The 121,775-nt window shown below is 43.0% G+C and overlaps 1 pseudogene; it reads right to left on the reverse strand.

Annotated features, from left to right (window-relative positions):
- Positions 1–2,287: 2,287 nt before the first annotated feature.
- Positions 2,288–102,856, reverse strand: LOC132881680 (zinc finger protein 850-like; annotated as a pseudogene).
- Between the last annotated feature and the right edge of the window lie 18,919 nt (positions 102,857–121,775).

Raw genomic sequence — 121,775 nt, forward strand, 5'->3', positions numbered from 1 at the left:
GCACCCGGACTCTTTTACTACAGAACTATGCAGTTTTAATTTGTGCAGAAAGCAGTTTGGCCTTCCCTGAAACAGATTTTGTCTGGATGGCACCACATTGATCTGAAGCGTGTATATATAATTCAGCATTAATGATGCCTTCCCAGATGTAAAAGCTACCCCGGTCATGTGCACTCACGCACTCTCATACCATTACAGATGCTGGCTTTTGAACTGTGCACTGATAAGCTGGATGGTCCCTTTCCTCTTTAGCCTGGAGGACCTGGTGTCCATGTTTTCTCAAAACAATTTCAACTTGCAATTCATCAGACCTTGGGACAGTTTTCTACTTCATCTCAGTCCATCGTAAAAGAGCTCGGGCCCAGAGGTCGTCAGGCCTTTCAATTACATAATTTGGGCTCTTTCTGTCATGATACAAGGTTATTTGGGCTTTTCTGCACACACAAAGTGCTGTTTTCCCAGGGCTCTGTGTTTAAACCTGCTGCTGCTTTTTTAGCTGCAAAGTTATGAATAAATGAAATCCATGAATGTTATTTTTACCTTTACTGAAAAATGTCTACAGCATTACATCAAGAGGGATGACACGTACATGACAAAAATAATTAGGATACAGTTAGTTAGTATTTAAAAGATGTGTTGGGGCCTGAGGAGAGCCTGGAGGAAAGGAGCCTGTGAATGAAAAAGCAAAAAGACAAACCTGTAGCAGACCTGTGACACAAAAGGTTTTTCAGTCACATCACAAGAATTGGCAGTGCAATTCACAGTATGTAATCAGGTAAAAGATCTTAGTTTAAATGAAAGGCCAGTGTCTAAGACTATCAATAACAAGAGGACCAAGCTCCAAGTCACTGATTCCACCCACATTTACACAACTGTGTGTATTTAAGATGCAAGCTGTATCTTAAATACACACAGTTGTGTCCTGAATAGCTCTTTTTTATTCAGTCTTTGACCTGATTGAAATCATATGACACTAGGTATCAGAGAAATATTGCAGCTGAGGTCAGATAATGTGGGATATAGGGCTATTTTTAGGTTTTTAAACGATACAGGAATTATTAGGAGAATTTAGCACAATAGGGTAGTAAACATTCTGGTTCACACTCCAGTCCAGAAGGTGGCGTAATGCACCTAAAAACTGCTTGCCAACCACCATAAAAGAAAAAGAAAGATGATTTACCATGTGGAAATCCCGCTCTGGTAACTGGTACGCGAGTCTCGCTCCTCCACGAAATCGTGGCATGCCGATCGCCATTGATGGAGAATTTGTGCTCTGCGCGAGGCTTAGGGCTAGTTTGACGAACCCAGAACAACATGGGAATGGTGTGGATTTCGTGTCAATTACGAGAAATACATGCTAATTCTCGTTAATTTTGGTGTTTTTAAAGAAGAAAGTCAAGACATTGGGTTTTATGCAGCCAAGTTTATTTAATCAACTTTTTTTTTTTTTTGTAGCACATTTTGGGCACTTGACCTATGACGTTATCTGTCACAGGTTTCATGTTATTGAAAGGCCTGAAAGTGGCAGCGTTTCTGAATATTGTTTATATCTGGTTTTAACTTGCATTTGTGGATGCAGTAATGAACTGCTTTCATAGACTATGGTTTTCTGAAGTGTTCCTGAGCCCATACAGTGACAGACATCCCAAGTTTCCCGGAAGTTCCGGAAGTCTCCCACATATTGATAGCGGCACCCTGATGCCCGCAAATTACATACAATCTCACGGAATCTAGTGCAAGCGAGCAATCTTCATCCCGAACCTATCGACCAGTCAGTGAGTGCATAGAGCATCAGTGTTGGGCAAGTTACTTCAAAACTGTTTTGCATTATTTAAGTAATTAGTTACAATATTACTGTATTTAAAATGTAAGGCATTACACTACTATTGCATTACTTTTAAGTTACTCTCACCAAAATAACTGGAAGTATGGATTTGGCAATCTAAATGTAGCTCAAGACGCTCAATTAGCTCATCACACATCCAGTGGAAGGTGATGTGGTATCTGACTGAGCTAGGCTTATGGTTAAAAACAGTAGAATATAATAGCCACAGTGACGGCTCATGGCACAATACAAGGAACAATCATCGCAAGAACAGACAAAAGGTGAAAGTCTGGCAAATTGTGATAGAAATACTGTAACTTTAGGCCTATTCATATTAACATTAATTGAACTGTATTGTATTGTAATGTCTAAAGATATGACAGGATACAAAATTAGCATTTCTATGCCTTTATTGTTTTCAAGTTTACAGCATTAAGCATAGTTTATGCTTCATTAAAAAAAAAAAAAAAGATTAGCCCTAAGGGATATGACTCCATTTCAGAAATGTAACAAAAATGAACATATTATGGCAAATCGTAGCCTACAATAAAACTGGCCTGAAAAAAAAACCCACAAGCCTTTTAAGGCCCAATCCCAATTCTAATTTCTACCCCTTCCCCTCCGCCTTCCCCTTGGCCCTTCCCCTTGAAACTGAGCTACAAGGGATAGGGCTTGAAATTCAACCCTTACGTATTGGGATAGCCCTTCAACGATCGCATACGTCATCGCGTACCTCCGTCAGCGTTTACGTTAGCAAAACGCGACGCGTCATTGGCTGCGACCAGCCGCTACAGTCAGAGCCAGAAATCTCTGCTGGCAGGGTGTGATTTGTTAACTAACACCACTGAATTGGATATCTTTGGCGCTTCGTGCACCACATCCGACAGAATGAGGTGTCAGAACACTCATGTAAACAATAAAAGCGAGAATAACAGAACAAAACGTACGCAGTAAAGCAACCGAAAACAATACTCACTCCCAAAGCTTTTTAGCAGCAGCTTGGATTTCAGAAATCGCCGCTCATTCTCAGCTCGAAAGCGAATCAAGCGGCGTGTTTCCTCTGGATAACAACTTAAAACACGTAAATAATGGAGAAAATACATTTATGACAATCTTTCGCCGCGGGAACCGCCATCTTTCTGAAATCCGCATGAAATCTCGCTGAAATCCGCATGGCATTGTGGGAAATCACTCAAACCCCTTCGTTCGGAGTCAGCTCCAGGAAAATCTCCGTTTGGAGGGGTACAGAAGCCCTACCCCTTCCCCTACCCCTCCGCGTTAACTGGGATTGGGATACCCCTACCCCTTCACGTGAACGCGCAAAATGGAGGGGAAGGGCCAAGGGGTTGGTCCAAGGGGTGAAATGGGATTCGGCATAAATCACGGCTAGACAATGACTATTAGCTATATGAGGCTACCCAGTCACATTTTGAAAAACAGAACTAGAAATAACAAAATCAAAGTGCTTTTAATGATATTGAAGTGCTTAGGCATATTAGCCCTCGAAGGAAAGGCAGCTCAATCACTTTAGTCTGACTTCCGACCAGAAAAAAAAAAAAGTTATACAGGACAAAAATGTAAACAAACTGTCAGCATATCTTCAACAACATACTCCGCCACAAGTCTCCTAACCTCTTGAGGCTGAAGGAGCATCTCAGAGCGGGAGAACGTTAATTCTGGCTGCTTTGTGATTTTATCGCCACTCTCATCCTCCGCTTGCTTCCTTGCTAACTTCATGTTACTATGGCACCTCTGTAAATGTTTAGTTAAATTACTGGTGCTATTTCGGGAAGTGGACAGTTCTTTAGTTTTAGCACACAAAGTGCATTTGACTACGATGTTCTTCACATCCTTATTTTTCACAAACAAAGTAATGGGCGTGTGCCCATCTGGAGAATGTGCTATCCGCCGTTAGATCAGCTGCAGGTTCACTCATCTCTCTCTCCTGTCTGACTAGCCTAAAGGAAAAGGAAGTGAAACATTTTGTGCGGACGTTTCACCTCTGCTGATCTCGCGTGATTTTGGCGAATTTGTATGAAGGAAAAAAAAGCCCACCACTTCATTCCAGGTTAAAAATGCATTGTGACGCGCGTTAACTGATTAACTGATTTGGTGTTCAACTTTCACGGTTATGATAAAGCAGTGTCTCTTTGTAATTGTCATCTTTGTAAGCTCACTTGCTTGAAGGAAGGCTCAATAATGGCAATAAATTACTTTTACTTTCAGTGCTGGAGCTGCAGGAGCAGGTGGCACGCAACCGCAAGGAATTTGTTCGGATTCACCTCCAAAACTAAGTCGCTCATAAAACTACAACCATTTCTGGTTCAAACAGAACCAATTACGACCATGTACACCCTTTCTATTTTGGGCTACAACGTTAAGTAGAGGTGTGTGTGTGGGGGGGGGTGGGGTGGGGGTGGGGGGTCGGAAATGAGTCTGACGAGTAAAACTCTTTCCACACTATCCACAGTGATGCGGCTTCTCTCCTGTGTGGATGCGCTCATGCCGTTGGAGATTACTCTTAGAAGTAAAACTCTTCCCACACTGTCCACAGTGATGCGGCTTCTCTCCTGTGTGGATGCGCTCATGCCATTGGAGATTACTCTTAGAAGTAAAACTCTTCCCACACTGTCCACAGTGATACGGCTTCTCTCCTGTGTGGATATGCTTATGCCACTGGAGATTACTCTTCGAAGTAAAACTCTTCCCACACTGTCCACAGTGATACGGCTTCTCTCCTGTGTGGATGCGCTCATGCCGTTGGAGATTACTCCGACAAATAAAACTATTTCCACACTGTCCACAGTGATATGGCTTCTCTCCTGTGTGGATGCGCTCATGCTTTTGGAGATTACCCTCATCAGTAAAACTCCTCCCACACTGTCCACAGTGATACGGCTTCTCTCCTGTGTGGATACGCTCATGCCGTTGGAGATAACTCCGACAAATAAAACTCTTCCCACACTGTCCACAGTGATACAGATTCTCTCCTGTGTGGATACGCTCATGCCATTGGAGATTATTCTTATCAGTAAAATTCTTCCCACACTGTCCACAGTGATATGGCTTCTCTCCTGTGTGGATGCGCTCATGCCGTTGAAGAAGACTCCGACAAATAAAACTCTTTCCACACTGTCCACAGTGATGTGGCTTCTCTCCTGTGTGGATGCGCTCATGCCGTTGGAGATTACTCTTAGAAGTAAAACTCTTCCCACACTGTCCACAGTGATACGGCTTCTCTCCTGTGTGGATACGCTTATGCCATTGGAGATTACCCTTAGAAGTAAAACTCTTCCCACACTGTCCACAGTGATACGGCTTCTCTCCTGTGTGGATGCGCTCATGCCGTTGAAGATGACTCCGACAAATAAAACTCTTTCCACACTGTCCACAGTGATATGGCTTCTCTCCTGTGTGGATACGCTCATGCAGTTGGAGATGACTCTGAAAAATAAAACTATTTCCACACTGTCCACAGTGATATGGCTTCTCTCCTGTGTGGATGCGCTCATGCTTTTGGAGATTACTCTCATCAGTAAAACTCCTCCCACACTGTCCACAGTGATATGGCTTCTCTCCTGTGTGGATGCGCTCATGCCGTTGGAGATAACTCCGACAAATAAAACTCTTCCCACACTGTCCACAGTGATACAGATTCTCTCCTGTGTGGATACGCTCATGCTGTTGGAGATGACTCCGACAAATAAAACTCTTCCCACATTGTCCACAGTGATGCGGCTTCTCTCCTGTGTGGATGCGCTCATGCCGTTGGAGATAACGCCGACAAATAAAACTCTTCCCACACTGTCCACACTGATACGGCTTCTCTCCTGTGTGGATGCGCTCATGCCGTTGGAGATAACTCCGACAAACAAAACTCTTCCCACACTGTCCACAGTGATATGGCTTCTCTCCTGTGTGGATGTGCTCATGCTTTTGGAGAGTACTCTTCGAAGTAAAACTCCTCCCACACTGGCCACAGTGATACGGCTTCTCTCCTGTGTGAATACGCTCATGCAGTTGGAGAGTACTCCGAGAAGTAAAACTCCTTCCACACTGTCCACAGTGATACGGCTTCTCTCTGATATGGATGCACTGATGATATTTTAATTGCTGACTCTTCATAAAACTTTTCCCACAGTCTGAGCAGTGGTACATCTGGAAAATATAACAAAATGATTCAAAATGCTTCACTCACATACACATACAGTGAATATAAAAAGAGTACACACCCCATTAAAATCGTTTTTTCTGATTAAAAAAAAAAAAGAAACCACGAGAAATACATTTTAAAACTTTTCCCACCTTTAATATGACCTATAACCTGTACAATTCAATTAAAAAACAAACAAATCTGTTCGGGAGGAAAACAGGGTCAATCCATGTGAAAACACCAGAGGCCTCGCCACTGATCATCTCAGATTTATTCATACTTTCTGAAAATATTGTCAGTGTGCCCAATAAATAGTGTACAAAATTTTAGGTATCATTAGTTTCTGAGATACAGGGGCTTTAAAAAAGGGGCATGGCCCCAATTTCACTGTTGAAATGCGTGCTACAGAAAACTGACCTAACTTCCATAAGTCATTACTTTTAAACTATTCATGCAAGATACATGAAATTTTCAAGGATTGCTCTTCAATGCCAGACGCCTTTAAATACTATAATAGAAAGTTCACAGTTCAATATTTGCCAAGTTATGGCTTGCTGAAAATCATAAAAAGAAATGTCTTCTTTCGTGCTTTGGAGCAACTTTGACCCCCCCATATCTCCACATTAAAAGCACACCAGATCTTTCAGATTTTCTTATTTATTACTCCTGTTATAGTACTCTTTAGGCAACTAGGTATGTGTTCAAAAGAAATCAAACTTTCTGATTTATTAGGCTTTAAAAAAAAAACATTTTGCACCTATAATTCAAATGTAGATTGCAAATGTATAAAAATTATACCACTGGAAAGAGCTTGTTTTGATTAGCAAATGCACAAAAAATGAAGTTGGTATCCTAAACGAAACTATAAATATTAAGGTATCAAGTATGGCATGTTTTACGATAGACGGAAAAGCTGTTTTGAGGCATATAATCTGCTTGGGTGCATCCAGAGATGCCTAAAAACTGAAAAAACACAAAATTCAGGAGGATTTTTATCACTATCCCTTAGAAGCACATATTTGAGCTTCCATTTGCCAGCCAGATACAGTGACTGATGTCAGCAGAGCTCTGCCTATCTCTGCAGAGCTCCGCTAAACATGACCAGACTTACCAGCCAGATTTGGAGGCCGATGTCAGCAGTCTCTCAATGTTTATAAAAGGGATCACCACAATCTGGTTCAGTAGTCCTTTCACTTTCCAACAATGCCATACAAACCTGGATAAAACATGGCTTCATCTATGGCATCATGCTCAATTGGACAATTGACAATCATCAACAAAAGGACCAAGCTCCAAGTCACTGATTCCACCCACACTTACACAAATGTGTGTGTATTTTTAAGATGCAAGCTGTATCTTAAATACGCACAGTTGTGTCCTGAATAGCTCTCTTTTTAAATCAGGTCAAAGACTGAATAAAATCATACGACACTAGGTATCAGAGAGATATTGCAGTTGAGGTCAGATAATGTGGGATATAGGGTTATTTTTAGGTTTTGAAATGATAAAGGGAATTATGAGGAGAATGTAGCACAATAGGGTAGTAAACATTCTGGTTCACACTCCAGTCCAGAAAGTGGCAGTAATGCACCTAAAAGCTGCCTGCCAACCGCCATAAAAGAAGAAGAAAGATGATTTACCTAATGTGGAAATCCTGCTCTGGTCATTGGTACGCAAGTGACAAATTCTTGCTCCTCCATGAAATAATGGCGTGCCAATTGCCGTTGATGGAGAATTCGTCCTCTGCACGAGGCTGACAGCTGGTTCAACAAACCCAGAACAATATGGGAATGGTGCGGATTTTGCGTCAATTACGAGAAATGCATGCTAATTCTCGCTAATTTTTGCGTTTTTAAAGAAGAAAGTCAAGACATTGGGTTTTATGCAGCCAAGTTTATTTAATCGACATTTGGGTTTTTTTTCCCTTCTGGCAGCACATATTGGGCGCTTGACCTTAATTTGGGCGCCTACGACGTTGTCCGTCGCAGGTTTCATGTAATTGAAATAGGGATCGACCGATATGTTTTTTTCAGGGCCGATACCGATTATTATGGAATTGGGATGCCGATAACCGATATGTGCAACCGATAAATGTAAACATTATAATTCACATGAAATTAAACATAGCACACACTGACACAGACCTTCATATCCATGAAATGTATGTTTAATTGTAAAATTGAACATGAAATTTTGTGCAGGGAGATGTCAGCAGCATTTGTACAATAAAGTCAAACATTAGTTAGAATAAAATGAGAAATAAAATAATAATAAAATAAATATTCACCAATAAAAAAATAAATCACTCCCTACTATATTACAGCTCACCATTTTCAGTGGAAAATAAATGAAAATACACTCTGGATTCTTTTACACTAAGAACTAAGTAAGACTTACCAACTTCAAGTAGTTTTTAAATAACAAATCAAGTGTAGGGAGCTGCCTGTAGCATTTTTTAAAAAGTAAAATCAAACAAAGTAGGCTATCACTCCCTATTATGTAGTAACAACTTAACAAGTAACCGTCTACATTCTAATGCTTTTAATGCCCAAGCCTAATATTCCCAATTTAGAAGGATTATATTGTAGTGAAGGAAGCACAGTTGCTCTGCATGTTGTCCACTGAGGCAGTTTCTGTTTTTTGTATAAATTGCCGCGGCTCTGCTCCTTTAAGAGTATATCGTTTTCCGAATCAGAAGCGCTAGTGAGGAGAATCACTTGCGCAAGAATTATAAATACTAGTGGAGTACATTACAGCGCAATGTGAAGTAGCATAAGAACATTTAAGTCAAGAGTTTAATTGATGTATTTCGTTCATTACCGTTTATCCAAGCAAGTGTGCATCCACGACACAATTAATTACTGAGCCCACAACAAGCGTCCTGACAAACTTCCTACAGTATTACATAGCCTACTAGCACCATATCACACCTGGCTTGTTTAAATGTTCAAATAGCGCTTTATAAAGTTACCTAACATATACAAGTGCAATGCGCTTTTTGAGCACGAGTCACGTCATGAAGTTTACTCATCACCATAACAAATAGCCAGTAGGCTTGCGCTAGCCTACAGAACACAAACACTACGTTTTATTTCGTCTTCCCTTGACCACCTCTCTGTATGGCTGTCATTCTACTGTTCGAGTAGAACTACTGACACATTCACAACGTTTCCAGACGGGGATTTAAAAATGACTGCAGCCTACGTTATGCTGGGGACTGCTTACTATGGACAACATTACATGTAGTTTCAGCGAGACTGGTTGGTTGTAGGCTAATTCAAGTGCTTCCTTCCGTAAGCTAAGTTTGCCTGGCTACACAGATGCAAATGGACAATTTTAACAAGTAGTAGATGAAGAATGTAAACATATAATGATGTTGTGCTTTTGCAACTTGTGTGTTTGTGACTTATTGCGGCAAAAGCAGCGTGTCCTTACCTTGAAGTGGGATCTGCTTCTGCCCGAGTGCCCGTACGGCCGCCTTGAAACAGTTCACAGCGTTTAGCTACACGTGTTGATTGGCTGTATCCCTTGTGCCACTTTTGCCCAAGTGCCCGTACGGCTTCCTTGAAACAGTTCAAAGCGTTTAGCTACGCGTGTTGATTGGCTATATCTCTTGTGCCAAACAAATCAGATGTTGTGGTAGGCGGGACCGTGTTCTTGAACTCAGAGAGGCGAGTGCAGGAAAGGACGTGCAGTGACAGTCACGTTAGGAACGAAATGGCTGCAAAAAGGCATGTTATCGGCATATCGGTGGAAATTATGGCCGATACCGATAACCCTAAAAATGCAGAATATCGGCCCGATATATCGGCCAGGCCGATTATCGGTCGACCCCTAAATTGAAAGGCCTGCCTATTGTTTAAAGGTAAATGGTAGTATTTTATAAAGCACTGAATGGTCTTGTGCCACAGTACCTGAGTGAACTTCTGGTCCTTTATGACCCGCTATGCCTACTTAAATCAAAACGCGCAGGCTATCTGCTGGTACCTCGTATAGTGAAGGCTACATCAGGGGGCAGAGCCTTTTCTTACAAAGCCCCACAGTTACGGAACAGCCTTCTAAGTAGTGTTTGGGAATCGGATACATTCTCAGCATTTAAGTCTAGGCTGAAAACATATCTGTTTAGTCCAGCCTCTTGTTAATAGTGTTTATGCGGTAAAGGAGTGGATCTGGAGGGTCCTCAGGCAAAGAGTGTTTTAATAAACTGGGATGTATGGATGCTGTCAGTCCCCCACTCATTTGCTCACTCGAGTTTGTTGATGATGTAGTGGCTGGCTGCTTTATGTCCCGGGGCTCCCTCATGCCTGTGTTGCCTTCTGGCTCTCCCCTTTTGGTTATGCTGTCATAGTTAGTTTTGCCAGAGTCCCTGCTTGCACTCAGCACAAAATATATACTGTTTCTACTCATCAGGTGACATTGGGCATACCTAACAACCCCTCTCTCTCTCTCTCTCTTTTTCTCCCCTCCCCACTCTGTCTGTCCCTCTGAGTTACACGTCAATCCTGAGATCGAGATGCTGACCTCTTCTGCTCCTCGGACCTGCCTGATCCATCCTGATGCCCTATGTCTGGTTGGAGTCTCATCACATTGCGCCTGTGGAGGACAACCCCATATGGACGGTTGAAAGTCACACTTGGAAGACGCTCTGGACATTTACAATAATGCTTTTATGGCTGAGGACTACAGGTGACTTGCTAACTTTAGGACTGCAGTTGTCATGAACAGTTTTGCACTCAAGTTTCCATCAACAAGCAGTTTATAACATCAACAAAACAGACTTCATGTTAAAACTGTTAAAAATGTTATAATCATGTTATCTGTTATCACCCAAATGAGGATGGGTTCCCTTTTGAGTCTGGTTCCGCTTGAGGTTTCTTCCTCATTTCGTCTGAGGGTTTTTTTCCTCGCCATAGGCTTGCTCATTGGGAATAGATTCCGGATAAAACTAGCTCATGTTTAAAGTCATTAAAATTCTGTAAATCTGCTTTGTGACAATGTCTATTGTTAAAAGCGCTATAAAAATAAACTTGACTTGGGGACTGTTTTGTGAGGTTTACCATGTTGGAAACTGCGATATAGAAATGATGGAAGAGGAGTGATAGTGAGGACAGATGAAGTGCTAGTAACCTCTCTCTGTGCCTGCAACAGTCCCTCTACGTGGTGCAAAGTCACATGGGACAGAAGAGGACACTGGAAACATCTGGACTTAATTGGACTGAGATGGATGTACATATTTACAAATCATTAGTTCTGAGCCAGTGTGTTAATCTCTGTGATTTTTGTTTTAATCACTGCAGTCTGGCTTTAAAGTCAGAAACGGGGAATGTGGTGACTTTATATGCATATATGTAACCACACACATACCTTGATGTAATCACACAAGCAATAATTTGTTTAATGATGATTGTAGATTAGATTAGCTTAGATTAGATAAGCCTTTATTATCTCTACTTGAGAGAAATTTGTTTTGGGCAAACAAGAGAGAGTGTGATTTTACAGAACCATATAACATAAATGTAGCATACTAAACAAGTAACATGCAAACATAGATACCTCCTAGTTCATCTGCCTCCACACACACCCAAACAGACAGCCACTTGTATTACAGTCCATAGGTATTGCACACAGCCATTTCCCTGAGCTACTTAGCACAAACATTGCTCAGAGATATCATTATAATAATAAATATTACACATAAAACAAAATGATTGCATAAAATTACACCACAACCTAAAAATACTACCCCCCAATCCCCCCCCCCCACACACACACACTATCACTCACACCACACTAAGACCTACTATTACGTAGTTTAATTGACCAAGGAGCCATTGAGAGTTTGAACCTATTTGTTTTACAGTTTGGGAGCCTATATCTCCTTCCTGAGGGTAGCACTTCATATTCATCATGCAAAATATATTCTTTATCCACTGAGATTTTCAGTCCCTGTCTCCTTACTGCTTCATCAAATGGCCCTTTTCCACTACCCTTTTTCAGCTCACTTCAGCCCGACACGGCTCGCGTTTCGACTACCAAAAAACAGCATGACTCAGCTCGCTTCAGCCCTGCTTAGCCCCTAAAACTCGCACGGTTTTGGAGTGGGGCTGAAGCGAGCCAAACCAAGCCGAGTGAGGCTGGGGGCGTGAGCAGACACTCCCCTGTGCACTGATTGGTGAGGAGGAGTGTCCTCACATGCCCACACACGCCCCGCGAGCACACTGGGATCTGTAAACACCGCAAACCCAGAAGAAGAAGAATTACGAGAATTTCTGAAGCCTTATGCGCCTCGCCTCATCTATACGCTCTTGCCAGTATCTGTTGGCGTTGTCGGTGACAACAAGCCACAGAACCAAGACCAGCAACACTAACGACTCCATGTCCTCCATGTTTATTGTTTACTATCCGGGTCGTGAGACTACCGCTTAAAAGATCACTGATGTCACTGTTTGCGCTGCTTAACGACATCACGTGACGTCCACCCACTTTCGCTAACTCCACCCAATGTGTCCACCCACTTCCAGCCAGCACGGTTCAGCGCGGTTGTAGTCGAAATGCAACTCCAACAGCCCCGCTCAGCTCGACTCAGCCCGACACGGCTCAGCCGCGTTTGTAGTGGAAAAGCGGCAAAATAAAGCTTGCAATGATGTGGGAGGGGGCATGCCCATAATTTTCCCAGCTCTCTTAATAAGGGTATGCAATTGAGCTTTCAGTTTAACAGACAGTTTCCCAAACCATATTATGATGCCGTATCTGATGATGGATTCAATGAAAGCCCTATAGAAGGCCATCATAATATCTTTCTCAACGCCAAACACACTCAACCTCCTCAGAAAATGAAGACGCTGACTGATCCTTTGTATTTTGATTCAAATCCAGTCAAGTTGATTTTCAGTAAAAAGAATTAATGAAGTTGATTTTACTTACAAAGAAATGACAACTAGATTGGTCAAGGCATTATATTGTTGTAGAACCTTGAAAACATGTGTTAAACCAGAATAATCTTAAACCAGAATAATCTTGGGAATATTGCGAGAGCGAGACTGGGATGAATCCTTGGATAGTGCAGTATGGCCTTTGAAATTTATATTAAAAAACAAAACAAAAACAAACAACAGGGATGTGATTTGGGGCTGGTGAAATTATCTGAAAATTTTAGCCAGGGGTCTGGGGGCCGCAGGCCCCCAGCTGGTCCAGGGCAGCACCCTGGTGGGGGGACAAGCCCCCCGAAGCTCCTGGGTTTTGGGGTTTTCTGACTTAAAAACTGTACTAAAATGGCAAGCAAACACACAAGAAAAAACTTGTCTTGATTAACAAATTCAAGCCAATTTAATGGTCAACATGCAACTCTGACACACACACACTCTCGTTCACTCTCTCGCGCGCTCTCTCTCTCGCGCGCGCGCTCTCTCTCTCGCGCGCGCTCGCTCTCTCTCTCGCGCGCGCTCGCTCTCTCTCTCGCGCGCGCTCGCTCTCTCTCTCGCGCGCGCTCGCTCTCTCTCTCGCGCGCGCTCGCTCTCTCTCTCTCGCGCGCTCGCTCTCTCTCTCGCGCGCGCGCTCTCTCTCTCGCGCGCGCGCTCTCTCTCTCGCGCGCGCTCTCTCTCTCTCTCGCGCGCGCTCTCTCTCTCTCGCGCGCGCTCTCTCTCTCTCGCGCGCGCTCGCTCTCTCTCGCGCGCGCGCGCTCTCTCTCTCGCGCGCGCGCTCTCTCTCTCTCTCGCGCGCGCTCTCTCTCTCGCGCGCTCTCTCTCTCGCGCGCGCTCTCTCTCGCGCGCTCTCTCTCTCTCGCGCGCGCTCTCTCGCGCGCTCTCTCTCTCGCGCGCGCGCTCTCTCTCTCTCTCGCGCGCGCTCTCTCTCTCTCTCTTGCGCGCTCTCTCTCTCTCTCGCGCGCGCTCTCTCTCTCTCTCGCGCGCGCTCTCTCTCTCTCGCGCGCGCGCGCTCTCTCTCTCTCGCTCGCGCGCCCTCTTTCTCTCTCACTCACTCACACTCACTCACTCTCTCTCACTCACCCCCCCCCCAAAGAACCAGCGCGGCAGGGCCCGCTAGCCCCGCGCCTTGGGACGTAATTCGCCCCGAGGCGAGCCGCGGCGCTCCGCTTAGGTTTCGTTTCTATCCCGGGCTCCAGCCCGACTTTGGACGCTCGTAGCTCGGGCAGGGGAGGTCCCAGTATCCCCAAACTTGACAGCCAGAGACCTCTGCCCTCTCCCCAAAGAACGAAATCGCTGAACAAATGTCTCACGGTCTCATGTCCAACGTCTGTAGCAACCTCTTTCTCCAACCATTCCCAGCGGGACTTGTTTTTCACTATTCTGTCGATTTCTTTAACTCGATTTGCATCTTTACGCTCGATCACGGAGGCTGCCATCTTTCAACTCTGAAGCGAGCTTACGTACAGCTATCTAACAAGCGCGTTCATTGGTTGTTACAGAGCGATGGGCCAATCACGTACCTCGTTTCATCTCAATGACGTAATTGCGTCAATGAGATGAAACGAGGTACATGATTGGCCCATCGCTCTGTAACAACCAATGAACGCGCTCGCTTCAAACAAAGAGTTGAAAGATGGCAGCCTCCGTGATCGAGGCGTAAAGATGCAAATCCGAGGCTGCCATCTTTCAAACAAAGTCGGAACGAATAAGATATGAATGTGGATTTGAGGGAAAAATCGGAAACATTTTTTTTTTCAAGTTTTGAGGTGAAAAAAGCGGAATTCCGCGAATTCGTGGAAAAATCACATCCCTGAAACAAACAAACAAAAAAAAACATGACATCAATGCCACGCTGAAAATATTGATGGAGACATGGTCTTGAATATTAAAGGGCATATCCTGGACCAATTTACTGGGTTTTTTTTATATGAAAGTATGTCCCTTTCAGGGGCGCAGATAGGAATTTTGAACTGGGGGGGACTGAGCTGTCAGCAAATGATTCCATTTTGTGTGTGTGTGTGTGTGTATATATATATATATATATATATATATATATATATATATACATACACACACACACACACAACCGTTCAAAAGTTTGGGGTCACTTTGAAATGTCCTTATTTTTGAAAGAAAAGCACTGTTCTTTTCAATGAAGATCACTTTAAACTAATCAGAAATCCACTCTATACATTGCTAATGTGGTAAATGACTATTCTAGCTGCAAATGTCTGGTTTTTGGTGCAATATCTCCATAGGTGTATAGAGGCCCATTTCCAGCAACTCTCACTCCAGTGTTCTAATGGTACAATGTGTTTGCTCATTGCCTCAGAAGGCTAATGGATGATTAGAAAACCCTTGTGCAATCATGTTAGCACAGCTGAAAACAGTTGAGCTCTTTAGAGAAGCTATAAAACTGACCTTCCTTTGAGCAGATTGAGTTTCTGGAGCATCACATTTGTGGGGTCGATTAAATGCTCAAAATGGCCAGAAAAATGTCTTGACTATATTTTCTATTCATTTTACAACTTATGGTGGTAAATAAAAGTGTGACATAACATTTTAACATAGCCTATGGAAATCCAAAGTTTGCACATTATCATCACGCACAGAAATTGCAAAACTGCAAAACTAGTTTTAAAACCTCCAAGTTCCAACTGTTAAACATAGCGAGAGGCTGGGCTACGTGTGTGTGTGTAAAGTGTAAACCAGTGCATCCTGGCTTTCTAACTATGCCTGTGTGTTGCGTGAGCGGCAGTCAGTCAACAACTCTTCGCAAAGTTTCCTTATGAAACAATATGCTCGCTGAAATTATGGCAGGGAACGCCAGATTAAACATTAAAACTGCCTTCTGAGCACTATATCTACAGGCTACCACCGAAAGAAGGAGGCTACCAGAAAGGCATCTCTACTCCGTACGATTTTACTTTCACTACGACATTACTTTGAACAGACTATCAAAAAATTGCAAGGTGATATGATAAAGTAAGGCACAGTTTACTTACAGCCGTTTTTTTTTTTTTTTTTAAAAACGATGCAATCGTTTTCTGCCTTTTGGCACCCTTCATCATGCCGTGTTGGGGTCCTGAACTAGGAGGCACTGTCCCCGATATGCCTGTCAAACTTGTTATGGGTAACCATAGCAACCAAGCTCGAGCTCGCAACCCGTGCAGTCTGCACAGTTGCAGCTATGTATGTACTGCTGTGCACCTCAATAAACCGAATGGTAATTAGTCTTTTGATTTTTCCGTGAGGTTTGCCTTATGCAAAGAAAGACAGCATAGATGTTTTTTCCTCACTATAAGTGGGGGGGACCGAACGAGGTGAATTTAAATCTGGGTGGGACGAATCCCCCCCGTCCCCCCCTCTATCTGCGCCCGTGGTCCCTTTCCACACTCATCCCGAAGGGTCATTTTGCACAAGGCCATCTGTCTACAGCAAAAAAAAAAAATAATAAAACGCGTCTGGAAAAATCCCAAGGGAGTCTGGAGCCATATTGATCCAGATTCGTTACGTCACGTGCAGATCCGCCAGCAGGCCGAGAGACAAACACAGGAACACCTAACTTAGAGTATAGTCTCTCTTATTTCTTTCTTACCCTGGCAAGAGTCAACTTGTGAATTGCCGATTTTCTTGTTCTTTTTCTCGGCTCTGCTTGGTCCTCAGCTTCGAGGGCCTCAGTGGATGCGGCACTTCGTATTCTGTCAGGGCAGACGAACACGGCTGGCTCCTTTGGTGACGCTGACACAAAAGGAGAGGGTGTTGCTTTGGGCATTCTAACAGATGGAACTGCGTCTTTTTTCAGATCAAGTTGCTTCTTGAAGCCCATTTCCCACTGCAAATAGTTCTCAAAGTCGTCGGGCTTTATGAAGTGAGCCCTGCATATGATGTTGTGGTCTGTTGTATGTTGCCAGTTTTTCCAGGTGCCTCGCACAAAGCACTCCCATTTCTCGCTCATTGCCCGATCTTTTGGAAAACAATGAATACTAATCCCATCAAGATTGGTGTTGCTACACCCTCCTACGATACATCTGTTAATAATTACGTGATAACGTTGAAGAAATTTGCAGAAAACCAACAGGTTGTATTCTCATAAACAAACCAGCGCTGACGTAGGATTCAGAGGGAGGCGTCCCGCACATGACATCACGAAAATCAATGTTTGCCAGGAAATCCAAATGCCAAGTTTTTTCAGAGGCAGACCAATTCGCCCCAAATGGCTTGATTTCAACTGAATTTTTCTGCTATTGCGCAAGGTAAAAAAAAAAAATTGCGCAAAATGTGGCAGATATTTGACCACAGTTTAATATAAAATAAGAGAATTACATTGATCTTGCTCCTAAATATACCCAAGATGTGCCCTTTAAGATGTGTGAACCAATCAGAATTCATTACACTTGTCAAGATTGATGCAAAAACACTATAAAAAAAATGGACAATTTCACTACGTTCAGACTGCAACCTGAAACGACCCATATCCGATTTGTTGTGAAATCCGATTTTTTTGTTAGGCCGTTCACATTACCAATTATGAGACTTGTATGCGATCTCCAATATGAACGGAACACGACCCAAAAGTGTCCCGCATGCGCAAATTGACACGTAATAAGCACATCTATGTAATACGCAAAAAAAAAAAAGCGCACTCTTCAAGTTTAATGATTTTCTTTTTTTGTTTAATTATCTGGTTAGTGTTAAAGTGTGAGGTCTCGTGTGTGTTTTTGTTTCTGAACTGAAATGAAAACGTGTAGCCTGGTAACGAGGGTTGACTCCTAAATGTCTCTCTAATTTCTATATAAGTGCACTACATGTTACTAGGAAGTAATGGATTTTTAAACTCTATATAGTGCACTCGAGCTTCAGTAGGCAGTCATTTGGGATACGGCCGCTGTATTACCAAACTCTTAATTCAGGCTTAATAATTTGCACATATTTATTTCGTCATATTAATAAACTTTTTCTACATTTTTATAAATATTTATTTAGACTGTTTATAGCCAGCTGAATTCTGCAACTTCTCTCAGCGCTGGCTCAAGGTGCAGAAACACCAGTGCAGTTTGCGATGGAGATGAGGCGAGACCTGGCGATGTGGTACAGACAGGATGGTTTAAGTTATAAATCAGTTATAGAAACTGTTTTATTTAATCAGGCTAACAGATAAACATCCAGGTCCCTACCAAATCCACCATTAGCTTGATCAATTCTATAAAAGTCTATTTAAATTCTGAAAACTGTACAAATGTTGTTGTTTTCCACCAAAGAGGCGGGATTAGCCAATGCAGAATAGTGACGTTTGTCTCTTGTTGATGACGTGTAGGTCGCATGAATGCGACCTGTCCGGTCAGACTGCAGCCGCATGTGAAAATATCGGATATGCATCGGATTTAGGACCACATATCCAAGCGGCCTGGGTCGCATGTGAAAAAATCGGATCTGTGTCGTTCGGATTGTCAATAACAAATCGGATACAGGTCGCATATGGGCAAAAAAATCGGATATGGGTCGTTTCAGGGTGCAGTCTGAACGTAGTCTTTCGCTACGTTCACACTGCAAGGCTTAATGCTCAATTCCGATTTTTTTGTGAAATCCGATTTTTTTGTGAGGTCGTTCACATTAACAAATATATGCGACTTGTATGTGATCCTCAGTATGAACGAAAAGCGACCTAAAAGTGTTCCGCATGCGCACTGCAGGATACGACGACGTCACACGCAGTGAGCATGGCCAGTGTTTACGGAAGTAAAACCGCCCGGTTGCGGTATGACTCATCCAATCTAGCTTGAATAGCTGCATCCCCCCAAATGGAAATCAGCTCCCTAACCTCTGCGTCCTTCCATTGAGAAGATTCAGAACCTTCACAGCCCGAAGCATCCCTCGCATTGATGTCATGCGCAGGGGCGCAGATACGTTTTTTGAACTGGGGGGGGGGGGGGGGGGGGGGGGACAAAGCTGCCAGCAAACCAACCCCAACCCCGATATGCCTGTCAAACTTGTTGTTAGTAACCATAGCAACCAAGCTCGAGCTCGCAACCTGTGCAGTCTGCGCAGCTCAACCAACCGAACATCAGTCTTTGTTTTGTTTTATGTGAGTTGTTGCAACTATGTATACACTGCTGTGCACCTCAATAAACCGAATGGTAATTAGTCTTTTGATTTTTCCGTGAGGTTTGCCTTATGCAAAGAAAGGCAGCATAGACGTTTTTTCCTCCCTATAAGTGGGGGGGACCGAACGAGGTGAATTTAAATATGACTCGTCCCACCCTCTATCTGCGCCCGTGATTATGCGCCATGTTGTTGTAACTTTTTTGAGAGACCCGCCGCCTACTTCAGCGCAGAATAGTGACGTTTGTGGCTTGTTGATGACGTGAAAGTCGGATGAATGCGACCTGGCGGTTCAGACTGAAGTCGCATATGAAAAGAGCGGATAGGAATCGGAATTAGCACCACATATCCAAACGGCCTGGGTCGGATTTGAAAAAATCGGATCTGTGTCGTTCATATTGTCAATAAAAGATCGGATACAGGTCACATATGGGCGAAAAGATCGGATTTGAGTCACTTCAGCCTGCAGTGTGAACGTAGCCTTTGTGACTTGGAGTCGGATCACTCGGAGGCTGTAAAAGCCTGGAGACCCAAATAAGTTCATCCTGAAGCATCACCCATTTTGGGGCTATTGCCATTGGTCCATGACACTGAAAGGTATTTACAGCGCAGCATGTATTTCCACAAAACCAAAAGAAGGTTTGTGGGGACTTCGTGTCATTTTCAAAGCCTCAAACTTGCTCCAGATTGAGAAGCAAAACTGATAAACCAAAATGAAATCAATGTCTTTATTAATAATCTGAAGGCCACATAAAGTGTGAGCCCTGACCTGAAGGGTTCTGCTTGCTGCATCTGCTGCTGTAATGATCACTTATTTAGAAATAAATTCACAGAGTTTTAAAAATAAAACAAAAGAGAAATCAGACCCATGAATAAACTTTACCTTTGAGGCAGCAGCAGCAGGAGTCTGTGGAGATTTTCCTAAAGAGGGCCGTGTGGACTCTGAGTTCATTATAACGGGTGAAAAGAATCAGGACACTGGAAGAAGAAAAACACAGAGACTCAGGAGTCCAGAATCTCCACTACCTGTTAACCCAACAGCTCAGGTGGGAAGCTTCACATTAACTCACCTTTAATGATGTTACAGAAAGGATGAACTTAAAAAATCGGTGGAAAAAACAAAGCGTGCACTCTTTCACAAAGCTCTGTATCCCGGTCAGTCTTTTTTTTTTTTTTTTGGCGGTTGGGAAACAACGAATAGGTCCATCACCGCCATCTAGTGTTCTGGAGTGTAGATTAGAAATTCTCGAATTGTCGTCGTTTAAACACACACACACAACTTATGATGTTCCACATGTTAATCAGAGATATTGAAATTGCATATTTCACTCATAAAATAGTAATGCACATCATATATAGACAGGATAATGTGCAAGAAAAGCCCAACTACATTCAGTTATTTTCTAAACGGCCATTTGATCTCTAGAATTAATTCAACAAAATATCTTGGAATTACTGGGTGGCACGGTGGTGTAGTGGTTAGCGCTGTCGCCTCACAGCAAGAAGGTCCTGGGTTCGAGCCCCGTGGCCGGCGAGGGCCTTTCTGTGCGGAGTTTGCATGTTCTCCCCGTGTCCGCGTGGGTTTCCTCCGGGTGCTCCGGTTTCCCCCACAGTCCAAAGACATGCAGGTTAGGTTAACTGGTGACTCTAAATTGACCGTAGGTGTGAATGAGAGTGTGAATGGTTGTCTGTGTCTATGTGTCAGCCCTGTGATGACCTGGCGACTTGTCCAGGGTGTACCCCGCCTTTCGCCCGTAGTCAGCTGGGATAGGCTCCAGCTCGCCTGCGACCCTGTAGAACAGGATAAAGCGGCTAGAGATAATGAGATGAGATGAGATCTTGGAATTACTACACCAGATACGTTGTGTTGTGATGAACACGTCAATAACATCTGTAAGAAGGCAAATTCTACCCTTGGGCTCCTGCGTCGTATCCTGGGAGGTTGTAATCCAAAAGTCAAGGACATCACCTACTGTACCCTGGTGCGTCCAAAACTGGAATATGCTTGCAGTGCCTGGAATCCTTACACCAAACAGAACATCAGCCGAATTGAAATGGTCCAACATCGAGCTGCAAGATTTGTTTTCAATGATTATTCGCATTTCAGTCAGGTTTCACCATTGATTGAACATCTTGGCTGGTATTCCCTCGAAGATCGTAGACTCCTCTTCCAAGCAAGCATGTTCTACAATAGTTTGATGGGTCATGTTGTCATCAGTTTTGCTCCTGAGGTGCATCAAATAACAAGAGCTACCAGATTACCAAACAGTTGTCCTTTCCACCAGCGTAGCGTATCTAATAATGTTTATAAGTATTCCTTTTACCCAAGGACAGTAGTAACGTGGAATAATTCACCAATATTTAATTAAGTAAACAAAAACAATTTTAAGGCTGTTGCCCTCTCTGCCATCAAGCCTTATAATGAATGAAGTCCAATTTTTAGAATCAAATTATAATTACATTATTGAACTGCAAATGGGGAATATGTATATTTCGTTATGATTTGATATCAGTATTTGTATTGAGATATATTTTATTTATTTATGAATGTATATGGGTATAGATGTACATATGCATGCATATATGTGTGTACACACTGAATGTTTTGTATATAATATTTGGGAATAATTTTAATAAAGGTCATAAAGGATTATCCTGGAATGTACCACGAGGTGGTGTAGTGGTGAGTGTGTCTGCTTCTCGACTGGGAAATCACGAGTTCTACTTATGGTTGGGTCATACCAAAGGCAATCATAACAATATTACTTGCTGCGATCTGGTGACGCATGCCGCAATACAGTACAGCAACTACTTTGGCAATGGGTTGAACTGATGTACAGCAAATTTTTATTTCTGTTCAGGTGGACTGACCATGAAATTGTGCATGCAACAATCCAACAGGTGTTCAAAGCATATTCCCCGCATTTGACAGGTATTATGCATTGTTTCAAATTTTCCTGAAACGTTCCAAGAACCTTAAAGAACATGCAAAATATATTCTAAAAAGAAACGCAGCACTGTGAAAGTGTTCACTGTCTGCATCCCAATTGGTGCAGTTACCTGGTTTTACAGTTAGGTCCATAAATATTTGGACAGAGTCAACATTTTTCTAATTTTGGTTCTGTACATTACCACAATGAATTTTGAACAAAACAATTCAGATGCAGTTGAAGTTCAGACTTTCAGCTTTAATTCAGTGGGTTGAACAAAATGATTGCATAAAAATGTGAGGAACTAAAGCATTTTTAAACACAATCCCTTCATTTCAGGGGCTCAAAAGTAACTGGACAAATTAAATAATTGTAAATAAAATGTTCATTTTTAATACTTGGTTGAAAACCCTTTGTTGGCAATGACTCCCTGAAGTCTTGAACTCATGGACATCACCAGACGCTGTGTTTCCTCCTTTTTAATGCTCTGCCAGGCCTTTACTGCAGCGGTTTTCAGTTGCTGTTTGTTTGTGGGCCTTTCTGTCTGAAGTTTAGTCTTTAAAGGATATGGGACATGGATTTTTACCTGGGCATAATTATGTATAAAGGACATAAGAAATGCCATCTAAATCACTGCAGGGCATCAAAAATGTGAAAATCATCACATTATTCAAGTTTTTTTATACATCAGCGTAAAACAAGGATTCGTTAATGAGCTAGGTGGTCACGTGACCCATGACGCAACAAAAACTTTCCAAGGAGCCAGTGCTTGGGAATCTAATGTAAACAGGTTACCGAAATGGACACCATCGACAGTGATATTCCCGATATTTCACAGAGATGTGAAGTTAGACCCTATCAATTCGAACCGATAGCTGGAAATTCACATGAACATAGATCTTGTCTTTACTCTGACGGGTCAGATGATTCTGAGAGTGAGAGTTCATTCAGCCCTCATGAAACTGAAAGCGGTCGGCTCAATAACACTTCCTGGTAAGTTAAAAACCATTCTGCTCAAAGGCTAATGATCTGTTGAAAGAAGTATTATTTTTGTATCATACATTGAAAGTTCATCATAGATCTAGCTAAAGTCCGTTGCAAGCTAGTTTTTTTTTTTTGCTGATATTTTTCGAGATTGATTGAGATACAATGCTTCCAGAGTCCGAGATGAAAACATTCAAAATGGCGAAACGAGTCAGAATTATGATAATCAATAATTGATACACCCAAAATTATAATACTAATCCTTACCTCGGCTTTCAGTCGCTTAGCGCAGAGGCCTTCAACAGGGGGGTCGCGAAATCGCACCGGATCACTCATATCAACAAAAATATTCCTGCCCTGTCCCCCGGCCTCCGTGCAGGGATGCAAACAGCGCGCCTTTCGCTGGATGCCGCCTTTTTCACGGCTGAATCGCGCAGATCCGATTTTTAAAAAAAAAATAGCGATATTAATTCATGAAACATGAAGTATAAGGATGAGAAAAAAAAACAGTTTAAATCGGGAAGCTGCGCACATTTGTGCAGCCTGGCGCAAATGTGCGCAGCTTCCCGATTTAAACTGTTTTTTTTCTCATCCTTATACTTCCTGTTTCATGTTTCATGAATTAATATCTCTCAGTACCTGAGTATTAATGTTGAAAGAATCCTCAGTGAAATGGTCCGAACACAGTTTGTGGGAAACAGTACCTGTAGGTGCAAAGTTTTTTCAACAGGTGTTCTGTAAAGTTATCCTACCTCTTGGATTTGTCCTGCAAAGCCTACTGCGCATGCGCAGGTGAGCCCACACTTTCCTCAGCTTCGGGTCCTTGGGGAATGCAAAAAAACTTACTCCAGGGCATTTCCCATTGGAATTATTGCAACCATAAGCAGCACAATACACCATGATGTCCAATGTATGATGTACAATGTACTTTAAAGACTATAAAAACAAATTTTCTTGTCATCCACTTCTCCATTCATCTACCCGCTTGTGCTGTGCCCGAAAGTTTTTGTTACGTATGATCACGTGACAGCGGCTCTTCCGGTTGCAAAAAATGCATATCGGAAGTCGAGCAGAAATGCCATATAATCATCACGAATATAACGATTTTGCTGAATTTAATAGATGATTTTGTATTTGTTGATGCAATTAATTCATATTTTTAATGGAAAGAAACTGATATAGCGTGCTTTTATGTTTCATGTCACAAGTGAAATGCATGCTCAATTGGGTTGAGATCAGGTGACTGACTTGGCCATTCAAGAATATTCCACTTCTTTGCTTTAATAAAGTCCTGGGTTGCTTTGGCTTTATGTTTTGGGTCACTGTCCATCTGTATTATGAAATGCCGACCAATCAGTTTGGCTGCATTTGAACACACAGTATGTCTCTGAATACTTCAGAATTCATCCGGCTGCTTCTGTCCTGCGTCACATCATCAATAAACACTAGTGACCCAGTGCCACTGGCAGCCATGCATGCCCAAGCCATCACACTGCCTCCACCGTGTTTTACAGATGATGTGGTATGCTTTGGATCATGAGCTGTACCATGCCTTCACCATACTTTTTTCTTTCCATCATTCTGGTAGAGGTTGATCTTGGTTTCATCTGTCCAAAGAATGTTCTTCCAGAACTGTGCTGGCTTTTTTAGATGTTTTTTAGCAAACTCCAATCTAGCCTTTTTATTCTTGAGGCTTGCACCGTGCAGTGAACCCTCTGTATTTACTTTCATACAGTCTTCTCTTTATGGTAGATTTGGATATTGATATGCCTACCTCCTGGAGAGTGTTGTTCACTTGGTTGGCTGTTGTGAAGGGGTTTCTCTTCACCATGGAAATTATTCTGCAATCATCCACCACTGTTGTCTTCTGTGGGCGTCCAGGTCTTTTTGCATTGATGAGTTCACCAGTGCTTTCTTTCTTTCTCAGGATGTACAAACTGTAGATTTTGCCACTCCTAATATTGTAGCAATTTCTCAGATGGGTTTTTTCTGTTTTCGCAGCTTAAGGATGGCTTGTTTCACCTGCATGGAGAGCTCCTTTGACTGCATGTTTTCTTCACAGCAAAATCTTCCAAATGCAAGCACCACACCTCAAATCAACTCCAGGCCTTTTGTCTGCTTAATTGAGAATGACATAATGAAGGAATTGCCCACACCTGCCCATGAAATAGCCTTTGAGTCAATTGTCCAATTACTTTTGGTCCCTTTAAAAACAGGGTGGCACATGTTAAGGAGCTGAAACTCCTAAACCCTTCATCCAATTTTAATGTGGATACCCTCAAATGAAAGCTGAAAGTCTGGACTTTATGTCCATTACATAACTATAACTTGAATATGTTTCAGTAAGCGGGTAAAAAACAAAATTTGTGTCAGTGTCCAAATATATATGGACCTAACTGTACTTTCCAAGAAAAATTTGCTGCTACATGTGAGATTGAACTTATAATTCCAAGTTTCACGCAGTGGAAAAGCCAGTTATCTGCAAAGGAGTATTCATCTGCACAATCTTTTACTTATATTTACAAATTCCATAATGGTTCTGACTGACTCAAGAGATATATATCCATCACAAAATTGCAAGATAAACACTGACCACCAATGAAAATGACTGGATTGTTTTCACTTCCCATTTTGGTTGCCAAGCAGTAGCTTGGGCTGGTCTTGCAGAAGTGACGTCAGCCTGAATCGGTCAATTGAGATCTTTATTGTCATTCATGAAGTACAATGTTAATAGACAAGTAAAACATGCAATGTGTGTTTTGTGCACCATTTTACATCAATGGGGTGGCACGGTGGTGTAATGGTTAGCGCTGTCGCCTCACAGCAAGAAGGTCCTGGTTCGAGCCCTGTGGCTGACGAAGACCTTTCTGTGTGGAGTTTGCATGTTCTCCCCGTGTTTGCGTGGGTTTCCTCTGGGTGCTCCGGTTTCCCCCACAGTCCAAAGACATGCAGGTTAGGTTAACTGATGACTTTAAATTGATCGTAGGTGTGAGTGTGAATGGTTGTCTGTGTCTATGTGTCAGCCCTCTGATGACCTGGCAACTTGTCCAGGGTGTACCCCACCTTTTGCCTGTAGTCAGCTGGGATAGGCTCCAGCTTCCATGCGACCCTGTAGAACAGGATAAAGTGGCTAGAGATAATGAGATGAGATTTTATTTCAATATTTTAATTAGCGAGTCATACATTCAACCAGGGCCAATGTGCCACTAGATAATGAGATGGCAGGGGAGCTTAACAAGGATAAGACTAAATGCTGGGTGGGTGAGACTATGTAATTGGTTCTTTTTATAGGACAACTACTTCGTAATATGTCCAAAGGTATACATCAGACAGCAGATGGCTTAATCTCCAGTTGTTCCAGACCTCCTGAACCAGTACAGCACATGATTTCGCATCTAGTTTCAAGTGCCCAAGGAGACACAGGTGTATGTTCTGAAAATTTAACACCCCTTGAGATGTCTCAATGTAAAGCAAACATGCAGGGCTCTCAGAATGATACTATATGTCACATCAGCTCTGTTAATTCTAGCATTAGTATAAACAAGGCAAAATTAAGCATGGCTTTGTACCCCAAATCCTAAATTTAATTCTGGAACCATATTGGTCATCAGTTTATTCTGAATGTAATCACTCGGAGGCTGTAAATGCCTGCAGACCAAAATTTCATTCATCCCATTTTGGGGCTATTGCCATTGGCACATGTGACACTGAAAGGTATTTACAGTCCCTAATTCTTGAAGTACCATGTCTTTTCACAAATCCATAATGAGGGATGTGGGTACTTTGTGTCATTTTCAAAGCCTCAAACTTCTCCAGACTGAGAAGCAAAATAAGCAAATTTGGAATTCTGTGCATGCAGCAAGTTGTGGGTAATGTCAAAAAGTCAAGGCATATAAGCAATGACAAATTGCCGAGTAAAGAATTGGCATGGATCTCAACTAAATGTAATGGGCACAACTGCGCTTTTGGCGTGGCTGCTGGGTTTACCAGCTGGCATTTGCGACAAGCTGCACACCACCTGTAGACATCGGTGCGGATCTTTGGCCAATAGAAATGAGCCATGAGACGATTTAGTACTTTGTCCAGAGCCAAGTGCCCAGGCAAAGGATTACGATGAGCCACATGGAATAAAAAGTTCCCTTTGACTCTTTGGGTCCAAAAAATATCTTCTTTAGTCAAGAGTGTCCTGCATCACTCGATATAGTCCATCATTAACCTTTTGAGGTCTGAGGGTATTTTCTGGCACTAATAATTTTGGCTTGCTCTGATTTTGTCAATTTCAACAAATAATACAAGTAATACAATATCATAATTGTTTTCCATAAATAAATTCATGACTCAGTAATGTGATCACATTACCATGTAACACAAACATTTGGGTTTGAGGGAAAGCAAATTTGCCTTGTGCAATATATAGCTGTTAGGAAGCAAGAGTTCAATCACAGAAGACATTTATGACAGACACCAACTCTGAGAAACTAAAACTGTGATTATGACTTAAATGATATTTTTATAAAGCACATCGTCAACTGGTGTACCAATGTCTAGATGTAGACTCACTAAAATATTTCAGTGGATTGAACTTGGAAAAAATACTGTAGAAGAGCTGATAAGCATATTGGGGGGTGGGGCGTAGTTCAGTGACACGAAGCATAAACCATTGCAATTTCTCCAGCAGCTTCTGTGTTGTGGTTTGTCCACTCACATGCACTGAAATAACTTAACTGAAGACAGCTCATTAGACCAGAGACAAGCTATGGGGTGAGAGATATTGCTTCGAAAAAGAAAGAGTTCTTGCAGAATTAAATACATTTTTCATTTTATTTACCTCTCTGCTCTGATTAGCAAACTAACCAGAAAAACGGAATTGTAGTGAATCCCTGATGTGGGTGGAGTACAGAAGCACGGCAGGCGAGAACTGAAGTTTGTGCCAACTTTATTTCTATAGATATAGCTTTTTGGCCTCCCTCCCACCCACACACATGCATTCTGGTCAGGAGTCAGCTCTTCTCTGCTTTCCCCCTCCTTTCATGCTCCATCCCTGCAACACACACACACACACACACACACACACACACACACACACACACACACATACACTAATTGACACCAGGTGTAATGACTTTGCCACTTACCTTCCCTGACCCCGCCCTCCATTCACAAACTGCTGCTTGGCCATGCCCCTGTTGCCACAGGAATGTTTAAAGATGAATAGAGAAAGCGAAAGACAGAAAAACCCAGCAGCCACACCAAAAGTGCTACTGTGCCCATTACTGTTAATTGAAATCCCCTTCAAAAGAATTGGCATGGATCTGGTCAAGCCATGAGATCGATCTGCATGTGTGTTTCGCTTTGTATTAGTCATAGTGGATTACGCAATTCAATATCTGGAAGCAGTGCCTCTTCACAATATCTCGGCATGTAGTGTTGCAGAGGCACTCTTCTGCATTATCTCCTGAGTTGGGATTGGAAATCATGACCGATCAAGGCATTATTATTGTCACACACACACTACGTGAACTGTACAAATTATTGGGGATTAAATTGATTCATACCAGTGTTTACCATCTGAAGACGGATGGGCTGGTTGAATGATTTAATCAAACACTTAAAAACATGATTCGTAAATTTGTTCACGGGGACACAAGAAACTAGGTTAAGTGGCTAGACCCTCTGTTTGCAGTGTGCAAGGACTCACAAGCCTCCACCAGGTTTTCCCCAGTTTGAATTGCTGTATCAGCGCAAGCCCCACGGTGTCTTTGACGTCATGAAAGAAAATTGGGAGGAGGAATCTTCACAAAGTAAATATTAAATTCAGTACATTCTTAACCTGAGAGCGAAATTCCACTCACTGAGTCACATAACCCAGGAGAATTTGCTGCAGGCACAAGAACATCAATCCTGCCTGTACAACAGAGGGACATGGCAAAGAGAATTTGCACCAGGAGATAAACTGCTCATTTTACTGCCCACATCAAGCTCACAATTACGCACCAAGTGGCAAGGGCTCTTTGAGGTTACATGGCAAATTGGAGAAGTCAACTATGAGGTCAGGTGCACAGATAGAGGTGATGCACATCAAATTTACCACTTCAATTTCCTGAAACCATGGAGAGAGGAGGATCCTGTGGCTCTAGTAATGGTAGTTCTGGAGAGGACAGAGCTGGGACTGGAGGCAAGTCCAGAAGGTGTGGTCAAATTCACCCTAGTCCCCTGTGGAGACCACCTCTCATCATCCCAGAGAGCACAATTTATCAGGTTGCAGGATGAATTCTGCGATGTGGTTTTGCCCCTCCCTGGTCGCACTGACCTCATAGAGCACCACATGTAGCCGCCCCAACTGGCCCCCTGAGCACACGAAAAATGAGGTTCAGGATGAACTCAAGGCAATGCTTGACATGGGAGCAATTGAGGAGTCTGTGACAAATCATCCATTTTTAGTGTTACACCAACATTTCCAATACCAGACTGCATTATCCAAAGACACATCCCAGTCTCACTCTCCCAATATTTCCAAGACCAGAGTGCACTGTCTTAATACAAGGATAGACCACCCTGAGCTACAGTGGATAATAAAAAGTGTACACAAACCATTAAAATGATAGGTTTTTCTGATGTAAAAAAATGAGGCCACGATAAATAATTTCAAAACTTTTGCCATCTTTCATGTGACCTATAATGTGTACAATTCAACTGAAAAACAAATCTATTAGGGGAAAAAACATTTTATATATATATATATATATATATATATATATATATATATATATATATATATATATATATATATATATACACACACAACCCTGATTCCAAAAAAGTTGGGACAAAGTACAAATTGTAAATAAAAACAGAATGCAATAATTTACAAATCTCAAAAACTGATATTGTATTCACAATAGAACATAGACAACATATCAAATGTCGAAAGTGAGACATTTTGAAATTTCATGCCAAATATTGGCTCATTTGAAATTTCATGACAGCAACACATCTCAAAAAAGTCGGGACAGGGGCAATAAGAGGCTGGAAAAGTTAAAGGTACAAAAAAGGAACAGCTGGAGTACCAAATTGCAACTCATTAGGTCAATTGGCAATAGGTCATTAACATGACTGGGTATAAAAAGAGCATCTTGGAGTGGCAGTGGCTCTCAGAAGTAAAGATGGGAAGAGGATCACCAATCCCCCTAATTCTGCGCCGACAAATATCAGAAAGGAGTTTGACAGTATAAAATTGCAAAGAGTTTGAACATATCATCATCTACAGTGCATAATATCATCAAAAGATTCAGAGAATCTGGAAGAATGTCTGTGCGTAAGGGTCAAGGCCGGAAAACCATACTGGGTGCCCGTGATCTTCGGGCCCTTAGACGGCACTGCATCACATACAGGCATGCGTCTGTATTGGAAATCACAAAATGGGCTCAGGAATATTTCCAGAGAACATTATATGTGAACACAATTCATCGTGCCATCCGCCGTTGCCAGCTAAAACTCTATAGTTCAAAGAAGAAGCCGCATCTAAACATGATCCAGAAGCGCAGACGTCTTCTCTGGGCCAAGGCTCATTTAAAATGGACTGTGGCAAAGTGGAAAACTGTTCTGTGGTCAGACGAATCAAAATTTGAAGTTCTTTATGGAAATCAGGGAAGCCATGTCAATTGGACTAAAGAGGAGAAGGACGACCCAAGTTGTTATCGGCGCTCAGTTCAGAAGCCTGCATCTCTGATGGTATGGGGTTGCATTAGTGCATGTGGCATGGGCAGCTTACACATCTGGAAAGACACCATCAATGCTGAAAGGTATATCCAGGTTCTAGAGCAACATATGCTCCCATCCAGACGACGTCTCTTTCAGGGAAGACCTTGCATTTTCCAACATGACAATGCCAAACCACATACTGCATCAATTACAGCATCATGGCTGCATAGAAGAAGGGTCTGGGTACTGAACTGGCCAGCCTGCAGTCCAGATCTTTCACCCATAGAAAACATTTGGCGCATCATAAAATGGAAGATACGACAAAAAAGACCTAAGACAGTTGAGCAACTAGAATCCTACATTAGACAAGAATGGGTTAACATTCTTATCCCTAAACTTGAGCAACTTGTCTCCTCAGTCCCCAGATGTTTACAGACTGTTGTAAAGAGAAAGGGGGATGTCTCACAGTGGTAAACATGGCCTTGTCCCAACTTTTTTGAGATGTCTTATGAAATTTAAAATCACCTAATTTTTCTCTTTAAATGTTACATTTTCTCAGTTTACACATTTGATATGTCATCTATGTTCTATTCTGAATAAAATATGGAATTTTGAAACTTCCACATCATTGCATTCCATTTTTATTTACAATTTGTACTTTGTCCCAACTTTTTTGGAATTGGGGTTGTATTATATATATACACACACACACACACACACATTATATATACAGTATATACACACATACGTACATTATTTATATATCACACACAAAAAATTTACAATAAGCTGGTTGCATCAGGGGGCAGCACGGTAGTGTAGTGGTTAGCGCTGTCGCCTCACAGCAAGAAGGTCCTTGTTCGAGTCCCGTGGCCGGCGAGGGCCTTTCTGTGCGGAGTTTGCATGTTCTCCCCGTGTCCGCGTGGGTTTCCTCCGGGTGCTCCGGTTTCCCCCACAGTCCAAAGACATGCAGGTTAGGTTAACTGGTGACTCTAAATTGACCGTAGGTGTGAATGTGAGTGTGAATGGTTGCAGGCCCGGCGCTAGGAACAGTTTACTAAGGGGGCAATTAGAAATCACAAGGGGGCAAATATTTTTCATATAGTGTGTGTAGTAGTGATGGAGGTCTGACAATGTGTTTCAAACAATTAACTGCGCCAACCACAAAACCAATGGCTGAGCAGGACACTCTTTACCCAGGTCACCTGGTGGATGGGTCACATTTGCGGCACTCTCACATCCTTTCACCAGCCTGCATGTGTCATCTTGGTCAGTTGAGGTGGCCGATATGCTGGGCTCTGCATACTCCACAGTGTGTTTTGACACAATTCATTTTCTTATATCCATTTTGATGCCATCTAACACACGGTCAGCAGCAAACTACGAGCTAACCGCCAACACTCTCAAAACCCTTTGCCTGCGTGTACAGCGTCAGCAATGAAAGAGTAACAATGTGCAACGTAAGAATCATAACAACCAATCAGATTTGTTCTACCGTGCCAGTTTTATTAGTGATTTATGTGAAATGTATTTTTGTGCAATGCGCAACCACTTAATATTTCGTATTTGAAAATGCAAATTATTAATACGTCTATAATACATTATATTTTCATAAGAAAACAATTGAGTGATCTGAGTCTCCATTGAGGGGGCGGGGCTGTAGCCACGAGGGGGCGACGCCCCCTTTTGCCCCCCCACGGCGCCGGGCCTGAATGGTTGTCTGTGTCTATGTGTCAGCCCTGTGATGACCTGGCGACTTGTCCAGGGTGTACCCCGCCTTTCGCCCGTAGTCAGCTGGGATAGGCTCCAGCTTGCCTGTGACCCTGTAGAACAGGATAAAGCGGCTAGAGATAATGAGATGAGATGGTTGCATCAGTGTGCACACCTTGAAACTAATACTTTGTTGAAGCATCTTTTGATTTGATTACAGCATTCCGTATTTTTGGGTACACACCTGCTATCAATTAAAATGACTCTGATTAACCCTAAATAAAGTTCAGACATTTACTCAGCTGCATCCTCCAGCAAAAGCCATGGTTCACAGAGAGCTTACAAAGCATCAAAGGGATCTCATTGTTGAAAGGTTATCAGTCAGGAGAAGGGTACAAAAAAATTTCCACAGCATTAGATACAGCATGGAACACAGTGAAGACAGTCATCAAGAAGTGGAGAAAATATGGGACAACAGAGACATGTCCAGTTCTCAGTAGTCCCTCCAAAATTGATGAAGACAAAAACTGGTCAGGGAGGCTGCCAAGAGGCCTACAGTAACACTGAAGGAGCTGCAGGAATTTCTGGCAAGTACTGGTTGTGTACTACAGTGGTGCTTGAAAGTTTGTGAACCCTTTAGAATTTTCTATATTTCTGCATTCATATGACCTAAAACAACATCAGATTTTCACACAAGTCCTAAAAGTAGATAAAGAAAACCCAGTTAAACAAATGAGACAAAAATATTATACTTGGTCATTTATTTATTGAGGAATATGATCCAATATTACATATCTGTGAGTGGCAAAAGTATGTGAACCTCTAGGATTAGCAGTTAATTTGAAGGTGAAATTAGAGTCAGGTGTTTTCAATCAATGGGATGACAATCAGATGTGAGTGGGCACCCTGTTTTATTTAAAGAACAGGGTGATCTTCAGTGTATCATGGCACGAACAAAGGAGATTTCTGAGGACCTCAGAAAAAGTGTTGTTGATGCTCATCAGGCTGGAAAAGGTTATAAAACCATCTCTAAAGAATTTGGATTCCACCAATCCACAGTCAGACAGATTGTGCACCTACAGAGGAAATTCAAGACCATTGTTACCCTCCCCAGGAATGTGGTCGACCAACAAAGATCACTCCAAGAGCAAGGCGTGTAATAGTCAGCAAGGTCACAAAGGACCCCAGGGTAACTTCTAAGCAACTGAAGGCCTCTCTCACATTGGCTAATGTTAATGTTCATGAGTCCACCATCAGGAGAACACTGAACAACAATGGTGTGCATGGCAGGGTTGCAGGGAGAAAGCCACTGCTCTCCGAAAAGAACATTGCTACTCATCTGCAGTTTGCTAAAGATCACGTGGACAAGCCAGAAGGCTATTGGAAAAATGTTTTGTGGATGGATGAGACCAAAATAGAAATTTTTGGTTTAAATGAGAAGCATCATGTTTGGAGAAAGGAAAACACTGCATTCCAGCAAAAGAACCTTATCCCATCTGTGAAACATGGTGGTGGTAATATCACAGTTTGGGCCTGTTTTGCTGTATCTGGGCCAGGACAGCTTGCCATCATTGATGGAACAATGAATTCTGAATTATACCAGCAAATTCTAAAGGAAAATGTCAGGACATCTGTCCATGAACTGAATCTCAAGAGAAGGTGGGTCATGCAGCAAGACAACGACCCTAAGCACACAAGTCATTCTACCAAAGAATGGTTAAAGAAGAATAAAGCTAATGTTTTGGAATGGCCAAGTCAAAGTCCTGACCTTAATCCAATGGAAATGTTGTGGCAGGACCTGAAGCGAGCAGTTCATGTGAGGAAACCCACTAACATCCCAGAGTTGAAGCTGTTCTATACGGAGGAATGGGCTAAAATTCCTCCAAGCCGGTGTGCAGGATTGATCAACAGTTACCGGAAACATTTAGTTGCAGTTATTGCTGCACAAGGGGGTTACACCAGATTCTGAAAGCAAAGGTTCACATACTTTTGCCACTTACAGATATGTAATATTGGATCATTTTCCTCAATAAATAAATGACCAAGTATAATATTTTTTGTCTCATTTGTTTAACTGGGTTCTCTTTATCTACTTTTAGGACTTGTGTGAAAATCTGATGTTGTTTTAGGTCATATGAATGCAGAAATATAGAAAATTCTAAAGAGTTCACAAACTTTCAAGCACCACTTGATGCACCACAATCTCCCATATTCTCCCTATGTCTGGACTACGATGTAGGGTCAAAGAAAAACATCCAGGCTCAGCTAAATTTTGCAAAAAAAATACAATCAATTCTCCCAAAAGCATGTGGGAAAATGTGTTATGGTCTGATGAAACCAAGATTGAACTTTTTGGCCATAATTTCAAAAGGTAGGTTTGGCGCAAAAGAACACCATACCCACGGTGAAGCATGGTGATGGCAGCATCATGTTTTGGGGTTGTTTTTCTTCAGCTGGAACAGGGGCTTTAGTCAAGGTGGAGGGAATTATGAACAGTTCTAAATACCAGTCAATTTTGTTCCAAAATATTCAAATGTCTGCTAGAAAGGAATGAATGATGAAGAGGAATTTCATCTTTCAGCATGACAATGACCACAAAAAAGTTATGAAATGGCCCAACCAGAGCCCAGACCTAAATCCAATTGAAAATCTGTGGGGTGACCTGAAGAGGGCTGTGCACAAGAGATGTCCTCAGAATTTGACAGATTTGGAGTGCGTTTGCATGGAAGTGTGGGTGTGGCAGAGGGGGTGTGGCCTAGCATTGGTTTGTGAATGGAGGGTGGGGCCAGGGAAGGTGAGTGGCAAAGTCAATGCACCTGTGTCTAATTAATGTGTGTTTGTGTTGCAGTGACCGAGGATAGAAAAGGAGGGACAGACCAGAGAGGAGGGAGCTCTCCCGACCAGAACGTGTGTGTGTGTGTGTGTGTGTGTGTGTGTGTGTGTGTGTGAGAGAGAGAGAGTGAGAGACTGGGAGAGTATGAGTGTGTGACACTGAAACATTGAAAATAAAGAGTAAATGTGAACATCAATTCCCACCTGCCGTGCTTCTGTACTCCACCCTCATCAAGGAAAGGTTACAGTGGTGCCGAAACCCAGGACGTACAGAAGGGAACCACCACATGGAGTCCTCCCCATTCCATGAGCTCATCCATGCCCTCATTCCACCCAGTAGAACCAGCATCAAGCGCTGATTGCCCTCTGGAAGGAGCAGGAGCAATGCTTCAAAGCCTTGATGCTGGCCCAGCAGGAAGATCACCAGGTGTTCCAGCATCTGCTTGCGTCAGCACCAGACAAGCACCATGGCGGACCCTCACGCCACCCTCATGAAGATGGGCCTGCAGGATGATCCGGAAGCTTTCCTTGCTTTTTTCAACCAAGCGGCCGAAATGTGGGGGTGGCCATTCGAGCAGCGAGTAATGCATGGCGCGCCTCCTCCCACTTCTCACTGGCGAGGCACAGCTCGCAGTGCTGCAGCTCCCTGCTGACAGCCAGCTTAGGTACACTGACCTGAAGAGACCCATCCTGCAGCGTGTTGGTCACTCCCCGGAACAACACCACCAGCGCTTCTGGACGCTGATGCTGGAGGAGGTCGGCCGGCCATTTGCACTCGGCCAGCAACTCTGGGATGCCTGCCGGTGGTGGCTGAGGGCGGAAGACCGCGATGCCGACGGGATCATTGATCTGGTGGCACTGAAACAGTTCATCTCTCAACTTCCAGAAGGAACAGCAGAATGGGTACAGTGTCATCGTCCGGCATCGCTAGAACGAGCCATCGAGTTGGCGAAGGACCATCTGGAGGCAGTTCTGATGGCAGGTGGACAAGGAGCCTCTCCTCATGTTCTTTCTCTTTCTCCCCTTCTTCCCCCCCTTTCCCCCTCTCTCCCTGTTCCCCTACTGCGGAGGCGGCGGCTGGCTCCTCCCCAGCCGGCCTATCACACCTGTGGAGTCCTCCCATCTCCCTCTTCCGTGTCTGTGTCTTCTCCCCCTCAGGTGAGTGACACCCATAATGCCAGTGCAGAGGGAAATCCTGGGCTAGTGTGCTGGCACGGCAGGGAGCTGGAGCATCTCTCGAGCCCGGGCTCCGCAATGGAGGTGGGAGCTGTGATCTGCATCCCCGATGCACCAGAGACCACCCCCTATTGGTCCGGAATGTATCACATACCGGTAAGCGTTCAAGGGGATACATATCACGCGTTGGTGGATTCTGGTTGTAATCAGACCTCAATCCACCAAAGCCTGGTGCAAGGCAAGGCATTGGGGAGAGCACAAGCGGTGAAGGTGTTGTGTGTGAACGGGGATGTTCACAACTACCCTCTAGTGTCTGTCCATATTCTATTTCGGGGTCAAAAGCATAGAGTTACAGTAAGGTGGTGGTTAATCCCCGTCTCACCCACTCACTGATTTTGGGAACAGGGTTTGGGCCAGGGTTTCAAACATTATTGGAGCATGTAGTAGGAAGTGGGCCCTGCCATAAAATGCCACGGGGGGATCACAGTGTGGCATTGACTGGAGAAACTGTCACAGAGCCATCCACGTCATCACTGCATCAGGATGATACGAGGAGTGAGGAGCAGCCCTCCCCTCCTCCCACCCTTGGGGATTCCCTTGAGGATTTCCCTTTAAAGCAGTCACGTGATGACACTCTGTGGGATGCATTTGACCAAGTGAGAGTGATCGATGGTCAAACTCTCCAGCCAAATGCAGCACCCGTCTTCCTGTACTTCGCTATTAAAGATAGACTGTATCGAGTGATGCAGGACACTCAAACCAGGGAACAAATAACCCAGTTGTTAATCCAGAAGAGCCGCAGGGAACTCATCTTCCATGCAGCTCACTTTAATCCCATGGCCGGACACTTAGGACAGGATAAAACACTAGCCCAAATAATGGCCCGGTTCTATTGGCCAGGGATTCGCAGAGACGTTTGTCGGTGGTGTGCGGCATGCTGTGAATGCCAATTAGTAAATCCAGTGGCCACTCCAAAAGTGCCTTTGCACCCTCTCCCTCTAATCAAGGCCCCCTTTGAAAGAGTTGGTATGGATCTCCTTGGGCCATTAGATCGGTCAGCATGAGGATATCGCTTTATTTTAGTTCTGGTGGACTATGCAATGAGATATCCAGAAGCGGTGCCTCTCCGCAATATCTCAGCACGCAGTATTGTGGAAGTGCTCTTCCGTGCTATTGCCTGGGTCAGGATTCCGAAAGAAATCCTGACAGACTGAGGCACTTCTTTTATGTCACGCACACTGCGTGAGCTGTATGGGTTATTGGGGATTAAATCCATCCACTCCAGCGTTTATCAACCACAAATGGATGATTTACTAGAGAGGTTTAATCAAACTCTTAAAAACCTCATTCGGAAATTTGTAAGTGAAGACGCACATAACTGGGATAAATGGCTCGAGCCCCTGTTATTTGCAGTACGAGAGGTCCCGCAAGCCTCCATGGGATTTTCCCCATTTGAATTATTATATGGGCGAAAGTCATGTGGCATCTTGGATGTGTGACAGGAAAATTGGGAAGAGGGACTACCTTCACCTAGTAAAAACGAAATTCAATGCGTTCTCAACCTGCGCACCAAATTCCACACACTCACACACTTAACCCAGGAGAATTTGTGGCAGGCACAAGAACGTCAAGCTCGGCTGTACGACAGGGGCATGTGCCTTAGAGAGTTCACTCCGAGAGACAAAGTACTCGTATTATTGCCCACATTGAGTTCCAAATTAGTCGCCAAGTGGCAAGGGCTCTTCAAGGTCATGCAGCGAGTTGGGAATGTTGACTATGAGGTGAGGCGAATGGACAGGGGCGGGACTTTAAAAATATACCACCTCAACCTATTAAAGCGTTAGAATGAGGGGGTCCCTGTGGCGTTGGTAGTTCCGGAGAAGGCGGAGCTGGGGCCGGAGGTAAAAATAACCAAAACCACAATCCGAACAGCTCCAGTCCCTTGTGGATCCACCACCTCTCACCAGCCCAACTCACAGAGGTAGCCAAGTTGCAGGAGGAATTTTCTGACTTGTTCTCGCCCCTTCCCAGCCACACCCACCTCATAGAACATCACACTGAAATGCCCCCAGGGGTGGTGGTGCGTAGCCGCCCACACTGCTTATCGAAGCACAAAAAAAAAGTGGTTCGGGACGAACTCAAGGCCATGCTCGATATAGGCATAATCAAGGAGTCACACAGTGACTGGAGCAGCCCGGTGGTCCTGGCACCCAAGGCCAACGGGTCGGTCTGGTTCTGTGTGAACTATCAAAGTCAATGCAGTGTCTAAATTCGAAGCGTACTCAATGCCTCACATTGATGAGTTGCTTGATCAGTTAGGCGCGGCTCGCTTTTATTCAACACTGGATTTGACAAAGGGATATTGGCAGATCCCCTGGACTCCTATCCAGAAAGAAAACTGCTTTTTCCACACCGTTTGGATTACACCAGTTTGTCACACTTCCTTTTGGGTTGTTTGGGGCTCCCACTACGTTCTAGCAGCTCATGGACAAGATCCTCCGCCCCCACGCCACCTATGCGGCAGCCTATTTAGATGACAATTATATACAGCAGTGACTGACCGCGGCACATAGAACACTTTAGGGCCGTCCTAGAGTCGCTGAGGCAGGCGGGTCTCACAGCCAACCCAAAAAAGTGTGCAACTGGGTGGGTGGAAGCACGGTATCTGGGTTTCCACTTGGGTCACAGGCAGGTGCGTCCCCAAATTGATAAGACAGCAGCGATTGCAGCCTACCTGAGGCCTAAGACCAAAAAGGGGGTGAGACAGTTCCTGGGGCTGGCTGGCTACTATCGTAGGTTCATACACTTAATTATTTAGATGTCACCAGCCCGCTGACTGATCTCACTAAAAAGGGAACACCAGATCCAGTCCAGTGGACAGAGCAGTGCCAACAGACTTTAACCATGGTAAAGGCTGCACTGTGTGGGGGACCACTCTTACATTCCCCTGACTTCTCTCTCCCCTTTATTTTGCAGATGGACGCATCAGACAGAGGGCTGGGGGCCATTTTGTCCCAGGAGGTGGAAGGCGAGGAACGCCCCGTGCTGTACATCAGCTGCAAACTCTCAATGTGCGAGAGTAAGTACAGCACCATCGAGAAAGAGTGCTTGGCCATGAAGTGGGCAGTCCTCACCCTCCGATACTACCTGCCGGGGCACACTTTCACCCTCTGTTCGGACCACGCGCCCCTCCAGTGGCTCCACCGCATGAAAGATGCCAATGCGCAGATCACCTGTTGGTATCTAGCCCTCCAGCCATTTAAATTGTCCATGAGGTGGTCCACAGGCCAGGGGCCAGAGATGTATAAAGTACTGGAGTAGAGGAGTGGAGTAGAAGCACAAGTACGATATCAAAAAAGTGACTTGAGTAGAAGTTGAAGTGTTCTTTAAACACCATACTTAAGTGGAAGTACTAAAGTATTCAAAATGTTTTGTACTTAAGTATTGCAAGTAGAAGTATTTTAAAAATTACTACTCAAGTACTGAAAGTAAAAGTACAAGTATTGTGTATATTAAAGAAAGCAGTCAAAAGTTTGAATATCATATTGTTTATATTATTTCAAACATTTAAAGTTAAGGGCACAATTTCTTTGGCTGAAGCAGCAGTACAAGGACATAAAAGGCCATACAAGTGTTTATGAAAAAAAAAACACTATTAAAACATCTCAAAGGCTAGAGGGGTATTCCAAGAATACAGCTAAGTGACAAACCTGGGTAAGTTAAGCCTAATGGTTAACCTTATAATAGAACAGCCTGGAAGCATCCTTCTCACAAAGCCAAAGGGCTCTTCCATCATCAGGTTAACCACTGCCTCCAGGTTGACTTACTCAGGTTTGTCTCTTAATCAACTACTTGCAATAGCCCCCAGTAGGCCACATACAAGTATTTATGTAAAAATACGTGAGTAGAGCACCTTACAACACTGAGCTCTTTGTAAACACACAAATCAACTATCTGCTGCCCCCCACTTATTCCCTTCTTAAACTAGTGCATACAGTAAAGCAGTCTTTTTTTGGAAGATAGATATTTTTTCAACCTTAACTTGTCAGGGCAACTAAAACATCTCAAAAAGCCAGAGGGGTATTCCAAGAATACCCCTCTAAGTGACAAACCTGGGCAAGTTAAGCCTAATGGTAAACCTTATAATAGAACAGCCCGGAAGCATCATTCTCACAAAGCCAAAGGGCTCTTCCATCAACAGGTTAACCACTGCCTCCAGGTTAACTTACTCAGGTTTGTCTCTTAATCAACTACTTGGAATACCCCCCAGTAGGCCACATACAAGTATTTCTCATGTAAAAACACACGAGTAAAGCACCTTACAACACCTGAGCTCTTTGTAAACAAAAACAGATCCCCCCCCCCACAGCATCCCTCCCTTCTCTTCCTTGCTTGTGCTTTTTTCCCCTCCACAGTGTATTCCCTTCTTAAACTGGTATGCATAAAGCAGTCAGTTAGGGAGTTAGAAATCTTTTGTTTAATCTCAAAAGTATTTGGCTTTCAAAATTGGAGTCATTCAGTCTCGCTCTTCTTTGGCTAAAGACTAATCCTGCGATACTAAAAAGCCTCTCACAGGCTGCTAATGCTGGAAGGGGTGTGTTTAACCTAACAGACATCTTACACACAGCTGGAAAAGACTTGAGCAAGTCCATGTTGTCTGCTGAACAGGACAAGTACACATCTAGCTGTTTGGCACTGTCTTGTGCCTTTGAACCCCTCATGCCAGAAAAAAAGTCCTAAAATATAAGAGTACATTATAAACAATAATAGTTTCAACCAGTCATGACAGTAATGACAGATTTAACATTACAACATTGTCAGTAAGAAATAATGATTTTAATGGAAATAACAGCTTTATACAGGCTAAGAAAGGGCTAATGCACTACTAATATCCATGTTAGTAAGCACTTGGTGTATGATTAATATGCGAATCTTAATTGAAAGTGTTCCCTTTCTTAACTATTTTGATTGTCTCATCTTCCTGTGTCCAATTTGTCCGGAACTTTGGAAGCAGAATAGCAGCGGCCACCCGCTCTGGGTCTTCCATCATAGGGCCAAAGTGGTCCTCAATGCCCACCTGCAGAGCATCGACAAGGGGCTTGCAGTATTTTAGCAGTAGCTTGATCCTGTCCAGCTTAATTTTCAGGAGCTTGACGGTTGGGAGCAGCCACCCCATCTGGACATTGGTTTCAGCTTGCAAGATGTTAGTTGCTTGGGTGACTGGAGTCATCACAACAGCAAACTCTGACAGGAATGCAAGTTCGGCTGGATTAAACCTGTGATGAAGACAAGAACATATTTCATTAACACATAGGATTAGGTGTTAGGTGATTAGGTGTAACAATAAGAGACAAAAAAACAGCATTGCTACATGATCGGCTGATTATCATGCAATGGAATGGCTCATCATTCAATGTTAATCATTCAATTCAATTGTTGTACATGTAGACAATATGGACCAGAATTGAGCTTGAGAGAAAGAGTACAATATTATTTTTTTAAACTTACATTGGAACGTTCAAATCTGTGTAGACAACTCTCATGGCTGCCTCTCCCTTCTCTTTGATGATCCTGAGCAGTCTCTCCACAGCCATGAACACAGAGTTCCATCTTGTTGCAACCGGTCGCACAAGCTGGAGGGAGCAAGCATCTTCCACAGTTTCAGCTGCTATTGAGGATCTTGACCACTTATTCCAAAGTGCATTGCACTTGCCAAATGTTGAATAGTATAATTTCTTGTACGTGTCATTGGACATTGCCTTGCTGGCATCGGCAGTGGCTATTAGGTTAAGAATGTGGCATGCACAATGCTGGTGCTTTGGAAGCTGGAACTCAAAACCATCATCCTCATCCAAAAGTGAAGATACATCAACAAACTCTACCTCCTCCTCATCTTGGTCTGCTTCTTCCTCCTCCTCCTCCACCTGAACTTGAGCACCAGCATTGTTATTTTCATCTTCAGCGAAGACTTTGAAGGCTTTGATGAAGTTGGAGCCATTGTCCGTGGTTGTTGTGACTATCTTCCCCCGAATTTCAAACTCAGCATGGATATCATTAAGTGCATTTGCCAGAAGGTCAAAAGTGTGAGAGCCTCTTAGGGCCTCTGCATGCTCTTGCGACAAGGCTGTCGCAGATAGCTTTTCACAGACAGTTGTAATTTATCGTTGAGCGGGGAGTAATAGGCGTGCACGATGTTATTCACTGCTATAACGCAAGGGGGCGCGAAGTCGCAAAATCGCTAGGAGTAGTTGGTGGGTGTGGTTAGTGGAGTGTTTATCCTCCGGTTACTTATAAATGACTAGAACTGGAGTTGTATAGATGTACGTACTTCCTCGATCAACCGCTCTTTGTGCTGCTCCATCTTCGCTCGTGTTTTTAAAAATGGCGGTCGTGAAAACAAAACAAACCGGGAAAGTAGGGAAGCGGAAGTGCGTGTACAGCGGATGTAGAGTGGACCAATCAGAGCCCTCTTGTCTGCGCCGCTGTCTGCGAGGCTTCTGCGGTGGTCACAATTTTTGGGAGGTGCGCGCAGAGCGTCTGTGAAGGTGGGGGGGCTATGCAGATGCCACCTGCGACGCCATCTGCGAGGACTGTGTTGTCAGCATAAATTGGCCTTTAATCTTTTACAGGCCAGGGCCACAGAGACCCTTTTTAAACTTTCGGGGTCTAGCCAATGAGCTGTGAACCCAATGAAACTACGCCGCCTGGATAACCAGCAGTCAGTGGTTGTTGCGATGTGGTCCACAGTTTTCATGGCCTCAATCATTTTGATCTTCATTTGTTTGGCAGCATCATCAATCCTAGATGTAAGTGCGATTCTTGACATTATTTTGGTATTTGGCACCAGGTCGAACACAAAGTCCTGGAAAGGTTCTTGCTCTATGATGCTGAAAGGCTGAAATCCTCGGACAACATAATTCACAATGGCCTTGTCAATGGATCTATGGGGCGCTGTCCAGTTCTCTAATAACGTGGGCTGCTTGATGGAGGGGGAGGGAATTGCAGTCTTCCTCATTCATTTAACTGATGTGAGGTCCTCATATCTTTTCAAGTGGCAGTCATGCTTGCTCTGAAACAAGACAAACATATATAGTTTTACTTTCTCAGAATTATATCATGAGCAACATAGGTGACTGTAGTGACTGCTGTGATACTATTGATAAAAGCAAAATTTATTAAATTTAAAGGGATTTATCCACTATAATTCTATATTAAAAGACTTAAGCAAGCAACCCCATAACCAAAAATCCATCACTGGTACTCTAATAATCTGTCTACTTGCAAAACCCTGTAGTGCTAGGCCTAACTTGATACATCCAACAATGCATCATGAGAAACGGGAGTGCGCAAGGACCACTTGAAATGCAGACTAGTTGAGATGCTTTGTTCGTCATCACTTTGGTTTCATTACCAAAAAAGTCGGAAGAGAAATGGTCATAAATTGGCCTAGGCTACATGCATCACAAAATGCCCAAACAAGCCATTAGCCAAATAGCAAATTATAGCAGAGTAACAGAATGTAGCTGCTAGCAGGCTAAGGTTCAAGGTCACATTCACAGCATGTCGGGGCATGCTGATCACGCGAATGGATAATGTCAAGTCAAGAGGCTACATTACAAATAGTAAAAACAGAAATCCATTAATAGGCCTACTGCCCTGCATTTACCCACAGCAACTTTGCAACAATCAGTTAAATTCATCTAGCATTAGTTATGCCAGTGCCACAACCATTAACTAACCCTATACACTATAAAATAATGGGCTATGGGGATGTGATTAGGCAGCACGAAAAGAGACATGGTCCACGATTTATATTTGGCAACAGTAGGCTATATGCCATAAAATAAGAGAAAGTTGACATGAGTGATGTGTCAATAATAACACCATTCAGCGTGGCACAGCTAGTCAGCCAGGCTTGTTCGAGTTAACGTTAGCTGCTACGTGCTAAGTGAACACTGCAGAACCAAACCTCTGTTAGCTAGTTAGCTAGCTGCTAGCGCTTACTGATAGCTCAAGCTGATGTGTCATGAGCTATACTTGTAACTTATGTTTCTTCAAATTCGACGGTGAATTTTTGAAGGCCATTATTTCGCAATCTTTTGGGAGGCAGAGTAGGCACTTCATTCGATACGAATTGTCTTTTGGTCTGACAAAGGACAACATGGACTCTAAGTAGGGCCAGGGGTGGTCGCTTTCATCACCCTCGCCACGATCATTCGAAGTTGAAGAACTTGGTGTTGATGGTGGTGTTCCTGGGTCTTCTTCCATCTCAAAATAGAGCAGTAGACTGACGCTAAGTGTTCCCAACGCATGCAGGCAGTAGTGCAAAAGGCGGAAGGGGAGCATGCGATCTTTTTATAAACAGCTTGATCGCTTGAATCGCCCAATGATGAGCCAGCTTCATCAAACCTGGTGACAGAGCCATCTACCGCTCTGGCATTGATACTATGGGTTTGGTATGATTCGTAACATTTTTATAATAGTAACGAGTAACGATTCAGCACATGAAAAATGTATCGGAGTAAAAGTATTAAGTTCATCAAAAATATGTAGTGAAGTAAAAGTGGAAGTAGGAGAAAAAAACAATACTCCAATAAAGTACAGATACTGCATTTCAGTACTTAAGTACAGTACTTAAGTAGTTCCACTTCGTTACTATACATCTCTGCCAGGGGCACAGATGGTAGTGGTGGACTTCCTGTCCCATCGGGGGGGGGGGGGGGGGGGGGGGTGTGTCTGCTGCAGGCTGGATGGCTCCCCAGCCTGAGTCGGGAGGTGGGGGTATGTGGCAGCAGGGGTGTGGCCTAGCACTGGTTTGTGAATGGAGGGCGGGGCCAGGGAAGGTGAGTGGCAAAGTCAATGCACCTGTGTCTAATGTGTGTTTGTGTTGCAGTGACAGAGGATAGAAAAGGAGGGAGAGAGCAGAGAGGAGGAAGCTCTCCCGACCAGAATACGTGCGCGCGCGTGTGTGTGTGTGTGTGTGTGTGTGTAAGAGAGAGAGAGAGACTGGGAGAGTGTGAGTGTGTGACACTGAAAAGCAGAAAATAAAGAGTGGGTGAGAACATCAATGTCCACTTGCCGTGCTTCTGTACTCCACCCTCATCAAGGAACAGTTACAGTGGACAAATATTGCCAAGTCTAGATGTGGCAGGCTGATAGACTCCTACCCAAAAGGACTGAATGCTGTAATTAAATCAAAAGGTGCTTCAACAAAGTATTAGTTTAAGGGTGTGCACACTTATGCAACCAGCTTATTGTACTTTTTTTTTTTTTATTCTGTAAGTTTTTCCCCCAACAGATTTGTTTTTCAATTGAATTGTACAAATTATAGGTCACATGAAAGGTGGGAAAAGTTTTTAAATTATTTATTGTGGTTTCATTTTTTTTTAACATCAGAAAAACCTATCATTTTAACGGGGTGTGGACACTTTTTTATTTCCACTGTATTTCTCAACCACTTGTTCAAATGACAGTAGTGTGTTATCAGCAAGCAAGTCTTTCAGTGTACTGATGCCATTATTAGACCAATGTCTAAAACCAGTATCAAGTAGTCCTGGCTGGAACGATCAGAATAGGAGTGAAAACATGTCAGTCTCAACCTTCCCTCAATTGTATGCATTAATGGCCATGCCTTAATTGTATTAAGTGTAACAGGGTTGTTATAAGTCAATCAAATCATTTTGAATTTCTTGACAGCAAGTCTCTCAATGGATATTCTGAAGGGAAGGTTTCAACATCCAGCCAGGTACAAGTTATCCTATTTAAGACCCAATCATAAATATATGTCATATAAAGCTGATACTTTCTAATATCTCTCAAAATGCAGGTATTGAATTTAGGCTTCCAAGAGGCATGGCCTCTGATTTCATCAGGTTAATTTTCTATCCAGAGAAATTAAGCTGAAATCATCAACATTGAGGCTTATCTTATGATGTAGACTATCCACTTGTAAGCCCTGTATAGACAATGTTGTCCTTATGGCCTCTGCCACTGGTTCAATAACAATGGCAAATAAAAGAGGAAACAAGGAACAACCTTGCCTTGTTCCTCTATGCACTGGAAAGCTGTCTGATTTAAGCCCATTCGCCAAAATAGCTGTCTTGTGGTTACTATGTTGGACCTTAACCCATCTAATAAAATTATTTCCTCACCCACATTTGTCCAAACAGTAAAATAGATATGCCCATTCGACTCGGGCAAATGTCTTCTCAGCATCCAAAGAAAGCACTAGACCATCAACCTGTCTTCGCTGTAAAGCCTGAATCACATTAAATGGAAATAAATCAATTGAGGCAGGAAAAAACTCTCTCATCTCATTATCTCTAGCTGCTTTATCCTGTTCTACAGGGTCGCAGGCAAGCTGGAGCCTATCCCAGCTGACTACAGGCAAAAGACGGGGTACACCCTGGACAAGTCGCCAGGTCATCGCAGGGCTGACACATAGACACAGACAAACATTCAGACCTACAGTCAATTTAGAGTCACCAGTTAACCTAACCTGCATGTCTTTGGATTGTGGGGGAAGCCGGAGCAACTGGAGGAAACCCACATGGACAACATGCAAACTCCGCACAGAAAGGCCCTCGCCGGCCACGGGGCTCAAACCCGGACCTTCTTGCTGTGAGGCGACAGCGTTAACCACTACACCACCATGCCGCCCTTGAACATTAACCATTTATTGAAATTATTACAAGGGTGCTTATAGTTACTGTATGACTACAGCTACAACTGGAAAGTACTGATTCTGTTAGTGTTTGTAATTATTGTACCATCCACTATGAGATAAAATTCAAATAAAATCTTACAACATTGTTTGAAAGTCTAAAGCAAGATATTTTATTTTACAAATAATACTTCAGATATTTTAACAATAATAAACACCACTGTATAAATGATAGTGTGCAAATAGCTGTGTAACTAGATGTCCTTGGGGTTGATGAGACATGCAGGGCCGGAGAACCACTGAGACCACAGTTCAGCTAGGAGTCCTTTGAGAGTAAAGGCTTTGGCTTTCGCAACATTCTGTTCCCAAAAGCTGATGTTGGGAAAAAGTCATAACTTTCTTTGTGTATTCTTGCTTCTGTAGTTTTTTTAAACTGTTCTTCCATGCCGGGACTTTTTGAGAAAAAGAAGGTATATTCCAACATGTAGCTGTGGCAGTGGGGGCGTGGTCAAGTGCCGGTCTGTGACAGGAGGGCGGAGTCAGGGAAGGTAAGTGGCAGAATCACGTCACCTGAGAGCAATTAACCTGTGTTTGTGTGTCTTCCCAGTGACTGCGCCCTATATCAGGAGGGAGAGCGAGAGCAGAAGGAGCTCATCCCTGGACGAGACGCTGATATATGTGTGTGTCTCTGTGCGTCCGAGATTGTTAGACTGAAAAGTGTGGCAATAAAAGCCTTGTTTCACCTGATCTCTGTCCTGCCGTCCTTTGTGCTCCACCCACCCACAGGGAAAATACCACAGTGGTGCCGAAACCCGGGATCGTGGAGCACCAAACCAGCAGCCCCATGGAATCCTCCCCGTTCGCCGATCTGGTCCACGCCCTCGCCACGGCTCAGCAAAGCCAGCACCAGGCGCTCGTCACGCTCCGAAAGGAGCAGGAGCGGCGCTTCGAAGCCCTGGTGCTGGTCCAGCAGGAAGATCGCGAGGCGTTCCGGCATCTCCTCGCGTCGGCGGGGTCCACCAGCGCTCCGGCCGCGGGCCCGTCTCCCCTCATTGTCACCAAGATGGGCCCGCAGGACGACCCCGAGGCGTTCATCACGTTGTTTGAACAGGTCGCCGAAGCCTTGGGGTGGCCGATGGAGCAGCGCGCGGCGAGCCTCCTCCCCCTGCTCACGGGAGAGGCACAGCTGACTGCGCTACAGCTCCCCGCCGACCGCCGGCTGGCCTACGCGGACCTCCGCCGGGCCGTCCTGCAGCGCGTGGGGCGCACACCGGAGCAACAACGCCAGCGCTTCCGCGCGCTGCGACTGGAGGAAGTCGGCCGGCCGTTCGCGTTCGGCCAGCAGCTCCGGGACACCTGCTGGCGGTGGCTGAGGGCCAACAATCGCGACGCCGAGGGAGTCGTCGACCAGGTGGTATTGGAACAGTTCATCGCCCGCTTACCAGCCGGAACCGCAGAGTGGGTCCAGTGCCACCGCCCGGCGTCGCTGGATCAGGCAGTCGAGCTGGCGGAGGATCATCTGGCGGCTGTCCCGGCGGCAGGACAGCAGATGGCATCGTCTCTTCTCTCCTCATCTCTCTCTCTCTATCCCTCTCCTTCTGTGTCCTGTCCTCGCCCCATTCCCCCACCGCGGAGGCGGGGGCCGGCGCCACCCCAGCCGGCCCGCCGCACCCGCGGTGCCCTCCCGTTTCTCCCTTCTGTGTCTGTCTCTCCCCCACCTCAGGTGAGTGAGCCCCAGATCACTGGTGCAGAGGGAAAGCCTGGGCCGGTTTGCTGGCGCTGCGGGGACCCGGGCCACCTTCAAAAGCAGTGCACAGCAATGGAAGTGGGCGCGGTGGTTCGGATCCCCGACGTGCCAGAGGCCGCCCTCGATCGGGCCGGAGCGTATCGCATACCGGTGAGTATCCAAGGGGCTACATATCAGGCGTTGGTGGATTCTGGTTGTAATCAGACCTCAATTCGCCAAAGCCTGGTTCAAAACGAGGCATTGGGGGGAGTACAAGGGGTGAAGGTGTTGTGTGCACGGGGATGTTCACAGCTACCCTTTGGTGTCGGTCCACATTATTTTCAGAGGGGAAAAATTTATAGTGAAGGCAGCGGTTAATCCTCGCCTTACCCACTCTTTAATTTTGGGGACTGACTGGCCGGGATTTCGGGGTTTAATGACATGCCTAGTAGAGAGTGGGTCCTGCCATTTGACAGGGGGAGGTCCCGGTGTCGCTTTGGCAGGAGCAGCTGTCACAGAGCCATCTACGTCATCTCCGCGTCAGAGTGAGGAGCCGCCGGCCCCTCCTCTCTCTATTGGGGAATCCCTTGCGGATTTCCCATTAGAGCAGTCGCGAGACGAGACTCTGCGGCATGCGTTTGACCAAGTGAGAGTAATCGATGGTCAAACGCTCCCGCCGAACGCCACCCCGTCCTTCCCCTACTTCGCGATTATGAAGGATAGATTATACCGAGTGACGCAGGACACTCAAACTAAAGAGCGAGTCACGCAGCTTTTAATTCCGAAAAGCCGCCGGGAATTGGTATTCCGGGCGGCTCACTTTAATCCCATGGCTGGACACTTGGGGCAGGATAAAACACTAGCCCGAATAATGGCCCGATTCTATTGGCCGGGGATTCGCGGCGATGTCCGTAGGTGGTGTACGGCATGCCGCGAATGCCAGTTAGTAAACCCAGCGGCCATTCCAAAAGTGCCTTTGCGCCCTCTACCGTTAATCGAGACCCCGTTTGAGAGAATTGGGATGGATCTCGTCGGGCCATTAGATCGGTCAGCACGAGGGTACCGCTTTATATTAGTTCTGGTGGACTATGAAACGCGATACCCGGAAGCCGTGCCTCTGCGCAATATCTCAGCACGCAGTATTGCAGAGGCGCTCTTCCGCGTCATCTCCCGAGTTGGAATCCCGAAAGAGATTCTGACTGATCAAGGCACTACGTTTATGTCACGAACACTGCGCGAACTGTATGGGTTATTGGGGATTAAGCCGATCCGCACCAGCGTGTATCACCCACAAACGGACGGTTTAGTAGAACGATTCAACCGCACCCTCAAAAATATTATTAAGAAATTCGTAAGTGAGGACGCACGTAATTGGGATAAGTGGCTCGAACCCTTGCTGTTCTCAGTGCGAGAGGTCCCCCAAGCCTCCACGGGGTTCTCCCCGTTCGAATTATTATATGGGCGTAAGCCGCGCGGCATCCTGGACGTGCTGCGGGAAAATTGGGAGGAGGGACCTTCACAAAGTAAGAACGAAATTCAGTACGTTATGGACCTGCGCGCAAAACTCCACACGCTCACCCACCTAACTCAGGAGAATTTGCGGCAGGCCCAGGAACGGCAAGCCCGCCTGTACAACAAGGGTACGCGCCTTAGAGAGTTCACTCCGGGAGATAAGGTACTCGTACTGTTGCCCACGTCGAGCTCCAAATTGATCGCCAAGTGGCAAGGACCCTTTGAGGTCACACGGCGAGTCGGGGATGTCAACTATGAGGTGAGGCGAACGGACAGGGGTGGGGCACTACAGATTTACCACCTCAACCTGCTTAAACTCTGGAACGAGGAGGTCCCCGTGGTGTTGGTGTCGGTAGTTCCGGAGAAGGCGGAGCTGGGGCCGGAGGTTCAAAAAGGGACATTGGCATCACGTACCTCTCCGGTCCCCTGTAGAGACCACCTCTCCCCGACCCAACTCACGGAGGTCGCCCAGTTGCAGACTGAGTTTTCGGATGTGTTCTCGCCCCTGCCCGGTCGCACTAACCTCATAGAGCACCACATAGAGACGCCCCCGGGGGTGGTAGTGCGTAGCCGCCCTTACAGGCTACCCGAACACAAAAAAAAGGTGGTTCAGGAAGAACTTCAGACCATGCTCGAAATGGGCATCGTCGAGGAGTCCCACAGTGACTGGAGCAGCCCGGTGGTCTTGGTACCCAAGGCCGACGGGTCGGTCCGGTTCTGTGTGGACTATAGAAAAGTCAACGCGGTGTCTAAATTCGACGCGTACCCAATGCCTCGTATTGATGAGTTGCTCGATCGACTCGGCACTGCTCGCTTTTATTCGACACTGGATTTGACGAAGGGATATTGGCAGATCCCCTTGACTCCACTATCCCGAGAAAAAACGGCCTTTTCCACACCGTTTGGTTTACATCAATTCGTCACCCTTCCGTTTGGGCTGTTTGGGGCGCCCGCGACGTTTCAGCGGCTGATGGACAGAGTCCTCCGCCCTCACGCGACGTATGCGGCAGCGTATTTAGATGACATAATCATCTATAGCAATGACTGGCAGCGGCACCTCGAACATCTGAGGGCCGTCCTTAGGTCGCTGAGGTGAGCGGGGCTCACAGCCAACCCAAAGAAGTGTGCGATTGGGCGGGTGGAAGTACGGTATCTGGGCTTCCACTTGGGCAACGGGCAGGTGCATCCCCAAATTAATAAGACGGCAGCAATTGCGGCCTGCCCGAGGCCCAAGACCAAAAAGGGGGTGAGACAGTTCCTGGGGCTGGCTGGCTATTATCGCAGGTTTATACCTAATTATTCGGACGTCACCAGCCCGCTGACTGATCTCACTAAAAAGGGGGCACCAGATCCGGTCCAGTGGACGGAGCAGTGCCAGCGGGCTTTCTCAGAGGTAAAGGCTGCACTGTGTGGGGGGCCACTTCTACACTCCCCTGACTTTTCTCTCCCTTTTATGTTGCAGACCGATGCGTCGGACAGAGGGCTTTTGTCCCAGGAGGTGGAGGGGGAGGACCGCCCTGTCCTGTATATCAGCAGGAAGCTGTCGGTGCGTGAGGCGCGCTACAGCACCATAGAGAAAGAGTGTCTGGCCATCAAGTGGGCGGTTCTCGCCCTCCGGTACTACCTGCTGGGGCGCCCTTTCACCCTCTGTTCGGACCACGCGCCCCTCCAGTGGCTCCACCGCATGAAAGATGCCAACGCGCGGATCACCCGTTGGTATCTGGCACTCCAACCCTTTAATTTCAAGGTGGTCCACAGGCCGGGGGCGCAGATGGTTGTGGCGGACTTCCTCTCCCGTCAAGGGGGGGGAGTCGGCTGCGGAATAGACACAGGAATAGAGAGTGGCATAGGCACATTGGGTCCCAGCTGGTTTTCAACACTACACCCATTTGCAGGGACCCAGAGTACATCAAACAAGACTTTCTAAATGTTCCATTTGGTTTGAGGGTGAAAGGATTGGAGATGACATGTATCTTTTGGATGGTGAAAAAGATTTGTAGCCAGCTGAAAGTCCTGGGCGAACTGGGTACACTGCTTGTCGCGACAGATTTGGGCTGGAAAAAGAGAGTGTAGCCATTGGGAGCAATTTTTTCATGCTATTTGGGAAATCCATCCAAGGGGAAGTGGAGTCATCTGTCTTTGAATGTTGGGAGTCTTGCAAGTCAGATGTCTGTGTGTCCTTGATGACGACTTGCAAAGATGATTGTTTAGGCTTTGTAACTATGTCAGTCTGCGACATCTTATCAACTGTTTTCCTCAGTGCTGGCTGAGAAAAGATTGCAAGTTTGTAATGGTCTACTAAGACTTTGGCTCCAATCCAGCTGAATTCAGTGCTATTTGGCTTGTAAAATTCTCTGCGATTCCAGAAAAGGTTAAAATTGTCTATGAAGTTCATACCAAATGAAGAACAAGTTTTTCCAAGCCAGGTGTTAAGACTGAAGAGTCGAGAAAAAGCAAAACTTCCTCTCGCTGGGAGTGGGCCACTGATAAAAGATTGAATTCCAGTCTTATAGAGCTCAGAAAAAAGTTTTCTGAAATCATCTTGGACAAACAACTGTTCTTTGAAAACATCATTTGCTCCCACATGCACAACAATATGTTTAATAGTTTTATGCTCGGACATGAGCTTCAAAATGCTGTCTTTGGTGTCAGAGATGGATGCATTTGGAAGACAACAAATAATCATCCCATAACCTTTTAATTGTCTTACAGTGGAATTACCAAGAACAAGGGTTGTGGGATCAGGTGGTGTTACGAGCTGCTTTTTGCCTCTTCTCACAGCTCTTCGATCTTGGTGCGATCTCTTTTTACTATGTGTTTGTCCGCTTGAAAAATCCTCTTCCACATCCCTGAGGCATTCAAATTTGTTCTGAATCCTTATGGGCTGTGGATTTTCCATAGGATTGTAGATCCTATTGTAATTTGTAGAACGAGCTGGTGTTGAAGTAATTACTCTTCTGTTTTTATTTTTGGGCTTACCACCCATCATTTGCCAGTTTTCTGTACTCACATTTTGCCCAGCTTGATTGATGAATTCTTCCACTTGATCTGCAATGTCCTCGGTCTGTCGGAGTGCAATCTCTGCATTCTCAGCCACTGTTTCTGTACTCCTTTCCTGAGATATCGCTTTTAATTTGTCCGTCTTTGGCAGAGCATTAATCTTTGATTCCAGAATAGAAATCCTCTGTTCTAGTTCCATGCATTTTCTGCAGGATTTTTTGCTTCCTGGCATTTTGTATTAAAAATTAACTTATAAAGATGGAAAAAAAAGTGGAAATTAAATTAAAATTAAATTAAAAGCTTAAGACCGATGAGCCCAGTAAAGGTTCAAACTGCCTGCTTTTGTGCTCATTTGGAAGTAATCAGGAATCCACCTTTCAAAGAATTTCAACAGCTCAGACTTCTGAGCCCTCAGGTAAGCCAACTACATGTATATTACATCTGCAACCCTGGTTGTTGAGATCATCAATGTGCTCTATGTCACGCACTTGTTTCTCAAGAGATGCTATCTTAGCCTCAGAGGTTGTCGCTGGCGCCTCTACCTCAGCAATGTTTCTTGGCTTCTTCAAGCAGAGCGGCAACTACTCGTAGCTGTGAGGTCTGCTCTTTAATAGCCTCCAGACCGTGGCAACTTTGGTGTTGATGACTTGAGTGAGGTTATCCATTATCCGATTCAAAGCCTGAATAATACCTGGGTCCAAAACACCTAAATTAGCAACACTGGGTAGTTCTGTGCTCACATCGAGCTCACCACCATCATCAATACTGGAAGGAAGTTTCTTCAGAGATTTTTTCAGTTTTATGGGCATGTCTGGAGTTTTCGGAAAATAACTGTCCAGGCTCATGCTAAGTTTTCTCCTGTTCAAAATGCTGCACTTTTACTGCACAGACATGGGAAATATACACATAAACTGATCAAAGCCACCGGAGCTCACTTACAGCGATGCTGTTTACGATGCCATCTTCCATCCCATAAGAATGTTTTAACAAATCTATTTTTAATTTCTTTTTAAGTAGAATTGACTTCATTTACTCTTGACTGAAAATTAAAATAATTGGCTTTAAATCAAAATACAATCAACATAAAATAAATCACTATACATGTGATTACATCAAGGTATTTTGTGTGTGTGTGCAATCAGATTTCCTTCAGTATACGATCAAGCTGCTGGCATAGTCACCCCTTCTGGAGGCTTCCTCTCAGCTGGGCTATCTCTGCCTTCAAAAGAGTAATCTTACAGCAGTAGTTCCTCTTCGGTCTCTCATGCTTCTGCTTGCTCTTTCTACCTCTGTGACGAGTTCCCTTTCTCTTTGAAGGGCAAGGGGCTCATTGGATGAAAACACCATTTCTTACAGCACCCAAAGAAATCATCCAGGTGGTCATCCAGTCACAGTTCCCTCACCTGGACTTCTGCTAGCTAAGCAACAGTATCTCTACAAACACATCCAAGCCTTTGCCTTCTGAGCCCTACATAATGTGCCCGAAACCAGATGGGGCAGATGATGAAGAAATAAAGATGCAGGGAGACAATGGAGAGGAAGGACAGAGTCAAGGTCACAGGTGCAGGCGAGGACGTGGGTGAAGCCACATATGTGGGCATGGTCATGGGTATAGCCATAGCAGAGAGATTGAAATACATGGAAGATACAAGAGGGAAAAGTCATGCTTAAAAAAAAATCTATGTTTCAAATATGTAAACGTGCTTGGAAAAAGGTACAGTAAAAAAATTGTGGACATCTGTGAAGCAATCATATGTGCCCCAAATTTCATTTTGATATCTTTTTTTTTTTTAAATGTGCGTTGCTAAGGACTTTAGCAATAGTACGACCCCAATGCCATGAATTTGGGACACTATCCATCCATCCATTATCTGTAACCGCTTATCCTGTGCAGGGTCATGGGCAAGCTGGAGCCTTTCCCAGCTGACCATGGGCAAGAGGCAGGGAACACCCTGGACAAGTCACCAGATCATCGCAGGGCTGACACATAGAGACAAACAACCAGATACACTCACACCTATGATGAATTTAGAGCCACCAATTAGCCTAACCTACAAATCTTTGGACTGTAGGGGAAACCGGAGCACCTGGAGGAAACCCACACAGACATGGGGACAACATGCAAACTCCACACAGAAAGGCCCCCGTTGGCCACTGAGCTCGAACCCAGAACCTTCTTGCTGTGAGGTGAGAGTGCTTACTACTATGCTACCGTAAATTTGGGACACTGCAAAGTGTAAATAAAACACAGAATATAACAATTTGCAAATCTTGGAAACCCTATATTTCATTGAAAATAGTACAAAAACAACATATCAAATGTTGAAACTGAGAAATTTAATTTTTTTGGAAAAATATATGCTCATTTTAAATTCGATGTCAGCAACATGTTTCAAAAATTTGGGACAGGGGCATGTTTACCACGATGTTGCATCATCTTGACTTTTAACAACACTCTGCAAACGTTTGGGAACTGAGGATACCAACTGCTGTAGTTTTAAAAGAGAAATGTTGTCCCATTCTTGCTTGATTTCCAGTTTGTTGCTCAACAGTTCAGGATCTCCTTTGTTGTATTTTGCGCTTCTGTCGTGGAAACTCTCAAACTCTCCAAGCAGAAATGACTCAAAGTCCAAGAGGTTGCAGAAAGTTTTAGACTTTTATTAAATCAAATAAAAGCCGTGTTCGGTCTGCAGAGTGAACAGAGTCAAAATTACAAAATTCTCATTTTATACTGTCCCAAAGAAAAAAACAAAAAACAGCATATACAAATAATTTCATTGGTTAATGTCACGTCATACCACTTCATTTTCTACTGGACAATACGTCTCACGCTTCTCATATTTTCTATCAACTGAGTCAAATTTTCCAGTATGCATGGTCAATTCAGAAACAGTCAAAACAAACAATAACATGGGGTATGGTGTAAACAACACAGCATTCAGAGCATACAATACATGATTCAAAATGACTGGGGTCAAATCAAGTTTAAGGCTAATACAGGCTGCAGGTGTGCGCAAACAAGCCACTCGTGGCCTTGATCAGTCTGTTACACCATATAATTTGGGAAAAGGAAAAAAAAATGCGCACTGCAGCTTCTAACACCACCCAATTTAGAATGGCTTGATAAAATGTACTGTCAGCATGCAAGCTCTCCAGAATGAACAACTGGTTAATTCAACTTGGCCAACTCATTCCCACATATGGTAACGCTCCAGGTGCTGGAGTCAGAATAACACACTTTGTGAATAGGCCTGTTATTTAGCAGAAAACAACCTTCAGTATAAACAATGTCTTTGTTGTATTTTACTGTAATTATGATCATTCATTAACCAATTTATTACTTTTAATAGAATTAACTTCATTTATTCTTTGCTGCAAATTAACACGCTCGGCTTTGAATGAGCATATAATCAGCAGAAAAAAAAAAGTGTCTGTGGGGTTATATGAATCAGAATACATTTATGATTACTTAAGATGTGCATGTGTTTGTTCGTGACTACATATGTGCAAATAAAATCACCACACTTCGTAATGCGCCAAATGTTTTAAATGGGAGACAGGTTTGGACTGCAGGCAGGGCAGTTTAGCACCTGGAATATTTTACGACAGAACTATGGAGTTTTAATATGTGCAGAAAACAGTTTGGCCTTACCTGAGACAGATTTTGTCTGGATGGCACCATATTGCTCTGAAATATGTAGATATCATTCAGCATTAATGATGCCTTCCCAGATGTACAAGCTACCCAGGTCATGTGCACTAATGCACCCTCATAGCATCACAGATGCTGGCTTTTGAACTGCGCACTAAGCCGGATGGTCCCTCTCCTTTTTAGCCTGGAGGACGTGTTTTCTAAAACTAATTTCTACTTCCGATTCATCAGACCTCAGGACAATTTTGCACTTCGCCTCAGTCCATTGTAAAAGAGCTCGGGCCCAGAGAAGGTGGCGGTGTTTCTGGATATTGTTTATATCTGGTTTTAACTTGCATTTGTGGATGCAGAAGTGAACTGTTTTCACAGACAGTGGTTTTCTGAAATGTTCCTGAGCCCATACAGTGATTTCCACTACAGAAACCTGTCTGCTTTTAATGCAGTGTCTCCTGAGGGCCTGAAGATCACAAGCATCCAGTGTCAGTTTTCAGCCTTGTTTCTTGCATACAGAGATTTCTCCAGATTCTCTGAATCTTTTAATGATGTTATGTACCACAGACGATGTGATCCCCAAATTCTTTGCAATTTTAAATTGAGGAACGTTATTCTTTAAGTGTTGCAATGTTTGCCTATGCAGTCTTTCCCAGAGTGAAGTCCTCCCCATCTTTACTTGTGAGAAACTCAGCCTCACTGAGATGCTCTTTTTATATCCAAACATGTGACTGACCTGTTGGCAATTAACTAAATAAGTTTTTTTTAAGCATGACAACTTTTTCAGCCTTTTGTTGCCCCGTCCTGACTTTTCTGAAACGTGTTGCTGACAAATTCAAAATGAGCATCTATTTTTCAAAGAACAATAAAATCTCAGTTTCCATATTTGATATGTTGTCTTCGTACTATTTTCAAAGAAATATAGGGTTTCCATGATTTGCAAATCATATTTTGTTTTTTATTTTTCAGAGTGTCCCAATTTTATGGAATTGGGTTTGTAAACTTCCCAAGCAGATTTCTTCATTTCTGAAAAAAATTAAATCTGACTACTTCAAATATCCATATCTCAGTAGTGTATTTGTTGGATTTCTTGATCTATTCATTATTGGAAAACTTTTTAAAAGGCCTTTCATGAAAACACAATCCTTCAATCTTGAAAAACTGACCCATGTGACTGCTGCAATAATGGATAGTCAGAGTTTTAGCTGAAATTTCCCATTACCTTAAAATAAATGGAATACAAAAACATGTATATCTTAATGTGACAAATTCCCATGTCAAGAGTTGTTGGTTTTATTGTTCGAGCACGTGTTCCCGAGACAACTTTGAATGAGTAAAGCTCCCTCCACATTGCCCATACTGATACAGCTTCTGTTCTTTATGAATCTGCAGGTGGCTGTGGAAGGCACTTGGGTGACGAAAACTCTTCCACACGCTGTCCACAATGATACGGCTTCTCTCCTGTGTGGATATGCTCATGCCGTCGGAGAGTACTCTTATGTGTAAAACTCCTCCCGCACTGTCCACAATGATACAGCTTCTGTCCTGTGTGGATACGCTCATGCCGTGGAAGACTACTCTGACGAGCAAAACTCTTCCCGCATTGTCCACAGTGATATGGCTTCTGTCCTGTGTGGACACGTTCATGCTGTAGGAGATAACTCTGAGAAGAAAAACTCTTCCCACACTGTCCACAATGATACGGCTTCTCTCCTGTGTGGATACGTTCATGCTGTCGGAGATTACCCTGCTGAGTAAAGCTCTTCCCACACTGTCCACAGCAATACGGCTTCACTCCTGTGTGGATACGCTCATGCAGTTGGAGACCACTCTGACAAACAAAACTCTTCCCACACTGTCCACAGTAATATGGCTTCTCGCCTGTGTGGACACGTTCATGCAGTTGGAGCGGAGTCTGACGAGTAAAATTCTTCCCACACAGTCCACAGTGATATGGCTTCTCTCCCGTGTGGACACGCTCATGCAGTTGGAGATGAGTCTGACGAGTAAAACTCTTCCCACATAGTCCACAGTGATGTGGCTTCTCTCCTGAGTGGACAAGCTCATGTCGTTGGAGATTACTCCGACAAATAAAACTCTTCCCACACTGTCCACAGCGATATGGCTTCTCTCCTCGGTGGATACGCTCGTGCTGTTGTAGATAACTTTGACAAGTAAAACCCTTACCACACTGTCCACAATGATACGGCTTCTTTCCTGTATGGATACGCGCATGCCGTTGGAGATAACGCCAACAAGTAAAACCCTTACCACACTGCCCACAGCGATATGGCTTCTCTCCTGTGTGGATACGATCATGCAGTTGGAGACTGCTCTTTGAAGTAAAACTCCTTCCACACTGTCCACAGCGATACGGCTTCTCTCCTGTGTGGATACGCTCATGCAGTTGGAGACGACTCTTTGAAGTAAAACTCCTTCCACACTGTCCACAGCGATATGGCTTCTCTCCTGTGTGGATCCGCTTGTGCTGTTGGATATAACTCTGAGATGTAAAACTCTTCCCACACTGTCCACAGTGATAGGGCTTCTCTCCTGTGTGGATACGCTCATGCAGATGGAGACCACCCTTTGAAGTAAAACTCTTTCCACACTGTCCACAGCGATACGGCTTCTCTCCTGTGTGGATACGCTCATGCCGTCGGAGAGTACTCTTATGAGTAAAACTCCTTCCACACTGTCCACAGTGATACGGCTTCTCTCCTGTGTGGATACGCTCATGTGGTTGGAGACTACTTTTTGAAGTAAAAGTCTTCCCACACTGTCCACAGTGATATGGCTTTTCTCCTGTGTGGATCCGCTTGTGCTGTTGGATATAACTCTGAGAAGTAAAACTCTTCCCACACTGTTCACAGTGATACGGCTTCTCTTCTGTGTGGATACGCTCATGCTGTTGGAGATGACTCCAACAAATAAAACTCTTTCCACACTGTCCACAGTGATACAGCTTCTCTCCTGTGTGAATATGCTCATGCTGTTGGAGAGCACGTTGCTGAGTAAAACTCCTCCCACACTGTCCACAGTGATACAGCTTCTCTCCTGTGTGCATACGCTCATGCTTTTGGAGAGCACCCTGCTGAGTAAAACTCCTCCCACACTGTCCACAGTGATACGGCTTCAATCCTGTGTGGATGCGCTCATGCATTTGGAGAATACGCTTGGAAGTAAAACTCCTCCCACACTGTCCACAGTGATACGGCTTCTCTCCTGTGTGGATGCGCTCATGCCTTTGGAGAGTACTCTTAGAAGTAAAACTCTTCCCACACTGTCCACACTGATACGGCTTCTCTCCTGTGTGGATACGCTCATGCCGTTGGAGATGACTCAGACGAATAAAACTCTTCCCACACTGTCCACAGTGATACGGCTTCTCTCCTGTGTGGATACGCTCATGCTGTTGGAGATGGCTCCGACGAATAAAACTCTTCCCACACTGTCCACAGTGATACGGCTTCTCTCCTGTGTGGATGCGCTCATGCTGTTGGAGATTACTCTCAGAAGTGAAACTCCTCCCACACTGTCCACAGTGATACGTCTTCTCTCCTGTGTGGATGCACTGGTGATATTTTATTTGGTGACTCTTCATAAAACTTTTCCCACAATCTGAGCAGTGGTACACCTGGAAAACATAACGAAATGATTCAAGATGCTTCACTCACATATACACATACAGTGGGTAAAAAAAGTGTACACACCCCGTTAAAATCGTTTTTTCTGATGTAAAAAAAAAAATGAAACCACAAGAAATCATTGAAAAACATTTCCCACCTTTAATATAACCTATCACCTGTATAATTCAACTGAAAAACAAACAAATCCGTTCGGGAGGAAAAACATTAAAAAAAACCCCGTACAATAAGCTGGTTGCATCTTTTGGTGATGTATGCTGTTGTTTTTGTGCCAAACATACCTTTTGGAATTGTGGCCAAAAAGTTCACCCTTGGTTTCATCAGACCATAACACATTTTCCCACATGCTTTTGGGAGAGTTGATGTATTTTTTTTTGCAAAATTTAGCCGAGCCTGGATGTTTTTCTTTGACCCTACCTCATAGTCCAGACATATGGAGAATACGGGAGATTGTTGTCACATCCAGTACACAACTAGTACTTGCCAGGAATTCCTGCAGCTCATTCAGTGTTGCTGTAGGCCTCTCGGCAGCCTCCCTGACCAGTTTTTGTCTTATCTTTTCATCAATTTTGGAGGGACATCCATTTGTCGGTAACGTCACTGTTGTCCCATATTTTCTCCACTTCTTGACCGTCTTCACTTTGCTCCATGGTATATCTAATGGCATGGACATTTTTTTGTACCCTTCTCCTGACTGACACCTTTCAACAATGAGATCCCTTTGATGCTTTATAAGCTCTCTGTGAACCCTGGCTTTTGCTGGAGGATGCAACTGAGTAAATGTCTGAACGTTATTTGGAGTTAATCAGAGTCATTTTAATTGATGGAAGGTGTGAACTCAAAAAGACTGAATGCTGTAATCAAATCAAAAGGTGCTTCAATAACTTATTAATTTAAGAGTGTGCACACTGATACAACCAGCTTATTGTACGTTTTTTTTATGGCCCCCCCCCCCACACACACACAGATTTATTTGTTTTTCAATTGAATTGTACAGGTTATAGGTCACATTAAAGGTGGGAAAAGTTTTTAAATTATTTATCATGGTCTCATTTTTTTTTTACATCAGAAAAACGTGTAATTTTTACGAGGCATGTACACTTTTTATATCCACTGTATATACATATACACACACAGACTATTACATGGTTGCACAAAGATATTAAGTTTATCTTCAAGTGGTGAACGTATACATCACAACGGAGCGAAGTGAACAAGTGATATTTTTCAACATGAGAAAACAAGCTTCATTACACCACCATGAAAATGTTGTCAATATTATTGAGACATATCCACAAAAATATTCAAGTTAATAGAAACAATTTGAATTTTGAACCAGGTCACCATATTGTCAACATATCGGTGGGAAAACAGAGGGCATGTCATCATCGGAGTAAAGATATTGGCAAATGTCACTCAGCTCCGCAATGTATTTTGGATGAAAAATGCGAGTTTTTCAACACGAGAAGATAAACTTCATATCTTCAAGCCAACATGTGATTTTAATTATATACACACATTGACAAACAAAAAGGACTCAAATTTATCAAAACAATTCATTGATACCCTCACGAGTGACATATTGAGAAATATGTCATGGTCGTAGTTCTCCACCCCATTTTTTTCCATGCAAACTTTGTTATAGATTTCCATTTTATGACTTCTGCATTGAGTCACTACACAAACATTTTAGAGTTCCAAACATTTGTTTCCCAGCACAAAATAAAATGTTACAGAAAAAAAAGGTTTGTATCTGAGCAGCATACTCCATAAGAGAGCACTTTTCAGAATAAAACAGAAACCATAATGACTGTCCCTGGGTTTAGGTGCAAAATTAATAAGCAAGTGTGACAAAGTGTCCAGAAGAACTGTGTCTGGATCTGCAAGATACTCAGTCAAACTTATGGCTCATTTCTAAAATTACACTCATTTACCTGCGTTTTTTTTTTTTCAAACGAAAGGGTCGTCTCACACCAAAAATTGACTGTTTTATTTCTTATAGTTTACTGCTGTTCATAATTTTTTTAAATGTTGCAACATTAAAACATTATTTTTGAAGCCATTTTTGGTCAACAGCATTTCTTTATGCAAGCCTCAGATTTTACACAGTACCACACACACACACACACATACAAAAGCCATAAAATTCAAAACACTGACATGTAAAGGGAATTACATTGATTATGTTGCTGCAGTGGCACGTTAAGGGGTAGGATGAATTTGGCAGCAAGAGAACAATCAGTTCTCAAAGTTGATGTGCTGGAAGCAGGAAAAATGGGCAAGCGTAAGGATCTGAGTGACTCTGACAAGGGCCAAATATTGTGATGGCTTGATGATTGGGTCTGAGCATCTCCAAGAAGGCACATATTGTGGAGTGTTCTTGGAATGCAGTGGTTAGTACCCATCAAAATTGGTCCAAGGAAGGACAACCAGTGACGGGGTCATGGGCAGCCAAGGCTCACTGATTCGCTTGGGGCACAAAGGCTAGCCCATATGGTCCAATCCCACAGAAGAGCTACGATAGCACAAACTACAGAAAAAGTTAATGCTGACACCTTTTTGTTTTAGTTAGCATGAACTTTTTCAGGTCATACATGATTCAACTTTTCTTGACGATCAGTCATCCCTGTTGCTTGTGCGCCTTTTCCAGCCAGCCTTTTCAGCAGTGGCCTTCTGTGGCTTACCCTCCTTGTGGAGGGTGATGATTGTCTTCTGGACAACTGTCAAGTCAGCAGTCTTTCCCATGCTTGTGGTTGCGTGAACTGAACTCGACCAAGAGATGCATGGTGTTTATGCATCTCTTGGTCGAGTTCGCGTCCTACTCAAGCGAGTAGGACGCTTCTTTGCTTTGCTCCTGCTTGATCTTTATTTTACTTTACTTTCTCATTTAATTTCCACTATTTTTTCATTTTATTTTTCATCTTTATAAGATAAGTTAGCTTTTAAAACAAAACGCCAGGGGGCAAAAAATCCAGGAGATCCTGCAGAAAATGCACAGAACTAGAAGGATTTCTATCCTGGAATCAAAGATTGATGCTCTGCCAAAGACAGACGAATTAAGAGCGATATCTCAGGAAAGGAGTACAGAAACAGTGGCTGAGAATGCAGAGATTGCACCCCGACAGGCCGATGGCATTGCAGATCGAGTGGATGAATTCATCGATCTAACAGGGCAAAATGTGAGTACAGAAAACTGGCACATGATGGGTGGCAGGCCCAAAAATAAAAACAGAAGAGTAATTACCTCAACACCAGCTCGTTCTGATACTATGCAACCCATGCTCCACAGCCATGCTATTAGAAATAGAGCCAGGTCTACAAACTACAATAGGATTTACAATCCTATGGAAAATCCACAGCCCATAAGGCTTCAGAACAAATTTGAATGCCTCAGGGATGTGGAAGCGGAATTTTCAGGCAGACAAACACATCATAGAAAGAGATCGCACCACAACCGAAGAGCTGTGGGAAGAGGCAAAAAGCAGCTCGTAACACCACCTGATCCCACAACCCTTGTTCTTGGTGATTCCACTGTAAGACATTTAAAAGGACATGGGATGATTATTTGCTGCCTTCCAAATGCATCCATCTCTGACACCAAAGACAGCATTTTGAAACTCATGTCCAAGCATAAAACTATCAAACGTATTGTTGTGCATGTGGGAGCAAATGATGTTTTCAGAGAACAGTTGTTTGTCCAAGATGATTTCAGAAAACTTTTTTCTGATCTCTATAAGACTGGAATACAATCTTTTATTGGTGGCCCACTCCCTGCAAGGGGAAGCTTTGCATTTACTCGACTCTTCAGTCTTAACACCTGGCTTGGAAAAACTTGTTTTTTATTTGGTATGAACTTCATAGACAATTTTAACCTTTTCTGGAATCACAGAGAATTCTTCAAGCCAAATAGTACTGAACTCAGCTGGATTGGGACCAAAGTTTTAGCTGATCATTATAGCCTCGCTCTACAACATGCAATTTTCTCTCAGCCAACATTGAGGAAAACAGTTGATAAGATATCGCAGACTGACCTAGTTACAAATATCAACAATACCTCTGCAAAGCCAAAACAATTATCCATGCAAGTCTTCACCAAGGACACACAGCCATCTGGGGCAGACTGCCAAGAACCATCTGGGGCAGACTGCCAAGAACCATCTGGGGCAGACTGCCAAGGACATCAACAATCACATGGAGAATGTGAGCATGCGATTCCATCATGCGATTCCATCCAGATTGAGGACCTGACCAAAGACAATCATGCCAAGGCTGCATCATCCACATCTCGACCCCATGCAAGTATCACAGAGACTGTCAGGGAGACAGTCACCACAGAGACAGTCATGGAGACACTTACAAAGACCTCACCAAAGTCTCGCTCTTCTGACTTTATTGTACCATCTCCGTCTCCCCCCTGCATGTATTTCCCTAAAAGTATGCAGAGACTGCTGCCAATGGCTGCACTCTCTTTTTCCAGCCCAAATCATTCGCGACAAGCAGTGTACCCAGTTCATCAAAAATCAACCAACAGACTGAACTGTGTTCGCCCAGGACTTTCAGCTGGCTACCAATCTTTTTCACCATCTAAAAATACATGACATCTCCAATCCTTCCCCTTACCAACCTCATGGAACATACAGAGAGTCTTGTATGATGTGCTGTGGGTCCCTGCATTGGGTGTAGTTTTGAAAACAAGCTGGGACCCAGTATGCCTATGCCATTCTCTATTCCTGTGTTGATAAGAAATAGAAAACATAGAGCATATTTAACCCAGGGGGTAACCCAGTCTAGTCTCCTTCCTGTTTCAAAACATCAGAGTGCCCAAGCGGATATTACTTCTAGACTTTCTGTAAAGCTAGCTCTTCTGAACGTTAGATCACTTTCAAACAAGTCATTTTTAATTAATGATCTTATCTGCAAACACAATCTTGATGTTTTGCTTCTAACTGAAACTTGGCTGGATCAAGCAAATAGTGCTACCACCCTTATTGAAGCAGCTCCCCCAAATTTTAATTTCATGAATGTTACCCGACAGGGGAAAGGTGGAGGGATCGCAAATATATTCAAAGTCTCTTTTCAATGTAAACAATCCTCACTTGGTGATTTTACATCCTTTGAACACTTATGTGCACTTGTTACATGCTCTCCTAACATATTGTTATTAACTATTTACAGGCCTCCAAGAAATTCAGCCAAAGTTTTTCTGGAAGAGTTTGGTGAACTGTTGTCAGTCATTTGCTTAGAGTTTGACTGTCTTATTATATCTGGGGATTTTAACTTGCATGTAGATAATACTGAAAACACTTATGCCAGAGAACTACTTGCACTTATTGACAACTTCAACCTAGTACAACATGTACAGGGGCCGACCCGCTCTCGTGGTCATACCCTTGACCTCGTCATCACAAAGGGTCTTACTGTTTCTACTACTGTTGTTGACCTGGCCTTATCTGATCATTTCTGTGTTTTCTCTGATGTTTCTATGTCTCCTCACATTCAGAACAGCTCAACGACTATGGGTAGGAGAGTCATAAACGACAACACGTGTTCTCTTTGAGCAAGCTCTCTCTCGGATCTCAACCAAAATGTCAGACTCTGTAGATGATTTACTGGAAATTTTTTTAATTTAAATATGACCCAAATTATGGATGATATTGCTCCATTCAAAATCAAAAAAGTCAATGACAAGCAGAAAGCACCATGGAAGCAATACCCAGCTGTTAAATTGCTAAAGAGAGAATGTAGAAAGACTGAAAGAAAATGGCGCAAATCTAAACTTCACATCCATCATCAAATCCATAAAGAGATGCTTTGTAAATATAATTATGAAATTCGTAAAGCAAGACAGTCTTTCTTCTCCAATATCAACAGGAATATGAACAATGCCCGTGTGCTATTTTCTTTTTTTTTAATATACTCTTTATTAGTTTTTTTCTTAGTAACACACACATATGTGCCAATTGGGCACAAAAAAAAAAAACATAACATGACGAGGGGAGAATTGTGCATTATGCAAGGCAGCAGAGTCAAAATAAGCACATCATATATAAAAATATAAGGATGCTGCTCGATAATAGGGGAAAGAAAAATAAATAAATAAATAAAATTAATCTTGATGGAGGGCTTGACCTTGTCTTTGCGGTCTATATGAAATCAGGTCTTACAGTTAACACATAGCTGAGCCATTTTGACCAGTTCTCTTCAAAAATATCAGTTTGGTTTCTTAGTTTAAATGTAATTCTCTCCATAACATATATATCGTAAATTACATCAATCCACTAGTTTATTGTTGGTTTGGCTTTCTTAAGCCATTTTCGGGTCAGAGCCTTTTTACACCCCACTAACAACACTCTCAGCAGGTATTTATCCCGCTTTGCATATTCAAGTCCATCTAGATCACATAAGTACATGACTTTGAAGTTTAGAACCATTTTCCTTTTAAAAACTGTCTCCAGGATCCCAAGAATCTCTCTCCAGAATGGAGCCACAGAGGGGCAGCCCCAAAAAATGTGAAAATGATTTGCTAAAGTATTCCCACAGGACCTCCAGCAGGCAGTCTGATCGGAATAGTTGGTCTTTTGTGCTGGAGAACGAAAGAATCGAGTCACGTTTTTCCAGCTGAATTCCCTCCAGGAGGGAGAGCTTGTCACGGACCACTGCTGTCTGCAGGCCCTGTCCCATTCCTCTTGTGAGACTGTGAGGCCTCCCTCTGCTTCCCATCTTTCCTTAATTTCTAGGGTATGATCTCCTCTAAGATTTTGAAGAGCTGAGTATAGTTTAGATATTATCTTTTGGAGGGTGGCATTATTGTAAGCCCTCTTAAAAATATTAAGAATTTCATCCCTTCCTGAAGTAAAGTCCAATTTCTTGTTCATAAAATCCCTGATTTGTAGATATCTAAAATGATCTTGGTTTTGAAGACCAAATTTTTCTTTTAGGTCCTGGAAACTCAAAACTTTATCCTGATCTAAGAGTGTGCAGTATGCTGTAAGTCCGTTTTCTGTCCAACTTTTGAACCTTGTGTCATACCTGCTCGGTACAAAATCTGAGTCGTATGAAAACCATTTAAACATTTCAGTTCCTCTTCTCAGTTGATATTTTTTAGTTATTTCACTCCATTCTTTCAAAGAGCCAATTACCCACGGGTTGTTAGGGTCCGAGAGGTGACTAATTAATGAGGGATCTCCAACTAAATGATTAATTGGTAGTCCCTTTCCCATTGCCACTTCTATCTCTTTCCATTTTTATCTATAATTTGGAGTACACCATCCCACCAACGGGCGAATTTGAGCCGCTCTATAATAATTTCTCAAACAGGGGAGGGCTAGTCCACCTTTCTCCTTTGGTAATTGTAAAGTTTTATATTTTATTCTTGGCTTCTTCCCTGCCCATATAAATCTGGAAAGAATTTTGTCCCACTCTCGAAAATACAATTCTGATTTCTCTATTGGTATTGAATGGAATACAGGGCTTGAAATTAACTTTTTTTCTTTGTGTCCCCCAGTGGTCCCGAATTCTGTGTTGTATTGTCCTGAATGGAAGCAATAGTGTCCCCATTTTTTTCCTCTCTGAAATAACCAGTGGTTAATATTATCATATGAAGTTACTATTATATTTGTAACTATGCGATTTTGAACCCTTTATATCATTTTTACAATAAGTCACAAGACACAAGCGACACATGTCCTATACATCATCTACTTCAAAATTACAGTTATTGCATTTTCAGTTTATTAAACTTTGGCGATCTCACTGTATGAATAGATACCCGTTTATTTAAAGGGGCCAACTAGCTCATTCAGAAAATGTTTCAACTCACTACATCTGCAGTACACTTTAGTTGAAAATAAGACCCCTTTTATGTTCATTTCATCTACTTATACCTTGAATATCTGTTGGCACTTATAAGGCCAACTTATAATTTTCACCATTACCGTTATCCATTTTTATGAACTTTCCGTTATCCATTTTATGAACTTTCGCTGCCGGGTGCAAATGTTAGCAACATCAGCATAGTGGCAGGTCCGAGCCTAGTTGTGCTGCTGACTGATTAAACTTTCTGAACTAGAAAGACACCAAGAAAACTCACTTATTCTGTTGAACGGTATCTTCCGTCAATATCATCCACATCATTCCTGTTGTATTTTATAACGTGTCTAACAGTGTTCATTCAGTTCATTCAGTTGCTAGCGTTGCCTGCAGACCAGGCGATGACGCTTTGGATCCTGAAGGTCCCGGAGACGTTATGTCTGGGCTTTCAGTTTCTTCCCCGCGGTCGGTCCGCTTCAACCACTTCAGCATTTTTGTTCTGGCAAGAGTCGGCGCAGCGTGTGCGGTAGCAATTCCATTCCAAGTCCATATAATGCGGACACCGGCCGAAGATTCTAGAACAGAATGCGCTGCTCTGTAGCCTACGGATGCAGGTGCATCCAAAGTGTAGCTACTATGTATTTTTCGCTGTTAACGTTTTAAAATTAAAATTGACAAATTAGGTGAATGTCTACGTATGTGTTACGGCTTTGTAAATAATATTAATGTAGAACTTTTTTTTCTAGATCTATTTTTTTCCATTGTCCCGGGATTGTCCCAGATATGATAATTTTGTGTCCCGATGACATTTTTTATGGTCCCCGGGACGTCGGGACACCGTTAGTTTCGAGCGCTGATGGAATAGATATAATTTTACCATATTAACATGCCATTGTTGTGTGTTATGACTGATGTCAAGACTCTCGTCTCTGCGAGCCTACCACACAGATTTAATACTTGTCATTTTTAGGGCATACCTAACAACCTGTGTTTTCTTTCTCTCTCTCTTCCCCCCAATCTGTCCCTCTGAGTTGCATGTTGATCCTGGGATTGAGATGCTGGCCTCTTCTGCCCCTCGGACCTGCTTGGTCCGTCCTGGTGCCCTGTGTCTGGTCGGAGTTTTATCGCACCGCTCCTGTGAAGGACGGCCCCATGAGGACAGTTGAGGGTTATACCTGTTAAAACTGTTAATATTATAGTCAGGCTGTCTGTTGTTGCCCAAATGAGGATGGGTTCCCTTTTGAGTCTGGTTCCTCTCGAGGTTTCTTCCTCATGTCGTCTGAGGGAGTTTTTCCTTGCCACCGTCGCCACAGGCTTGCTCATTGGGGATAGATTAGGGATAAAATTAGCTCATGTTTTAAGTCGTTCAAATTCTGTAAAGCTGCTTTGCGACAATGTTTATTGTTAAAAGCACTATACAAATAAACTTGATTTGATTTGATATAAAAGTCTTGGTAGAATGTTCATTTTAACAGAATCTATACGAGAACTGATATTCAAATAAGGAATTATATTCCATCTATTGATATCCACTATAATTTCTTTTTTAAGGGGGCCATAATTGATCTCTTCTAGTTTTGATATGTCTAAAGGTAGGAGAATTCCCAAATATTTTATAAAACTTTTGTCCCAGTCTAGATGGTACATGAAGCAGAGATATTGAGGGGGATCAAAATGAAAACTAAGAACCTGAGTTTTTTTCTTATTTAATTTATAACCTGAGTATGACCCATATTCATCTAAAACAGACATCAACTCCGGCAGAGACTCTGTTGGGTTTGAAAGGCTAACGAGTACGTCATCCGCGAACAGGGCCAGCTTTTGTTCGCCTGCTGCCATGTTTATACCTGAGATTTTTTTGTTTTGTCTAATCCACTGTGCCAAAGGTTCAATAAAAATCGCAAATAAGATTGGACTCAGGGGACAGCCCTGTCTTGTTGATCTCTCCAGCATGAATGAGTCTGTGAGCTCTCTGTTGATTTTTAGTTTAGCTGATGGTTTATCATAGAGGGCTTTTAATGTGTTAATAGTTACTTGATTGAAACCAAATTTCTCCATAACCTTGAATAAAAATTTCCACCTGACCGAGTCGAAAGCCTTTTCGGCATCTAAACTAACCAACATGGCCTGTATTTTATTTTGATTTATATGTCTGATAATTTGTAAGGATTTTCTAATATTGTCATGTGTCTGACGAGTTAAGACAAAGCCTGTTTGATCCATGTTGATTATTCGGGGTAGAATTTTCTCAAGTCTCTTTGTGATAATTGAAGTAAATAATTTGTAATCCACATTAAGTACACTAATTGGTCTATAGTTTCCGCAGTCTAATTTGTCCTTGCTTCCTTTAGGTATAACTGATATAATTGCTTCTTTCCATGATGTCGGGGTTTCCCCTTTTGTCAGGACCCAGTTAAAGGTTTTTAGTAAAATAGGTGTCAGAACCTCCTTCAGTTTCTTATACCACTCTGCGCTGAATCCATCCGCGCCTGGGGATTTATTAGCTTTGAGTCCTGAGATAGCTGAATAGATTTCTTCTTCTGAAATTTGAGAAGCTAACAATTTTTTTTCTTCCTCCGTGAGTTTTGGTAGATTTAAGGATTTGAGTAGTGATTCCATTTTCTGGTCGGTATTGACTTGAGGTTGCGAATATAGTTTTTCATAGTATGCTTTAAAACAGTTTTTAATTTCCTGTACTTGGTAATAAATGGTATTAGCCCGTGTGCTATTTTCAACAGTAGAGAAGCTAACTAATCCCCCACCACAATTGATACCTGAACTTCTCTCAGTTAATAAATGCAATGAGTTTGCATCCTTCTTCAAAGGTAAAATTGATAAAATACGGCAGAATATTGCTCATAATATATCTCAGTTGCAAATAATTGAAAAGCTGCAATCACCAGTGACACAGACAGATAACTTCAACACAATGTCAGAATTTTGTTTAATTGATTGAGACTCTTGAAAAAACTGTACAAAATCTCAGTTCCTCAACATCTGAATTGGACATTCTGCCCACCAACTTTTTTAAGTCTGTTCTTCACCTTATAATTACAGATGTGCTTCAAATCATAAATACATCCCTAGAGACTGGTATTGTTCCTGTGTCCCTGAAAAAAGGCCATTGTAAAGCCCCTACTTAAAAAGAATAATCTGGATGCTTCAGTATTAAACAACTACAGGCCAATATCAAATCTACCATTCATCGGGAAAATCCTTGAAAAAATTGTCTTCAATCAATTAACTGCCTTCTTGATATCAAACAGCTGTTTTGATAACTTTCAGTCAGGATTTCGTGCCAATCATAGCACTGAAACAGCGCTGATTAAGGTTATAAATGACATACGTCTTAATACTGATGCAGGCAAAACATCGGTCCTGGTGTTACTGGACCTCAGTGCAGCTTTTGATACTGTTGATCACAACATACTGCTATATCGACTTGAACACTGGGTTGGGTTGACTGGTAAAGTTATCAATTGGTTAAAATCATACTTAAAAGATAGAAGCTTCTTTGTTAGCATGGGAAATTGTACGTCAACATCAATGTCCTTGACCTGTGGTGTCCCCCAGGGGTCGATCCTTGGACCATTACTATTCAACCTTTATATGCTCCCACTTGGACAAATTATCAAGAACAACTCAATTTTGTATCACTGCTATGCAGATGACACCCAAATTTATTTTGCTCTATCACCTAATGATTATGCCCCCCTTGAATGTGTATCGACCAAATCAACCAGTGTATCGACCAAATCAACAACTGGATGTCACAAAATTTTCTTCAGCTGAACACAGATAAAACAGAAGTAATTCTATTTGGGAAAAAAGATGAAAAGACTCAGGATTACCACTATTCTTGACACAAAGGGGATTAAAACAAAAGATATGGTTAAAAATCTTGGTGTTTTCATTGACAGCGAGCTAAACTTTGATAGTCACATGAAAGCAATCACTAAAACAGCATTTTATCACCTAAAAAACATTTCCAAACTAAGAGGACTTATGTCAAAAAATGATCTGGAAAAACTTATACATGTCTTCATCTCTAGTAGGGTTGATTACTGCAATGGCCTTTTCACAGGCCTGCCAAAAAAGACCATCAAACGACTTCAGCTGGTTCAAAATGCAGTGGCTAGGGTTCTCACACGAACAAAAAGAACAGAGCACATTACTCCAATTCTAAGGTCCCTTCACTGGCTTCCAGTAAGCTACAGAATTGACTTTAAAGCATTGCTGCTGGTGTACAAATCTCTAAATGGTACAGGGCCCAATTACCTCTCTGATATGTTGCAGCGGCCTAACCCAATCAGATCTACCAGATCGCAGCAGCAAAATTTACTGGTAAAACCTGCTGTTAAAACAAAGTGTGGTGAAGCAGCTTTTAGCTACTATGCAGTACAGCTATGGAACCAACTCCCAGAGGACATCAAAAATGCTCCTGCTGTTGGCAGCTTCAAATCTAGACTAAAGACCAAGCTGTTCTCAGATGCTTTCTGCTAAATGATTGTCATCTTTACATGTTTTAAACTTTACTTAACTTTTATTCTATTTTATTCTGCTGTTTTTTTTTACTGAACTTTTACTTCATTTTATTATTTTATTTCTACTATTGTTTAATTCTTATTTTTCTTCCCCATTTATTTATGTAATTGTATTTTCTATTGTTTACTGTTTTGCTTTTACTTCTGTAAAGCACATTGAACTGCCACTGTGTATGAAATGCGCTATATAAATAAACTTGCCTTGGCTTGCCTATGCTGTTTTATTCAAATTCAAAATGAAATATTCTAATATTTTGTGACGTTTTTATGCTGTAGGTCATAACTATCAAAATTAAAATAGAAAATTGCTTGAAATATTTGTTTCCACGAGTCTAGAATATATTAAATTTTAAGAACGTGAAAGGTATTGACTGCAAAATGTAAAATTTTTAATTTTAATTGTGCATGGCATTTTCCTGTGTCCAGCAAGAACATGTGGATGAGATGTGATTCATTTGGATGTGCCGAGAGTCGCTTTCCTCTGTTTTGGAACTGAATGTCCTCCCCATCTTGAAGCCAAGCAGTATGGTCCAACAACAGCCAAATGCGAGGAGCTTGAACTAATTAGCATAACAATGGAACTGGGTCACACCAAGATGGCGATACACGGGAAACATTCACTACATTTACATGCACATCCAAATCGAGCTACTGTCAGTAATCGAGCAAAGGGTCCCAGCAGGGGTGCCAGAGAAATCCAATCCTACATGCACAAGTGAAATCGGGCTATTGTGCAAGGTGCATTGTGCACCCGAGCCACACGTGGCGCTACACGCCCCATCGTGTTGGTACACTTCCGGTTGTTGTCATGAAGAAGAGCTATAGTGTTGCCAGATACTGCTGACGTATTCCAGCCCAAAACATGTTCAAATCCGCTAAAATGCAGTTAAAACCCCCAATCTGGCAACACTGGCAGTTCCGTGTTCAAGCTGTTCGGCTTGCTCTAACATACTGTATGGCTACAAACTATCCGGCGCAGACCACTGTTTTGTAAGACAACTTATTTTGCACAATAATATTTTTCTGAAGTCCATTTTTTGCTTACAAAAAATATTTTTTTTGCTTACAATTTAACTTATGTCTTAATAAACATTCTTCAGATGTTGGACATTTTATATATATATATATATATATATATATATATATATATATATATATATACACACACACACACACACACACACATTTTATATATATATATATATATATATATATATATATACACACATATATACACACAAATACAATGACTTGTTTATGTACACAATTCACAGCTATGCAACAGCTGTACAGATGTATTTGGTGATACAGTAAGTGAGCTAAATTTTAACAGTGCAAACAATGCCACAAAAAGAAAAGATTCATGCCGTTGTCATGATTCGTTGTCATGCCGACCGAGGCTGTTGTGTTTCCCTTGTGGTCTCGTCACTCGTCACTTCCGGAAGGGGCAGTGCTGAAGTAAGTAGCTCGAATACGTAGCTCGATAGAGTTTACATGCACTAAGTAGCTCAGCTAAAATCGCATAATCTAGGTCATGTAGCTCGATTCCGAGAAATCAAGTTCGGTTCAATTTCAGCCGAATTAAGGTGTATACATGGCATTTTGAACTTCGATTTCAGTCGAACAACGGCAGAAATTCAATTCTCTCTATGTGCATGTAAACGCACTGTGACTCTGCATTGATCTTGAAGAGTTCTGAATCGCAGTGATGTAATTTGTGGTTGACATTCACAAACAGATCTGTGAAACAAGAGACGAATATATCTTTTCTCTGTTACTGCTTTTGTGTTATCTTTCCTTTCTCTGTAACATCAAAACATGTATAACGCCATACTCCAACTCACCAATCCAAGACAAGCACTGCAGAGTCTTTGTCAGATTTCGCACACGTTTCATCCTTCAGTTGATTCCAGCGATCGATCTAACCCTTCACGACAACCTTGTGGTTTCCATTCCTTTTCCAGCATGCAATTAATAATAATTACTTATTAATACATTTAAAAAATCCAACATGCTTTCGAGCTGATTCACTTTCATATTTTCCTTGTCTTTTCTCCTGGCAGGAAAGCGGCGTCCACCATGCTTCCCCATGCTGACTTGTTTTGGGTAAAAGTGGGTCAAACGTGGTCACGCAATATTGTCATGCACTTGCTTCAGCAATCTCCGGAATCGTAAAATGTGGAATGCATTTTATCTCAGCAAAATATTTACACACACAAAACATCTCGAAACTCCAATAGAAATAGAAAATTGTTGCAAAGAATTCAACTTCGCAGTCAGCTCTTTTTAATAACCAATGGAAAATATTGAACGTTTTCACGATATTCTAATTTTTTCGGATGCACTAGAAAATCTGTTTTTCTATGTCCTGGAAGAATATTTTGTCAATTAATAAAGATGAAAGTTGTAAATATATATATTTTTTCCATCCAACTGTGACAATGGCCCCAGAAAATCACTACTAAAGCAGTGCCGGTCCTCGCACAACCACTTCCAAGGTGCTGAAGAAACTGCAGCGTTTCAGCACCATTATTTTGGACAGCCAAAAGCACCATGGCCACAGAAAAGGGCCCGCTGATCACACACAACTGGAGCTGCATAAGGAGTGTCTTAATTCATCCTCCTCAAACAGCCAGGAGAGTATAAAAGGTGCCACGGCTCTCAGAGGTTAGTCAGAACTCAAATGTGCTATTTGGCTCATACACACACACACACACACACTCTCCCTTCCCTCTGTTTGGGCAGGCAACCTCACCAACATACAGAATGATGATGAGCTTGAGCCTCCTGCATGCTTTGCTGGCAAACACTCCAGCAATCACCACGTCACCCATCACTGCCTCTAGGATGCCGACTGACTCCGGCACAGCCAGCACATGCTCTAGACTGGTTTGGACTCCCTGCCACCTGCATGCTGCAATCTCCCTACACTCCCTGTTTTCTCATTAAATCATCACTTTTTACACTGAAGATGGGGTTTGTGAAGCAATGAGACTTCCTGGATGAGAACAGCCATCTGAATAGTGTGGGAAATAAGGCCGGTCCGGCAGACATTTACCGGTAATTTTTGCATTTTTCCGTCTGCATTTCAAAACCTCAAACCGGATGGCCCATGAAAAATTGAAAAAATATGAGTCTAATGTACCAATTTTCTTCCAAATGTTACACTGGGCAAATACATTATGTTGTAACACGGCCTGTGAAACAGAGGCCCCTGCAGGCCCGAATTTAAACAAACATTCATAATTTGTCCACCGACGGTCCTTGCCACAGCAAACTCGACAGGCACTTCCCGCTCCCTGAGCCCTTTTGAACCAGCCCAGGCACCGCCACGGCTCGGTCCACTATTTGCCCCAGAGGCCCCCAAAAAACTTTAACTCGAGCCCTGGCTTGAGCCAGCATTTAAAATTTAATCACTCCGCCACCCAAAGTCCCAGCCCTGCCAAAATTTACAGGCACATCCCACAGCCCGAGACCTTTCGAATGAGAGCAGGCACGGCCTGATCTGACATTAGCACCAAGCGCAGCTCGTTATTTTTCTTGCACGAACTCGTGTTTTAGGGTTGACGGTATCTGACTGATCCAGTCAGCTGATTAAGAGTTCAGTTTACATGCAACTTTGCAGGACAGTATTAAGTGCCAAACTGGCAATCATTGGTTGTTAAGTGCATTTTTTTTCCAATCCTAATAAGAATGACAGTCATAGTCATGATGTAGATTTATATTTTAAGAGTTTTTACTTTCTTCTAAGTCAGGGGTTTTCAAACGTGTGGGAGAGTCAGCCCCCCCCTCGGAGAGCAAATAAACAACAGCGCCCCCCCTTACAATTTTTGTTGTTGCTATACTTAATGTTCCATTCATATTTTAAAAAAAAATGGTTGTTGTACACATTTTTTTCTTTTTCACATTTTAAACATGTGCTTTTTAAAACATCTTGTTTTACACATTTTAAACATCCCATAGCATCGTTAGCTAGCACCTCTTGGCAGACAACACACTGTGGCAGTGGAGCATCTTCAGATCCAGTCCATGAAAATCCAAACTTTAAATAATCGTGGTCATACTTCCTTCTTTTTCCAGTCCCCCAGGATTCCGTGGGCCTTTTTTGAGATTGTTGTGGGCTAAAATGTCTGATGTTGCAGGGGGTTTTCCAAAAAAATTGCGATGAAAGTTGCGGTGTTTTTTAGGTTTTTGTTGCGATTACATTGCGGGAGGAAGTGAAAGTTGCGAGAAATTGTTGCGATTTTCTCTTTTTGTGATAAAAATTGAGTGATATGTTAAATATTAAGTTATTACTGAAAAACTATTGATTAAAAAAAACAAAGAGAAATGGTCCTATAAACAACTTTACCAATATAAAAGATTACCAGGGCTACAAAAATGCAGAAAAATAGGCGTTACTTATCCAAATGCACCTGTTGGTTCAAAAGTTAAAGTGCATAGAACCTCACAGCACAACATGAAGTTACCTTAAAATATAATATAAATGCCCCAGCTTTCATGTAAGAAAAAAAAAACCTATTAATACTAGTACTGTGTGCAGGCAGTCTCTCCTGAAGACTAAATTAAACAATAATTATAAACTAATAAAATAAATGGCTCAGGCTTCATAGAAGAAAAAAATTTGAACAGAATCTCACAGTATGATGCTGAAGCTGCCTAAACAATGGAAAATAAAATACCATTTTGGCAAAAATGTTGGCATCCATTAACTTCTTGTATTAAGTAAAAAAAAAAATAAAGTGCACACAGTCCTTCACTGTAAACATAACACACTTTCAGTGTTGCCAGATACTGCTGACATTTTCCAGTCCAAAATATGTTCAAAACCTGCCAAAATGCACTTGAAATCGTCCAATCTGGCAACACGACGCGCATGCTGCTTCTCTTGAACACACGGAAGTAAGGCGGAAGGTAGTTTGTCGATGTCGCCTCAAGACGACGCCAACGATTGGTCAAATTTGCGGGAAAGTTGCGGTGATTGGATACAATTGCAACACCGCCCTGAATTCGCGGGGATTGGTTGAATTTGCGCTGAAGTTGCAAATCGCAACATCCTGGAGACTCTGTTTTTTTGCTTGGCCCAGACTTTGTCTCCTCACTCACTGTAGCTTTAGGTACTAAAAACCGATCCATTTTGTCTCTCACGTTATGCCCCCCCTGAAGAACTCTGGCGCCCCCCGGGGGGGCGTGCCCCACACTTTGAAAAGCCCTGTTCTAAGTTCTAGTCCACCAGATTTTAGTATGAATGCCAAATGATATTGCCACGTCCAGTTTTGAGTCCTTTTAAAAGCCATTTTGAAACAAAGTTACTTGGAATCTCATACTGTGGTGACTATGTGTAATCACACAAATACCTTGATGCAATTCTTCATGTAATTACATCCGCATGTAAATGTACACACACCTTGATGTAAATCACACAAGCAATAATTTGTTTTATGATGACTGTATTTTGATTCAAAGCTAGTTGTGTTGATTTTCAATAAAAAGTTCAAGTTCAAAGTGTTTGTCATATGCACAGTTAGGAAATGTCCACTTGCACAATGAAATTCTTAGTTTGCTGTCCACCATGAATGAATTACAAATAAATAAATAGGCGGAAGAAGAAAAAGGCAATATAGTGCAAAAATAAAAGCAAAAAGCAACAAAAACACCCAGTATAGAAAAAAAATAAAAGGTAAATGTAGTGCAAAATAGGTAGTGTAATACAAAAAATAAGGCAATGATCTGATATAGCAGCAGAAGGGCGGTAATGTGCAAACAATGTAACCGGTCAAGGAAACAGCAGCAAAATGGCAGTAATGTGCAAATACATGCAAACAATTTAACCAGATGTAAACAGTCAAGGAACGGCAGCAAAATGGGCAGTAATGTGCAAACAAATGTAAACAGATGTAAACAGTCAAGGACAGTTTACAGGGAGGTAGTCCATGGTTATAGACTCCTGTTAGCTGTTCAGGAGTCTGATGGCGGTGGGAAAGAAAGAGTTCTTTAGTCTGACAGTTTTAGATTTCATATTTCTGTACCTCCGGCCTGAGGGTAGGAGTGTGAACAGTCCCTGCTGGGGGTGGGTGGGGTCTTTGAGGATGGAGGCAGCTCTCCTGTGGACTCTGCGGTGGTAGATGCTCTGCAGAGAGAGCAGTGGAGTTTTGGTGATCCTCTCAGCAGTCTTCACCACCCTTTTTGCGGTCCATTGCTGTAGTGCTGCTGTACAACACAATGATGCAGTTGGTCAGGATGCTCTCAATCACGCAGCTGTAGAAGTTGCTGAGGATCTTGGGTGACATACCAAACTTCCTCAGTCTCCTCAGAAAGTAAAGCCACTGTTGAGCCTTCCTTACCAGCTGTGTGGTGTTGAGGTTGCATGGAGAGTTAATGAAGTTGATTTTACTTCAAAAAGAAATGAGAAATAGATTGATCAAAGCATTGTTATATAACCTTGAAAACGTGTGTTAAACAAGAATAACCTTAAGCCAGAATAAAGCCTTATTTAGATGAACATTTTTAGTTTGCTCAGGGTGGTCTATCCTTGTATTAAGACAGTGCACTCTGGTCTTGGAAATGTTGGGAGAGTGAGACTGAGATGTATCCTTGGATAGTGCAGTCTGGCCCTGTTCATATTGGTGGAACACACACAAAAAAAAAAGGATGATTTGTGACTTTGAGCGAGATCATTCTGCAGACTGACTCAGCTTTTGTTCATTGATTTAATAAGTCTAAACTTTTCTGCGACCTCTGACTTTGAATTATTTTTGCTTGGGAGAGTTTCCACAACGTACTGTTTGGTGACCCCCAAACTGATTTGGAAGAAGCCTCTTGCCTGACTGCACTTGGGTGTCTGAACTGCACAAACAGCAGCCACAACAAAAAGGTAAGCAGTTTTTTGCTACTGATCTGATCTATAAAAAGTTTGTGCTGTTGTGATTTTGGCTCCAAGTGTGGTGGTAAGAGAACTAAAAAAAATCTCCAAATTTGAGCAACTTTTAAAAGTGGAAACATTTTTGTGAAACAGTAATCCTGAGATTGAAAGGGAAGATGGCAGAGGTTTTGGCTTTTGTGGTTATGCATTTTGAGATATTTTCTACTGGCTGATTTTCTCTAAAAATCCCTTGTCTTTCCAGACAGTTACAGAAAAGTTGTTTATAAGAAAAAGCCTCTAAGGAAGACAGGTCACACATAAAATCCTGCAATACTGCTTCATTTTGGTATAAATAAAGGACTGCATGGGCTGGACACATTGTGAGAACGTGCTGAGAAGAATACTGCAGTGTTTGTGGACCTGTGGATACCCCTCTAAAGTTTTGTGAAAGGTACTGCCCGTGTTTGGTGTACGGTACATGTGGATCCGATGTTATACTTAAGAGGTCTGAACAGACAAGTGTATGTGTCTAAATAGGTAAAGTGCTGAATTGTATTGTCTACTGTTTGCGTGTGTCAGAAAAGGCACCAGTATCTGTGTGCGTGCATGCACGTGTGCTGCAGCTGTCCTTGTGCATGTGAAGTATTGTCAGGGTGACATCAGAGCTCAAGCAGGTGTGCGTGTGTGTAAGCCCCACCTTCTGAAACTCCCTTCTATTTGAATCTCACTCTCTGAATTTCTGCAGGACAGCTGCAGCACACGTGCATATGCGCACACAGATACTGGTGCCTTTTCTTTTCTGACACACGCAAACAGTAGAGACAATACTTTCAGCACTTTACCTCTCCCCCTTTTCTGCCTCAGTGGTGGCAAAATGTTAAATGAGAAAAGAGGAAAGTTGGTTCGCAACAGCATGTTCAAGCGTCTTTGACAGGAAGGGGAGGAGAGAAATGGGGCAGTAGGAAATGCTGGAAGGAAAGTATCCAGAGGACAAAGAAGAGTTGATTAGGGAGGATGTCAAGAGTGATGGTCTGGAGGAGAGACAAGGGGATAGGATCAAGGGCACAGGTGGTTGGATAGTGAGAAAGCAGGAGCTGAGAGACATCAAAAGTGGAAAGAGGGGAAAAAGCAAAGAGCAAGGGGAAGAGACAGGGAGGGTGAGGCAGGTGTGGTGGAGTTATGGATGGCTATGATCTCAAAAAAGACTGCAAAGTCCTATGCAGTGATGGAGGACTGAGGTGCAGGTAGTGGAGAGTTTGAGAGGAGAGAAAACAGAAAACCGTTGATGAGGGTTGGAGATGGAGCTGTGAATTTTGGAGTGATAAAACTTCACCTTGGCTGATCTGAGTAAGACTGAGAACTCTGCAAAGAGGGACTGGTAGCAGGAAAGGTCAGCAGGGGCCCTGGGTTTTCTCCACTTCCTCTGCTGCACGGAGAAAGAGTCTGTAGGAGCGAAGTGTTTCAGACATCCAGGGACTAGGAAAGGAAGATCTTGTTGGCCTGGAGACAAGAGGAGATAATGTGTCCAGTGATGAGGACAGAGTAGAGCAAGAAGGATGCAGTAGATTCAGTGGACAGACTGGCAAAGGATTTAAGTGAGGGGGAGAAGGCAAGAGAGGAGGGAGAGATGGAGCGGAGGTTATGACAGACTGTAACAGTGGACGTAGGGGGAATGATGAGTGGAGAGGAAGAGGGAGGGAGAATGAAATTAAGTGATGGTCAGACAGATGGAGAAGGGTAACTGGGGGATCTGAGGCAAAGCAGTTTCGGAGAAAGACCAGATCTAGAAGGTTGCCAGCTTTATGGTCTGGAGGAGAGTTCAGCAAGGAGAGATCAAAGGAGGGGAGTAGGGGAAAGAAGGCAGCAGAATGGGAGGCTTCTAGGTGGAGGTTGAAGTCTCCCAGGAGCATCAGTGGGGTGCCATCTTCTGGGAGGGAGTTGAGTAAGATGCCCATTTCATCAAAGAAACATCCGACAGGGCCAGGAGGGCAATAAACAACAATGAGAAAAAGGCTAACAGGAGAGGATATTGAAATGGAATGAAATTCAAAGGAGGAGATGGAGCGATGGAAGAGGTGAGAACTTCCATGACTGAGAAATCAACAAACCAGTGCCGTCACCAAGACGACCAGAGGGGTGAGTGGTGTAGAGATAAGGCGAAGGAGGTGGAGAGGGCTGCAGGTATTGTCAGGTGAAATCCAGGTCTCTGTCAATCCAAGGATGTGGAGGGACAGAACGGAGGTGTGGGCAGACATTTAGTCAGCCTTCCGTGTGGCAGACTGGCAGCTCCATAATCCAGTAGTGATCCAGAAGGTGTCAGTGGAGGTAGCTGAAGGGTAGATGAGGTTGGAGAGGCAACATCCTTGTGACATTTATTAATTGGCTTGCACTTTTAGGGAGACTTTGGACCATAAAAAACTTCAAAGGAGCATTAGAAGATTTGATTTACACTGGGCTAGGTTTTGTAAGAGCCCCATTTGTACATCACATAAACAGGTATTTAGCTCTAGGGGAAGCGCAGGGATTCCGAGGTGGTGAAGGTATTCACAGGAGGAAGTTAAATAATCCAGGGGTAGAAATTTGTTGCGTCAAGGAGAGTTTTGTGGCTGACAGATAAAAGAACAAGAGCTGCAGAAGGGACACATAAAATAGGCCTGACGTTGAGAAAGTTTAGAGCTAGAATCTTGCCTGACGAGGACTCCATCACGCCTGATCGTTTATCAAGAGAACAATTGAGAATACAGGGAATGGAAGTTACCGATACCCCATTGCAGATGGCTTGTTTGAGAAATCCTATAACTAAGGATAGAATTAAAAAAATATCACAGAATGGGCTAAGAGAACTCAGTGGCCTCAGGATGGTTAATTTGAGGTGGGTTTGCATGAGGAGGTGGAAACTTTGATTAAAAAAAATTACAAGCCAAAAGACCAGAGCAAGAAAAGAGAGATAGCCTCTTTATAAAAGAGGGAGAAAACATCTTACAATCAGTAAAGAAAGTGAGGAAAAAACCATAGGTGGAAAAGGCGGCAACTGGATTTGCTTGAAGATGCTTCACCTCTCATCCAAAAGGCTTCTTTAGTTCTGTCTGACGAGTGGGGAGTTCCAGGTATTTATCCTCTAGTTAGTGGGACAGGTAATGAAAACAATTGTGCACTTTGTGATAAAAGCATTACATTTGGTACACTTATAGCCAAAGACATTCTGAAAATAACTGTTGTTGTTGGTAAGGTCACTCTGGGTCACCCAGAGTCTGCCTGCTCGCATATAAAGAGGTTTAGGAGGTTTCTCCAGACTTTTCTATCCGTTGCCAACTGGCATGCTGTAAAAAGATCTTGGTCCTCGCCAAGAAGGGATTTAACATCTCCTAACAAGCGGATTATGGATCCACGAGGACGACCCACAGAGCGTGTCCCATGGGATGGTCTCCAGCTGAGCAGGTACCTGGGTATTCTTGCACTGTCCATGCGTGCTACATGTCCCAGGTAACGTAGGCGAAGTAAGGTGATCCTCCGGCTTAGCTGTAGACAACCAGTCTTTACTCTCAGCTCACTGTTAGGCGTGAAGTCATACCACCCAAGTCGTAAAATTCATCGGAGACATGAATTCTGGAAAGCCTCTAGACGGTCCTGTTGCCGCTGTTTTGGAGCCCAAGTCTGACAGCCATACAGAAGGATACCACCTTCGAAGATCTTAACCTTAGTGTTGATGGAGATCCTGGAATGATGCCAGATATTGTTCAAAGAATTAAAGGACACTGGAGGCTTCCCCAATCCTTGTGTTGAGTTCTCTAAGGAGCCATCACTCGAAATTATAGAACCAAGGTATCTAAAATGGTTCACTTGTTCCAGAGGTTCGCCATCTATCGTGAGTTCTAGCATCTCGTCTTCAGGAAAGGGGCGTTGATTGTGAAACTTCCCGATGGTCATAGTTTGGGTCTTCTTGGCATTAATTTGGAGACCTGCTTCTCTTCCAAAGTCGGAGATCTTTATGGTGGCCTCTTGCAGCCCATCTTTAGAACTGTCAAGAACAGCAATATCATCTGCGTAGTCGAGGTCAGAGATATACACTGCTAGGTGACGCGAACTACGGCACTTTTGGAGTAGAAAGCCTTTGGAAACAAATCTTTCCATCGTAGAACGCTCCATTACCCAGTTTAACACTATATTAAATATAGGAGGGACTTGAATGTCACGTTGACCAGTTCCAGATTTTATGTCAAACCAGTCAGTTAGGGTGTCACCTATGCGGACAGCACTGGTGGTATCGGAATAGAAGGCTTGGAAGATGCTGATATACTTCTTAGGGAATCCGTAATGTTGGAGGGCAGACCAAATGTATTGGCGATCAACAGTCAAAAGCTGCCTTGAAGTCAATGAAGTTGATGTATAATGAGAGATTGTATTCCAAGGCTTGCTCTATTAAGATCCGGAGCACGAACAGCTGATCTGTACAGGATCTACCTTTTCTGAAGCCACATTGATTCTCTCACAGCAGGGACTCAATACCATCTGACAGTCTCGTTATTATGATCGTCTGAAACAGCTTAGAAGCAGTACAACGTAGTGCGATACTGTGGATGTTCTCACAGTACGACGCATTACCCTTTTTTCCAATCTTGGTGATAACGCCCTTGAGCCAGTCGGAAGGCACTTTCTCGAGGTTCCAGACTTTCTCAGAAAGTGGAGTTAGTAGGTCTAAAGATGCCTCACCACCAGAGCACAACTCTTCGTTGCTGATCTGGTCAATACTGCTCGCTTTGTGATTGCGGAGTCGTGCGAGAGCTTTCCGAATCTCCTCGCGTGCTGGGGGGTACATAGGGAGGTCAAGGAAGAAGTCATCTAGGACAGGATCGGCAGGGGGAACTAATGATTGTGCAACGGCAGGGGGGTTTAACAGGTCTTTGAAATACTCTTTCCACCTAGCAAGTTTTCCATGCTGAGACATGATGAGGTTCCCGTTTTTGTCCCTTACGGCAGTAGAGGGGTTCTTTTTCTTCTTGCTGCTGAGAATTTTAATATTCTGCCAGACCTCTCATTGGTTACCCGAGTCTGCTGCATCCTGAAGCTTCTTAGCTATGCCAGCTGCCCATTTCTCATCATCATTCTTAACGCTCTTCTTGATGAGTTTATTAACCCTTGAGTACCATAGGCGTGTAGCATTTGATGGTCTCAACTTCTTCAGTTCATTGCGCTGTTCGATTAAGTGCAGAGTATCTACAGACAGGTGTTGATCACGATATTTTTTTGGGCCTTTTCCCAAGAGTTTCGCGAGAGGCTGCATGGAAGGCATTCACGGTCCCAGACCAGACGTCTTCTATGGATGCGTCATAAGAAGGACTTGCAGAGTGTCAACGAAGGGACTGATGGAAATCATTCACATTTTCTCCTGACTGGAGGAGTTCAAGATTGGGTAAGGAGGGTCGTTTCTGTTGCCTGTTACTTGAACGCTTCAGAAGAAGTCAACAGCGCACAAGAAAGTGGGTGGTGTTGATGTCTGCTCCACAAAAGCTTCTAACGACTAGCAGAGAACACTTCCATCGCTTGTTGATGCAGATATGATCTATTTGGGTGTACAGGTCACCTTTTGGAGACAACCAGGTTGCTTTATGAATATTCTTGTGCTCAAAGAGGGTCCCACCGATGACATATTGCTGTAGGACACAGAAGTCAAGAAAGCGGATGCCGTTATCATTGTTCTCCTGATGGAAAGAGTGCTTGCCGATAGCGTTTGGCCATGCGTCAGAGTCGATACTGACATGGGCGTTGAAGTCTCCCAATAAGATGCGGATGTCATTGCATGGCAGGGCATGGTGTATTCTTTCTAGGTCGATGTAGAACTTCTCTTTCTCCCTGTCCTCTGCAACCTCGGTCAGGGCATAAGCAACCACAATTGTGATGTTGACCTGACGACTGAAGAATCTGTCTGTTTTCTGTCTGAGAATGGTGTGTATTCATCTCATACACACCATTCTCAGACAGAATCTTAACAGCCAGATTCTTCAAGAGCTCCGAAGGTCTTTTGATATGAGGAGTCCTACGCCGTGATCTTTTCTGCCAGAGGTGCCGGAGTATATGAGAAGTGATTTGTTCCCAAGATGATGTTCTCCACAGTGCAGCATGTGGGTCTCTGTAATAGCTAGGATATCAAGATCGTAATCTTCGAAGGTGCGCTGCAGTTGGTAGAGCTTGCTGGAATTGCTGACCAAAGATGTAACGTTCCAAGTTGCTATGGAAAGGGCCTTTTTAGACAGGCAGATTCCTGGATGTCTTTTATTATGGTCAACGGCAGAGTGAGAGGTGGAAGTGAGTGATCTTTTCTGGGTTCTTGGGACAGAAGGTCTTGCGGGATGGATGGTTGGATTGTTGATACTACCAAGATTGGTAGCGTGTTGGTGGTGTTGGCTCCGAGACATCGTGCTGACAATGTCCTGAAGGCTTTGGCTGTGAGCAGTCATAAGAGATGGCATCCCCCTCAAAGCAACACTACCATTTTGTAGGTTGGATGTCATGCAAGTTTCAGTAGCTAGATGAGTTTTTACAGGGCAGAGTAGCAAACACTGTGCCAAACCCCCAACCTGGGGGACCAGGGAATCAGTCTTTGTCTGGCCTCTACCCTTTGACCAATCCGGCATGGGAGGCCCTACCAGGAGTCAAAGACTCCAGCCGGTGCAGCTCTAAGGGTCACAGAGGCACACAAGCAGCCTCACCACAACAAGGTGCCGATTCCACCGAGGCCGCTGAGAATTTTAATATTCTACCAGAAAATAACTGGATATGGAGCCATCTTGAATTGTTAATATGGCAGCCATTTTTCAATACATGCAACAAACATTTTCTTGTGTGATGGATATAATTTGATAAATTTATTTACCATACCACATTGGATTGCCTTTTGCATATACCCCCGCTCCACCCCCGTCATCGAAAATTCAAGCTGGCCGCCAGTTTTCAGCTGTGAGGTGGACTGGTCAGCTATGGATGATCTCAGTGTAGAATTTTACATTTTTCTAGATGTAGAATTTGAAATAGGAACAATAGAATTGCTTGGAAGCTTCTATCTATCACACAATTCAATATGAACACAATTTCATTCAATTACTTAATTCCAATAAAATGTAAGAGAGTGGATGTCAAAACACAGCCAGGGCACACTGGCAACACCACTGCTGTGAAACTCAGCATGGAGTTCAAAGTCAGCTAAATACACTCTGCTTAATAATGCCATGCTTTCTGTAGTCAGTAATCAATGTACTGGCTCTGGTCATAGTTTAGTAGTAGTGTATTTTAGTTTCCTAAATGCGATCTAATATTAGCCCCACATCTAATTAATATTGTAGTTTGCATATTTCAATGTAGTTAGATAGCCGCACCTGAATAGACAGGATGTACCAACGCGAGAGAGCAAAGCCCAAGGGTAACGGGGCTTTATATTACTTTAATATAGTGACCCGGATGGTGTACAGATCGCACAGGAATTAAATGGCACTGGATGAACAATCGGGCTAGGTATAGGTCAAGTTTTACATCCGAACCTAGTTGTATCCCAGACTTGAATGTGTTTCCTGCGGTTAAAAGTGGTAAAAGGATAACCCCTCAGCCTTTGCTGCATTAATAGTTTTCACTGTATGAGAAAATGTCCAAGAAATTCAAACTTGAGTCTTCATGGTCAAGGACCATCAACTTCTTGCACAAGCAAGACTGATTGGAAGCTCTGTATTACAGTATATGCCAAGAACACTGCAGAGGCACTGACATGCCCTTTGCAGTCCAAGCAGGCAGACAGTTCACTTGCAGAGCATTTAATCCAGTTTAATGAACTTGGCCAGCTCCCTTCAACATTTCCAATTGGAAGACTGGATGAGGGCCAAGGTATTGAAGCAGCCATGGTTGCAAGCAAAGCTCAATACCATAAAACATGCAGGTTGAAGTACAATGAAACCAAGCTGCAAAGACATGGATGCAAACGGCGCGCCTTTTGGCAGATGCCGCCTTTTTCACGGCTGTCCGGGGGACTTGTGTGAATCGTGCAGATCCGATGTTTTTTTTTTTTTTTGGGGGGGGGGGGGGGGCGCGTTGGAGTGTCTGATTATAATTTCATCAAAGTAAATTCTGTATTAAAATTACTAAATAAGCAAATGCCGTTACAGTCCATGAAACATAGGAAGTATAAGTATGAGAAGAAAACAGTAAATCAGAAAGCTACGCACGTAAAGCCAATTGGCTGCGCGCCATTATCTGCTGCTGGCTGCACTTCACTGCACGCGCAAGGATTTCCATCAGTCCAACGTAAGTTACGCAAGTTACGTAATTGGCTTTACGTGCGCAGCTTTCTGATTTACTGTTTTCTTCTCATACTTATACTTCCTATGTTTCATGGACTGTAACGGCATTTGCTTATTTAGTAATTTTAATACAGAATTTACTTTAATGAAATTATAATCAGACACTCCAACGCCCCCCCCCCCCCCAAAAAAAAAACCCAACTCATCGGATCTGCACGATTCACACAAGTCCCCCAGACAACCGTGAAAAAGGCGGCATCCGCCAAAAGGTACGCCATTTGCATCCATGGAAGAGCAAAAAAGCGAGCATGCAGCAAAAGTCCTGATCAACAGACAGTAAACAGGCTCACAAGGTCCCAATCACAGAGTAGCACTCCTGAATTAAGACAGGACACCTGCTTCTTCTGCAGACAGCCTGCTGGCAATGATGGCCTTCATGATACTGCAACATTCCAATTAGATAAATGGGTGCGCACTGCTGCAATCCTACTTCAAGATACAGAACTACTTGGGTGACAGTGCTGGGGACATGGTGGCCCTTGAAGCCAAGTATCACACCAGATGCCTAGTAGGTCTCTATAATCGTGCCAGAAAGGCTAACCTAGAAGGTCTTGAAGATAATGGCCAGGGACACACAGCATCAACCTCTGCTATAGTGTTTGCTGAGCTTGTGGTTCACAAGAGACCAGAGAACATGATGGGACAGCACTTGTATTCAAGCTTGCTGAACTTGCCCAGCTCTACAAGTCATGAATGGAACAACTAGGAGAAGTTGTTGATAACAGTTCACTCTACATGGCTAGAAGAGAGGCTTCTTGCGGAGTTCCCTGATATGCGAGCATACACCAAGGGAAGAGACATGGAGCTCTTTTCAAAATTGTACATTGCTTGCCAGACCAGAGATGGCAACCTTCATGAATTCTATCAACATGAGAACCAGTCATGCCCACCAGCACTGTCTGATGGGGGAGGTTTTCATCTGGGGCTGAAGAGTGATCATCTTCCATGCCTGGAACATATTCATAGTTCATACTCTGAGAACCCAAAGATCACCTGCACTATTGTAGATGGGACAGCAATCATTCAGATGCTGAAATCAACTTCTGTAAACACCTTCAGTGACTACACCCAAGAGAGCTTCATTCCATATTTAGCCAGAAAACTTAAGTGTGTCTAGGCTAGGCCTGTCGCAATATTCAATATACTGACTTATCATACGGTAAATGAAAATGAACTAATTTTTTTACCGCAATTTTGGCATTTATGCGCTGTACATCTACATAGGGAAGTCGCCAGAGTATTAGCTTGACCCAATGACTGAATAAAACACCACACTGTTTTCTGTCGTCTCACGCGGCTCTCTGTCAGAGGCAGGGCCTCCCAGCATGCAACAGTTATCCAGCCAGGGTATCCCTGAATGGGGAAAAGACAACACATTGCTCCGTTGTACAGACCATAGGCGTAGAATTGGGTATGGATGTGTCCCTACCAATATCAAACAACGGCTGATATGTTCCTACCAATATTTCTGATTGAAGAGAAGGAAGAAAAAAATTTAAAATAATCACGCTCCGTGCACGGTACACAAATGGTTACTGTAGGTTTCCACTGGGCGAAGCGCCACACAAAATTCGCTCATGAATATTTATATTTTTATGTAAAAATGTAATTTATGTATTTTTAATAAGTTGACTTAAAGTTTACTGTTCTTTGAAAGGGTGTATTTGCATGATCATTATTTTACTAGTGGCATAAAATTGTCTTGAAAAGACATCAACAATAATATCGTTTATCGCAATAATTTCTGAGACAATATATCGTCCAACAAAATTTATCATCATGACAGGCCTAGTCTAGGCTTGATCTGGTGTGGGACTGGTACTTTCCTGAGTCTCTGAAAGCTGCTACAAGAGCAAAGTGTGGTACAGGGATGCAGAGACATGTGCTAGGTGCGGCAGCCATTCCCAAGAACTGGCAAAACACTCTCAGGATTGACAGCAGCAAGACTGAGTTGTTTGCCTTCCTTTCAGATCAGGACTGTGAAATAGAAATGACAAAATCCGAGGAAACAATTTTAGCAGGGGGTCTGGGGGGCGCATCCCCCCAGAAGCTGAACAGATTTTGTGTATATTGATAGATTTGAAGCATCTCCTGAAAGCAAATATTTTCTCAACCATGCCATTTAATTTGAACTAGAGCCCTGCACTCCCGCGGGAGTCCCGTGGGACTCGCGGGACCTGCCGCAAAGCAGTGCAGTGCGGGACAAATTTTGAAAGCTCATTGCGGGCGCGGGCGGGAGCGCACATATGCGCGCACGGGCGGGAGCGCACATATGCGCGCGCGCGGGCGGGAGCGGGAGTGCACATATGCGCGCGCGCGGGCGGGAGCGGGAGTGCACATATGCGCGCGTGCGGGCGGGAGCGGGAGTGCACATATGCACGCGCGGGCGGGAGCGGGAGTGCACATATGCGCGCGCGGGTGGGAGCGGGAGTGCACATATGCGCGCGCGGGCGGGAGCGGGAGTGCACATATGCGCGCGCGGGCGGGAGCGGTGATAAGCTGCAGTCCCGCTAACTAAAAACATGTTTGAAATAAAATTTATAAATTATTAATTTATGTCTATCATATATAATTTGTACTGGATATTTTATTTGGCATTAATAAAAACATTTTAAAATGCCTAAATTTGCAGAGAGAGTCAGATTGCCAGATTGAGTGAGGAATGGCATCTTAAATTTGCCATTGATCACCCTAACGGGAAATCCTTTGATCACTCTAATGACTCGCAGTTCACACCCAGCTAGCAAGAGAACCATGAGTGAAGTGATTTACTGCTTGCGTTAGTCTACAACTCTAATCAGAGAGACAGGTTACACAGTGACGGTAGGCTTGACTCAATGCTATCCCAGAAATCCTTCCTGTAATATGCAAATTTGGCTGTCCAATCAGAGGTGGCCAAATTTGCATATTACATTATTAATATTAAATATTGCATATTCTTTCTATATGGCTTTTCCTTGCTCTTTTGGTCTCTCATTATGTATTCATGATAACAATGAACATTATGAACAATAACAAGTTAAAACTACATAAATGTGAACAAGATGGTCTACCTGGTAATCTATAGTTCGACAGCTTCAATTTCACCAATTCTGCATGTTTTTTTCCTTTAACGTGGTCAACTAAACGTGTTCTTCCACCAGAACCGTACTTCACATCCTGATGGCACAAGATGCAGTAAGCTTTCCCCGGTTCTTTTATCTTCCGTATGTGCTCATGGAGATATTCACTACCGGCTTTAAACTCCAGCCATCGCCAATTCCATGGATTTTTGATGCCGTTTTCCTTGTCAATGTTTTTGACATTGTCGGTCTCACCGTCCTCCCTCTGAACGATGTCCCTCCGTGACGCAGACATACCGCGAAATTCTCCTTTTCAAAACCGTTGATATCGAAAGCGTGTTTAAAGAGCACAATGGTAAAACGAAAAGAACACAAGATTCGCGCCGTGGTTTGTAAGCATGGCACAAATGCTGTAAACTGGTCTGTCATTGTCGCAAAAGAAAAAAAAAAAGATACCAAAAAAATTACGATATCATTACAGAAAGAACAATTTGCGGTAGGCTCTTTCCCAGACTCGCCGGCTCGGTGACACTCACTGTACGAGACTACTAGCGGTCAGTAGACAACAACCCCTACCCCCCAATTTTTTTATTGCAAAATTAGATGATTTACTAAAATTATATTTTTGGCGGCCAAATTCGCAGAATTCCGCGGATCCGTGGATTTTTCACAGCCCTGTCAGATGCTCTGCTGAAATGGCTTGTGGAGAAGGATAAACACAATATCATCATCTTGTCACAGATGATAGGGAAGTCCTCAGCAAGCCATCACTTTTAGATGTGTCTTCGATTGCCCCTTGTACACATGAAGCTGATAGTTGCATGTTATTATATGTTACTCATACAGCAAGAAATGGCCATCAGAAAACTATGATTCAAAATGGCTGATACTGATGTGGTGCTGGCTGTGGCAGTGGCTCAGACTTTACAGCTAGAACATGAGTTTTGGTTGGCATTTGGAATTGGAAAGAACTGTCGATACCTTGCGGCCCATGAACTTGCAGCAGGGCTAGGGCCAGAGTAAGTACGTGCACTACCAATGTTCAATGCATTGATGGGCTGTGACACTGTATCAAGCTTTCTTGGCCATGGGAAAAAGACTGCATGGACTGTGTTTCCAGAGCTTACACATGCCCTGTTGAAACTGTCTTCTGCCCCAAATGACATACCACAGGAGGTAATGGCCACAAAAGAGAGGTTCATTATGCTACTCAATGACCAAACCAGCACATGCAAAGACAGACATGACAAGGCAGACGCTATTTGTAAAGAGGCACAATATGCAGTCAATCCCCCCCACAAAGGCTGCCCTTGAGGATTATGTGAAGAGAGCAGTGTTCCAAGGAGGCCATATGTGGGGACAAGTGCTGGTGTCCACACCACAACTACCTTCGCCATGTAAATGGGGCTGGTCAAAGACATATGAGGGATATCATGAACCCTTCTGGGCATGCCTACCAGATGCAGGCCAGTTCAGCTATGAACTTGTCTCCTGCAAATGTAAGAAGGGTTGTGTTAGGCAGTGCAAATGAAAAAAAGCTGCCTTCGAGTGCATAGCCCTTTGTTTCTGTGGAGGCAAGTGTGAATAAACTTCCCTTTGATTGAAAACCCTAGGTCTGGCCAGGGTATTGTTCCAACCGCTGCGAGTCTTGTGAGATAGAAGGAAGCTTCTAAGAAATTCTAATCTTCTGATTTCAAATTCTGCAAATTATGCAAAAGGCAATTCACAATGGTATAATGAATAAAATTAACTAATTTTGTCCTCAATATCAAATTATATCCATCCCAAAAAAGAAAACTGTTGTTGCTGGTGGCCATTTTGAAAAATGGCTGCCATGGCCGCCATATTGAAAATTCAAGATGGCTCCATGTCCAATTATTTTCAGAATGCCTTTGGCTACAAGTGTACCAAATTTCATGCTTTTATCACAAAATGCACAATTCCTCCCTATTTTTGAGCTAAGCTACTTCACTAAGTGGACCAAAAGCAATCCTAAGAAGAGTCATTGAGGTCACATGGGTCATTGATGCGCTCAGTCATCCTGTAGGTGTTGGGGTCACCAGAAGCTGGGTGTGAATGGTGTTAGCAGCCTGGAGGGTCGTTAGGGTGAGCTGTGAGTCATTGGCTCTCTCTGCCATCATGTGAGTCATTGAAGTCAGCTGAGTCTTGGTGTGGATGTGTATTCAGTTTTCTGGGAAGTGTGCCAAGGACTGCAGTGTAGGTGGCCGATAAGTGGTGTTTCAGACCATCTCCTCTGTTCAGTGATTGTCATTCCAGGTCGATGAACATGGCTTCTTTTACTCCACTTTCAAACCACCGGTCTTCTCTGGCTAAAATGCGTACATTGCAGTCCTGAAACAAGTGTCCTTCGTTATTGAGATGGACTGCAGAGCCCTAGCCTGAGGAACTGGCTCTCCTGTGTTGAGCCATTTGTTTGTGAAGTGGTTGTTTCATTTCCCCAATGTACAGGTCTGTGCATTTCTCACTGCACTGAATAGTGTACACTACACACTGTTCTGTTTGTGTAAGAGTGTTACGCTCGCAAGTGAGTACAACCAATTAAAGGGGAGAGGTGGCAGAGCAGAGTTTCAGCAAACAATATTTATTTTACAGAAAATCAACAGTCCAAAATTCAAGCTCAAAATCTGTCCCAAAAAGTCTATTAGAACAACAAAAAGCCAATGCAACGAGTCTTCCCCAACAGTCTCGCACAGATATTCCTGAACAGGTCTCTGCCACCGCATCCCCCAAGACAAAAGGAGTAGCCATGCTGATAAAGTCTGGGGGAGGGGGGAAAAAACCTTATTAGACTTTGTTAGGTCTACCTGCACAGGTTCCACCTTTTTACTGGCAGAGCGAGTTACTGCACATGCAGTAAAAATTTCAGGGTACTGCCACACACTCATCGGTGCCACTATCAAAGAGAGGCACAGTCACCCACCATCAGAGGAGAAGACTCTTCCAGCCAACTTGTCCTCCAGCCAAGTTATTTCCAAAAATTAGCGACACGCCATGAACCGGAAGAGCAGGCCGCATTCCAAGCTCCACATCCCCCTGCACAAGATCACACAGAAGCGTCAGCTTGTGCAGTGGCACAGACAATGTGACCAATTCAATTCCCAGAATCAATAATGAATTTCCTGTGTATGATTCAGGTGAAAAAGGCAACACTGACTCTAAAATTAATGACTCGGATGCCCCAGTGTCTCTTAAAATTTTCACGGGCACTTTTTGATCGCTGCCAATAAGCGACACAAAACCCTCTGAAATATACAGCTCAAACATCCCCTTGCAGATAGTCACACCTGTAGAGGGTAATGTATGAGCTTCAAGGGGAATGACCAACCCAGCAGACGCGCACACAGGAGCAGCCAGGGCTGTGGGTTTCAGAGATGAACTACGGAGCTTGGTGCCAGTATTTTTTGCCTTAAGGATGGGGCAATCTGATTTCCATTGACCCTTTCCTCGACAGTAATTATAGGTCAGGTCAAAACTAACTGGTTATCCCTTACCCACATGCCTCTCTTGATGTTGCGGAATATTCTGTACATTAACAAGAGGGGAAAAAACAAACAAACAAACAAACAAACAAAAAAAAACATGCCTCTCACCTCTCTAAATTAAATCTATGGGTAAGTTCCCACTCATCAGCCAACACAGCAGCTTGAGAAGCAGAATTAATGTTGCGCTCTACAATGAAGGTGGCAACACTTTCAGGAGAGTGTGTTTTTATATTGTTCCAATAGAACCAAGTTATTCAAATTGCCTAACGTTTGAACTTTTTCAGATGCACACCAACAACTGAACTGTAGGGTCAGGTCTCTAACAAACTTGACATGCGTCTGGTTCGGTTTTCTCCGCAAACTCTGAAAAGACTGCCGATAAGCCTCTGGGACCCATTCGTTAATCTTTAGTATGGCTGACTTAATGTGTTCATACACCTGACTCTCTGCCACTGACAAAGAAGAATAAGCTTGTTGAGCCTTGCCAGTAAAGCTGCTTTGCGACAATGTCTATTGTTAAAAGCGCTATAAAAATAAACTTGACTTGGGGACTGTTTCGTGAGGGTTGCCATGTTGGAAACTACAGTGTTCTCCATGGGCGCTTTTAAAGTGGCGCACCGCCACATTATAATTCTGTCCCACCACCCTTCCCTTGGCCAAAAATAAATAAATAAATAATAATAATAATAATAATTATTATTATTATTTCATCAGTATACACCAAATAAATCGTAAAGTATTCACTATCATAATTTTCGAACTATTTTACACGCAGAAGACCATCAAACAAATGCATACGGGTCTATCCTTGCGTTACACTACACCACACCACATTACATTATAGACCCTTTTCACTCACGTGACCTTCGTAAGCGCGACCACCATTTTGGACATGAAGAAATAACGGTTTATGGCACAGACCCTTTCGGTTCTCGCTCATCTAGCTGCTACAATGACTGCTTAGACTGCAACAATAATACCTAACACACATTTAAGTATCCGTCGTAAAGACGTGAAACTTGTCGAGTGACGAGTGTGTTCATTGATAAGCTAACACAATCTAAAAGTAGACATACCATCACACTGCCCTGGCGCTGTGTACAGTTTACCTTCTATGGTTTGTGCACTCACTATTTGCCATTACTTTCTCCAACCCAGTGTTCGAACTATGCCGATATTTTCAGGGGGTCCCTTTTTTTCCCTTGGGGGGGAGGGGGGTGCTTGCGCTTGTCTCAGAGCGCGGATCTCCAAACACATGAGAAGCCTATCTTACGCACATATCACGCGGACTCCACACCTCCACACACGCATCGCGTCTGAAGTCATAACTCATCAGGGGAAATCGTGTCCGCATTGGCATGTTCAAAAAACAACCTCGCGTCAACAATGATACCACACGCAAGAAAAAAAAAAAAAAAACAGTCAGGCTACTCAACACATCTGATCCACAGCAGCACCAAAGCATCACTGGAAATCATGTCAACAACCAATCTTCCATTTCAACACGCGTCAACAAACAAATGGCACCACAAACATGAACGAATCGCTCAGGCTACCGATTCCAAACCCACAGCAGACGAATAATTAAATGCATCTTACCTTAAAGCAGAATCGACCACAAAGGAAGTCTGTTGGCACACTTCCTTTCTACTAGTTTGTGTCCCCAACCTGGCAGCAGCAGTCGTTGTCATATCGGTTTATTTTATTTTTGATGTAAACACAACACTTCGGATATGCAAATGCTTCCCGTTACACATGATTGCTATGTCAATAAACATAATTTTGCCAATATTTTAGATACCATCCATCTTCTCCGTCGGTCAGCATCTGTCGGGATCCGATAAAATGATAAATCTTGCCTTGTGTGTTGATGGTTACTACATCCAGGTGCACAACAATATAATGGCATGATGGAAGTCTTGCTGAAAGTAAAAACTTTCTTTGATGGCTATATTCCTTTCGGTGCTTCGCCGTCGTTCCTCGTTGTTGGCTGTGGTAGACTACTGGTAGTACATGTCCAAAATGGCGGCCGCGTTTGTCGTGACGTCACGTGAAAAGGGTCCATACTGACACACATTGGAAGCTACAAGCTGCAGCTAGCCAGCAGCTAAATAACTTTGCAGGTGTTTGTAGCGTTATTGTGCAACGGTTACGCTTATTTATCGTCTTTTCTGACCATACAGTTACAGTACTCATATAACAGCACACACATATATATTAGTTAAGTTCAGGTCTTTTATTTTATGTATTTGTGATCATGTAGGTGAGAGCTGCATTTTCCCGTTGTTTCAGGGTTTGTTTACTGTAGGACTTCCAGGTTCCTGGGTCAAAGGACCCGAACTACGGAGGCCGGGGTGGCTTTGTAGTGCCAGTCTCGGGCACGCGCACCAGCTCGTGCATGGATTGGAGTGGTTTCACCCAATTAACATATGTATTATAAAAAAAAAAATTTATGCATTTATTGTAATTGGGTATTTTGTTTATGCATGGAAGTTCAGTTATTTTTCACATACAAAAAAAAAAATTAATTCAGGGATGCGCAACAGGTGCATCAGTCTCAAGTGAAATGTCAACTGAGTCTCACATTGACCATACATATGATATGTACAGTAAGAATGTGTTAATTTTTTGTAAAATGATTTTAACAATGATATAGCATTTTCTATCCATTTATTGGCCAGTTTCACTATCAAAAAAGCCCAAAGTCCGTCAGCTTCAGGGGGACTTCGCCCCACTGGGGCCCCACCCCCTCCGCCACCTTTTATTTTGAACAGTGGAGAACCCTGAACTACGATATGAAAATGATGGAAAAGGAGTGATGATGAGGACAGATGAAGTGCTAGTAACCTCTCTCTGTGCCTGCAACAGTCCCTCTACGTGGTGCAAAGTCACATGGGACAGAAGAGGACACTGGACTTAACTGGACTGAGATGGACGTACATCTTTATTAGTTCTGAGCCAGTGTGTTAATCTCTGTGATTTTTGTTTTAAATCACTGCAGTCTGACTTTAAAGTCAGAAACTGGGAATGTGGTGATTTTATATGCATCTACAGTGGCGCTTGAAAGTTTGTGAACCCTTTAGAATTTTCTATATTTCTGCATAAATATGACCTAAAACATCATCAGATTTTCACACAAGTCCTAAAAGCAGATAAAGAGAACCCAGTTAAACAAATGAGACAAAAATATTATACTTGGTCATTTATTTATTGAGGAAAATGATCCAATATTACATGTTTGTGAGTGGCAAAAGTATGTGAACCTCTAGGATTAGCAGTTAATTTGAAGGTGAAATTAGAGTCAGGTGTTTTCAATCAGTGGGATGACAATCAGGTGTGAGTGGGCACCCTGTTTTATGTAAGGAACAGGGATCTATCAAAGTCTGATCTTCACAACACATGTTTGTGGAAGTGTATCATGGCACGAACAAAGGAGATTTCTGAGGACCTCAGAAAAAGCCTTGTTGATGCTCATCAGGCTGGAAAAGGTTACAAAACCATCTCTAAAGAGTTTGGACTCCACCAATCCACAGTCAGACAGATTGTGTACAAATGGAGGAAATTCAAGACCATTGTTACCCTCCCCAGGAGTGGTCGACCAACTAATGGCCCTTTTCCACTACCCTTTTTCAGCTCGCTTCAGCTCACTTCAGCCCGACACGGCTCGCGTTTCGACTACCAAAAAACAGCACGACTCAGCTTGCTTCAGCCCTGCTTAGCCCCTAAAACTCGCACCGTTTTGGAGTGGGGCTGAAGCGAGCCAAACCGTGCCGAGTGAGGCTGGGGGCGTGAGCAGACACTCCCCTGTGCACTGATTGGTGAGGAGGAGTGTCCTCACATGCCCACACACGCCCCGCGAGCGCGCTGGGATCTGTAAACACTGCAAACCCGGAAGGAGAAGAATTACGAATTACGAGAATTTCTGAAGCCTTATGCGCCTCGCCTCATCTATACGCTCTTGCCAGTATCTGTCCGCGTTGTCGGTGACAACAAGCCACAGCACCAAGACCAGCAACACTAACGACTCCATGTCCTCCATGTTTATTGTTTACTATTCGGGTCGAGAGACTACCGCTTAAAAGCTCACTGATGTCACTGTTTGCGCTTCTTAACGACATCACCTGACATCCACCCACTTTCGCTAACTCACCCAATGTGTCCACCCACTTCCAGCCAGCACGGTTCAGCGCGGTTGTAGTCGAAATGCAACTCCAACAGCCCCGCTCAGCTCGACTCAGCACGGCACGGCTCAGCCCGACTCAGCCGCGTTGGTAGTGGAAAAGCGGCAAAAGATCACTCCAAGAGCAAGGCGTGTAATCGTCAGCGAGGTCACAAAGGACCCCAGGGTAACTTCTAAGCAACTAAAGGCCTCTCTCACACTGGCTAATGTTAATGAGTCAACTGTCAGGAGAACACTGAACAACAATGGTGTGCATGGCAGGGTTGCAAGGAGAAAGCCACTGCTCTCCAAACAGAACATTGCTGCACGTTTGCAGTTTGCTAAAGATCATGTGGACAAGCCAGAAGGCTATTGGAAAAATGTTTTGTGGACGGATGAGACCAAAATAGAACTTTTTGGTTTAAATGAGAAGCGTTATGTTTGGAGAAAGGAAAACACTGCATTCCAGCATAAGAACCTTATCCCATCTGTGAAACATGGTGGTGGTAGTATCATGGTTTGGGCCTGTTTTGCTGCATCTGGGCCAGGACGGCTTGCCATCATTGATGGAACAATGAATTCTGAACTATACCAGCGAATTCTAAAGGAAAATGTCAGGACATCTGTCCATGAACTGAATCTCAAGAGAAGGTGGGTCATGCAGCAAGACAATGATCCTAAGCACACAGGTCGTTCTACCAGAGAATGGTTAAAGAAGAATAAAGTTAATGCTTTGGAATGGCCAAGTCAAAGTCCTGACCTTAATCCAATCGAAATGTTGTGGAAGGACCTGAAGCGAGCAGTTCATGTGAGAAAACCCACCAACATCCCAGAGTTGAAGCTGTTCTGTACAGAAGAATGGGCTAAAATTCCTCCAAGCCGGTGTGCAGGACTGATCAACAGTTACCGGAAACGTTTAGTTGCAGTTATTGCTGCACAAGGGGGTCACACCAGATACTGAAAGCAAAGGTTCACATACTTTTGCCACTCACAGATATGTAATATTGGATCATTTTCCTCAATAAATAAATGACCAAGTATAATATTTTTGTCTCATTTGTTTAACTGGGTTCTCTTTATCTACTTTTAGGACTTGTGTGAAAATCTTGACGTTTTAGGTCATATTTATGCAGAAATATAAAAAATTCTAAAGGGTTCACAAACTTTCAAGCACCACTGTATGTAACCACACACATACCTTGATGTAATCACACAAGCAATAAATTTGTTTAATGATGAATGTATTTTGATTCAAAGCCAGTCTTGTTGAGTTTCAGTAAAAAGAGTTAACGAAGTTGATTTTACTTCAAAAGAAATGACAGATAGATTGGTCAAGGCATTATATTGTTGTAGAACCTTGAAAACGTGTTAAACCAGAATAAATCCTTGTTTAGAACAACCTTTTTAGTTAGCTCGGGATGGTCTTGGAAATATTGGGAGAGCAAGCCTGGAATGAATCCTTGGATAGTGCAGTATAGTTTTGGAAATTTATCTTTAAGCAAACAAACAAACAAAAAATGACATCAATGCCACGCTGAAAATATTGGTGGAGACAAAGTCTTGAATGGTGAGATGTGTGAACCAATCAGAATTCATTATAGGGGAGAGTGGGGTAAGATGAGCCACTTTTTACATTTTTCATCATAACTACATGTTAAAGCCATTTTTGCTTCCAGTCTACACACCATACCAAATTTCAAAGTGTACTGTTACTATCTGAGCAAAACATAATTGATAAGCTCTTATGGTTAGAGTGATATTACCTCTTGAAAAAAAAAAATGTCACGTGGCTCAACTTACCCCATGCACGGGGTAAGATGAGCCACTGTGTGGGGTAAATTGAGCCAACACAAAACATGTTAGGTTAACAAAGTAAACAACTTTTATTATTAGAAATGCAATCAATGAATCAAGTCAAGTCAATCAAGTGGGGGACAGGGCCGTTGCATAGAGAAGGGGAGATGAAGAGAGAGGTGATAGAACGAGATGGGATAGGGAGGGATAGATAGATGGATAGAGAGAGAGAGATGCGTAGATAGATAGAAAGAGGGATGGTTAGAGAGGGAATGAGAGAGAGATATACTATATTATAGAAATTACTAAAACAGTAGAACAGTGCCAAAAAATCTTATTTCTTTCAGTAGGTTAAAACATTGCTAAAACATGCAGCAATCATTCCATCAATCATTCAATCATTTCATCATTATTCAATGTTCCAAGCGTTCAAATTGCAAGGGAACACCATTTGCCTCTCCCTCCGTGCTGTCCCCCCAACAGTAAAGGGGCGGGGCAATTTTTTCACAATATCCTGTCTTGACAGGACAGCCTTATCTTTCTCTTTGAAGACAAAGGTTGGCTTTCTTGCAGAGCCATGGCATGACCGGCTTCTTTTGACAAATCTTGCCTCTATTTCGAAGACATCCAATTTGATTATCTGGCCAGTGAAGAAATGCACTTTCTTCTTCCCCGTGTATTTTGCCACAACATAATCCCCCACATCTAACAACTGGTCTTCCTCATCTGATGTCATATATATGTTGTTGTCATATATGACCAGTAAATGTGAAAACTTAAGTGTCATCCATATTGGGTAAGCTCAGCCACCAATGGGGTAAGTTGAGCCAGTGGCTCAACTTGCCCCACATCTAATGGCTCGTCTTACCCCGTGGCCACCATTTTGTAGAAAAATGCTAATAAAGGGGATTAGGCTAATCAAAATTATTTTTATTAGCATTCATATCATAGCTTAGAAAGCCACTAACTTAACCCTAATGTGTCTAAATATTATTCTACTTTTGTCTTCTCTCAATCATCTTCACTGTGGACAAACATGGAATTGACTTAGAAAGCACAAAAACACATTTTTTATAAATATCTCCCTCACCTAGTTTGACATGTGGTGCTCCTCTCCACAAGTGTAAGTAAATGGTCCCGCCCCCCTTTGAATGTGGTCACATGGTCACATTTGTTTACTGTTTCTTAGAAACGGGGTGGCTCATCTTACCCCCTGGCTCATCTTACCCCGCTCTCCCCTACTTATCAAGATTTATGCCAGAACACGACAAAATAAGGTACGATTTGTGACTTGGAGTCAGATCACTCTGCAGACTGACTCGGCTTTTATCAAGTGATTTATTAAAAGTCTAAACTTTTCTGCAACCTTTTTGACTTTGAATTATTTTTGTTTGGGGGAATTTCCATGACACAGACACAGAAGAAGAAAAAAATGCCTTGTGTCCCACATTTGGATTTTCGTCTCTGAGAAAAATCCGAGATTTAACGATTTAATTCTGGAACCATCTTGATTGTTGGTTGATTCTGAGTCAGATCACTCGGAGGCTGTAAAAGCCTGGAGACCAAAATAAGTTCATCCTGAAGCATCACCCATTTTGGGGCTATTGCCATTGGTCCATGACACTGAAAGGTATTTACAGCGCAGCATGTATTTCTACAAAACCAAAAGAAGGTTTGTTGGGACTTCGTGTCATTTTCAAAGCCTCAAACTTGCTCCAGATTGAGAAGCAAAACTGATAAACCAAAATGAAATCAATGTCTTTATTAATAATCTGAAGGCCACATAAAGTGTGAGCCCTGACCTGAAGGGTTCTGCTTGCTGCATCTGCTGCTGTAATGATCACTTATTTAGAAATAAATTCACAGAGTTTTAAAAATAAAACAAAAGAGAAATCAGACCCATGAATAAACTTTACCTTTGAGGCAGCAGCAGCAGGAGTCTGTGGAGATTTTCCTAAAGAGGGCCGTGTGGACTCTGAGTTCATTATAACGGGTGAAAAGAATCAGGACACTGGAAGAAGAAAAACACAGAGACTCAGGAGTCCAGAATCTCCACTACCTGTTAACCCAACAGCTCAGGTGGGAAGCTTCACATTAACTCACCTTTAATGATGTTACAGAAAGGATGAACTTAAAAAATCGGTGGAAAAAACGAAGCGTGCACTCTTTCACAAAGCTCTGTATCCTGATCAGTCTTTTTTTTTATTTTGGGAGGTTGGGAAACAACGAATCGGTCCATCACCGCCATCTAGTGTTCTGGAGTGTAGATCAGGAATTCTCGAATTGTCGTTTAAACACACACACACCTTATGATGTTCCACATGTTAAGCAGAGATATTGAAATTGCATATTTCACTCATAAAATAGACAGGATAATGTGCAAGAAAAGCCCAACTACATTCAGTTATTCTCTAAACGGCCATTTGATCTCTAGAATTAATTCAACAAAATATCTTGGAATTACTACACCAGATGCGTTGTGTTGTGATGAACACGTCAATAACATCTGTAAGAAGGAGGTTGTAATCCAAATGTCAAGGACATCGCCTACTGTATCCTGGTGCGTCCAAAACTGGAATATGCTTGCAGTGCCTGGAATCCTTACACCAAACAGAACATCAGCCGAATTGAAATGGTCCAACATCGAGCTGCAAGATTTGTTTTCAATGATTATTCGCATTTCAGTCAGGTTTCACCGTTGATTGTGAACGGTTTTGCGCTCTGTTTTCCGTCGGTGGGGGGTTTATAGCATCAACGAAGCTGACTTTATGTTAGGACTGTTAGGGTGTTTTCACACCTGGTCCCCTTTAAAGGAACCAGACTCAGTCCTCTTTAAGTGGACCAAAAAGTGGACCAACAGAAAAAGAACTCAGTTCTTTTTGTGTTCACACTGTGAATTTATTACAAAGAGGACTGGGTTCTCTTTCTGGTCCAGTTAAAGGCCCGGTCCCACTGGCCGATGGACACAAAACGTATGCAAAAAGGACACAGCGGACGAGCAAAATTTCAGGGGTGGCTCTATCCGTTTTCATCCGCTCCAGAAATGGACAAAATTGGCGAAAATTTGCGAAAACAGAACGGAAAAGAACGGACATGGGTAGTATATAGCGGGGATGTTAAACGCATGTTCATAGGAAGCCTAGCGGATGAAAGCGGATGGAAGTGCATGACAGCTCCGAAGGGGTTACCGGTGATAACTGAGAAGCGGACACATAGCAGAAAGAGCGGATGCATAGCGGATGAAGGGGATGCATCACGTACGCCTAACGGAAACAAAGGGGATGTTGCGCGGATGTATATCGGATGCAGACCGTTCATTGCGCATGCGGGGGGTATGAATTGCGTCTGCTCCGCGGATATAAAGGGATGCAGCACGCACGCCGTCAGCATAAAGCGGAAAGACGTGCTGGCGGCTACATCGATACATCTCTACTACTAGATGATTTTCTCCCCCTTTTTATACAAAATATCGATTGTCCGCTAGGTGTCCTTCTACATACTCTAGACATACTCCAGACATCCTAAATATACGAGATACATCCCAGATATAAACGCTTTGTCCGTTTTGAATACTTTATATACGAGATGCATACGCTTACATCCTTTCTATTTCCGTGCTACTAACGATGAATAGACGTTTCATGTACCTTATCTTTCCTCCCTCTTTCCGTTTTCAGCTGCAGCGGATGTGAGTTGCGAGGATGCCCAGAGGATGCAGAGAGGATACAGCAGACGTTTAACGGATGATAACGGACATAGAACGTTTGTTGCTCGTATATGTCGCGGATTTACATCGTACACGGCGGAAAGTTCATCCGTTCTAAAAGTTTTGTGCAGCTCAAAACTTTTTGCGCGGATGAAATCACAGTGGACGGATGCTCGATGGATAGAGCGTATGAAGCACGTATGCAATGAGTACACAACGGATGCATAGCGTTTTCCAACGGATGGCAAAGATTTTTTTACGTTTTACATCCTCTTTGCATCCGTAAGTGCAGTGGGACCGGGCCTTAAGCTTTGATGGGGCCTCAGTGCTCTTTCTGTTCACACCAGGTCCTCTAGAGCCCTCAGACCCCCAGTGCACGGAATTTTGGGTAATATTCTCTTGAATCAAAATGTCTGCTGCCATGCTTGCCCTGCTGTATTCTTTGATCAAAATAGTGCGGATTAAGGAAAATAAATTTTATATATATATATATATATATATATATATATATATATATATATAAAATAAATAAATAAATAAATAAATATATATATATTTTTAAAGTTTTTTGGGGGCTTTTTTCACCTTTATTGGATAGGACAGTGTAGAGACAGGAAATGAGCAGGAGAGAGACGGGGAGGGATCGGGAAATTACCTCGGGTCGGAATATATATATATATATATATATATATATATATATATATATATATATATATAAAATATAGTTATATTATTGTCGCCGACTCATCAGTCAGTAAGTTCAAAGAACTGTAAAGCGGCTGTGGTAAGTTCCAAAAGGAAGTTAAGTTTCCCTGCTACAGTCACGTGACCAACTACGGCAAACGAAGAAGGTTAAACTACAGTGAAAAAGGCGAAGTGAATCCGGTGCACTTTTTGTTCACAATGCACAGATTAGGTGAACCGTACCGTAGATTTTTAGCGAACCGTACTGAGACCACCTCCTGAGGTGGTCTCAGTTCGGTTCGCTTTAAAGGGGTCTGGGTACGGTTGGAGTGTTCACATATGCGCAAAAAATGCTGAGTCATCGATCTGAGTTCGGTTAGATGGCTGAAAGGGACCAAGTGTGAAAACACCCTTAATGTTATAGTCATGTTGTCTGTTGTTGCCCGGATGGGGATGGGTTCCCTTTTGAGTCTGGTTCCTCTTGAGGTTTCTTCCTCATGTCGTCTGAGGGAGTTTTTCCTTGCCACCGTCGCCACAGGCTTGTTCATTGGGGATAGATTGGGGATAAAATTAGTTCATATTTTAAGTCGTTCAAATTCTGTAAAGCTGCTTTGCGACAATGTTTATTGTTTAAAGCGCTATGCAAATAAACTTGACTTGATTTGACTTGATTGAACGTCTTGGCTGGGATTCCCTCAAAGATCGTAGACTCCTCTTCCAAGTAAGCACGTTCTACAATAGTTTGATGGGTAATGTTGGCATCAGTTTCTGTCCTGAGGTGCATCAAATAAGAGCTACCAGATTACCAAGCAGTTGTCCTTTCCGCCAGTGTAGTGTATCTAATAATGTTTATAAGTATTCCTTTTATCCAAGGACAGGAGTAACTTGGAATAACTTACCAATAACACCATGTCACCCTAACTAATAGGGCAGCACAGTGGTTTAGGGCGGCACAGTGGTGTCGTGATTAGCACTGTCGTCTCACAGCAAGAAGGTTCTGGGTTCAAGCCCAGTGGCTGATGGGGAGCCCTTTCTGTGCGGAGTTTGCATGTTCTCCCCGTGTCTGCATGGGTTTTCTTTGGGTGCTCTGGGTTCCCCTACAGTCCAAAGGCATGCAGTTAGGTTCATATGAGGTGGCCTTGAACTGAAGTGCCTTTGAGCAAGGTACCTAACCCCTAACTGCTCGCCGGGCACTGTAGTATGGCTGCCCACTGCTTTGGATGTGTGTGCATGTGTGTTCACTGCTTTAGATGGGTTCAATGCAGAGGATGAATTTCACTGTGCTTGAGTGCACATGTGACAAAGGCTGCTTCTTCTGAATTAAGTAAACAAATATAATTTTAAGGCTGTTTCCCTTTCTGCCATCAAGTCTTATAACTAATGAAGTCCAATTTTTAGAATCAGATTATAATTATATTATTGAACTGCAAACAGGGAATATGTATATTTCATTATGATTTTATATCAGTATTTCTATTGAGATATATTTTGTGTATTTATGAATGTATATGGCTATGTATGTACATATGCATGCATATACGTGTGTGTGTACACACACAATGTACGCAAGTGTGTGTATGTGTAACATATATATAAAATATTTTTCTATAAAATATTTCTACCTGGCGGCACAGTGGTGTAGTGGTTAGCGCTGTCGCCTCACAGCAAGAAGGTCCGGGTTCGAGCCCCGTGGCCGGCGAGGGCCTTTCTGTGCGGAGTTTGCATGTTCTCCCCATGTCCGCGTGGGTTTCCTCCGGGTGCTCCGGTTTCCCCCACAGTCCAAAGACATGCAGGTTAGGTTAACTGGTGACTCTAAATTGACCGTAGGTGTGAATGTGAGTGTGAATGGTTGTCTGTGTCTATGTGTCAGCCCTGTGATGACCTGGCGACTTGTCCAGGGTGTACCCCGCCTTTCGCCCATAGTCAGCTGGGATAGGCTCCAGCTTGCCTGCGACCCTGTAGAAGGATAAAGCAGCTAGAGATAATGAGATGAGATGAGATATTTCTACCTAGTATAGTGTAAACAGTTTTTAGGAATAATTTCAATAAAGGTCATAAAGGATTATCATGGAATGTGCCACGAGTTGGTGTAGTGGTGAGCGTGTCTGCTTCTCGACTGGGAGATCATGAGTTTTACTTACAGTTAGGTCGTACCAAAGGCAGTCATAAAAATGGTATCTGCTGCCATCTGGTGACGCATGCTGCAATACAATACACCGACTACTTTAGCAATGGGTTGAACTGATGCACAGCAAATTTTCATTTCTGTTCAGGTGGACTGACCATGAAATTGTCTCATCTCATCTCATTATCTGTAGCCGGTTTATCCTGTTCTACAGGGTCGCAGGCAAACTGGAGCCTATCCCAGCTGACTATGGGCGAAAGGCGGGGTACACCCTGGACAAATTGCCAGGTCATCACAGGGCTGACACATAGACACAGACAACCATTCACACTCACATTCACACCTACGGTCAATTTAGAGTCACCAGTTACCCTAACCTGCATGTCTTTGGACTGTGGGGGAAACCCGGAGGAAACCCACGCGGACACGGGGAGAACATGCAAACTCCGCACAGAAAGGCCCTCACCGGCCACGGGGCTCGAACCCGGATCTTCTTGCTGTGAGGCGACAGCGCTAACCACTACACCACTGTGCCGCTCCCCATGAAATTGTGTATGCAATAATATCACAAGTGTTCAAAGCATATTCCCCGCATTTGACGGGTATTATGCATTGTTTCAAATTTTCCTGAAAATGTTCCAAGAACCTTAAACAATCTCCGTCTGAACGTGGAGAAGACGAAGGAGATTGTTGTGGACTTCAGGAGAGAGCACACCCAGCATGCTCCACTATCTATCGACGGTGCTGCAGTGGAGAGGGTGAGCAGCACCAAGTTTCTGGGTGTACACATCTCTGAGGACCTGGCCTGGAGCAACAATACCGCATCACTGGTCAAAAAAGCCCAACACCGTCTGTAATTCCTCCGCAAACTGAGGAGAGCAAGAGTCCCGGCCCCCATCATGCACACTTTCTACAGAGGCACCATCAAGAACACCCTGACCAGCTGCATCACCGTGTGGTACGGCGCCTGCACCGTGTCCTGCTGCAAGACTCTGCAGCGCATCGTGAGAGCAGCTGAGAGGATCATTGGTGTCTCTCTCCCTTCTCTAATGGATATTTATAACTCCCGCCTCACCCGCAAAGCCATCAGGATTGCAGGTGACCCCACCCACCCATCTCACAGCCTCACTGCGGAGTCTCCGGGCCAAAACCAGCAGGCTCAAGAACAGTTTCTTTCACCAGGCGGTCAGGAGGCTCAACTCCCTCCCTGTTCTGCCCCTCCTCCCCCCTCTGCCCCCTGCCACAGATTCTGCTCACACACACCCCTTTCACCATCTGACATGTCATCCTCACAAACACACACACACACCTCATCGTTCATTAACACACTGAACTCAGGGACCGCACATCTCACTTTACCTCACTCATTTGCTCTATTCCGCACTACCTCACCTTAACAGCTGCTAGTTTGTTTATACTGCTTATTTCATGTTTACCTGCTATACCTCAAGTGCCCTTGACTGTTTATTTGCACCAATTTACATGTGTGTATGTATATATGAGTGTTTAGTCTACGTCTAGTTCTTATCTAGTGTTTATACTGTTTATATTGTCTGTTTGAGTGTTTAGTCTTTGTCTAGTTCTTATCTAGTGTTTATACTGTTTATATTGTTTGAGTGTTTAGTCTGTCTAGTTCTTATCTAGAGTGTTTATACTGTTGATATTGTTTTTCAAATTATTCTATTTTTATTTTTTGCATTGCCTGTTTGCACCGTGGGTCAGAGAAGACTGAAATTTCATCTGTGCTGTATGTCGAGCATGTATAGCATATTTGACAATAAAGTTGACTTGACGAACATGCAAAATATAGTCTAATCATAAGAAACACAGCACTGTGAAAGTGTTAATTGTCTGCATCCCAACTGGTGCAGTTACCTGGTTTAACTTTCCAGAAAGAATTTGCTGCTACATGTGAGGTTGAACTTATAATTCCAAGCTTCACACAGTGGAAAAGCCAGTTATCTGCAAAGGAGTGTTCATTGGCACAATCTTTTACTTATATTTACAAATGCTGTAATGTTTCTAACTGACTCAAGAGATATATATCCATCATGAAATTGCAAAATAAACACAGACCACCAATGAAAACAACTGGATTGTTTTCACTTCCCATCTTGGTTGTCAAGCAGTAGCTTGGGCTGGTCTTGCAGAAGTGACATCAGCCCGAATTGGTCAATTGAGATCTTTGTCATTAACGAAGTACAAAGTTAAAAGACAAGTAAAACGTGCAATTCGTGTCATGTGCACTATTTTACAATGATATTTTAAAAATTTGGGGAAGGACCACCCCCGGACCGCCCGCCTTTTTTCGCATCACACTGTGTTTACACTGTGGGTCTGCCTACTACTCTTTTCCAAATGTCATTAACAGGGTTGGCAAAGTAGAAAATTGTCAAAATCATAGGTGCCGATTTATGTTTTTGCTAGTGGGTGCTCGATTTTTGCCCCCAACATAAAAAGGCCAACATAAATCTTATAAAACTACACAATACAACACAAATCCAATACCACCATGCCTGATAGAAGATGCTACAGGTCACAGTGTCACCTTGACAGGCAAAAGAAGTTGTAAGAATATTGTTACACATAAGATATCCAACAAGCCATCACATAAAATACACTGAAATCAACACGCCTAGGCCTTTAGGGGTAGGAGCTAATGGTATATGCCTTCGTCAGTCTGAGGTTACTAAGAGTAACTTTGTAGAGGTGTTTAAATGAGCAAAGGCGATGTCCGATGCTGTAGTATGCTCTGGCCCCATCCCAATGTGGTGTGGCAATATAGCTCACAGCAGGTTATGGTCGCTGAACTGCTGGTTGTCCAGGTGATGCTCTGAAAACAGTGTGGACTTTATAGATAATTGGGCCAATTTTGAGGGCACTGCTGGCCTGTTAGGGCGGGACGGTATCCATCCCACTCAGGAAGGTGCTGCTCTCATTTCTTTCAGCATAGGTCATAGTCTCAGAACAAGTCTAGTTAATTTCTGACAATCCAGAACCAAGGCCAGGGAGCAGACAAACAGGCTAAACCGACTGACCGCTAGCTGCACAGAGTAGTCACTCAGGGTCCACTACATCGAGACTGTGTCTGTTCCCCAAACTAAATAAAAAAGTAAAAATACCAGTATTTAAAATAGAAATTCCAGTAACCTAATCAGTATAAAATTTGGTCATACTAACTGTACAGCTGCTGCCAGCACCTTTGATCTAAAAGTGGGCTGTTAAATATTAGATCTCTTACATCTAAAGCGGGAATGCTGAACTGGGTGAACGACTCCAACGCATTTTCAACCTCAGCCTGCAGCTGGGGAGAGTGCCCACCCTCTGGAAGACATCATGCATCGTTCCAGGTCCCAAGAAGAATCGGCCCAGCGAGCTGAACGACTTCCGACTGGTGGCACTCACTTCACATCTGATGAAGACGTCGGAGCGGCTCTTCCTCAGCCTCCTCAAACCCCAGGTGCAACATGCCCAGGACCGTCTGCAGTTTGCGTACCGGGCAGGTGTTGGTGTAGAAGACGCCATTCTCTACCTGCTACACCGAGCCCACTCGCATCTGGATAAGGGAAATGGCACAGTGAAGATCCTCTTCTTGGACTTCTTGAGTGCCTTCAACACTATCCAGCCCCTTATGCTTCAGAACAAACTGAACAGGATGCAAGTGGACCCCTGCCTGGTTACCTGGATTTCCAGCTACCTCATCGACAGGCCACAGTACGTCAGGCTGAAGGACATCATGTCTGACACTGTGATTAGCAGCACCGGAGCACCCCAGGGCACGATGTTGGCCCCTCTTCTCTTCACCTTGTACACCACGGACTTCTGTTACAACTCAGAGCTGTCACATTCAGAAGTTCGTCGATGACACAGCCATCGTGGGGTGTATCAGGAACGACAGAGAGGAGTATAGGAGCCTGGTGAGGGACTTTGCTGTTTGGTGCAACAGGAACCATCTGCAGCTCAACACCTCGAAGACCAAGGAGCTGGTCATTGACTTTGGGAGGTCCAGACCAAGGTCACAACCAGTTCTGATCGAGGGAGTTGAGGTGGAGGCTGTGGATTCCTACAAGTACCTCGGGCTGTGGCTGGACAGCAAGCTGGACTGGACATGCAACACCAACCACTTGTACAGGAAGGGACAGAGCAGGCTATACTTCCTGAGGAGGCTGGGTCCTTTAACATCTGCAGGAAACTCCTGTGGATGTTCTATCAGTCCATGGTCGCTAGTGTCCTGTTTTACACCATGGTGTGCTGGGGGCGCAGCACATCCAAGGAGGACGCATCCAGGCTGGACAAACTGATCAGGCGGGCCGGCTCTGTGGTCGGCATGAAGCTGGACTCTCTGATTACGGTGGCAGAGAAGAGGACTATAGACAAACTACTGAACATCATGGACGATGCCAGTCACCCTCTGCACACCATCATCAGCAATCAGAGGAGCCTGTCAAGTGACAGAATGCTCCTTCCGAAGTGCAGGACTAACAGACTTAAAAACTCCTTTGTCCCTCACATCATCAGACTGTACAACTCCTCTCTGGGGGGGAGGAGGGGTAACAGGAGGACAGAGGACAGGAAGGAGCAGTAGCCTAGCCTGACAATAAGCAATACTGGACAATGTGCAATATAATGTGCAATACCTCTTCTGTTGGACTTTTTTTTCCCCCTTCCTCTTCCCCATATCTTATTCTTTTTTATATTTGTATATGTAAATACTTAATTTAATTTATTGAGAAGTTTTTCTCTATTTCTATTCTCTGTTTATCCTGTAATGATTCTACTGGAATTTTAATTTCCCTGAGGGAACCCACCCAAAGGGATCAATAAAGTTCTATCTAATCAATCTAATCTAATCTAATGGTTAATGAACTTATTACTGATCAGGAGTTTAATGTACTTTGTTTAACTGAAACATGGATGAAACCAAATGAATATATAGCATTAAATGAAGCGAGTCCTCCTGGATACAGTTACATACACCAGGCTCATCTAACTGGCAGAAGAGGAGGCGTCGCAGTTATTTATAATGATTATCTAGGTGTAACACACAAACCTGGTTATAAATTTAATACATTTGAAGTTCTTCATACTAATATATGTATGTAGCTTCGAAAAATTAATCTACCCAGTTAATTTCATTACTTATTATTTACAGGCCCCTGGGGCCATATTCTGAGTTTCTTTCTGAATTTGCAGATTTTATCTCAGCTCTGGTTATTTCCTTAGACAAAGCTTTAGTTGTAGGAGATTTTAATATTCACTTCAATAACCCAGAAGACCCTTTGTAAACAGCATTTGTGTCCATTTTAGATTCAGTAGGGATTAATCAGAATGTCATAGGACCGACCCATAATGGTAGTCACACCCTCGATCTAATACTAACATTCGGGTTAAACATAGAAAATATAGTCACACTTCCACAGTCTGAAGTTCTCAGATAATTATCTCATCTCATTCAAAATATGTCTGAGTAATAATATATGCACCTCACCACGCTACTGTATTAAACGTACATTCATGTCAACTACTGCGCAGAGTTTTATAAATGATCTCCCAGAGTTATCAACTTTGATTGGGTCACTGTCAGCCCCCGCAGAACTTGGTCAGGCAACTGAATGCTTAGAGTCAATGTATACTTTATGATATACTATACTATACTTTATGGTATACTATACTTTAGATAATGTAGCTCCACTTAAAAGGAAAATGATCGGAGAGAAAAAATTAGCACCCTGGTATAATGATGACACTGGTGATGAATTGGTGTCTTGTATTCTTCTGATAGGAAATGCTAGATCGTTTCAACTATTTTCAAGATATTTTCACTTGCTAAGACATCATTGTTTGCAGTGTACAATGCATTTGAAAAACAACTGAAGAAGAAACCTTTGTCACATGCACACTTCAAGCACAGTGAAATTCATCCTCTGCATTTAACCCATCTGAAGCAGTGAACACGCGCACGCACATACACCCAGAGCAGTGGGCAGCCACACCAGAGCGCCCGGGGAGAAGTCAGGGGTCAGGTACCTTGCTCAAGGGCACCTCAGCCCAAGGCCACCCCACATCAACCTAACTGCATGTCTTTGGATTGTGGGGGAAACCAGAGCACCCGGAGGGAAACCCACGCAGACACAGGGAGAACATGCAAACTCCACACAGAAAGGCCCTCGCCGGCCACTGGGTTCGAACCTTCTTGCTGTGAAGCGACCGTGCTAACCCTGTGAGGGGGAAAAACATAAAGTACAATAAGCTGGTTGCATAAGTATGCACACCCTTAAACTAATACTTTTGTTAAAGCACCTTTTGATTTAATTCCAGTATTCAGTCTTTTTGGGTTGAATTTTATCAGGCTGCCACATCTAGACTTGGCAATATTTGCCCACTCTTCCTTGCAAAAGCGCTCCAAATCTGTCAGACTGTGAGGGCATCTCTTGTGCACAGCCCTCTTCAGATCACCCCACAGATTTTCAATTGGATTTAGGTCTGGGCTCCGGCTGGGCCATTCCAAAACTACTTTGGGGTCGTTGCCATGCTGAAAGATTAAATTCCTCTTCAGCTTTTTAGCAGACACCTGAAGGGTTTGGGTCAAAATTGACTGGTATTTAGAACTATTCATAACTCCCTCCACCTTGACTAAAGCCCCTGTTCCAGCTGAAGAAAAACAACCCCAAAACATGATGCTGCCACCACCATGCTTCACCGTGGGTATGGTGTTCTTTTGTTGATGTGCAGTGTTGTTTTTGCACCAAACATACGTTTTTGAATTGTGGCCAAAAAGTTCAACCTTGGCTTCATCAGACCATAAAACATTTTCCCACATGCTTTTGGGAGAGTTGATGTATTTTTTTTTGCAAAATTTAACTGGGCCTAGATGTTTTTCTTTGACCCTACCTCATAGTCCAGACATATGGAGAATATGGGAGATTGTTGTCACATGTAGTACACAACCAGTACTTGCCAGAAATTCCTGCGGCTCCTTCAGTGTTGTTGTAGGCCTCTTGGCAGCCTCCTTGACCACTGTTCTTCTTATCTTTTCATCAATTTTGGAGGGACGTCCAGTTCTCCATAACGTTACTGTTGTCCCATATTTTCGCCACTTCTTGATGACTGTCTTCACTGTGCTCCATGGTATATCTAATGCGGGGGAAACTTTTTTTGTACCCCTTCTCCTGACTGATACCTTTCAACAATTAGATCCCTTTGATGCTTTGTAAGCTCTCTGCGAGCCATGATTTTTGCTGGAGGATGCAACTGAGTAAATGTCTGAACTTTATTTGGGGTTAATCAGTCATTTTAATTGATGACAGGTGTGCAAACAAAAAGACAATATTGTAATCAAATCAAAAGATGCTTCAACAAAGTATTAGTTTAAAGGTGTGCACACTTATGCAACCAGCTTATTGTACTTTGGGGTTTTTTTATATGTTTTTTTTGCCCTCACAGATTTGTGTTTCAATTGAATTGTACAGGTTATAGGTCACATGAAAGGTGGAAAAAGTTTTGAAATTATTTACTGTGGTCTCATTTTTTTACAACAGAAAAACCTATTATTTTAATGGGGTGTGTACACTTTTTATATCTGCTGTAACTAAAAATATTCATCTAAACAAGGCTTTATTCTGGTTCAAGGTTATTCTGGTTTAACACGTTTCAAGGTTCGATAACAATATACACTACCGTTCAAAAGTTTGGGGTCACCCAGACAATTGTGTGTTTTCCATGAAAAGTCACACTTTTATTTACCACCATAAGTTGTAAAATGGGGCGGCACGGTGGTGTAGTGGTTAGCGCTGTCGCCTCACAGCTTGAAGGTCCTGGGTTCGAGCCCCGGGGCCGGCGAGGGCCTTTCTGTGTGGAGTTTGCATGTTCTCCCCGTGTCCGCGTGGGTTTCCTCCGGGTACTCCGGTTTCCCCCACAGTCCAAAGACATGCAGGTTAGGTTAACTGGTGACTCTAAATTGACCGTAGGTGTGAATGTGAGTGTGAATGGTTGTCTGTGTCTATGTGTCAGCCCTGTGATGACCTGGTGACTTGTCCAGGGTGTACCCCGCCTTTCACCCGTAGTCAGCTGGGATAGGCTCCAGCTTGCCCACAACCCTGTAGAAGGATAAAGCGGCTAGAGATAATGAGATGAGAAGTTGTAAAATGAATAGAAAATATAGTCAAGACATTTTTCTGGCCATTTTGAGCATTTAATCGACCCCACAAATGTGATGCTCCGGAAACTCAATCTGCTCAAAGGAAGGTCAGTTTTATAGCTTCTCTAAAGAGCTAAATTGTTTTCAGCTGTGCTAACATGATTGTACAAGGGTTTTCTAATCATCCATTAGCCTTCTGAGGCAATGAGCAAACACATTGTACCATTAGAACACTGGAGTGAGAGTTGCTGGAAATGGGCCTCTATACACCTATGTAGATATTGCACCAAAAACCAGACATTTAGTAGAATTTAGCTAGAATAGTCATTTACCACATTAGCAATGTATAGAGTGTTTTTCTGATGAGTTTAAAGTGATCTTCATTGAAAAGAACAGTGCTTTTCTTTCAAAAATAAGGAAATTTCAAAGTGACCCCAAACTTTTGAACAGTAGTGTAATGCTTTGACCAATCCATTTCTAATTTCTTTCTTTCAGTAAAATCAACATTAACACTACTAAAAATCAACATAACTGGCTTTGAATCAAAATACAAATCATCATAAAACAAATTATTGCTTGTGTTATTACATCAAGGCACGTGTGTGTTACGACCCCATAGTTTTCTTGTTTCTGATTTTGCTTTTGTTTTGTGTTCCCTCCTCTTGTAGATCCCGTGGGTGGCGGATGGGCCCAAATTACCACCAATTGGAGTCTGGTGAGAGCAGCGCAGGATTGGTTGGTATTTGGTGTCCTGTCCTTTTAAAAAGCCAACGCTGTGACGTCACCCACGGGGGGGAGAGAGCTACTCATTTTGTTTGCATTCGTGTTCGGTGTTTTTATTTCTTTATTTTCTTTTCTTACTTTTTATGTATCCTTGTTTGTAAATAAATTTTCTAGTAAATGTTTTTGCCGAAGTCTGTCGACTATTTGTTCCTCTCTTTGTTGTGTCCTCATTTTGGTACCCCTAGATTGAACTGGGGACATAACAGTGTGCATGGTTAAATACATGTGGGATTACATTAAGGATTAAATCAAGGTGTGTGTGTGTGTGTGCACACGTGTGTGTGAGAGAGAGAGATTACATGAAGGATTACATCAAGATATGGTGTGTTTCAAGTTTGTCTCCAATATATCCAGCATGGCACTCTCATCATTTATTTATTTTTACAAAGATACCATCAGGTCTCACTCTACAAATATTTCCAAGGCCACACTGACCGAACTAAAAAAATTATTTAAATAAGACTTTATTCTAGTTTTATACATAATTCAAACTTCTATAAGAATTTTTTTTAATGTATATTTATTGGTTTTCACTTTTACAACAACAAGTAAAAGATGTATCCATTCTAAAATCCAAAGGACAAAAAAAAAAAAACTAATAAAACAAACATTTTAAACAAATTAAACCAAAAACAAATTGGCTCAGTTTCATACATACCACACCCAAATTTAGAATAATAATGTGCAGTCTGCCCTCCCTTATCAAGACCTTTCAGAAAAGCCCTGCAGCAAAATTGCAGACACATCAGGCTCCAAGAAATTTAAATAGGGTTCCCAAACTTTATAAAATTGGTCTGACTTTGAATGTAATACACACAAGGTACTCTATGCCAGCCTTTAACAGCTGGTTCTTTTTCACTAATTCATTGCAGTAAGATGTTTTTCCTTGCAGCATAAGTAAGACTACGTACAGTACAATCTTCTGCTTTTTAGTTTTACATTGCTGGCAGGGAGGCCTAGAATGAAACATCTCGGGTCCATCTCCAGTTCCAAACCTAGAATCTTTTCCATTTCTGATCATACATTAGACCGGTACCTTTGCAGCTCATGGCATGACCAAAGACAATGAGTTAGAGTACCAATTTATCTTACACTTAAAAGCACATGGGTGAAAGAATGGAGTTGAAATGATGTCTGCGTTTAGGGGATATATGCATTCTGTGTTGTGACGCTCTGCTTATTGTTGGTAGCTTCGCCTACCTGGTTAACCTATTTCCCTGTCCAACTAGGTGATTTAGTGCAGGTGCACATCTATAATTGGACAGGGTATAAAAAGACCAGTGGTCCATTCTGGCGGGGCCTCCCCTTCCTCCTCTGGCTGATTTTGCGTTAGTTTGAACACCCCTAGACATTCTTTGCAATACATACACACAACTGATCTTGCATACACGTTACTTTATTCTTTATTTAATAAATACTCAACTTTTTTTGTCTGCGTGTGGTTTCCTTTTATGTTACATTGCCCTTGAGCCTGGTGATTGTAAGTGTGTAATCTTAAACTGTATTGCCTTAGCACAACTAGAAGCCAAAATCAATTCAGCATGTACCCATATTTCTTCCCACTCCATGTAATTGACTGTGACAGAAAGATTCCTTTCCCATTTATCTCTAAGCCCTTGTAAAGCCATAGGTGGCACTGCACACACAGTCCCATAAAATAGATTAACGGACATCTTCCCAACGGGTTGAAACAGCAACTTCTCAAGTGTTGTACAAGCTGTACACAGCCACTGTCTAACTGTGGTACACTGTCTTACCATGTATACTGTATCCTTAACTCAGGTGCAATATATGTATATAGGAATCACTGGATATAAAATCACTTCATTTTGCTTTTACTTAAGTTATTGAACTTATTTAAATGTATTTTATTTATTCTTTTCTTCAGACGATTTTATCTTCTATTTTTAGACATGTTTACTTCTTCTCTGATTCAGGAGCTTGGTAGCAAATCTGAATTTCCCTCCAGGGATTAATAAAGTGATTCTGAAGAGGAGATATTTCAGAATTAAGGCTGTGCTGTGCAGTATACAAATGTCTCAACTGTAAATAGTGGAAGAAATCCTGTCTGGGGATACCATATTTCTCAACCACTTGTTCAAATGATAGTAGTGTGTTCTCAGCAAATAAGTCTTTCAATGTATTGATGCCATTATTAGCTCAATGTCTAAAACCAGTATCACGTAGTCCTGGTTGGAACTCAGGATTGTTCAGAACAGGAGTGAAGAAAAATGTCAGTTTCGACCTTCCCTCAAGTCCACCCGTTAATGGTCATGCCTTAATTGTATTAAGTGTAACAGGGTCATCATAGTTCAATCAAATCATTTCTTAAACAGCAAGTCTCTCAATGGATATTCTGAAAGGGAGGTTTCAACATCCAGCCAGATACAAGTTGTCCTATTTAAGACCCAATCATAAATATATCTCATATGAGCACACAGCTGATACTTTCTAATATCTGGCAAGTCTAATCCTCCCACAGAGCTTGGTAGTTGCAATGTAGCCATCTTTAGCTTTGGTTATGAATATACCTAAATAGACAAAGCCTGCTGGTGACCATTTAAAGGGGAAAAAAAGGTAATGATGCAGGTATTGAATTTAGGCTCCCAAGAGGCAGGGCCTCTGATTGCATCAGGTTAATTTTCTATCCAGAGAAATTTGCTGAACAAGGTCAATCATTAAGTAACACAGATATTGACGTCTGTGGACTGGTAATAAAAATCAAGACATCATCAGCAACTTGTAAGCCCTGTATAGAGTGTTGTCCTTACGGCCTCCACCAGTGGTTCAATCACAAATGGCAAATAAAAGAGGAGACAAGGGACAACCTTGCCTTGTTCCTCTATGCACTGGAAAGGTGTCTGATTTAAGCCCATTTGCCAAAATAGGCATCTTGTGGTTACTATATAGGACCTTACCCCAGCTGATAAAATGATCTCACCCACATTTGTCCAAACAGTAAAACAGATATGCCCATTCGACTCAGGCAAATGTTTTCTCGGCATCCAAAGAAAGCACTAGACCATCAACCTGTCTTCGCTGGAAAGTCTGAATAACATTAAGACGCCCGATATTATTACAAAAGCTTCGTCCCTTTATGAAACCCGTTTGATCATCTTTTACAATTTCAGGCAAACCTTCAAGGATTTTAGACAAAATTTTCCGGTCCACATTAAGAAGGGCTATGGGCCTATATGAAGCACAGGACTCTGGGCATTTACCTTTTTTCAGAATGAGTGAAATATTTGCTTCTCTCAAAGTCTGGGGTAGTTCATTATGTAAGAAGGAACGATTAAACATGTCATTAAGTAAAGGGTCTACAAATAGGTCAGAAAACTCTTCATAGAACTCGCTACCAAACCCATCTGGTCCTGGGGCTTTTCCGCTCTGTAAGGTTCTAACGGCATTAAACACATCTCTGGAAATGGGGATATTTAGATCAAATTGCTGCTCTGTTAATACAATGGACAAGCTAAATTGGGAAAAGAACTCATCCATTAAAAGGTGGAGTTTACATTAGACCGTATCAGCGGATCATCAGATTAACGTTTTTAAAACCATTAGTGTGCACACAGCAACACCAATACACGATTCGCGTGCACACAGCAACACCAATACACGGATACACTCGGCTCCGCAGGCATCCTGCGCTCCAAATCACTCCGCCCTGAACAGCGAGTGCCCTCTGGAGGGTGCGCACTCCGGCCCTGCGCAGCTCACAGAGCGCGCGAGTGAAGTGCACAAGCCACGATTCGGGACTGAGCCGCTGTGTGTGTGATCCCAGCGCACATCACTTACCACTTGCAAGTGGAAGGATGGCAAGCCTAAAGACAATCATAACTACACAATGGGCAGTATTTGCATCAGTATTTGCAGTATTTTCATACTTTTATACTCTTTAATGAAAGGTGATACAAGGCGGAAGTCCGCGCCGTTTTTCAGCAGTCGCGTCACATGACCAACGCCAGCGAATCAGGAAGGTGGATGTCACAGTGACGTTGTCCAATGACGACGCCAGCTAGAGCTCAGCACAGCGTATCCGCGTATCCTCAATGTTTACACAGCACCGGACCAGACACGATCTGGATTGAATACGTGGACGCTGGCGGATTCCCGTTTCCCGGCGGTTTAATGTAAACGGACAGTGCATCCACGAAGAAAACGAGACAGGTACGGTCTAATGTAAACTTGGCCAAAGACAGACACATCGCTTGGTTGTTCAAATGGGTAAAGATTAGAATTAAATGTGTCAATTATGAGCTCATCATCACATATGCAATTACCTTGAGCATCACAAATGGCTGTAATTGACTGTGACTCTGCCCTTTTTTTGGTAAGCTACACCAAATATTTTCTGGGTTCATCCCCATGTTCACAAAACTTTTATCTGATAAATCTGAGTTTGACCTCATCTTGTGTTAAAAGACTAATGTTGTTCTGAATGCAGCTACTTCTTACAATACAGTAGGGGATGGGGACTCAGCATAAGCTCTTTAGTTTTAAGCTCGGCCATTCAGAAAATACAAATGAAATAGTCAACACTCGAGCATATGCTTTAGCAGTTTCTCATAGTAGGGCAGTTATTAGTGGATTGAGAGTTAGTAGAAAGAAGACATCTAAATTCAGTAGTAAACCAAGTTACAAAATGTACAATCTTTCAAAATAGATGTGTTCAGTCTCCGATGTTTCATTCTCTTGTTTATACCCTTGAGGGAAAGATCCAATACTACACTGGCATGGTACAAAATCAGAATACTGCCAATAAGACAAGATAAAACTGTGTGTAAAAAGAGCCCGTATTTAAAAAAAAAAAAAAAAGGAATGGAATTATAGTATGACACCCATGAGGTGCAGAAAAAAGTATAATGCTTTATCTGCAGGATAAATTCTCCTCCATACATCAACAAATCCCCCCCCCCCCCAAAAAAAAGCACTTGATCAAACCCTTCCCGTTGCAGTTTTAAATGTTCTGCATCATCCAGGTGCGTTTCTCACCAAAGAACAATATGTCCTTTTTAAAAAAAAAAGTCAGTACTTTCCTTCTTTTAACAGGAGTATGGACTCCTTTTATATTCCAAGTACACAGACACAACATATTACTTGCCATATAGTCTAACTAATCCTCCATGCAATGAGAGCCTACTGAAAACATAAATCCAAAATCAAATGGCACATGTATTGTCACTGAGCTGAGGAAAAAAAAAAAAAAAGAAATTAACTGAACAAAGACTATTATACAGAAACAACAAGTGTGACTAAAAATTATTAGGTCTATTCAAATTTAAAAACGTAGAATCAAAAAAAAAAAAAAAAAAAACTCAAGGGAGCTGGCTGTCTCTGCCCCCTAACCTGCAGGGTATTTCAACCTCCTTACACACCAAGGCTACCTGCTTAGGAGAACACACCATCCAAGCCTCATTCAAAAAATGAAACAGTATAATTAGGCCTGTAACTAAGGCTACGTTCACACTGCAGGCTGAAGTGACTCAAATCCGATCTTTTCGCCCATATGTGACCTGTATCCGATCTTTTATTGACAATATGAACGACACAGATCCGATTTTTTCAAATCCGACCCAGGCCGTTTGGATATGTGGTCCTAATTCCGATTCCTATCCGCTCTTTTCATATGCGACTTCAGTCTGAACCGCCAGGTCGCATTCATCCGACTTACACGTCATCAACAAGCCACAAACGTCACTATTCTGCGCTGAAGTAGGCGGCGGGTCTCTCAAAAA

The sequence above is a fragment of the Neoarius graeffei genome, chromosome 1, assembly GCF_027579695.1.
Source record: "Neoarius graeffei isolate fNeoGra1 chromosome 1, fNeoGra1.pri, whole genome shotgun sequence".
NCBI classification, from domain to species: Eukaryota; Metazoa; Chordata; class Actinopteri; order Siluriformes; family Ariidae; genus Neoarius; species Neoarius graeffei.